This window comes from Xenopus laevis, chromosome 8L (genome assembly GCF_017654675.1).
Source record: "Xenopus laevis strain J_2021 chromosome 8L, Xenopus_laevis_v10.1, whole genome shotgun sequence".
Classification (NCBI taxonomy): Eukaryota; Metazoa; Chordata; class Amphibia; order Anura; family Pipidae; genus Xenopus; species Xenopus laevis.
The window spans coordinates 101,986,197-102,114,028 of record NC_054385.1 but is presented as its reverse complement, the minus strand read 5'-3'; the positions used below and the strand labels follow the sequence as shown (position 1 = coordinate 102,114,028).

Below are 127,832 nucleotides of genomic sequence, written 5' to 3'. Positions count from 1 at the left end.
GGCTACAAATGTATTGTTATTGTTACGTTTTCTTATTCATCTTTCTATGCAGGCCATTTCTTATTCATATTCCAGTCTCTCATTCAAATTAATTCATGCTTGCTAGGGTAACCTGGAACCCTAGCAACTAGATGAAGCTGAAGTGCAATCTGCAGAGTTGCTGAATAAAAAGATAAACAACTCAAAAATCACGAATAATTTAAAATTAATACCAATTGTAAATTGTCTCAGAATATCACTCTCTACATCATGTTAAAAGTTAATTAAAAGGTGAACAACCCCTAAGTATAATTGGTAATTTGGGAATAAATTCCAATAAGCCTAGGGGTATTTTGGAAATAAACTAAGAGATATATTTTATCATCAAATTGAATCTGTTCCATTATTTAAGGATTATCACAACAATAAATAAAACCAGGGTGATATGATTTGGAGTCACCAGGATGGTGGGTCCCGGTACTTATGCTCAAACCATCAGTATGGGGAGTATTCAAACGCAGCTTCCTAAAACAGCCACATGCACTGAAACTGAACCATAATGTACAATTCAGTGATCCCCAACCAGTAGCTCATGAGCAACATGTTGCTCTCCAACCCCTTGGTTGTTGCTTTCAGGGTCCTCAAAGCAGGTGCTTATTTTTGAATTCCAAGCTTGAAAGCAAGTTTTAATTGTATAAAAACTAAGTATAGTGCCAAGTATAACCTCTTGTAGGCTGCCAATCCACATTGGGGTTACTTAATAGCCAATCACAGGCCTTATTTGTTACCCCAAGGGACCTTTTCATGCTTGTGTTGCTCCCCAACTCTTTTTACATTTGAATGTGGCTCACAGGTAAAAAAAAAAGGTTGGGGACTTGATGTAGATAATGGCAACAAAAAGAGGGGGGCACTTACTATATCCTATGATTTAGTCATGTTCTATCCGACTTCTACATTGTTCTTCAGTTTCAGTACCTGCTGCTATTTTTGGAAGTTGCGTTTGAATATTATTGACTTATCTAAGGAGATATTTAATTTAAAAAAAGAATTATATTCATTAATGTTTCATGTGGCGTAAATGGAGTAATTCAAATGGCTTGCTAAACCCCATTGTTGCATTAGATACAGGAAGAAGTACAGCCAGTACCTCAATAATCCTGCCAAGGGGACAGCAGGAAAAAACGAATGCATATTTACTCTCTGCAGACAATAATAACACATTTCCAGTTTGACAGTGTGCCAGCATGTTAGATTGAGTCTCCTGTCCCAGGGGCGGGACTACTTACAAACACAAAATTGAGGTTAATATGAGGTCTGCTGATCATGGGAAAGCTCACTTTGTAACATATACGGCACCAATATCTCTGGGCTGCTGTAGAAGTTCTAGACATTATAGACATTTGTTGAACCATCACAAGTAAGGAAGTAATATATAAGACATGTATGTATTAGGAACACCAGTTTTAAAGTATTATGTTATTGCTGTAGTTTTGATTATTTTCAGTTACTGCGCAAGAGTCTTCAGCCACCAAATGGCGATATAAATGCATCTCCATTTCAGGCAGGTTACACAGGCCAATGTGAGATCTTACGGACATTTTTGAAGATATGCAGGGTCAGACTGGAGCATTGGGGGCCCACTGGGGCTGCAAAATGATGGGCCCTCCAGGCAGTCCCCGGGGGCCCCCTGCTGACCTCTAAACACGTGCCATGAAAGACGAGGCACAACAACTGATCAGCCGCTCAGGGGAGACCACGTTGGTCGTGGGGGGACCTGGATCACAGGCTCTGTTTCCTCTATAGCGTTCAGATCCTCTCCCCACTGCTTTCTTCTTTTAAAGCAGCGCTGTTCAAGTTCTGTGGTACCGAGTGCTGGATTTTTTCTGGCCTACATGGTGGAGGGCCGATAATGGAAGCCAGTGATGACCACTCTCTGTTTTTAACCACAGCCACTTTAAACCACAACCATGTTACCACATGACTATGTTCACGTTAATGGTGGTAGCACATCAAAAGACCAAATGTTTGGTGCTCACTGCAGGGATATCATTTATCACTCATATGTGAAAAAAGTTGTCATATTAAAGGGGTGGTTCACCTTTAAGGTAACTTTTTGTGTGTTATAGAATGACCAATTCTAAGCAACATTGGTCTTCATTATTTATTTTTTATAGTTTTATAGTTATTTGCCTTTTTCCTCTGACACTTTGCAGCTTTCAAAAAAAAAAAAATGCTCTGTAAGGCTACAAATGTATTGTTATTGCTACTTTTTGTTACTCATCTGTCTATTCAGACCCTCTCCTATTCATATTCCAGTCTCTTATTCAAATCAGTGCATGGTTGCTAGGGTAATTGGGACAATAGCTACCAGATTGCTTAAATGCAAATGGAAGAGCCGCTGAATATAAAGCCAAATAACTCAAAAACCTTACATAATAAAAAATGAAAACCAATTGCAAATTGTCTCCAAATATCACTCTCTACATCATACTAAAAGTTATCTGAAAGGTGAACCATCGTTTTAAAGGCATTGTTCAGTGTAAAAATAAAAACTGGACAAAGAGATACTGTACAAAATAAAACATGTTTCTGAAAATGTATAAAGGCTGGAGTGACTGGATGTCTAACATAATAGCCAGAACACTACTTCCTGGTTTGCAGCTGTCTTGGTTTCCACTGATGTTAGACATAGAGTCACTCCAGCCTTTATACATTACATTTTGGCTAACTAACTATAATAGAAACATTTTTTATTTTGCACAGCCTATTTCCCTGTTTTTATGTTTACATTGAACTGTTCCTTTAAGACCTACCCTTACATCCATATGCCTCCTCCCCTGTGGATAACATAGCACCCCCATCACATGATTAAACACCTTAGGGCCCCCTAACAATAATTTTCAAACGCTAACAAACCCACAGGAAGCATAGAACAGGCAGAGTATGGCACACACAAGGAACACAGGGCAGGCAGAGTATGGCAGACAAAGGGAGCATAGGGCAGGCAGAGTATGGCACACACAGGGAGCACAGGGAAGGCAGAACAGAGCAGTTTCCACTGATCAGGAACACACTAAGATTTGCTACATACAGTGACACAGTGCTGGTGCTTCAGCGGTTTTTATGATTGTGAACAATGTGGGCAGTTGCAGTCTGGGTCTCAGGTGTGAACAGTACAGGGCTTCAGGGTGTGAACAATAGAGGTGTCACAAGTGTGAATAATGCAGGGGATTACAGTCTGAATTTGATTAAACAATGCAGGAGCCAGTTAATCTCTGTAGTGATACCTTTTAAATCTTACACATGGTAAGTAAGCAGACTTTGATGTGGGGGGCCACACAAGGGGGGCCGCCAGTTGGACAGCCCTGTTTTAAAGGATAAGTAAACCTTAAAAATAAGTAAATTTAAAATTGATGAGGGTGCTATTCTAAGCACAATGTACATTCATTATTTATTTTGTTTTTATTCCAAGATATTAAGGGATACATGTACTGTTAATATGAATGAATTTTGTTACAACAGCGCCACCTGCTGGTCATTTGCCCAGCAGTCTGACCACCAAGCAAAGGAAGTTGTCAGGAAAAAGAAAGAGGCTGCTCTGATGTTCTTCTGCTTAGTATTAAAATTAAAAACCTTTCTCACATCTTTCCTCAGCAGAAGAACAGCAACCTCTTACATTCTCTTGACAACTTCCTTGACTACTTGGTGGTCAGACTGGTGTGACAATAACCAGCAGGTGGCGCTGTTGTAACAAAATTCAATCATATTAACTGTACATGTATCCCTTAATATCTTGGAATATATAGCAAAATAAATAATGAATGTACATTGTAAAAGTGCTTAGAATAGCCCCTTCATCAATTTTATAATTACTTGTTTTTAAGGTTTACTAATCCTTTAAAGGAGACATATAGGATAAATAAAAAAAACTCAAATTTTTTAGGCAATTATAAGTAAAATATGGTGTTGCTTTTACATGGTGCTAAAAATTTATATTATCTTTAAAAATAGCCCCTTTATTAGAGCTCCCTATAGATGTTCACTGGTCCCTGTCTGTGTTTCAAATGAGGGGGGGCGTGTCCTAACGGTCCCTGCCAGAAGCACAGTAGGAGGGGGAAAGCCAATCACAGCCCTGCAGTCACACAAGCACAGACAGGCTTCAGTTCCCTATCAGGTCCTGCTAGCTGCTGATTGGTTCCTGTCCTACAGTGCAGTGAGCTAAGAGCTGCCAGCTCCCCTGCACAGCCTGGGAATTCAGGGAGCAAGAAGTGGAAGAGAAGGGAGGGATTATTAATGTTTTTGCAGAAATATTCAATAAATCAGCCTAAAACACTACTTTTTTAAGCTTCTATATCTAAATGAGTATAATGCACTGGTGAGTTCTTATTTCTTACACAAAATGTCTCCTTTAATTGATGCGAGCACGCGGCGGGATAGGGAGGAGGAGCGCCTATTCGCACCAGGCCCTCCTAAAATGTTTCTGGCAGGGGAGCCCAGCACGCTCTTGTTACACTCCTGGGTCATATGGTATACTTAGAAGCAGAGATCATTTGATTTGGCAGTAATGCCCTGTGTACCCACATTACAGTGCTCTTATGGCATAACAAGGCATTTGGCACACTGGGTATTCATACAGAATGGACACAATTGCAATGTAGTGACTGTGCCTGTTTTATGCAGCTATTTCTTCACCAATATAAGCACAAATAACTATTCGCACCTAAATATATATATTTATATATACATAATTACAGTGTGGGCTTTGCTGCATAGAAATGGAAAATGTCCCTGCATTTTGCTATAGAGTTGTCAGTTAGCTGAATGAGTTACTGCCCAGGAGCAGTAACTCATAGCAACCGATCAGTAAGAAGTATTTACTGGTCATCTGGTTAAAAGAATTGCCAGAGCCACAAGGATGAGGGGCATCTCAAGTTAACAACCTGTTACAACTTCTAGTATTTAACTACTATATTTGCTATATACTATACTTTTCCTTTATGTAACCCAGAATGCTAAATGCTCTCAGTCTATATCTCGTGTATGGATGGTGGATATGGTTCCATAATAAGGAATATTCTTGGTAATTCTATATCACCAACTAGAAAATAATAAATGGTTTGTTATTGTGTAAATACATTCTAGACACTAGAGAGCACCAAGGAGTATTGTCCATACTTCTTATGTTGTGTCCGTCTGGGGACCTGTAGATCTCTGGTGATTGAATTGGTCTGTTAAATGTAGTTTATGATGTGAGCTTGTTGTGTGTAGGTTGTGTCCTTTTCCTATACATGCCACTGTATTCTCCCTCCATCTCTCTGTTGGACTGTGACTCCCAGCATCCAACTAACAGACACAATTTTACTATTTGAGCCCTCGTGAACATGCCTAGTGACTTGCTAGTGACTCAAATCAGCCAAATCAATTGCATACTTTTAATAGTCCTAAACCATTAAAAGCTAAAGTCTGATTGGATGTTATGCTTTCTAGCTTTGAGCAGCTAGGTTCCATTAAGCTTGATTTATAATCCATTGCGGCCAAGTGCTTCGTTGGGTTCATGCCATTTCATCCAATATGTCGAAACAAGAGCAACCGCACAAGTTCTCACTGCAGCTACAATACTTAACCCACAAGACAACTGGACTGAACATTCCACTTAGGTTTGCCATGTGTTGTGGGTATGTCAACATTACTAAAGATGGAGCAGGACGCAAACTCTAATGTTTGTGATCCAGGAAGGTATTTTAGTGCATGACCTCCCTTTACCCATACAGCAGATGCGCCCAGAATTTTGGGAGAGGGGGAAGCCGTAAATAATGCAAGGAAAGGTATTTCCCCCACAATGGTAATTGTGCCAAAATCTTTTATATGGGCTGTTATTAACCATTTCCCTATTCAGAAAGCAGATTTAATGTGAATGCCAGAGGAGTAATATATAAAATATTTAAATTGGAATATATCATCATCATCATTTATTTATATAGCACTGTCAAGATACGCAGTGCTTTATATATTATATGAATATAATTGTCTACAAAGGTGTGTTGCAAACTTACTTCAAGCTGTGATTTCTGATGACCAAATCCATTCATTAATGGACTGTCCACCTTAGGGGTCAGCTTGGTTGGCAGATGAGGCTCCTTTTATTCCTTCCCACTACTAATACTGCTTGATCTCTCCGCTGCATTTGACACTGTGGACCATCCTCTTTTCCTCCAGTCCCTCCATTCACTTGGCCTTTGTGAAATGGCCCTGTCCTGGTTCTCTTCTTACCTCACTAATCATTCCTTCAGTGTCTACTACAATGGAGTAGCATCTTCTCCCCTTTCTTTTTATGTTAGTGTTCCTCAAGGCTCTGTCCTGGAGCCCTTATTATTCTCCCTCTATACTTCCTACCTCTGCAAACTAATCAACTTGCATGGTTTCCACTGCCACCTCTATGCTGTCGATACTCAGATCTATCTCTCCTCTCCTGATCTGAACCCAGAACTCCTAACTCGGGTCTCCTCCTGCCTATCCGCTATCTCTACTTGCGCTGTAAGCTTAGGGATAGACACCAAAAAACACAAAAATAAAATATAGTGTAGTATTTTCAAATAGGGTTTGCACCTCTTTGTGCAGCTGCTATATGGTGTGGTTTGATATCTTCCACCAAGAAATTCAAGTGCCCTTTATCCGTGCCTTTTTACTAATATACGTGGCCACCTCCTGTGTGAGGTAATGGGTACTTACAAACGTTTAGTTTTGCCACTAGCATATAATGTGATTCTTTGTCCCAATCCTGGTTATCTTTAGAGCTCTAAAAAGATATGCTAAAATCGTGTAAAATCTTCTTTAATATAATAAAAAGATAAAAATACAGGTTGCACTCACATATGTGCGCTTAAAATAAGCATAACACAGTTCATCTTGGGGTTCTCCGGTCCTGCGTTCCACTCTGGATGTTTAATTGCCTGGCGTTGTTAGTAGGACACGCGCCCCTGGTCTCCCCCTGATGACGTCACTGCTCAGCCGACGCGTTTCGTCTATACGACTTCCCCAAGTCTATACTTCCTACCTCTGCAAACTAATCAACTTGCATGGTTTCCACTACCACCTCTATGCTGTCAATACTCAGATCTATCTCTCCTCTCCTGATCTGAACCCAGAACTCCTAACTCGGGTCTCCTCCTGCCTATCCGCTATCTCTACTTGGTTGTCGCAATGCTACCCTAAATTAAACCTCTCTAAAACAGAAATGGTTCTCGTCCCTCCAACTAACACCATTAACATCCCAGAAGTATCCATCATAGCTAACAATTCCACTATCACCCCATCTCCCCAGGCCCGGTGCCTTAGGGTTATCCTAGATTCTGCCCTTTCCTTCACTCCTTATATCCAGTCACTTATTAAATCATGTCACTTCCACCTAAGGAACATATCCAAAATACGATCATTTATCACCCAAGATGCTGCCGAAATTCTTATTCACTCTCTCATCATATCACGTCTAGACTACTGCAACTCTCTTTTAATTGGCCTCCCCCTCCAGAGACTGTCACCTCTCCAGTCCATAATGAACACTGCTGCGAGGCTCATAAACCTCAGCAACCGCTCCTCCTCTGCCTCGCCATTCTGTCAATCCCTGCACTGGCTTCCGTTACCTTTCAGAATCAAATTCAAATTAATGATCCTGACATTCAAAGCACTTTAAAATTCTGGCCCACCCTACATCTCTGAACTCATCTCTATATCCTCACCCAAACGCTTACTACACTCCTCTACTGACCTGCTACTCAACTCTTCTCTTATTACCTCCTCACATGCTGGCATTCAAGTCTTTGCAAGGGCTGCTCCCCTCCTCTGGAACTCTCTCCCACAGTCTGTCCAACTTACTCCCAACCTTTCTGCTTTCAAAAGAGCTCCTAAAACGCATCTCTTTATAGAAGCCTACCTGCACTCTGCTTAACTACCAAATGCAGTATCACATACAGTACTACATCGCTCACTCACTTAATTCTGATATTGCTCACTCCCACACCTTGCGTCTTATTCCCTTCCCTATAGATTGTAAGCTCTTTTGCACAGGGCCTTTCTCACCTCTTGTACCGGTATTGGTTGTGATGTATGTAACTCCATATGTTTTATGTATGTAATTAATGTGATTTCGTTTTATAAACACATTTAGTTTACAGCGCTGTGAAATTTGCTGGTGCTATACAAATAAATGTTAATAATAATAACAATAATAATAAATACATACTCTTCTCAATGACACTCTATGCAATGTCCTTGCACTTAAAGATTAGCTGACAATGCATTAGGCATTTCAGGAGAAATCCAGGTTTGCAAATGTAGCAAAAATGTATTGGAGATATATAGATGATGCAAATACAAAAGTAATAATGCGGAAACTTATCTTCAGATACATAGGGACTTGATCTATATGAAACAAGAATCTTTTCTAAACCCTAAGAGAGGAGACCCTGAAGACCTAATCTTTGAGGTCCTTTGAACACAAATACCTTGAGCAGAAATTCTAACTGAAATAAAAGCCCTTGTGTTGATGGTAAATAATCTGAATGATTGCCTTTTTTAGCATGTAAAGGCCATCTAGTTACTACTGTACACCATGGTGGCTCTGCAATGATAAATAGATGATTTAGGATTTTCAGTAATGTGAGCTTTAGCTTTTAATGATTGCAGTATTTGCTCACTATTTCATTGGCAGGTTACTATGGACCGGATTGAATTTGATTAGAAAAATGTATCTTATGGTATATCATGTAAAATCGAAAACTGGAATTATATTAGAACATAAGTTGTTCTCATTTAATCCAAACTGCCCCTATATTAGAAATAACTTGCATATATCTATTGTATCTAATCAGTAATGTGTATGTTACTATTTCAGCACCATTATTTTCCTTTGCCATAAATAGGGTGCATGCGCCTTTAAGCAGCCTGATCACCCCCCCCCAGGTCGCAGAAAATAACATGTGTCTTATATAGAAGTGACTTAAAGGGGTTGTTCGGCTTTGAGTTAACTTTTAGAATGATGTAGAGAGTGATATTCTGAGACAATTTGCAATTGGTTTTAATTTTTTTTATTTGTGGTTTTAAGTTATTTAGCTCTCCAGTTTGCAATTTCAGCAATCTGGTTGCTAGAGTTCAAATTACCATAGCAACAGTGCACGGATTTGAATAATAGACATATAGATAGAATATGAATAGGAGAGGGCCTGAATAGAAAAGAGGAGTAATAAAAAGTAGCAATAACAATATATGTGTAGCTTTACAGATCATTTACTTTTTAGATGGGGTCAGTGACCCCCAGCTGGAAAGAGTCAGAAGAAGAAGGCAAATAAAAAAACTATAAAAAAATAAATAATGAAGACCAACTGAAAAGTTGCTGCGAATTGGTCAGTCTATAACATACTAAAAGTTAACTTAAAGGTGAACCACCGTCTAAATGCTCATTTATCAAAGAGCAACTATGTAATAAATCCTCTTTTGAATGGTTTATACACATAGAATTAAACTTTGCTCCTAAAGGCCTAATATAATGAAAAGTGAAAGAATCCTTGCTTGCCCCTACCAAGGTACGACAGCAGCGCATAAGTGATGTCCCTTTAATGAAGAGGGTTGCGCAGGCACACTGGATGTAAAATAATTGTGTTATGGTGTATAGCTTTCTATGTATATTTTAGCATCCCTTGGAAAGTGTATGAGCACTGCCAGTCTGAGAATCATTAGCCACCGTGACTGACATTGTTTTCCCTTCTGCTGTGATTAAGTAGGAGGCACATACATGATGGATTATCTTCCCTGCGCAAGTGAACTGTATATCACGCCTTCATTCCCCAGACGCCATCCTCCATTATACTGCCAGCCTTCCCCATATGTATTGTATGTCCCCTCCAATAAGCACACTGCTTTGTTCTGTATGTACAATCACTTTGCACTGTATGATTTATAAGGAATTGTGTGAAATACTATTTTTCTATAAATAAACGGAGAAATGTGTCTCTAAATCCGAATGCTGAAGTTCTATTTTAGAGGGATGTGAACGACAGAGCTGCCAAGGGGGTCACAGAACAAAAAACTTCACTCCCTGACAAAATTTGTCGTATTCTAGCCCCTCCTCTCCAAACTAACCTACCTAAATCCCATTCCCATAATCAACCAAAATTAACTATAAGATACTGGGGCACTTTTACCAATCCCATGGGCGAAGGTGCTGGAGAACCTATCAAAGAAATCATTTGCAGTTATGATTATTTAATACAATCTTTGGGATTGACCCATTACCAGACTGCATATTTTGGCTTAATAAAGAATCTAGTCCCTGATGTAATGTATATTTACGCTTTATGTAAATAACAGTCAGGCCTAGCCCCATATTTTAGCTCTAGGTCTAAGGAACTGCTAATCCCAGCCCTGGGACAGTCAGGTTTCAGCCCTAGATATATTGTCAGCCACAGACAGGGTTGGACTGGCCTGGCGGGACACCGGGAAAAAACCTAGTGGGCCCTCGCTTGGCCAGACGACCTCTCCCGATCTCCTGGCCCTACAAAAAAAAACAATTTTGCTCATGTGCGGCGTCGCAGTAGGGGGTCCGGAGGGGGGCCCTGGACAGAAGTCCTGGTGGGCCCCCCAGTCCTACCCTGGCCCCAGATACAATGTAGAATCAGCCCTGGATATTGGGAACAATTAGTCCCAATACAAGACAGTGTCAGCACCAGTCCCAGCTGTAAGGTCAGTTCAGAGCTCTGTTATATGGACAACATCAGTCATAATGAACACAGAATGAACTCTTGGTGTGAAAGGGACACAACCTGATTTAAGAGGTACAAACAGAAGTTTAATCAGTGGAGCTTATGTACATTTTATTCGATTCATGCATATCTACAGGGAAATATTATTAACATGTATTTATAAAGCGCCAACATATTAAGCAATGCATTTCATGACGGATTCCCATGTCAGAAGGTTTGCATAGTATCTTAATAATCCAGGGTGAGAATAGTGAAGAAGTGGAGCCGTGCAATGGTGGAGACTTATAGCTAATTTTACGTTATAGCCAATTTTTCTGGAGAAGTCTGCCTGTGAAAGTAGCAGGATACCAGCCTGTGCCCATCAGCCAATGAGAATGCTTACTGATGGGGAAAACCAGAGATACAATCTGATCTATACACAGAGGGCCCATTTACTTAGCTCGAGTGAAGGAATACAGTAGAAGAAAAAATACTTTGAATTTCGAATGGTTGAATATGGCTACTTCGACCATCGAATTGGCTACTTTGACCTTCGACTACTACTACGACTTCGAATCGAACGATTCGTACTAAAAATCGTTCGACTATTCGACCATTCGATAGTCGAAGTACTGTCTCTTTAAAAAATTCTATGAGCCCCTAGTTCGCCACCTAAAACCTACCGAGGTCAATGTTAGCCTATGGGGAAGGTCCCCATAGGCTTCCTAACAATTTTCTGATCGAAGGAATATCCTTCGATCGATGGATTAAAATCCTTCGAATCGTTCGATTCAAAGGATTTAATCGTTCGATGGAACGATTATTATTTTGATCATTCGATCGTAGGAATAACGCAGTCGAATATCGAGAGTTAATTAACCCTCGATATTCAACCCTAGGTAAATGTGCCCCTAAAACTCTGATTTAGTTTGGGGATCACATTGGGTACCTTTGTTGATTTTCTCAGTATTTGGAGTATTGTGCTTCCGGCTGTGCATAAATCCAGATAGGTTACATTAGTTACATTACAAATAATAACTCTGAGTTTCCCCAGGTATCACCTTAATGATATCAGCAGCCTATTGGCCTATGAATGGGGCCAAAGCAATTGGCTCAGTCGGTAACTGCTTGGGGGGACCTGAGCAATCATGTGGATTTTTCACTGGACGTCAGCTTTAGGGTAATGATATCTGATGCCTTCCCTTGGCTTTTATTACCTCATGTATTACTCCTATTACTGCAGACTATTACTGCTTGAGGTGACGACCAAATGAGGATCTTACTGTGAGTTGCCAGATTTAAAGAAGAGTCTCTGGTAATGAGGGAAGCAGAGGCCCCAATGTGGGGAGTTTGGAAAGCACAAAAACTGCCTAAATCTGGCAGGTCCACCATGCTGCTGTTTTTTTATTTGGAAGCATCCAGTCTACAGCTAAAGGATCAACAGCAGCTGGAGGGCTTCAGCATAGACATTCCCAATGTATTTACTAAACAAATCTAACATGTTACAAAATATTTCATTGGTACACTTTCTGCCTCTTATTACCTCTTATTTTGAACTTTCTAGTTACCCTTTTCGCCAAAGTCTATTTCTCGCCAGGTTGATAAGATGAAGCTACATCCTCAACATTATTATATCAGTGACATCATATCCTGTTTGCCAAAAAAAGTCATTAAAAATGACAAAACGCTGGCATTTTTTCATATTTTAATGTGGGATTATGTTTACACATTGTAGCTGTTAAATATATGTTATTTACAGCTCATTAATCATTTGAAGCTCATGCTCATTTGTTTTAGGGTAGGCTCATGTCTAGGACAATAAAGGATCTGTTTTGTCTTTATTTTGCTTCCTTGGACATTTTTAATAACAAGCGGCCACTTCCAGCAATTTCACCAGCAATCGCTAATAAAGACATACATATAACCTGTATGTACCCGCCATATTTAAAGTGACGTAAGCGTAAGTATGTTAACGAAGTTTTGCTAGGAAGAAAGTAACGCTAGAGAGAATTTGCTAAGAAACTTTGGCACTGACGAATTTTCGCCAGCGGTTATTTGCCAATACGAAGTTTCGCATTTTGATAAATACGCTTATTTGCTACGAAATAACGCCTGACGTAGTTGCAAGAATTATGGTGGAGCCTTCCGAAGTGAAAATTTGCACGTAAGTAAGCCCCTATGTGTTTCTGTAATGTTACCAGAACTAGTAGCTTGCTCCATGCCATGGTGGAAGCTTCCTGGTGTGATGGTAACATTAGCTTAAGAAAAAGAAGCAGAACAAGGAAGCGCTATCATCAAATTCTCTGCATGGCACAATCCACCTTCAACCAGGTGATGGAATCAGTCACTTCTCCTGCTCCTGGGAAGACTCCTGCTTGGTGAAGATCTGAAAGAGGGTTTTCCTGAAATGTTGGTCTCTGCTCAGATTTCTGGCAGTCTCCCTCAGGTTCTGCAGTTCGCTTGACTCAGCCGGAGATATTAAGAAAGAGTGAGACTGCCTTACTGCAAGAGAGAGTGATATTGTGTCAGTGCAAGCTACATCGACTGTGCATGTGATAGAGGGGTGTTGCTGTGCCATTTGTTAAGGGCATGTTATATATGTGCCCCCAGAGCTTGTATAGATATGGATGGTAATTATACAGTGCAGCTTCCAGTATTCTACTTACAAGCTCTCAGCATATTGCTGATAACCTCTTGCAGCAGAGCAGGGCCAGGCCAAGAAGTTTTGCTGCCCAAGGCAAGGGTGTCTTTCTGCCCCAGTTACATACACTTCATTCTGATTAGTAGTGGGTGATTGGGATGTACCATTTCAAACAGTGAAACACCCTGCTCATCATTAGCTTTTGGTTGATTCTGTGGTGTACTCTCCGGGGTGATGTGTGTATATGTTTATAGCAAAATATACTGATAATCTGCAATCAACAGCTGACTGGGAAAGATCCAGGTGTGAGATGCTTGGGCCATTATTAGTTTCTAGGAATCATATAACAAATGATGTGTGTGCCGTGTGTTTAAATGGCACAGTCTCGATTTTTCTGTGTATTCTTCTCTAGTTGTGACTCAGTGATACAAATCCCAAAGGCTTCTGCACTGTACTGTACTGACATCTGGAAGGCATGACTAATATTTATTGTATTTGGTGATATTTCCCAGCTTTCAGCAGATGTATTTTTTTTTTATGTGTGAGCCAGTACTTTCCACCTAAATTTAGGGCAGTGGTAGATGGCAAGATCTGTCGCCCACTATTGAAACGCGACAAATCTCCCTAAAATCTCCATTGGAAATGACTGAAATCGATGGTGGTAAAACCAACATTTCGCGAAATTGCCCGAAGTTTCCTCCAGAGGCAAGTTCGGGCGACTTCAGAAGAACAAAGAGATGCGTTTTACTGTAGCCAATTTCAGCTCTTTCCAATGGAGACACATTTATGGGAGATTTGTCGCCTGCAGTCGTCCATTTTTATCCTGGGTGACAAATCTCCCTATTGGCCACTGCCCTTATTCTGTTCGCTCAGTGCTGACAGGGTAAACCCTTTCCTTCCCAGATCCAGTTGTGTACCCACCTGTCAGGATCACTTCCTTTTGCTGCTAAGTGAAAGAAAGAAGTCACATAACCTCGCCATTTCTATTGAAATGTGATCCCAAGCTAATGGAACATGGGCCTCTAGTGAAATGCATGCCATGCCCAGACTGTTGGGAATCAGAGTGGCAGAAAACTGCTCTATCAAAGACAATGATCTTATACACGGGTTAATAATGGCAGAGGGGTTTAGCCAACACATTCTTTGTGGCCCATGTTCTATGCCCTTCTGGTAAGTAGCTATGCGAATGCATGCTAATATGGCTACTGTCCACTGGCACACTTCTGGGATCACTGCCTGACCCAACTCATATTAACCTGCAAATGCATTTGTGTATAGAGTCACACAGATGCATCTCTCTCATCCTAAAAGCCATGAATTCATGCCACTGTGAAAGGGAATGTCCGCAAAAAGCAACTTTCCAATATATATTCATTAAAGATTTTCAGTTGCTTTAAAGTTGTTTGCAAATAGAATTGCTACTGAATGTGTGTCCGTCTGTCCTATTTCTGTTCTCTGCACTAAATTCTATTCTGACTCTTGAGACAACACAGCAGAAGTCAGTTCTCCTCTGGCTTGTGGGACATTCTTGTGGCAGTTGGAACCAGCCGTGCAGAAAACAGGACAGACAGATACTGATTCCAGCAGAAATTTCATTTGAAAATAACTTCTTAACCATTTAAAAGGTGCTTAGAATTACAATTTTTTTCATTACGAGAAATGAAAATTGGAATGGATGGCACCTTTAAATTACCAGAACCTGCAAAACAGGACACATATATAAATGCATATTCAGGTAAAGGATCCCTTATCCGGAAACCCGATATCCAGAAAGCTCCCATAGACTCCATTTTATCCAAATAATCCAAATTTGTAAAAATGATTTCCTATTTCTCTGTAATAATAAAACAGTACCTCGTACTTGATCCCAACTAAGATATAATTAATCCTTATTGGAAGCAAAACCAGCCTATTGGGTTTATTTAATGTTTAAATGAATTTCTAGTAGACTTAAGGCATGAAGACCCAAATTACAGAAAGATCTGTTATCCGGAAAACCCCCAGGTCCCGAGAATTCTGGATAACAGGTTCCATACCTGTATGTGCTTTTGCTAATGTGCTTCGAATTGATTTGGCTCAGCTTTACAAATACACATTATGTTCTGTTGAATTCCAGTTAGATGGATATAGTACCCCTCTTGTACCTAATGTTTTCAAGTACCTGTAATGGCTGACTTTGGAGTCAACTGCAGATATATAAACACATAAAAGCAGGCGAGGTGCAACATATGTACTTAACATGCTACTCCAGAGACAGAATGCAAATCATATGGCAAAGCACAGAGCACAAAGCAGTGGTTTTAGGTATAACACCAAAAACCAGCAGGTATATTACTTGAAGCACTAAATGTGTATTCATCCTACATCTGTAACGTGTTTCAGACTCATGAACATGTCAGTTTAGAGCACGTGTACTGGTGCACTGCCCTCTCTCTATACACTGAATGACAAATACAGGTACAGGAAGGATTATCGAAAATGCTAAGGGATCTTTCTGTAAATTGGATCTAATTCTGCTAAATGAATTTAGACTTTAAATAAACCAAAAAGGATTGTTTTGCCACCAATATGGATTCATGCAGTTTAGTTGCCATCAAGCACAAGCCACTGTTTTATTATTACGGAGAAAATGGAAATCATTTTTAAAAATGAAAATGATTTGCTTCATTGGACTATGGGAGATGGTAACAACTGATATGGTCTCCCTCCAAAGGGACAGTACTATAATAAGCACACAACTGTTTGACATACATATACTCTACATACAGACTCTCAGCAAATACTCTGTGATCTGTTTATCTTGACTGGGGCCATAGACACAGCAACTATTTTTATTGGGCTGGTGGGGGTTTGTTTGGACCTCTGTGCACCTGAAATGCCAGGGCCTATTTTCAACCCCAGTCCAGGCCTGCATAACAGACATCAACTTGGTTTTTGGTTACCAGACTGCAAGACTGTGATTTTTAATATCCTTATATTTTACATTTCGAGTCTTATTGTTCTATATTTGTCTACTGTTCAGCATAAACTCACATATATGTTCAATATGCACTCACTCACTGTATCTGTAGTAGCATATAAAGTTTCTGTTGGGGCATACTCAGATGTGAAAATCTTAGACACCCTTACAGATTACAGACAGGCACATCCCTAGTTATATGGACACCTAAAAGGTCCTTATGGGGACTTTGTGCTTATGTAACCCCTGTAGTTCACACAGTGTACACCAGATGGCACTGTGCCAGAGTATAAAAGATTTAGGAACCATGAGGTCTGGGTCCATTGCTTTAGCCCAACCAAGCAGGCTGGAAGGGAATGGGTAGTGTTGACCCTAGGCGCCTTGGCCCTAGTAATTAAACAGCTATACTCAATTATAGATCACTCTAGGAGTGATAGTGAGGTTATTTAGTTGAGCAGCTCAAGGCTCCGCCGAGGAGATTAGAGGGATTAAGATCCCAGGGTATTACTGACCCGGAGTAAAGCTGGCCATAGACGCAAAGATCCGATCGTACGAATCGTGGATTCGTATGATTTTCGGACCGTGTGTGGAGAGTCCCGACATTTTTCGTCCGGCGGAGATCGGTCGTTTGGTCGATCGGACAGGTTAGAAAATTTCTGTCGCCTGCCGATAATATCTCTGCGTGTATTGCCGATCGTACTATTTTCAGAGGGAGACTGTCACTAGTGTTGTCAGACATAAGTATCGTACGATTGCTGTCAGGGGCAGAACATTGGGTGATCTGTTCTTATTTGATCGGAATGGTAAAGACTTTGATCTGAATGGTTAGTGGAAGCTCGGGAGATCGGAAAGTCCGATCGTACGTTGATTCGTACGATCGGATCTTTGCGTCTATGGCCAGCTTAAGGACTAAAGTGTTGAGATATGGATGATAGGAATTCCCCTAGTCTTCCACTGGAAGATATCCTGAAAACTGGGCAATACCCATCACATGCTGTCAACTTACTCTCTGCTGTATATTCCCTAGCCTGTGGGGATTCAGCCTATACGTGCTGTGAGTATATGCTTCCTTTATGCTGCTGTGTATGTTCTATACTCCATTGTGGATCAATGTGCTGAATGATCTATGTGCTATTGTTCAATAAATACAGTTCTATGTTCAACCGTTAAAGAACTACTGGCGCCCATCATTGTGCTATTGCACCTAGTTACAGTTACACAACACCCTGCCTCCACCGCGTTGCGAGGGCTTGCCCCTGAGAAAGAGAGCTCATCGGTGGTCTCAGCCCACCAAGGAAAGTAGCTAAAACTGCTAAATACAAAGCAGTTTACTATAGCGCTACACATATAAACAAATAGAACCACTCAGAAGGCTGAACAAATAAAACAGCAAAGCAGCATACAAGTGAACCCAGCAACAGAAATAGGGTTCACATCAATGATCATGCAATTGCCACATTGTATGACGTGGCAACATACATGTAGCTAGCGTGCAGTAGAGCCTGGGAACAACAGAGCTTTAACAATGGCACAAAGCAGTCACATTGGCACAGAAGCTTGGCAGTGGCACTTTACCTGCACATTCCACATGATATGAATATTTGCACACAATGCAAATTTAATGTGTAATGAACCTGTATATTACCAAAGTGCCATTTCTATTAGCCAAATATCTGCACAACATGCCAAGCAAACAAACTTGCATCTGAGGCCCGGATGCTTACTTAATCCAAAGTTTGTTCTCTGGCGATGGAATCGGCAGCTCTTGATCCGTCTGTTGGCAGCTCTGGGCAAGTAGACTGAGTTTTTCATTATAGCGGGTTTCATTGCTTCTAACTCTGCATTCCTGATGCATTCTTCAAAGAACTCTGCATGGAACACACACCAGATAGTATAAGCCATTGTACTTGCTGCTGATTGTGTCTCAGTTACCCTATTTGTTGTGATTCACTTCCATTTTTCAATAGCTATCCAAAGTTGGATTGCCACCTCACCATTTTATAACATCCACTTGCGCCACGCCTCATTGGGCTTTTCGTTTATGCAGCTTCACTTCAATGGTTTCTGTGCAGCCATGCATTATGTACCTAAATTCACTGCTAATTAGCAATGCATCATGTACACATTACTGCTCCTAAATTAACCACATTCCAAATGGTGTATTTATAAGAGAAGAAGAAACCACATTTTAAATCGCTAAAGATTTTTGCAGACAGGAGGATTCTAAGCAGCTTTACCACTGGTTTATGTGGAAATGCAGTAAATACATATTGCCATTAATCTTTTTGGGCTAAATGTATGTTGTAATGGCTACAACAAACTCTTTCATGGGCAGGAGTTTCATTTATTGCCCCTTTGACCTCTTATTTAACAGTAAACACCATGGTGCTAATTTAAAAGCATCAATACACATCTCTTCTAGTACAGCATCATTTTTGAACCAAATTTAAAATTTGATTCCATTCTCTGACATCTGGTTGATTAAACAAAACAAACTGCAGACTGGTTGCTATGGGTTACTGCACTGGAGCAAATCTGCACCTGCGCTGTGCCTATAACAATTCACCTTGGATGCAATGAAAAAGTGAGTCAGTGCACAGAGCATGGCACATATACTGTATTAGAAGTAATGGAACTGCAGTTTGGTACATACTCTTAAGGTGACTAACATCTGCCCTCATCTTCTCTTCCTTGTCCCCATTCATCACAGCAGAATTCAGTTCAAGTTCCAGCCTCTTCAGTGCCTCCTCTGCCTCCCGCAGCCTCTTTTCTAGGTCCATTTGGACCTTCAGCTGCAACTAAGGAAAAGAGACATGGCATGAAACCTGTATGTAAATGTTCAGATGTCCAATTAGGAAATCTTAAAAATAAACTAGTCAAGACAATAATGTTACAAGGGGTATATTTTTCCGCTGATCCAGATACATCATGTGATGCCTTCAAACAGAATAAGGTGGAATTGGGTGGAGCCTGTCATTTTTGAGAGCATACAGCCAGACAATTAAAATTCATGTTTATCATCAGGAAGGGGAGTCAAAGTGGCAAACTGGGCACCAAATCTTTCATCACAGACAGAAAAATTAACTTTTAGCAAAATAAAAAAAATGTTAAACTGTAGCTTATTGTGAATTAGAATTGCAAGCAAAAAGAGACCATACAAAGGCACTGTAGATGCTACATTTCAGGTGGACTCTTTCACCCATGTCATGGTTTTCTTTACTTCTATTACTGTGTGTATTTATTTTTGTAACAACGACTAGGGATTGAGGGGAGGCAACTGCACCAGGATGCAAATAATTCATTCTATTCCATTAGAATTTAAGAAAACTTCCCTGTGAAGTGGCTAATTTATATTGCACATAGGAGGAGGTTTAATTTTATTTATTGCAGTAATTCTACACTTGCTTGTGTTATTGTTTTGTAAAAATGTACAGAACTTCAAAGTATTATATTCTTTGAAATAAAAAAAACACACGTGCATAGATACAATAAGCTTGGTTGTATATGTGATGTTAAAGTATTGATAAAAGGACATGCCTGCAGTTTAAGATTTACCTGGGCTTGTGCCCTTCAGTTTAACTAGTCCTGTGACTTTGCTACCTTTAGCTCTCGCTCTTTTTGTTCCTTCTCAACAGTCAGCTCAGTCAGGGATTGCTGTAGTGCCTGGGACTGCGATACATAAAATGCTCGTTCCTCTTCAAGTGCTCTGAATTTCTCCTCATTCTCCTTCATCCTGAAGACACAAACAAGGACGTAATGTGGATGATTGGCCCGTATATGTGTCACTTCTAGAGTAATGGCACACTGGGCAATATCTAATGGTTGTCGTCCCAGCATATTCTTGCTCAGTGGGTGGAGGACACAACTTTAGAGACTTCCCCTCCATTTCAAAGTGAATGGGAAGTGCTGCCAATAATGACAGATGCCTGTAACTCGAAAATGTTTGGTCCAGTATTTTTGAGAGCTAACAACCTGTCACTCGACAGCACATAGAAGTAATTCCGATTCCGTTTGAACGGAGGTGTGATTTATAGTGTTTTCTCCAAACCCACAAAAGCTACTAAATACCAAGTCTGTCATTGCCCCAAGAATAAGTACTGTGAAGATGCAGTGACTGCCCTATGGTTGCCTGTACAGTGAAACATTTAGGATACACCTGAGTTCATGGAACGTATCCATAAACTCCATCCATACTCGTGACATTTGGATGCAAGTACATAAAACCCATATTCTAGGCCATGGATCCTCAGACTGAACAGATAACATCCTGCAGGTTAAAGATTTAGACCATTACATTGACTATTGATGGAGCACACAGGTATGTTTCTTTGCAGTAATGGTAAGCTGCAGAAAGCTGAACTCCAGGTAAGTGACTAAGATGCTGGCATTAGGCTGGCAACCGTCTCAGATGTAGGTTTATGGGGGGGGGGATTGCAGGCCCTGAGCTGCTCACAGTAATGACAAGAGATCATCTCTGGCTTCTTGTAGCAGCAACTAAATTTGTAATTATGTAATGAATAAAACATGAGCACAATTAAGATGTTACATTGTGTGATCCACAAAGCCATGTCCAAAAAACCTTGATTTCTGGCTACTGGTGAAACAGAGCTACAACCATTTTCCATCAGCCACTGCCAGGACAGGCCATATGGTTTAGCAACAGCTGTCAGGTCACAGGTCCTCTGCATGTGAATGATCATTCTATCCATCTGTTCCTTTCAGAGCAATGATCTCACCTCTTTTCTGCCTGCAGCTTCTCTTCCAGCAGCTTCTGCAATTTGCTTTCAATTTGCTGCAGGTTACTTTGGAGTCCCTGAGGAGGCAGCTCACTGTGATTGGTTGGCGCTGTCACGCCACTCTTGGTGGCTTCCAGTATGGCTAGAGTCTTCTGTTTCTCTACAGACAGCTCCTAAAAAGCAGCGGCAGCAAATAATAGTATTAATATAAAACCCCTGAAATGTGAACAGCTGTATTATAAAGAAACAGAATATACTATACAAAGTATATAATGACTGTAACTGACAGGACTGTTAGAAGAGTATCAAGGTTATGGAATTCCCAGTTGACTTCTAATAGCCCTTTACCTTTTAGTACAGGAGTTTATTATCCTTTATAATATAACCATCTATTGTCCTTTTATAATAGTATTCATTTAGGACAAAATATATTAAAGTAGTAAAAATCTAAAGGGTTAAGTGCTAGGAGCAAAAATAAGTGCAAATCCCTAGGATTAATATGCATTTCTATTGAATCTGGTTACCTTCCCATTCTTCTGTTGTTAGGCTGCTGGGGTGGGGGGGGGGTGATATCACTCCAACTTGCAGTACAGCAGTAAAGAGTGACTGAAGTTTATCGGAGCACAAGTCACATGACTGGGGGCAGCTGGGAAACTGACAATATGTTTAGCCCCATGTCAGATTTCAAGATTAAATATAACAAAATCTGTTTGCTCTTTTGAAAAATGGATTTCAGTGCAGAATTCAGCTGCAGCAGCACTATTAACGGAGGTGTTTTGAAAAAAAACATGTTTTCTCATGACAGTATCCCTTTAAGCTGTTGTTTCTCATACTCAATCTAACTAAAGGAGTCGCAGTGGGACTTGAATTTTTACTATTGAGTGCTATTCTTACATCTACCAGGGAACTGTTATCTTGTTGCCTTCCCATTGATCTGTTGATAAGCTGCAGGAAGGGGGTGACATCACTCCAACTTGCAGTACAGCAGTGAAGAGTGACTGAAGTTTATTAGAGCACAAGTCACATGACTGGGGGCAGCTGGGCAGGTCTGGACTGAGAATCAAAATAGGCCCTGGCATTTCAGGTACCCAGAGCACAGCCCCCACCAGCCCACTAAATAGTGAGTGTCTATGGTATCATACAGCAGCCCCTCTGGCATTTGCCAGAACCCACAGATTGCCAGTCTGGGCCTGCAGCTGGGTAACTAACAACATGTCTAACACCATGCCAGATTTCAAATATAAAAAAATCTGTTTGCTCTTTTGAAAAACGGATCTCAATGCAGGATCTTTCTTGAGGAGCGCTATTAACTGATGCATTTTGTGGAAAAAAACATGTTTTTCAGAGACAGAATTCCTTTAAAAGTGTCAGATATAAATATAAAGCCATAAAGAGAAAATGGGGAATATAAGGTAGGGGGATGCAGAGGAGCTGTGTATATATGGTATCATCATCAAACAGGCAATGTGGATGCCTTTCAGCTGTATTGTTAATGGCCTGCTCCTAATTGCTGGCTGGAGTAGAGCCAACTACTGCAGCATTGTTTCACAGGTTAATGTAGTTAGAACCAGCAGTGCAGATCATAGCAAAGGACAAAAATACGCTGCTTTCTAGAGCAATAACATTTGCAAACAAAAGCTTACATTTCTTATAATATGCAATGAATATTATTGAATATATTGGAATGCTGCTTATATTTAAGTTTGATTTTATTATGCAAAGATTGGGTTTACAACCCTGTTACATCACTGAATTCTGACTCTAAGTTAGGGAGACCTGAGTTCAGTTCCTATAATGACTCCATTCCTTTTATAATCACTTATTTCCTGAGAAACAACTTAAACTGTATGCTCCACGGGCTAAGGAATTTAATTTCCCTGAAAAACTCTGTGTACATAGCTGTGCATAATTACTATATGTGAACAAATTAAAATAAAGAAGATATAGAATCGGTATAGGTGGGATGGTAAAAGGATAAGTGAACTGGAAAGGGTCAGAAAGGGGAAATATATATAATTTTAGGTAGATAAGACAACATATAATATATAATAGACAGGCCGTGTCAGGAACATGCATTATGCCATATGATGGAAAGAAGATCTGACCCTGGGGCAGCACATCATCTAATTACCTCCATTGTCTTCTGTAGATGCTGCGTCAGGCAGTGAAGTTCCTGCTTCTCTTCCCCTACCCCTTTTAGACAGTGAACTGTAATATCCAGGTCCCTGAGGGGCACAGTAAATCAGACAATGTAGCATGTCATCAGTAATAGCTTCCAGCCTTTACCCCAGGGAAGTTTAAAACATCCATCAAGATGGTGTCATTGCTAGTCTGGAAGGATAACAGATGCCTGGAAACCAGTCAATTCAACCCTCCATTCTTCTTACCATAAACTCTTTTGTTTCTTTAATACACTTTAGTCAGTAGGTCAAAGGCTGTAGACAGCATGCTGTAAGTCAGGTCATGGCCCACATTTTTAAATTAAAGTTTCAGAATTTCTATCACCTCAAAAAATAAGAACTATATGCCTCTTGATCATTTATTTTACACCAATGCTGCTTAATACATTTAATCAGTGAACTGAGGTCCAATTTCTTTTTAATGCCACTTTAGGAGCTTTCTTTATGAGGGACAGGTCCTTGCACTTATCCCTTTCACAATATCACTATTATTATTTAAGGGCACATTTACTTAGCTCGAGTGAAGGATTAGAATAAAAAATACTTAGAATTTCGAAGTATTTTTTTGGCTACTTCGACCATCGAATTGGCTACTTCGACCTTCGACTACGACTTTGAATCGAACGATTCGAACTAAAAATCGTTTGACTAATCGACCATTCGATAGTCGAAGTACTGTCTTTTTAAAAAAACTTTGACCACCTACTTCGCCACCTAAAACCTACCGAGCACCAATGTTAGCCTATGGGGAAGGTCCCCATAGGCTTTCTAGACAATTTGGGATCGAAGGAAAATCGTTTGATCGATGGATTAAAATCCTTCGAATCGTTCGATTCGACGGATTTATTCGTTCGATTGAAGGAATTGCGCTAAATCCTTCGACTTCGATATTCGAAGTCGAAGGATTTAACTTTGAGGGTCGAATATCGAGGGTTAATTAACCCTCGATATTCGACCAATAGTAAATGTGCCCCATAATGTATATTATTTAACAAATATGCAAAAGTACCAAGGTTAGACTCACTTCTTTATCTTCTCTTGCTCTACTCTCAGCTCCTGTACCAGTTCTTCAAAGTGACACTTTTCAGACTCCAGAACCTGGTTCACTCTCTCCAGTTCCTATGTACAAACAAGGCAGACCCCAATCATATCTGTGACACTTACATGGGAGTGATGGTATGTACAAAAGGGTGTCCGTGCCATGTTCAAGGTAGGGTTGCCACCTTTTCTGGAAAAAAATACCGGCCTTCCTGTATTTTAATTTGTTTCCCTATAAATAACATTGGCATCAAGGAACATTTTTACCGGCCAGGCTGGTAAAATACCGGCCAGGTGGCAACCCTAATTTAAGGTGTCCTGAACTCTACATGTGGTACATGCAACTTGAAAATGACATGACAGATGCAGGTCATGTGCTTTCCATAGAGCTACAAGCCAGTCATCATCATTCTCTATTCTGTGAACAGGAACCCAGTGCATCTCATTTACAAGATATGCCCACTGGCACAAGCAGTTGTGTTTGTACACCCTGCACAATCATACAGTATGAAAGTGGCAGTATATACTACAATACTATCCGGCATAGACATATAGATGCACAACTAGCAACAATCACCTCTTTCTGCTCTCGCTGTGAACACAGCTCCTCTGTCTCCTCCATGAGTTTATCTGCAAAGAGATAAAACACAGTGTATTTGTGCAGTCTTGTTAGATATTTTCAGTGTAAACCTCAGGGATATCCAACCTGCAGTGCTCCAGCTGTTGTTGAACTGCAGCAATTCAAAGTATCCAAGCAGTTGTAGGACTGTAAGTTAAATATAAATGTATAGTTTCCAAAACAGCTCTCACTATAATCTTGGCGACAGCCTGTTCATATAAAGAGCTCTTTATATTAGATTATAATTTATTTGGAGAACACTGGGAATCGTTCACTACATGCAAGGGAGGGAGTAAAGTGTAAAAACAGATGCAATCCACCAGGCCCAGACTGGCAATCTGTACACTCTGTAAGACACCACAGACAGTAACTAGTTATTGGGCCTTTGTGTACTTGAATGTCTTGAAATGCGTGGACCTATTTTGAATCCCAGTCCGGACCTGTAGCCAACCATGTATTTTCACTTTGCACTTTACATGCACTTGCACTCAGGCTTCGACTGGCAATCTGTCGGTTCTGGCAAATGCCAGAGGGGCTGCTATAAGGTCCCATAGAAAGTCAGTATTTAGTGGGCTGGTGGAGGCTGTTTGGGCCTCTACGTGGGCTGATTGGGCCTCTGTGTACCTGAAATGCCAGGGCCTATTTTAATTCTCAGTCCGGACCTGCTTGCACTCTTTAGTGCTCTTGAAGTTTTACTCCAGGGTCTTCATAAATGACCCCTATTACCATTTCATAAATAGCCACTGAGCAAAACTTCTTAAAGTGAGCTTGATACAAATAAGCTTACAGGAATATAAGAAGTGATATTAGAAGTGTTGTATTTTATATATAGAATTCAGCATCGCAATGTGTACAATAGCATCGGGCATGAACTTACCAAAATACTCCTGTCTCTCCTTAGCCAACTGCAGGCCCTGTGCTTCCAGACTCTCAATCATGGCCTCACCTAGCTGGGCATTCTGCCATGTCCTGTAATTTAAAAGCACATCATTCACATACACCATTATTTGGCCTAAACAATCCAATCTCTAATTCAATCCACTGCCTGGTCGCTAGTGTAAATTGGGCCCTAACGACCTGCAAACTGGAGAGCTGCTGAACCAAAAAAAAATTTAAAAAAAAGGAAAAAGCGAAATCATTAAAACAAAATTAAAAAAAAACAACACCAATTGCAGTTTGTCTCAATATATATCATTGCCAACATCATACTAAAAAGTGATTTAATGTTGAACTTCCTCTTTACTATGACAAAAGGCTAACTTTCAGGACTGTGATTTAGCAGCTAGGAAATAAAGTCACAACTCCCTATTTCAGATGGCTTATTAGTAAAGGCAAAACACATTTAATATCACAGGTTAACAATATTCCACAGTCCTAAACTTGTACGGGGCAAATTCACTAAGATTCGTAGTTGCGCCAGGCGTAACTTCGCCGGGCGTAGTTTCGCCAGCGCTTAGCAAATTCACTACAATCGAAGCTGCACTCAGGGGTATCATAAGGTTGCGAAGTTGCGCAAGTGTTGATTCGCTAAGCGAAGCGAAGTTACGATAGCGATGGTTAATTTACATACGGCGCCAAATTCAGATTTCAATGGAGGAATATGTAGCAGCACTACAAATGCCTGGGAAACCTTCAAAACATCAAATAAAATTTTTATTTTGCCCTACACATGTGCCCACTGTATAGTTAAGTTGCCATGAGTCAGGAAACGTAGGGGGAAAATTTTTTTCGATCTTTTTCAGCCTATCACCCATAATATAGAAAAAACGCCAGCGTTTTTTGGGAGTTAGAAAAAATGTTAACTTTTTTTGAAGAAATCCCTATCTACTCTATTGCGCTTCGCCTGGTCTGAGGTGGCGAAGGAAGTCTAGCGTAAAAGGTAGTGTTCAGAACAATGCGCGCGTTAGTGAATTTGCGTAGTTACGTCCGTTGCGCAAATTCGCCAGGCGTAAGGGTGCGAAGTTACGCTAGCGAAGTTACGCCAGCGTCGGTTAGTGAATTTGCGAAGTAGCGAAAATGCCCAACGCTAGCGAATTGACGCTAGCGTTAGGCGCTTCGGCGCATAGTGAATTTGCCCCATAGACTGATTTAGACAATTAAATATTACGAGACATTTCTTGCCTTACCAAAAATGTAACTTTGTTAGTAGATAATGTAAATGATCATTAACGGTTAATGTAAATGATCAGGGAGCTATGTCCAAAAAATTTATTGATATGAACATCCTCAGGGTGCTCTTCTTACAATTGACATTTATTTGTTACTGACATATTAGCAGTTTTAGACTGCTACTACCAGCCTATACTTAAAGCGACAGCAATGGTAGGAAGCTCATAGCCAGTTAGGGTCGTTAATAAAATACAGGGATGAAATATTTATTTCTGGATTGGAGTACACAATTATTGGATAAATACCCAATCCTTCACCAGAGATTCAAAACAGCCACAAGATGGAGAGGAGAAGTTAAATGCATGTAATATATGAGCAGAACTAGTTGAAGTTCCGCTGTGCTGCTGTAGCAAAAGGACGAGGGTTTTCTCTTTCGACCCTAATGTAAATTAAATCTGTTAAACAGAATACTCTGGGGTTTTTCTGATAATGGATCTTTCCATTACTGTTTTATTATTACAGAGAAAAAGGAAATCATTTTTAAAAATGTGAATTATGTACTGAAAATGGAGTCTATGGGGATGGCCTTTCCATAATTCAGAACTAGATAATGGGTTTCTGAATAATGGATCCCATATTGTAACTTGACGTTTTTCTTCCAACGTGCATTACGCTTCCCTATCCAAATGTCCCAGCAATGCAGAACCCTGTGTTCTGGAAGTGACACCTTCTGGTAGATTTACAATAAAGCACTTTCGGGGGAATGTAATAAAAGTCGGTAACATAGAAACTGACAAATTTTGCTTTGCGGGAATTTAATATAGCTTTTGCGAACCCGGAAACTGTTTAGCGACAGTGGAAGACTGTTTGCGAATTTTATGGTTTGCACCAATGTGCAGTAAATGTAATAAAACTTCTTACTGAAAAAGTCGTTATGTTTGCTTCAAAAGATTACGACACCTTCAAGCACTTCAAGCAATTACAATTCGCAATGCAATAACTGTTTAAGACACAATATTACATTGCCAGATGTGGATTTTTATTCTTATTGGTGCAAATTATTTTGCTCTTTGCGACTTTTATTAAATTCCCCCGTTTATGTTCTGTTATAAATCTTTAGAAAAAGCAGAGATCTCTGTACTGTGCATGCAAGATATACAAAGGCTGCACACCTTGATAAATGCCTATTTTACCAACTGACAAGTCCTGACACATTTAGGGGCCCATTTACTTAGCTCGAGTGAAGAAATAGAGGAAAAATAGTTCGAATTTCAAATGTTTTTTTTTGGCTACTTCGACCATCGAATGGGCTACTTCGACCTTCGACTATGACCTTCGACATCGAATCGAAGGATTTGAACTAAAAATCATTCGACTATTTGACTATTCGATAGTCAAAGTACTGTCTCTTTAAAAAAATTCTTCGGCCCCTAGTTCGCCACCTAAAACCTACCGAGGCCAATGTTAGTTGGAAGGTCCCCATAGGCTTCCTAACAACTTTCTGATCGAAGGAATATCCTTCGATCGATGGATTAAAATCCTTCGAAACGTTCGATTCGAAGGATTTAATCGAATGATTATTCCTTCGATCGTAGGAATAACGGTAAATCCTTCGACTTCAACGGTCGAATATCGAGGGTTAATTAACCCTCGATATTCGACCCTAGGTAAATGTGCCCCTTAGTGTGGCTTTAAAGGTTGCCCTTATTGCTATCCAACACATCATATGGCATAAAAGTGCTCTGTATGTTTGTAAAGACTATGGACGAGCAAACGTTTTCACCTAGTATAGTTTTGTAACAAAATTCCTGATTTTCCCAAACCTGCACGCATGCTGTCTGTCTCGACGGGGAAAAAGTGGTCTGCTGAGCCAGAATTAAAAATTATTATCCATTTACTTACCAAATCAACCAATGGTATCTGAGCCCGGGCCTCCCTCAGTCTATCTAAGTCTGGGTGCCATATTTGGAAGATATTGGAAGCATTTACAGAATAGTGAAAATGTGCTTCTCTAACAACATAGGGCAATGCATGTTTCACAGTTAAAACCACCCACTGACACCAATGTACTTTCACAAACTTTTGAGTAAAGCTTGAAAACTTGTATTTACCTTTCCTGATCTCTGCATCTACGCAAAGGGTTAGCATGTAGGTTCTCTTTATACAGGCCACTCAACAATGTCCCTCACTCTTCTTGTGTATTTTACAACCAACGTTGCCTGCAAAACTTCTTGCCAGAAATGAATTTAGCTTTAGTGTATAAGGTTAGGCAAGAGAACTGATGAAACTTTTAAAAGACAGCCAGGCACTTGTACAGAGAGTACCAATTGCAGCTTTTGCCTATTAGGTCCATTTGCTGTTCTGTATGCTTTAGAGATTCCCATCAATATCCTCCACTTGATAGGATGAGACAGCCTGACCCTTTCAGCATTAGGGCACCGATCAATATTTGTATAAAAACATTTAATGACATGCAGTTCGCAGAATCCCTGGCTACACCATTGCTCTGACACAAAGCTCATTTCTCAATACAGTTATGAAGAAAAAAAAACCCTTCAAATGTATAGAAGTAGTATTTTTCCCATCAACCCCACAGTGAAAATATTACAGGGAAGCAATTATATAAATAAACTTTCATTGATTTGCAATAGAACTGCTCTGAAATCTACGGGGTCCCACGTGTAATATTTCTTTGCCCACTAATGTGTGCTAAATAGGAAGCTTTTGCTTATGTAACTGCTGCCTTGTTTTTTTCAATGGCATATGTTTGGTGTGGGACCTGGGAGGGTCTCCATTGTTTGTGCTGGCTGCAGCATTGCTTTCCACCAATTTCCATATCACAGTTCTATCAAGCTTTCTTCCAGTGGTGGTCTAAATATCCAAAATAACCCAAGCCACAGGGAAAGATTGTGTTTAAATTAGATTTTCATACAAAAAAAGCCATAAGATTCCTTGAAAGGCAGCATCTGGCCTAGGGATTTTAGTTGGACAATCGGACTGATGCTCAGTTTCAAACTTTATATTTGAAACAAACCATCTTCCCCAAAGGTGTGGGACGTGGAGACCCCCAAAAGATTTTGTTGTGGGGCCCAGCAATTTATAGTTAGTTCACTGGGAGAATCTGACAGATGTTTAAGCCTTAACAAAATAGGATTCCTCAATGCTGAAACAATATGCAAGCTTAAATGCTTAGGATGTTTAAAGTATTACTTTGGAAGACTGTGCTGCGTTCAGGACAAAAATCACTTGTCCATTTGTATTCTGAGGTTATATATATATTGAGCCTATGATTAAGTGCCCAAGTGCAAGAAATGCATAAGACTATGTATTAATTTACTTTGTGGCCTGAAATAAAGTTCTCAGTTCTTTTACAAGCCTCTTTATGGAGTGCCTGCTGTTTTCTGTTTGGTATGATATTTTACTCCCATAAAGAAAAGACATGCAAGTATTTTTTTAAATTATATGAACTTTGTGTATATTATTCTCCGGGCAAAAATTGCACAAAAATAACATTTTTATAAGGGTACTCAATATTCTAATATTTTGTAAATATTGTTTGATGATTTGATTTATTTGTAGAAGTTCTTTGTTCCCAGAATTAAGTTGTACTGTTATTACTAGTCTTTGTCAAGTCATGCAGCATGGCAACTTTCCTTTAGGAAAACAGCACAATTCTGGAAACAACTGCATTGAAGCCTCTTAAAGAAAAAAACAGATGATTTCATATCAACCTGCAGCTCTCCAGCTCTTACTGAACTGCAACTCCCATCACGACTGTCAGGAATGATGGGAACTGTAAATCAACAACAGCTGGTGATCTGCAGGCAGAACATACTATAGATAATGAAAATATAAAACCTAGGAAGAGATTTTACTGGCCTTTCTGCCCTTGTATAAAACCAGTTCTGCTCCTACTGTTATGTACAAATATACCTATACAGGTAATAAGGGAAATGTAATAAGAGGTGATTCAGCTAAAGAAGAATAATAATGGTAAAATAAAGTTCATATTTGTGTGGTTAAAAAAAACTATACCCCTCAAACAATGTAGGTCTCGATAAAAAGATATTTCATAAAACAGCTCATGTCTAAAACCCTGCTTCATGTAAATAAACTATTTTCATAATAATATACTTTTTTTAATAGTATGTGCCATTGGGTAATAGGGTTGCCACCTTTTTAAAAACCTTTTACCGGCTGCTGGGGGGCGGGGACACAAAGGGGCGGACCGTGACGTCAAAAGGGGTGGGCCGTGATGTCAAAAGGGGCGGGGCCATGACACGGACACCATGGACAAGTAAGAGAAAAGGTAAGTTTCAGGGGATGTTCCAGGGGATTGGGGGCAGGCCGAGGGCTACATTGCCGGTAAATTTGTAATACCGGCCCCGGCCTTGGCTAGGGTTGCCACCTTTCCTGGAAAAAAACACCGGCCTTAGCCCCGTCCACAGCTCCACCCCCAATCCCGCCCCATGCCACACCCCCAATCCCGCCCCATGCCACACTACCTGTGCCTAGCAGTCCAACTGAGCCAGCAGCCGCACACACAGCACAGCACAGTCGGCTCCCCCTGCAGTCTGCACTCGCGTCTAAGCCACGCCGCCCACACAAAAAAAAGTCATCACACGAGACGAGCTGGGTAAGAGGGAAGAGGAGCTTTTCTCCCTGCAAAAAAATTACCGGCCATGTAATTGCCGGTATTATGTTAATACCGGCACCGGCCTCAACACCAGTTTTACCGGCTAGGCCGGTAAAATACCGGCCAGGTGGCAACCCTATTGGGTAATCATGAATAAAAAACTGCCATTTTAAAAAAATAAGGGCCGTCCCCTGGGATCATATGATTCACTGTGCACACAAACATACCAAACAAATTATACTTGTTAAGTCACATGAGCCAATTAACAGACAGAGTTCTGTCTTTTGCTTCAACACTTCTTCCTGTTACAGTTGTAGTATTTCTGGTCAGGTGATCTCTGAGGCAGCACAGGGACCATCACAAAATGGGGGTTTAAGGCAAGAGATGTAAAAGGGCAAGATTTACTTAAATATATATACCACTTTGATAAGATTCTTTCAAGATGCCACTTAGTTTATATGATATTATCTGTTGGTTAAGTATTCATTTGGGGATAGGGTTGCCACCCGGCCGGTATTTTACCGGCCTGGCCGGTAAAAATGATGCTTGATGCCAATGTTATTAATAGGAAAAAATGGCAAGCATATAGGAAGGCCGGTATTTTTTTACAGAAAAGGTGGCAACCCTATTTGGGGGTATAGTTTTCCTTTAAGGTAAGAGATGTTAAAGGACAATATTTACTTAAAGTGAACTTGTCACCCAGACATACCAGTTTGATAAGATTCTTTAATTTGCCACTTAATTTGATATAAACTATATGTTGCTCAAGTATTCATTTTGGGGGTAAAGTTGTCCTTTAAGCATCATATTCCCCCTTTGGTCCCACTCAGTGTTCAACTGACAATCTGCTTTAATGAGCAATGTTTGCTACGGGTTCTCAGGGGCAGTGTATATCTACTGACAGGACAAGCAGCAGGCACATTAGAGTGCCAAGGAAATTTCACTTACACCTTCCCAGATTCATGCAGCATTTCCAGCCACTGACTGTGTTCCAGCTCAGATTCTGCAGCCAAGACAATGCTTCCCTGCAAGGAAAAATGGAGGAACAGTGACATGACTAGATCTAACACTATATATATAGTGCATATAGAAGGTATCAGAACTGCTCATGTATGGAGAGGAATCTTGTAAAGAACAAAATGAAAACTTACATGGAAATCTTCATGAGAAACCACTATGACATAGGGCATGTTTGGCTCTTCTTTGGCATTCACTATGCAGCCGCCAAGTGGTATCACTCCCTGGGAAAGAGGCAAGAAATGGCGATATCATAACGGGGACAGTGGATTGTTAAAAAATTAATTAATTACAACTTTAATGGCAGAGCCAGAAACCAATATATCATGCTACAGTTATTCATAGCAGGCTAAAGTATCTACTCTGGATTTTCCGGGGCACAGTCTACAACAGTGATCCCCAATCAGTAGCTTGTGAGCAATCCCTTGGATGTTGCTCCCAGTGACCTCAAAGCAGGTGATTAGTTTTGAATACGTTTTGGTTTACAAGTTTTGGTTGTATTACAACCAGGTGCACTGCCAAACAGAGTCTCAATGTAGGCTGACAATCCACATAGGGGCTACCAAATGGCCAATCACAGCCCTTATTTGGAAACCCAAGAACATTTTTCATGCTTGTGTTGCTCCCCAACTCCTTTTACTTCTGAATGTTGCTCATGGGTTCAAAAGGTTGGGGATCCCTGGTCTACAATATATAATTCATAGCATACAATAAAGGGATTTTTAGCCTGCATGAATTGCATTGCACTTAAATTTAAATTCACTTTTGGTATTTGGAAACACTCTATGGTACCTAATTATCATATGATATATATATCAATAGTTTCCAGACCAGCACACCCTTTAGTAAAAAAAAAGATAATTTTTATTGTTAAAAATCAATATCAATATCCAACTTTTCAGTCCCCATTGGGACCTTTTTCAAGGATGATATATATATGCTGTATATGCCACTATCATGTTTTGATGCCATTTGATGCCATTTCATTCCAGACTTCAGGGGCTCAGCCCATTACCCCAACTAAAGTATTGTGGCAGTAGCAGTTCTGCCAATGCAAACATTCACAGATACAATATTGAGAAACCTCTGTGTTATAGCCTCATACCCCTGATTTTAATTCTGTACTCAATTCCCACAAATTTTTCTTAGATGATGAGCTCCACTCCCACTCTTACATCAATGGAGGAACACACTGGCATGGGCTAAGAATGAAAACATTTAGCTACAGTGATGGGTGAATTTGTCCCATTTCAATTCACCGACAAATTTCCCATCAAATTCGTGAAACGGCAAAAAATTTGTTAAAACGCCGGCGAATTTTCGCTAATTTATTAAACACTTGAATTCGCGCCTGACGAATAAATTCGCTCATCACTAGCTACAGAATTAAATGAATGCACAACCCTGTTTTTGAGCTTTAATACTGTATAACAGGCTGGGTCTGTATGGCAGATTTACAGGCGCTAGCACATATTGGTGAAGGTACAGAGAGAACTCTTTGTACAGATCAATAGCAGTCAGTGGGTTAACGGATCTCAGTTGTTTTGTGAGGGATTATATACATCCATCTGCTCAGATAAATATGTCCTTGCACTAGGCACACACCATATCCAGAATGCAGTGCAGGATTTATGGAAATATTCAGGTTTAGAGGAATCTTTAGCAAGCAGTATGAATATCTCCCAACCTGACATTATTGACCTGGGCAACTAAAACAAGAAGCTGCTCTTTTGTATTTGAGAAAAAATGTTAGTTTAATACACAGTTAACAGCCAAAACCTATGTCTGCATATATGTGCGCATGCCAAGAACAACAGCGGGATAAAACTGTACAAGCAGGGTCCAGCAGAACTATTGCTCTGCTTCCTTCAGTCAGCAGCCCCCACAAAAAGACCATCATTATGTACAGAAATATATACATACAGTGTACGCCACAGTTATCAAGCATGGGGACAGGTTCAGTAGAACAGCAGTTTGGAGTAATATCAAAATCAGCTTGCATGTACTTAAATATAATGTACTGTTATTCTGGTAAATATAGTACTGGGGCTCATTTGTTACACTGGGCAAATTCGCACCTGGGCAGTAACCCATAGCAACAAATCAGTGATTAGCTCTTTTTTACAGTTAGCTGCAGGTACATCATTGCAGGTAAACATTTGATTGGTTGCCATGGGTTACTGCCCCGGTGCAAATGTACCCAATGTTTATAAATGAGCCCACTACAAAAGGTTATATAAATAAAATGCTGTGTATCCATAGAGGCAACCATTGAAGCAGAAACTAGACAGTAGGGCACATGTTTACATAGCAAATGAGCTGCGCAGAAAACAAAATGCTTTCAGCTCACAGGAAGATAAAAAGGGGTCAAATCTCATTGATGGCTGCCTTCAGAACTATGGCATGTAAACCTCTCATATTTTAAAAAGGATGTCTATTTTTTATTGTTTATACCAGGTCCAAACTTCAAATGTTGAAAAAAAAAAAAGTGTCTGCGTATATATATATATATATATATATATATATATATATATATATATATATATATATATATATATATATACACAGACACTTTGTGGCCTTACTGGTCCTACCTATAACAGAGATCAGACAGGCCATACAGTGACAATTTTGTTTTTGCCAGTGGGTGACACTCACCTTAGGGTGTATATTAAAATATCGGTTACTTTCAAAATTCTTGCGTTCATTTTCTGCGTAGTAAAGCAAAAAACTGTCCTTAATTATAAAAAACCTGCAAGGACAAGACAACCGAGTTACCAGATTATATATTACAGATTACATAAAATTATTATGGAAAGACATTCATTTAGCATGAAGTTCCTGCAGCAGGTACAGGACTACAGATAAAGAGGCAGTGGCCTGTGCTGCTCAGAGGGGCTCCCTGTGTCAGTTAAGGAAAAACTCTGGGTCTTACAGAGACTTTCACATCTTACCTTTTGGACCATTTGGATGAATGCCTTCCAAAGGGCTTTTTCCAGAGCACCCCCTGCAGCTGCACCTTGGTCTTGATATCAAAATTCTCTGGGTCTGTTGGGTCCATGGAAGGAGAGGGAGAGACAGAGCTTGATTTGGAAGTGAACATCTTGATTCAGGCGTGGTCCTGACTGAAGGCAGCCAGAGAGCACAATGAGATGGAATGGGCTGCCAGCGAGACGTAAGAGGATAAAAAGAGAGGGAGTGCATGAAAGGACTGAGAGAAGGGAAATAGATGGTAAGGGTAGACTCAGATAAGGGAAGAAAGTGTGAGAAGGGACAGAAAAGAGACACAGCTAGAGGGGAGTTACAACATGAGCAATATTATAGAGAAGAGTAGAATGAAAAGGAGGAATTACAGGGTGTAATGCAAAGGTTCCACTTTCAATCAATAGCTGCTCTGCTGAGTCAATAGCTGCCTCTTGCTCTATAATCAGGAGATGGGAGTTCATGGCCATTCTCTTATCCAGTAGCCAGTGACGGAGAGAGGCAGCAGCGAGAAATCAAAACCAGGGCAGTAATAGGAGATCCAGATCCATCTAAATTAGTTGCGGACAGTTATTCTCACAAAAAAGGGAGGGGGGGGGGGGGTGGAGGCAAAACATTTGAATCAGGCAGCACTTTCTGCTGCAGTAATGAAATCACCATTTATTTTATAGAGATAATGCCTACTAGCTCATGTTACTAATGGGAAATAAGATTTTACAGAGGATAGCAGGCATTTGTATAAAGTTTATTGAGGCACTAGAAAGTCAAATCGTGAGGGCCCTAGGCATTTATATTCTCCCACTGCCAACCGAAATGCTGATTATTGAAGGTCACTCTACATGAACTGCCCTTTTGCTGTTCAGTTCTCTTCTATATATACAGTATGTAGCCTTTGCCCTTATTTACCTTGATGCACAATGCATTGGTTATCTTTGCCATCCAGCAAGAGGGCACCCTAACAAACCATGTCTAAGAACTCAGTAGAGATGGGCGATTCAGTGGATATAATGCAGAGTTAAACTGGAAAACCACTTCATAAAACATGAGTCTTTATATATGATCACCCCTAGGGAATCACACTAACGCCCATTTTTCAAGGGTTTATAAAGTGCCAGAACCTCTATAATACACGTGTGGGATCGGTTATCCAGAATGCTTGGGACCTGGGGTTTTCAGAACAACAGATCTTTCCGTAATTTGGATCTTCATACCTTAAGTCTATTTAGAAAATCATCTAAACCTTAAAGGGATTCTGTCGTGATTATTATGATGTAGTTTTTATTTCTAAATTACACTGTTTACACTGCAAATAATTCAATCTACAATATAAAATTTCATTCCTGAACCAGCAAGTGTATTTTTTTAGATGTAATATTGGTGTGTAGGCGCCATTTAGGTCATTTTGCCTGGTCATGTGCTTTCAGAAAGAGCCAGAACTTTAGGATGGAACTGCTTTCTGGCAGGCTGTTGTTTCTCCTACTCAATGTAACTGAACATGTCACTGTGGGACCTGGATTTTACAACTGAGTGCTGTGCTTAGATCTACAAGGGAGGTGTTATCTTGTGTCAGGGAACTACTATCTGGTTACCTTCCCATTGTTCTGTTAGGCTGCTGGGGAGGGGGATGATATCACTCCAACTTGCAGTACAGCAGTAAAGAGTGACTGAAGTTTATCAGAGCACAAGTCACATGACTGGGGGCAGCTGGGAAACTGACAATATGTCTAACCACATTTCAGATTTCAAAATTAAATATAAAAAAATATAGAAGTCTGCTGGAGCAGCACTGTTAACTGATGCGTTTTTTTTCCCCATGACAGTCTCCCTTTAAAGGAGAAGGAAAGGCTAAAATTAAGTAAGCTTTATTAGAAAGGTCTATATAAATACACCAGTAAACCCTCAGTAATGCTGATCTGAGTCCTCTGTCAAAAGACACATGGGCTTCTGTATCAGACTTCCTGTTTTCAGCTTAAGCCTCCAGGGCTAGGGCTTGAGCATGCTCAGTTTGCTCCTCTCCCCCTCCCTTCTGTAATCTGAGCCCAGAGCTATGAGAGATCAGGGAGAGACTCAGGCAATCCCTCTAGTCAAGGTCTTCCCAACTGGAGATGCCACTGACACGTATAAGCCTTGAAGGGATTTTCCATTACTCCCAAAATGCATCTATTTTGCACTACTACTACTACTACTTCGTCAATACTAGCAATGCAACCGCTCGTTCTATGCGTGCCCGTATTTCATGAGCCAATGGGGCCTGAAGAAACTACCACTATGGGGCTAGAGATTGTGGGAGCTCTTGAGCACAACCCGTTCCTTCTTTATTTCAATGTTATTGACCTAGAAACAGCCTATTGCTATTGCTCTGGACAAGTCATGCAACAAGATCCCATTCATGTATTCAGTTCTTGACCGTCTTGTGGTATTTTCACTTTACCTGCACCAACTTTATTATAATATCAGCACCAGTAACTACATTTCCAAAAGCAATAGCTTGAAAGAGAAAGCAGCAGCTTTCGTTTTAGCTTGCATCAAGAACATCATTAAAGATTAAACCAATAAAGCCATACTCATGCCTTATTAATACTAACATACTGTGCTTACCATGCTCTTTCTCCATTCCATTATGGGAGTAATAGGCAACGTGTTGCATTGCATGTAATTGAAAGTTGTAGTCCAATAAAATCTGCAATGCTCAAGGTTCACCATGTCAAGTACTAATGCTACAATGTGACTGTACTTTCCCAGCTATTGCCTTACATTTAGGGTCAGGCGTTATCATCCTGTACTGAGCGGAGCACACACTAGCACTGCAGAAATACAGATTTTACACCCTAAAGGCACATTAAAAACTGTGTACTGCCGTGCCCTAAAATCCTGGATTTAGTCATGGATTCAGCTGTATGCAATTCAGAAAGATTCCAATTTAGTCCAAAACCATAAAAGGGTAGTTCACCGTTTAGTATGATGTAGATGATATTTTGAGACAAGTTGCAAATGGTCTTCTGTTTTTAGGTTTTTTTTTAATTATTTATCTTTCTATTCAGTTTGTAATGTCAGAAGCTATCTGGTTGCCATGGTCCAATATACCCTAGCAACCAGGCAGTGGCTTGGATTAGAGATTGGAATATGAAATGTAGTGTGACTGAATAGATAGATAAGCAATAAAAATTAGCAATAACAATAAAATTGTAGTGTCACAGAGCAATCGTTTTTTGCTGCTGGGGTCAAAGAATAGGCCACGTTATATCATACTAAAGGTTACCTTGAAGATGAACAACCCCTTTAAAATCCTGTGACATTAGATCATGTGGTTACAGAAATGTGGTTACAATCTACAGAACTGGCTCTAAAGAACAATAATGCCGCAATGATGTTTATGTAGCAACACACAGTGCAGCGGATCACTGAAAAGGTCAAACATAAATTTTGAGCAAAACACTGAATGCAAATTCAACATTTAATTCTGTGCTGTCTTTTTAAGCAAATGGAAGAGTGTGGAAAATGGAAAACTGATGAAGGGTGATTTTTCCTATGCAAAGTGAATTTAGTGACAATATTGTTGTCCCATACTATGGATCTTGATGTTAAAGTGTGAGATATTGAGTAGAAAACGTAAACAGGGTTCTCTCTCTCTCTCTGTTAATTATAGTCAACAAGATGGGTTTAAAGGAATTGCTCAGTGTTCAGTGTAAAAATAAAAACTGGGTAAATAGATAGGCTGTGCAAAATAAGAAATGTTTCTAATATAGTTAGTTCGGCAAATATGTAATGTATAAAGGCTGGAGTGACTGGATGTCTAACATAATAGCCAGAACATTACATCCTGCTTTGCAGCTCCCTTGATTTTCACTGATTGGTTACAAGGCAGTAACCAATCAGTAGCTTGAGGGGGAGCCACATGGGTCATAACTGTTGCTTTTTGTAATAAAAATACCTTCTCCTGGTGGTCTAGTGGGGGGACGGCAGGGACGCCTGCCGCCCCCTCGACGGGGACGCCAGTCGCGCCGCTCCGTTCTTCCTGTGCCGGCTCCTGTGCGCGCGCGCATGCGCACTTCTGATTTAAAGGCGCATGCGCGCTGACGTAATGACGTCAGCGCGAGAGGCACCAAATTCAAAAGTATTAAAGGGGCATTCCCATAGTTAGCATTGCCCGTGATAGGATTTGTTCTTGGTGCTTTAGCTGTTGCTATTCTGTGTGAATCTGTTCCTGATTATCTGTTTTGACCCTTTGCCTGCCTGTTTGACTATTCTGATCTCTGGAACCTGACCCTTGCCTGAAACCGACCTTGACTCTGCTTAATCCTCCTGTTTGACCTCTGCCTGTTATTTGACTCCGATTCTGCCTCAACCCATCTGATTGATCACCTGGTTTTGACCCTTTGCCTTTGACGATTCTGTTATCCGCCTGCCTCGATCCAGCCTGTCTGACCATCCGCTTGCCTTGTCCTTTTGTACCGTGACCTTCGGCCTAAAGACTCTGCTAAACAGCCGTGCCCCTTTGCCAGCCAGAACATCTCGCCTTGCACCCCTCGTTAAGTCCAGGTGGCACCCAAGTAAGCTGAGGGCTCCTCCCGAAGCCCAACGGTGGTCACACTACTGGTGAAGCCGAGCCGAGACCAGGGTGCTTGGCATTTGTTCTGGTATCGGGTGCCGGCCGTGACATTATCACGGGCCATGGAGGACGAAAGTCTAGACGGTGCTTCTGCTGCTGCTTCCGTTTCACCTCCTCCAACTACCACTGAAGTGCTCCTTACTGCCCTGCTACAGCGCATGGAGGACCATGAGCAGAAGCAAAACTATTTGTTTCAGGGGTTTCACAATCTGACCCGCAAGCTTGAAACTTCGCAGCAGCCAATCAGACCAGTTGTCTCTTCCCCTGAGGGTTCTTCTGCTGTTTGGGGTGATTCTGCTAGACCCCAGGAACCCAAAATTGCATTCCCTGATAAGTTCAGTGGGGATAGAGCAAAATTTTTTGTCTTTAAAGAGGCATGTAAATTATACCTTGGTTTCTTCCCTCACTCCTTTCCAACAGGTGAGGAGAAAGTAAGGTTCGTCATGACTCTATTACAGGGTGATCCCCAAATTTGGGCTCTTAGACTGCCCGCCTCTGATCCAGCCCGTTTCTCCTTAGATACTTTCTTTGAGACCATGGCCATACTTTACGATGACCCGGATCGCGCCTCTTCGGCCGATACCGCGATTCGTAAGTTGCGCCAGGGGAAACGGGATGCGGAGGTGTACTGCACTGAGTTCCGCCGGTGGGCAGTAGAGACCGGGTGGAACGATATGGCTCTACGTAGTCAGTTCCGTATAGGGCTGTCAGATCCTGTCAAAGACAGTCTGGTAAATTTCCCCCTATCTTCCAATCTGGATGACCTCATGTCTTTCGCCATCCAGATAGATAGGAGACAGAGAGAGAGAAGGGGTGAAAGGGGGACTTCTTCTTCTTATTCTGGTGTCACTAATGTTAAGGTATCTAACCCTTCTGTGTCTTTACCTCAGGATGAGCCTATGCAGTTAGGCCTATCCCACTTATCTCCTGAGGAAAAGGCACGCAGGCGTTCCCTAGGTTTATGTATTTAGTGTGGGGAAAAGGGTCATTTCCTTAATCAGTGTACTAAGAGGCCGGGAAACGCCCAAGCCTAAATGGAGAAGGGGAGCTCCATTTGGGTGCAGGCGTTTCCTCTCCCCAATCTGCCTCTAAGGTTTTATTACCAGTTAAATTGTCTTGGCCTACGGGTTCTGTTAATTTGTCCGCTTTTGTGGACTCTGGGGCGGAGGGTAATTTTTTGGATACTGCTTTCGCAGCCAAACATGGTATTCCTCTGGTCCCTCTGTGTACCCCCATGAGAATTTTAGCGGTGGATAAAAGACCCCTAGGGTCAGGTGTAATTAACAAAAAAACTGCCTTCTTATCATTGTGTATTAACGATTTTCACAGTGAGGAGATAGCCCTTTTTCTTATTGAAGGTGCCTCTTCTCCTCTTATCTTGGGGTTACCCTGGCTCCAGGTTCATAATCCTCATATTGATTGGGTTACGGGGGAGATTTCTCAGTGGGGTTCAGATTGTGGGGGCGTATGTATTCCTCCAACAATAGCAACTACCTCAATTGAGGGTTTACCTGCAGCCTATTCGGCATATGCCGATGTTTTTTCCAAAAGGGCTGCTGAAACCTTACCCCCACATAGACAGTATGATTGTCCCATTGACCTAGTTCCAGGTTCCACTCCTCCTCGTGGTCGTACGTATCCTCTTTCTTTACCTGAAGCCCAAGCAATGAGGGACTATATTGAAGAAAACCTTGAGAGAGGTTTCATCCGACCCTCTAATTCTCCTGCCGGTGCTGGGTTTTTCTTTGTGGGTAAGAAAGACGGTGGTCTTCGCCCTTGTATAGATTACAGGGGTTTAAATAAAATCACCATTAAGAACCGCTACCCCCTTCCTCTAATTTCTGAGCTATTTGACCAGGTTAAAGGTGCCCAAGTCTATACCAAGCTTGATCTTAGAGGTGCTTACAATCTCATTCGTATTAGAGAGGGGGATGAGTGGAAAACAGCATTTAACACCAGGGATGGCCACTACGAATACTTAGTAATGCCCTTTGGGCTCTGTAACGCCCCCGCAGTTTTTCAAGAATTTGTCAATGACATCTTTCGAGATCTGCTGGGGGTATTCGTAGTGGTCTACCTTGACAATATTCTAATTTTTTCTTCCAATCTAAACGAACATCGTAATCATGTTTGCAAAGTCTTACGTAGGCTAAGGGAGAATAATCTTTATGCAAAACTAGAGAAATGTACCTTTGAGGTTTCTTCCGTTCGGTTTTTGGGGTTTATTATTTCCAACAAGGGTCTAGAAATGGATCCAGGCAAGATGAGAGCTGTCCTGGATTGGGCCCAACCCCTTTCGTTATGTGCTGTTCAAAGATTTCTTGGTTTTGCCAATTACTATCGTCAATTTATTAAGAATTTTTCTCTTATTGTAGCCCCCATCACAAGTTTAACCAAGAAGGGCGCTGATCCCAGTATTTGGCCTCCTGAAGCCTTACACGCCTTTGAAACCCTCAAAAGAGAGTTCTGCCCCTATTCTTCAACACCCTGATCCCGCTCTTCCTTTCATTGTAGAGGTTGATGCTTCTGAGGTGGGAGCGGGGGCAGTCCTTTCCCAAAGGCATCCGATTTCCAACAAATTGCATCCTGTGCCTTTTTCTCTAAGAAGTTTTTACCTGCAGAGGTAAATTACGACATAGGGAACAGGGAATTGTTGGCTGTCAAATTGGCCTTTGAGGAATGGCGGCATCTCCTAGAGGGTGCAAAACATGTGGTGACGGTCTATACTGATCATAAGAATTTACTTTATATTGAATCCGCTAATCGCCTAAATTCTAGGCAAGCCAGGTGGGCCTTATTCTTCTCAAGGTTTAATTTTGTTTTAACTTTCAGGCCTGGTTCCAAAAATACCAAGGCGGATGCACTCTCTAGGAGTTTTGAATCTTTCCCCTCCGACTCTAGTGAGTGTACTCCCATCATCCCCAAAGAATTAATTTTAGCCACTTTAGAATCCGATCTTTCCTCCCTATTACTTCCCTTACAAACATCTGCTCCTACCGATACTCCCCCTGGGAGATGGTTTGTTCCTGAGGAGCTTAGGGAGCAAGTTTTGAAGGAGGTTCATGATTCTAAAATGGCGGGGCACTCAGGAGTTACTAAGACTGTTTCTCTACTGTCCCGTCATGTTTGGTGGCCTTCTTTCAAACGGGACACAAAAATTTTTGTCAACTCCTGTCCAGTCTGTCAAAGATCTAAATCTTCTCGTCAGTTATCTCAAGGTCTGTTAAATCCATTGCCAATTCCTGAGAAACCTTGGTCCCATCTTTCGATGGACTTCATTGTAGATTTGCCCCCTTCCCAAGGGAAGACTGTGATTTGGGTGGTGGTGGATAGGTTCAGTAAGATGGGCCATTTTATTCCCCTTCCACACCTCCCTTCTGCTAAAACCTTGGCTGATCTATTCATTACTCACATTTTTAAGTTACATGGTTTTCCTGAGAATATTGTTTCTGACAGGGGGGTCCAGTTCGTCTCGAAGTTTTGGCGTGCTTTCTGTTCTTTAGTAGGGATTGAGTTATCCTTTTCCACTGCATATCACCCCCAAACGAATGGTCAAACTGAAAGGGTAAACCAGTCCCTTGAACAATACCTTAGATGCTATGTGTCTGATAATCAGTCTACATGGTCCGAACTGTTACCCTGGGCAGAATTTGCATACAATAATGCTACCCATTCCTCCTCTGGAGAGTCTCCCTTCTTTATTGTCTACGGGTTACATCCCAAAGCATTTTCTTTTTCTGGCTCTAATTCCCCTGTACCTTCTGCCAATTCCTCTGTCGTTAAATTTTCTGAAATTTGGTCTCGGGTACACAACTCTTTGTCCGCAGCTTCCCTAGCTCAGAAAAAAGCTGCTGATAAATTCCGTAGGGAAGCACCCAAGTACAAGGTGGGGGACTTGGTATGGTTGTCTACAAAGAACATCAAGCTGAAGGTCCCCTCTCCCAAATTGGGTCCCAGGTTCATTGGTCCATACCCCATCATTGCTATAATCAATCCATCCTCTGTACGTCTTCAATTACCCGCTAATTTTAAAATTTCTAACTCCTTCCATGTTTCTCTCTTAAAGCCTGCCACTAATGTTCGTCACTTGTCTCTTCCTCCCCCAGTGTTGGTTGAAGGTCAGCCTGAATATGAGATCCAGGAGTTCCTCGACTCCCGCCTTGTGCGAGGTAAGCTACAATACCTTACTAGGTGGAAGGGCTTTGGTCCTGAGGAGAACTCTTGGGTCTCAGTTGAAGACATCAAGGCTGACCGCTTCAGGAAGCAATTTCACTCCAAATTTCCTGGTAAACCTGGGGGTCCAGTGGCCCCCCCTAGAGAGGGGGGTAATGTAATAAAAATACCTTCTCCTGGTGGTCTAGTGGGGGGGCGGCGGGGACGCCCGTCGCGCTTCTCCGTTCTTCCTGTGCCGGCTCCTGTGCGCGCGCGCATGCGCACTTCTGATTTAAAGGCGCATGCGCTCTGACGTAATGACGTCAGCGTGAGAGGCGCCAAATTCAAAAGTATTAAAGGGGCATTCCCATAGTTAGCATTGCCCGTGATAGGATTTGTTCCTGGTGCTTTAGCTGTTGCTATTCTGTGTGAATCTGTTCCTGATTATCTGTTTTGACCCTTTGCCTGCCTGTTTGACTATTCTGATCTCTGGAACCTGACCCTTGCCTGAAACCGACCTTGACTCTGCTTAATCCTCCTGTTTGACGTTCCGGTTTGACCTCTGCCTGTTATTTGACTCCGATTCTGCCTCAACCCATCTGATTGATCACCTGGTTTTGACCCTTTGCCTTCCTGACGATTCTGTTATCCGCCTGCCTCGATCCAGCCTGTCTGACCATCCGCTTGCCTTGACCTTTTGTACCGTGACCTTCGGCCTAAAGACTCTGCTAAACAGCCGTGCCCCTTTGCCAGCCAGAACATCTCGACTTGCACCCCTCGTTAAGTCCAGGTGGCACCCAAGTAAGCTGAGGGCTCCTCCCGAAGCCCAACGGTGGTCACACTACTGGTGAAGCTGAGCCGAGACCAGGGTGCTTGGCATTTGTTCTGGTATCGGGTGCCGGCCGTGACACTTTTGAATCTGAGTTGAATGCGGAGGATCAATTGCAAACTCACTGAACAGTTATGTCCTATGTGACCCCCCTTCAAGTCGCTGACTAAGGGCCGGACACCACAAGCGTTTTTGGTCGGATCGACGCTCGCCGGCAAAACGCACGCGCCAAGTCGGATGGAGTCTCACGCGTAACGATAGAAAAGTCAGAGGTAACAACTACATTAAATCCGACGCAACAAGACTGTTGGATGTGGACGCAGAAAGGACCGTGTAGTTGATAACTCCAACTTTTGATTCAGTCCAATTATATCTTCACGATTGCAACTCCATTTTGTCAGCAGGCTGTCGATCCGACCAAAAAAAGTTTGTGAGAGAGCTGAAAAGCAGGAAGTAGTGTTCTGGCTATTATGTTAGACATCCAGTTACTCCAGCCTTTATACATTACATTTTTGCCTAACTAACTATATTAGAAACATTTTTTATTTTGCACAGCCTATTTATTTACACAGTTTTTTTATTTTTACACTGAACTGTTCCTTTAAGAGGAGATTTTTAATATGAAAGGAAGGACCTTGAAAGTTAAAAATGACTTCCCCCTGCTGATCTCTAACAGTAAGCTGTACTTTTCCCATTTACTGAAGTTTCTCCATTAATATGAATAATTAACTTATCCTTGGCCGCATGCACTGTTATGGGGCATAAGACAGTTAGTAGGACAAAGTTTTCATAGCACTCTCCTCGTGAGTATTTGGGTGGGGGAATCAATGCACACAATAATCAGCAACCAGTAGCAAACCCCTGAAACTTCTGCTCAGATACAACTGTCCGAGACATTGCAATGCTGGTGTATACATAATTATGTAGAGGGGGTCCTTCTTGCATTTGAGACTCAGGTTTGAGCGTGACCTCACTGATTCTACTTATCCTTGAGTCAACCTTGCATCTGTTATTACAGGGTGTTTATGAACAACAGCAGTACATTTTCTATGCAAGACCTGCACATTAGAGCCAGGGGTGTAACTATAGAGGAAGTAGACCCTGCGGCTGCAGGGGGGCGCAGGAGGTATAGGGGCCCCATGAGGTCCTAATTCATATACAATTTGAATAAATATTGGTAAAACTGAGGGCCTGAAAAACAATTTGCTGTGGGGCTCAGTAATATCTAGTTACGGCACTGATTAGAGCATATATAATTATGAAGGGGTGACCAGGCAATTTGCCACAGTTCCCTAAGTGAGATATCCTGTACAACCGAATGGAGCTGGACCCTCCTTTACAAGCTGTCTGCTCACCCTTTGACAAATATGCCCCCAAGTCTCTGCACGGCCATCCATGATTGGCTATAACATGTTTAGTTTTAGGGTATGCATAGAGAGAAACTTTCCTGGGGCCCCCAGCTTCAAATGTATATAAAATTTTAAAGGGCACAGCAAAGTGTGTAACAGTTGACAGATATCTTTAGTATACACAGGAGGAATGTCCACCTCTAGAAGAACAAGCTACATCTAAAGGTGGCCATACATGGATAGATCCGCTCGTTTGGCGATGTTGCAATATCGGGCAGATCCGATCGTGGGTCCTAGGGCCCAACGATCGGATCCTAGCATTCGGTAAACGGGTGGTCGGATCGCGGGACCGCATCAACGAACAGATGCGGCCGCGATCCGACGGGATTTTCTGTCCCATCCGATCGAGATCTGGCCGACTTTCGGCCAGATCTCGATCGGGGAAGCCCGTCGGGGCCCCCCATACACGGGCCAATAAGCTGCCGACACAGTCTGTCGGCAGCTTTTATCGGCCCGTGTATGGCCACCTTTACAGGACCATCGTTACCAGTGTGGCCTTTCCTAAAGCTTGTGTATCTAAATAGAATCAATATTGCCCTATGAAAATCTAATTATAAATAATACAATATAGATTTATAAGCTGGAAAATAGCCAAGGGCCAGGTGGCAATGAGCCCTGACATTTTCCTACTGCCTCCTATAGTTTTGGCAAAACACATCCTTTAATCTCCATTGGGGATTGGACTTGTATGAATAATGAACTCTATAAAGTGCTGCATGCATGTGTTGGTACTATATAAATTAAACATAATATAAAAAGATGATTTCCTTTCTTAAATAGAAAAATGCAAAGCCATAGCTTGCTTAGAACACAGATCATTCTGATATTTCCATTTATACAACGAGCAGGAGTTGCCAATGACGACCTCAGAGGACATTAGCCCTTTACATTCGATATAGTCAATAAAGCAACGTCAACCCCTAGTGGCCATAACCTTATCAACACTGCCTAAGTCAAGGCAATAGAGATATTCAGAAATGCAAAAAGGGAATGTTGTCCACACTCAGCAGACTGAGGGGAATGGTAGGTGAAGCCCAGCATCAGACTAATATTTTATAATTCTATTGGCTCCACCCCCTTCTCAACTGGTGAGAGTCATTTCAAGCTTGTTGCGATTTACATTGTTGGCAAAGAGGTTTTGTTTCACAGCTGTGCAAAAAAAAAATGTCCCATATCGGTAACTTTACCATTTTTAACTACTAAAATAATATATTCCAGAAAAAAAGTTGTCTCTGTCAAAATATTTATGGACTTCAAATATATTCCAGTCCTCTCTACTCTATCCATTAATACAACATATTTAGAGAGTGTCTCGTAACTTTATAATGTCTCGGCGCTGTGTAACATACTGTATCACCCAGGTTCAAAGGCTGGATTATATTAAATTGATGATGCCATGCAGAGAGGTTTATGGGACCCCTGAGCGGCCTGTGTCCCATAGACTCTATTTTATCCAAATTTTTAATACTTTCCTTTTTCTCTGTAATAATAAAACAATACATTGTACTTGATCCAACCTAAGCTATAATTAATCCTTATTGGAAACAAAACCAGCCTTTTTGGGTTTATTTAATATTTACATGATTTTCTGCTAGATTTAAGGTATAAAGATCCAAATTACTGAAAAATCCGTTATCCAGAAAACCCCAGGTATTCTGGGTAACAGGTCCTATACCTGTAATAAATAAGGGTACTTCAAAAGAACATTTAGGGATGTTAATCCTGATCTAGGTGCTATAATTGAAGTGAGAAAGAAGCGACCTTTGGCTTTTCTCGTTACACTGCTCAAAAGGGCATTATAGCATTACAACTTCCAGCAAAAAAGTGCATTGTGCAGCTGAATATCATTATTAGCTACAATTACTTAGAGGGGTTGTTCACCTTTAAATTAACTTTTAGTTTGATGTAGAGAGTGATATTTTGTATTATTTTTGTTATGTGGGTTTTCATTCAGCAGCTCTCCAGTTTGCAATTTCAGCAATCTTGTTGCTAGGGTTCAAATTACCCTAGCAGCCATGCACTGATTTGTATAAGGGACTGGAATAGGAATTGGAGAGGGCCTGAACAGAAAAGTAATAAAAAGTAGCAATCACAATAAATTTGTAGCATTACAGAGCATGCATTTGTTTAGATGGGGTCAGCAATCCTTAGGTTTGGTCAGAGCCTATCCAAAGAATCTGTAGACTAAAGGGGGCCATAGACGCAAAGATCCTATAGTACGAATCGAGGATTCGTACGATTTTTGGACCGCGTGTGGAAAGTCCTGAGATTTTTCGTCCGGCGGAGATCGGTCGTTTGGTTGATCGGACAGGTTTGATTTTGTCCTGACTGATCCCGACGGAGCCCATTGCGATCTCATCGTAATCTGATCTTTCGGCCATAGGGCTGAACATTCAGATTACCCCCCGATATAGCCATGCTCGTTAGTGGCATATCAGGGAAAGATCAGCTTGCTTGGCGTCCAAACGATCGTATCTTTTCGTCTATGCCCACCTTAAGGTGCAGATTTATCAAGGGTCGAAATAAAAATTCTAATTTTTTTTTATGGTCAAAACTCTCAAATTTGAATCTTGAATAATCCAAACTCGATTCGAATTTTAACACAAATTTCAAGATTTATCAAACCATGGCCCTTTAAAAATTTGAATTCGACTATTCACCACCTCAACCTGCGGAGTTCATGTAGAAGTCAATGGGAGAGATCCAGTGATCCACTTTGAAGCAGTTACTAGCTTTCCTGACATTCGACTTGATTAGAGTTTAGTCGAATTCAATTCTAGTTTTCGGGTCGGAAATATTCATTCGAGTTTTAGATATTCGATTTTTTATTAAATAATCCCCAAATCTAATTTCAAGTATATTCGAATTTATTAGAGTTAAAAAAAAAAAACTCACATGAATTCGAAATTCGACTTTTGATATATGTGCCTCGAAAACTTTTGTCAGGAAGGCCCTGCTGTGATCCAATGGAATCATTGGATGGTCTGTACAGACTAGGGATGCACCGAATCCAGGTTAGGGATTTGGCATTTTTCAGCAGGATTTGGATTCGGTCAAATCCTTCTGCTAGGCTGAACCAAATCCTAATTTGCGTATGTAAATTAGGGGCGGGAAATCACGTGAATTTTTGTCACAAAACAAGGAAGTATATAATATTTTCCCCTTCCCACCCCTAATTTGCATATCCAAATTAGGATTCAGTATTCAGTCGAATCTTTCGTGAAGGATTCGGGGGTTTGGGTGAATCCAAAATAGTGGATTCGGTACATCCCTGGTACAGACGGAGTGCCCGTGGGGCCATAATTAAACTGAAGCAATCGGATTGCTTGGCCCAATCATCCTGCAAGATTCTCACCAACGAATCAACAAAAGCCTATTTACAAAATTAGAGTGAACAGGCACCAAACTATTTAAATATTCACAAATACAATTTTTCCTATTTAACAAAAAGGTATGCATTTAATTAGATGATGACTTACCATTTCATTAGCCAAAAGATGTCACACTCAAAATTTATTCATTAAAAAACTGATTTTTTTTTCTCGCTTTTACTATTCACAATTAAAGAAGAGAGAGATAAGGCAATTAATGTCGGAATGATTTCACATACATAAAGGGTTTTCTGAAAGAAATGTTGACAGATATACAACTGGAGAGAAATAGGCAAATATGACTGGGACTGCATCTGTATGGTATTTGTCCTTCAAGTAAAGGCCGATGCCTAGGGATCACTATGTTCCTCGGGGTGTGAGTGACAAGCAGAGGAAACAGTCAATATTGCACATCACTGAAATGACTGCGTGTAGATATCGGTCACACAGATGTCACATCCAACAAATAATATACAGGCCCAATTCTTTATAAGTGAAACAATCCAGTTTGAATCAATGAGACTGATAATCAGATTGGATAAATGTAGACAGCACAAGTCAGGAGGTTTTTGTGTTGATATAAAGTCTTAAAAAGACTTAAACAAGTCTGCCCTGACAATTCCAGGGATTTAACCTTTTGAGCAGTAGAAGTCATTAAAAAGGAAAGTGCTAATATAGAGATAAGAAAAGTTTTACTCCCCAAATTCCCCAACAGGGCCAGGAGCTTGTCGCACACAGTACAACCAAAGTTAACACATAGCAAAGGAACTTTTAAGACTGAAAACCACTGGTATGCCTTAAAGGTGGCCATAGACGTACATTACGATCTTTCTTCGTTAGTTTCAATACACACATGTAGAGCCGAGTCATCAGATATATACAGTAGGTAGAAACAATAGAATTATACCTGTATCTGATGATTCAGCACTAACAATGGACGATGTTTGGGTGCCTTCAAAGGCACCCAATCAAAATTTTCCGTCCAGCCCGATCGCAGAGCCGACCGATATCCAAGTCTTCTGCTGATATCGGTCGGCTCTTTTCCCACCATACACACACCGAATATCGTACAAAATTTTGTCTCTCGCACACTTTTCATTAACAAAGACAAATCAACGTAGGGGCAGAGTTTTTAGAATAACAGGGTGGAATGAAAAGTTGGCATACGGTATCTCCAATATGATTACAAGCCACCGCATTGCAGTAAAAAGCAAATCTTGACTAAAAACCACCAAAACTCATCAGCAGCTTTTGCAACTTATATAATGGAATGAAGTTAACAGTCACCATGTATAACATTGTGAATCGGATCATAAGGGCAGCTCAATTATAGAAACACCAGGAGAGGAGACACTAAAGTAGAAAATCCTCTTCCGAACACTGCTCTGTCCTAAAGCTTTCACAGAAATACTTCAATTTAAACACTGGAAAATTGCAGGAGTTTGTCTTGGGCTTCCTTTACGAGTCTCGCCATGACGAGAAGTGAACAGTGATCCATCAGATTATAAAGGCTTGACAGGATTTATCAGGGATCGGTTCTGTATTGTTCGTGCAGCCCAGGCATGCTGTGAATGTTCTGTACAAATGCAGCCTATGCAAACAAATTTATTATGGAAAGATTTGACATGAAGGAAACACTGTATTGCCTTTCGTGCCAGGTTACTGGAAAAGATCTCAAACCAAGACACTTAGCCGATGAGAAGATGCGCTCTTCACTTTCTCAAACAGTGGTTATTCCAGGTTCTTCAGACTTCCATCAGACAGAGTTGTCAGGGCCAGCTTTAAAACGCTGCTTTCATATCTCATTGAAAGCATATCCATGGGTGTCCAGGGAAATCTCACTACCGTTTATTGACCCGTTTTGCAAAAGTTCCCCTACAGACCCAAAGTGACACTTTTTTTTTGAGAAAGTTCCAGTGATACTGCAGCTCACAAATCTGGGGCCAGCCACTCGGCTCAAGGTTTTAGTTTGTCCACAACTCGACAGCGCTTACTGCACTTAACCTAAGGAAAAAATATAAAATCTACAACCATCATACTCCAAAGGAATGAAACCACTGTTAAATACAAGAATATTCACGTTAATATATGGCCCATTTGTTATTACAACCATTATCTCAGACTGATGAAGGCATGACAGCTATAAAGCAGAAAAATAGAGAAATTAAAAAAAAAAAAACCAGGATGTATATACAGATTCATACTGGCTGCCACTAAATCGCGAGACAAATTAAAACCCACCAGGAATTTTTGATTCCACTAAAGTCATTTCTGATTACACAACAGACAATATCAATATCCTGGAATCTGCCCTGTCAAATTAAGAGCTTTTCAACACACTGGCACTGTCTTTTATTTTCCATGTCTCAGTGTTGATGTCCTATAGATAAAACCAAAGGTATGAGGCATCCTAACACCAAGGCGCACACTTCCAGCCGACTCAGTCCTTTTGCAGCACCCAGATCTGGTTTGTGGCTATGTCCCATTCCTCCTACTTCTGGAAGTACATGGACAGTGGCTACATACAGGAATGTCCCAGCTGAGAAAAGCATTGCGACTCCAGTAGCATTAACCTCAGAGAGGGCCTCTTTACTGCTCTGTGGGAAGGGAAGGCAAAAGTTTAGGAGCAGAATACAAATTATAAATCCTTTCTGTTAAGGCTCCAACTCTAAAACATATTGTAACAACAAAACAGCTTCCTGATATAAAGGGCAATAAAATCTGAGGACATAGGTTCATAAATACTTGGAACACTTCTGCTGCATATCTGGATGTCTGTGTGACCATAATAACACTGCTATGCTCTGTTGATGCCTATGTGATAGGTTTCTGTTGTGGCAAGTTATAGTGCAACTCCTACACAGATGTGTAAATACTAATTTGAAAAAATGTGTAGACACAATAAAGGTGGCCCTATATGGGTCAACATAAGAATATAGAAGAATTTTAATCAGAATTAATTAATAAAAGAAGTATGCCACATCCTTTTTAATGTACTCTTTGCTTACAAATACGCAGTTACTCACACAGTCCCACTGCTTGCTAGTGTAAGGGTTTTTTGCTAGACAGAACACCTCTCCCCATAAGGATAATCTCAAAACACTGACCACAATTACTATAGTATCTTGGAAAAAAACAAATGTCCAAGTTTCCAGGTGACAGAAGAACATGTGTACAGAGTTTAGGCTTCACTGCTCTCAGCCTGTGTATTTTTTTTCAGGCTGAGATAAGTGGATCTGCTCCATGCCCCACCTCCCTTGATTTGAATAACTCCCACTTGTATGCAGTCACACACAGAGGAGCAGAGGTTAACCCAAATAAGCGAAAGCAGGCATTTTCAGATCACTCTGTTGCATGTGATTGCATGGAGGTTGTTCAAATAAATGGGCATGGAGTGGCCAAGGGGTGGCGGCAGACGGGGAAATTAGTCGTTCATTGACAAATCTTCTCTACTGCGGGCGACTAATCTCCTCAAAATACCTTACTGCTGGCAAGAATATGAATCGCCAGCGGGATGGCATAAAAAACGTTTCGGATTTCCGAAGTCGTCAGAAGTTGCCTCATGAGGACTTGGGGCGTTTCTTTCTCGCCTAGGTAAGATATTTGTTTTCATGGCAGGTAATTTACTAATTTCTCTTGTTACTGGTACTTTTGAGTTAAAAGAAGCTGCATCTCACCTTGCTCAGTCCCAAATATGTCAGCATCGATAAGAGAGGAGCAGCCAAGGCAAAAACTAGCAAGTGTTTCCGAATCCGATTTCTCTCTAGCCCGGCATGCATGAGGAAAGACACAAGGCCGAATGCTGCTGGAGCCTGCATATTGTAAGAAGAAATTATTTAACACATTCCAGAAAGAATGCTATCATCAACATCATTTATAAACTAGGAGCTAAACAGACAATAAACTGTACAGTTACATTTACTTATCCAAAGAATACAAAAGTCTGCCCTTGCCCAGTCTAGGAGTCTCCCGAACAGCACTCACAAAACAGCAGGTATCACTTTCTCTAGTTAAAAATTGCAGTGGGGTTGGCAAATTCCATCTGCTTTGAGTCGTCTTCACTGTGATTGGAGACATGTACCATGCAGAAGCAAATCAAGGTCCACGCCAACTCAGTTGTGTTACCAAGAAAACTGATCGCTGCTGTGTTGCATTGGTGTGGGTTGGGGAGACCCCTGGAGGAGAACTAGAATTGCTTTCAGGTTTTCTTCTTAAAATCAACTTTTGCTGCAAAGTTCAAGTATGGGATTTGTTATCCAGAAATCTTTTTACCATTTTATCCAAATAATCCAAATTTAAAAATGATTTTCTCTGTAATAATAAAACAGTAGTGTGTACTTGATACAAACCGAGATACAATTAATCCTTATTGAAAACAAAACCATCCTAATGTGTTTATTTAATGTTTACATGATTTTTAGCAGACTTAAGGTATGAAGATCCAAATTATGAAAATATCTGTTATCCTGAGCATTCTGGATAATAGGTCCCATATCTGTACTAAAAATAAATAAAAACAATAAAGGTGGCCATATCAGAAAGACCTACTCTTTAGCCCAGATTGCCAAACAGGTGGATCTGGTAAAGTCAAGTGGTGGGCAATAGCCACAGACTGCATTTGTGGCCAATGATGTTTTCTGCTGACATGATTTATAACCCTGTCTGCCTTATATCTGAATGACCCCATTAAGATGTTCAGATATCTATTAGGAAAAGGATTTGTCTGGGCCCATATACAGGTTTCAGTAAAGAGGAGGCAATATGTGCCTTTACAACACCAAACCACCTACTACAATCTGAATGACAGTTTTAAAGAAAAATCACTTTTACAGTAACAATTCAAATCCAATATTATTTGTAATTATGTATTATGGTTATGTAATTTTAATATTGTTTGTAATGAAATAAAACAAGACACTTACCTTGTGTAACATAATGGCAACAAATACAATTAGCTGTACGCTAGTCTGTGAGGTAGAAGCTGCAGCACCCAGGGCAACGCCATCCGCTACAAGGAGAAATTAAATATGCTAAATAAAGCAGAATATTTCATAGTCTCTCTATGGGGAAATAAGGCTGTCTCCGAATATCCAAAATACATATTAAAAGCCTTGTGAATAAGTGTAGCTATATTTGTTGTTTTTTACAAAGCCCAAATAGCAATTACTATGAAAAGTATACCAATGTACAAAACAGTGCACACAGTAGCACTACATACATTTATGCATCCACGAATGCTGCCATTTAGGGATAAAGGTGACATTTAGTATTAAGCTTGGTGCTTTTCAAATAAGCTTTTGGAAGTGCAACAGATTATCACCTCTAAACTCATTTTGAAAATAAAAATTTTAGTAGACACTCACCTGCCGCATGAACAACAAGGCCAAGGGTTGTTGTAATCTTGGAGCTGGCTGCTCTTGCTGCCTCTGGGTCTGGAGAATAAAATCACAGCAGTGTAACACCTACAAATTTAATTCAATTGCCCAAGATAAGATCTTTACGAATATTGGTTTCTTTAATCCATAGCAAGCAGACAACTGGATCCACAGTCTGCACTGCTGTAGACTTATTGAAGTTAATGGTTGATTGGTTGCTTTGGATATTGCATTGGTGCATTTTAGAACCTATATTCACTGATCCCATTAATATTACTTACCATCTGCAGAATGCATATGAGAGGAACCAATCTGATCTACAAGTAGCATGAAGACAAATCCAAGCACAAGTGAGACCCCGATGTAAGCGTGCAGGTTAGAGTGATCGTGTTCATGAGCCACAGAGGCCTCTGCTCCTGTCTCTGCATCCTTCACTTTATGAATTTCCCCCATCTCATGGTGTTTTGCTAGTAAATATAGGAAAAACGGATTCAAAAAAATATTACGTCTTACACACAGAAACTGGGAAACGCATATCTTTATATTCTTTTTTAATGAAAAGTGCCAACAGGCAGAAGTTGGCAAGCCAAATACTCTTCCATTAGTGACCTATGTGCTTTTTTATTTTTTTGCCGATCACCTTTTTGATACATATACGAAGTTCTAGTCCATTTGTGGAGGGGCTGGGGCACTAGGACCACCTTCAACATTCGACGAGTCATTATCTTAAACTTTGATCAACTGTGATATTCATATAATTGTATATGGATATCCCTAACATACACCAACCTTCTAGTGCTTCTTCATACAGAGCATGGACTCCTTCGGGGACAATGACAGCTAATGCAGTCCCACACAGAAGACCAGCGCCGAGGACAGTCACCAGCTTTAATTTTTCCTATAAACACAAAGCATGGGGTAAAACAAAGAGCTTTACAAACAATCAAATACATATGTGAAATGTAATATTATTTAACATGATTGTGCTCCTTTAAAATGACACAGTCTCTCTTAAATCCTTTAAAACCTTACTGTGTTGATTCAGCAAGTTATCTTCTCTCCGGGACATTGCTGAATCTTGAACTTTGAAATGTAGGCTTGCCCTTGTTCTGTGATTAAGGACGCATGAGGCAATGCTTTCCTATACCTTACTAAATGATGGAGTGCAGAGTGCTGAAGGCTATTATCCTGGGAGACTGGCTCACAGATTTACAGTATTTCGTACTTACAAGATACAAGGCAGATAGATGTCCTTGGGCAGCAATCACAAAAGTGCTTGTGGATAATTGCCCAGAGCTTCCAGCACAAGCTTTGGATGGCCAGGAAACAAATCAGTATCTAGTCTGTGAGTTCAGGAGGAACACTTGGCAAGATGCAGAAGAAAAATGTATTTACACTGCAAGCAAATCTGATCTCTCTGCAGTTATAAATTTTAATCCCACTTGCTTTCTTTATATTTCAAAATATACTTTATTCAGAACTGGATCTCCTTCCCACACCCTTACAGTTAAACCTTGCACTGTTATAAGTAGACGTGACTGCAACTTATGTACTCAGAAATGCTGAAGCAAATTCATTATGAGTGATGGTCACCTTTAAACTCATCATCTGCCTGAAGCAGCCCAGGCCTATATAGTTCTATAGGAAGCCGTGTCTGCTGGATATAGGTATTCCCCCTATGCACAGTGACCATTAAAATGTATCCATGTGCCGTACTCGAATGCACTTTTGTGTCACAAATCAAGGTTAAAAGATGACAAAAACATAAGTAAGCTGCTAAACTGTTTAAAAAACATTATAAATAATCTACATTCCTAGTTGAAAATATGTTCTCTTCACAAGACACTCTTATGCAAATAATCAGGGTTAAAGCAAGTGTTGCCTAAAAGATAACAAAACCTCTTCTTGTTTAGAATTCTATGTAAGCCGCCAGCATTAGACAAACATGTGTAAAACTTTACTTTATGCCACAGCAGGACACAAGAGCAAAGTTTCAAGTTTCAACACTCTCTGCCAAGCTTGTAAACTGTGGAAAAACTTGAAATGTTGCTTTTGTAATCGGAATAAATGTAATTTCATGAATATAATTGATAAAGTCTCAATTTAAAGGTGGTAAAAACCCCCACTATATATCTTTTATGTTGAAAAAGTTGGTGGCCTAATTATAAAAATAATCTGTAGTATTTATCCTATCATACACACACACATATATATATATATATATATATATATATATATATATATATATATATATATATATATATATATATAATGAAAAAAGTTAAAATTGTTAATGGTTGCATGTGGAAAATATTTCCTGGTACACCTGTGACTATTTCTCACCTGGCAAACAGAAGGAAAAGGATCAGTTCATAAACACTTACTACCCAGCTGCTTGGAGATACCGTCTTTCTCTTTTGTTGTTAAATTAGCCAAAGTAAACAAAGTGCTATATTTTGACTCTACTGTGCATGACCGTATCTCTTTAAATTTACAGTAAACTGAAAGAGCATAATATATTGTTTGTACAAAAGAATCCTCTATCAATTTGGAATGGGAAATTTAACACTGACCTAACAAGTCTAACTTCATATACAGGATAACAAACCTCAGCCAGAGCATTCAACATTGCAGATCCCATTTCTGTATAAATATAGAAAAAGTGTTTCCAGCAAAAACAAAGCATTGCCTGAATAAATCTTAATGCTATACTGGGGTCAGTCTTGCGGCAATTAATGCTATATTGGGGTCTGTCTTGCAGCAGTTAAGAGACCATCATACAAGTAATTTTTCTGGTTGGGCTTTTGGTGGCAGTAGAATAGCCAAGGCTGATGGCACAAGTGTAACATTGAGCCTGGGCTTTTAATCTACTCCCTACAAGAGCTACAGTAGGCAATTTGATGCCATTTTCAGTCAGGGGAAAGTGATGTGTGTGTGTGTACCATTAGCCTAAGGTTTAAGACACCCAAAGTGTATTCATTGGAAATATTTTTCAGCCAGCAGAGAAGAGCCCAAACCTGTCTATGACACCGATCTCCACCTGCCATCAGGTTCCATTGTTTATCCAGGGATGAAAAATGCTGGTGTTAAATATACTGTGTGATCAGCCCTAGAACCAAAACAGCCTGAGTAGGGCTTTGTGTAGACACTAAATATATTATGGCTAAACACAGCTGAGACGATAGGGAAAACCCTGAAAAAAACAGGGCATCTGTTTAAGAGTAAAGTTGACCATAGACGCAAAGATAAAGTAGTACAGACTTTTGTTTTGTACAATTTTTGGACCGTGGGTGGATCGTGCCCAGGCGTTCGGTTGTTTAGTCGATCAGACAGGTTAGAATATGTCTTTCGGCTAATGATAATATCTCTGCATGTATTGCCAGACAATATCAGTGGGTCAGTACTATTTGTCGGACATAACTCTTGTATGATTGCCGTCTTTGAATTAATGGCCAGAACATCGTCTGATTTGTTCTTTGTACTACTTTATTTAATTGGAATGGTCAGATTGCCATTTTTGGAGTCAGGAAGGATTTTTTCCCCTGTCTGAGGCAAATTGGAAAGGCTTAACTAGCAGTTAGGCAGGTTATATATAGACTTAAAAGGTTGAACTTGATGGACGTGTTTTTTCAACCTAACTTACTATGTTACTATGTAGTGGTAGGTCGGAGATTGCAACAAACGTTCATGTGTCGGACATAAGGATATATCTGCACATCTATGGACATCTTAATGACTAGCAGGGTGATTAGAATGTTTTGCAGCTCTTTCGCCAAGTGCTTCAAATCACCCTCTGTGCCATTAGCTTAAAAGAAAGGGTATTACATGCACCTGATAGTAACAGTATTACGCAAACCAAACCAATAAAATTGAATCATTTTCCGTTTCAATTTCTTTAATATATATTATTTAGGCATGCAGAAGGCATGAGTTTTACCTCTGAAAAATTGACTGCAAGCGGGATGATTCCTGATACGTAACATCCTACCAGCATGGCCAGTGAGAGTAAGCTGATTGAGGTGAAATCATCCATGTCTGTCCTTGTTGTGTTTTCCCTGTAGGGTAAGAATAGAAGCTACAATGGTTACAATGCTTTAGACAAATGTTTAAACATTCACTTAAACTACACAAAAGCATGATAATCTACTTTTGTAACCAAGGCAACAGAAACGTGCTGGCATCTTGTTGAAGTGTAAATATTAAAAAGCCTTTAATACAAAAACAGATTATCCATGTCTTCTTCTGTAACAACGGCCCTTGAATACCAGTGCTGGCCCAACAGAAGCCCTCAAGACGGTGTACAGCAGTTCAATAACATCTGGAAGAGTTCTGGTTGCTGCTTGTTGCTCTTTCCTAGAGTATACACATATAGAAGAGACTGTCTTTCAGCAAAAGATAGCAAGCGAGTGACAGGCTGCACTAATTATATAGCTATATAGTCCATCTTGTTCAACCTATGATATATTCTAGCAGTGCTGAGCCAGAGGAACTGGAAAAGACAGCGAATTCCCTTACTACCTGCATTTAACAGCCCTAATTTCTCTTGCTGTAAGGCACATTGCTATAATTATGTAGCCTATTTTACAGCATTGACATATGGAGATCTCACCACGTGGTGTACTTTCAGGGAGAACTGCAACAATGAGAAATCCCTTCACACCTATCACTCTCCCTCCTACAGAAAGGCATGGCAAATGTTCTCTCTATGATAGGCACTGGTCATGAAAAGGAAGCACTGCTTTGAAACACTAGCTGCAGTGATGTACCCACCTGTAACCCCCAGTGCTAGAGCGTGATATTTTCCCGCGCTTTTCTCTTGGAAGCAGTCACATTTTGATTGGAGTGGTTAACCCAGACAACCACATTGCATTATTAATGCTTTGTGTCCCTCAAGCCATACTCTCAGATACATCTTAAAGGGGCTGTTCACCTTTAAATGAACGTTTAGTATGATGCGGAGAGTGATTTTAGGGACATATAGCAATCGGTCTTCATTTTGTATTATTTGTGGGTTTTTACTTATTTTTTTGTTTTGTTCAGCAGCACTCTAGTTTGGAATTTCAGCAGCTATCAGGTGGCTAGGATCCAAATTAGCCTAGCAACTAGGCAGTGATTTAAGGGCTCTTACAGACGAGCGTTTTTAGCTGCGCTCCCGTGCGTTCCGGTTTCATGCGTTTAGCCGCAGATAATCACAAATAATTTAAATACTCTAAAAAGTAAAAAATGAAGACCAACTAAAAAATTAAGAATTGGTGATTCTAGAATGAGGTAAAAGTTATCTTAAAGGTGAACTACACCTTTATCTGTTTTTTTTTTTTTAACAAAGGTTTCTTACCCCGAGTGCAGGCCATTACAATAATAGAATAGTGCTGCAATATGCCGTTATTTAGCTTTTCATGTGATACATTTTAAGGTTCTGCCCCTAATGTATCCCCAATCAAACCAACAGCCGTAAGAACTAACCCTTTTCAAGTTTCGGCCTCTAATCACAGCTTTTTCCATTTACCCAAGGCTGGAACTTCCATTACATCAAGATCACAGTATCTCAGCTTTACTGAACCACCACATGTTACAAGAGTTTGTAAGCACTCATTCCACTCACTCACCTATAATGTTTGTGGGAGGTTTCTCTGCTTTTGGTAAGACTGTGAGCTCTTCGGGTCACACTTCAACCTTCTATATCCATTAATGCTATAAGTGACTAATGCTATTGGTGGTAAGATAAGATATAACCTTCGTTTATTATGATCCTTACCCTTTGCTATGTTCTGTGATCATGCAGTGAATACAGTACTATGCAAACTAGAGCCATTATACAGATATATAGACATAAAGGGGTTATGTAATAAAAGGCAGTAAGTTTGCCCAGGAGCAGTAATCCATAGCAAACCAATCAGAAGGCAGAAATTGCTGGTCACCTGTTCAAAAGCAAATATCCTATTGGTTGCTAAGGGTTAATGCTCCTGGGCAAAATCAGTGCCTTTTATTGCATATGAGGGACAGAGTATTTATCAATTTAGCCTGCGGCTGTCTAACTACACGCTGGCAAACGCCAACACGTCAACTCACGGCAGGTGTAGTTCAGCAAGAACTGGAGAGTCCCAGGTTGCCAATCAGTGCACTACAGCGAGCAATAGTTCAGGTACTCACACACTGTCAGGCAGAAACAGCTCAAACCACTGGGCTACTTCTTCTCGCTGTGCCCCCCCCCAAATCTGCTCCGGTTTGTTCTAACGCCTCTGACAGCCGCAGGGCCCTTAGTGAATCTCACACACACGCTCCGCCATCTTGCTGTGCCTCAGAGCAGCTGCTGCCATGGTGTCATTACACGAGACTACTTCCGGGTTACTCGCTCAGTGACGTCACGCGTATGGCTGCGGTGCGCGGAATATATATAAACAGACACGCCCCCATGAGGTGCATAGTATTTTTAATAGGCATAAACATCGCCAAAGGGTGACACAACCCCATTTATAACTATTCGCTATTGCGTTTAAAGCTTCATTTAAGCTTTCGGCTGCAAGTACAATACTTGATATCACACTCGGAGCCCCTATCAATCATGGCCGTCAGGACCTCCCACGTCCGTTCCTTTGTAAGTTACTTCCGCCGGAAACGCTTCTTACCATTTCCTGCTTGCTGCTTCGGGTGCTTAGTTGCGGTGTGTGTAGAAAGCGTAGAAATGGTGAGTAGGAATGGCTGCTGGGTAGTGGGAATCGTTACCGGGTAAAGACGCAGAAGAGCAGGTGTACTGTGCGCCGGGTTCATTCAGTTGAAGGGGGGGTTGTAGACCAGAAGGAACACGCGGCCTCATAGTTCCTAGCGGTGGAGGATGCGCTGTCCTAGTCCCCGGGCTCTGCAGCTGTTCCTCTGTTACAGTTTTGTACATGCGATTTTGCCTCACACATCCGAACTTGTCTGTTGTTGCAGTCTCACACAATCCTGCTCGTGCAGCCCACCAAGAGACCCGAGGGCAGAACCTATGCAGACTACGAGTCGGTGAATGAATGTATGGAAGGTAAGAGATCATATTGCCAGCCAATCCTGGGAGGGGACGTGTATCTACAGGTAACTTTATAGATCCTCGGTCACGTCTCTTTGAGGCCCAGCATAGTTCATCTTTTGGTTAACTTTTAATATGTTCTAGAGTGGACTATTCGTAGCAACTTTTCAATTGGTCTTCATTATTTTTTATATTTTTTTTTTAAATTATTTGTCTTTTTCTCCAGACTCTTTCAAATGGGGGTCACTGACACCTTCTAAAAACAAATACACCATAAGGATGGGGCAACTAATCTTCACGAACTTCCTCCTGTCGGCTAGAAGTAAATCGCCGGGCGGGATGGCACTCTTAAGAGCTTCGTTTTCCAAAGGTGCCTCACAAGGAAACTTCGGGCGATTTAGGAAAACGAATCGTTCTGAGTGCTGTCCCACCGGCTAGAATGTAAATCTCCGGCGGGAGGCAGTTCGGGAGATTAGCCTGTGCCCTGACCCTAAAGCTGCTCATAGATGCAAAGATCTGATCGTACGAATCAACGTACGATTAGACTTCCCCATCTCCCGACCTGCCACTAACCATTCCGATCAAATAAAGTACAAAAGAACAGATCAGCCGATGTTCTGCCCCTGACAACAATCGTACGAAAGTTATGTCCGACCAAAGCTGGTGACAGTCTCCCTCTGAAAATCTTACGATCGACAATACACGCAGAGATATTACCCACAGCCGACAGAAATCTTTTAACCTGTCCGATTGACCGATCTCCGCGGACAAAAAATGTCTGGACTCTCCACACACGGTCCGACAATCGTACGAATCCTTGATTCGTAAGATCAGATCTTTGCGTCTATGGCCAGCTAAAGGCCACACATTTATTGTTCTTGCTACTGCTTATTACTCCCCTTTATACTCAGATCTTGGCTTATTCATATTCCAGTCCGTTGCATGGTTGCATTGCCAAAATTGCAAATAACTCAAATACCACAGATTATAAAAAATGAAAATTGCAAATTGTCTCAGAATATCACTCTCTACCTCATACTAAGTTACCCCAAAGGACATCAATCCATTTGACATGGTTAGCGTGATCATTGCCTATGTGAGCCATTTCATCCTATGTCCAGCTAATAAGAGTTTTTCCCTGAATATCGGTTTAACTGACTGTCTGGGTCACATTTAGGGAGAATACCCCCTGAAAGCCCAAAGTCTATGCTCCCTCTAGGTGGGCCAGCCCCATTATGTAAACCATAGTCCCATGTATTAAGAGAATAATATACCCCCCTCAGCAACTACAGTTGTTTTAGAATAACTTATATTCGATATACCATGACCTGGATGTATGAAAATCTTCATAGTTATGTTGCCATTCATCTTGGAGTGAATACTCTAAAACTGGTTCAGGAATATGATACAGAGGACTTCAGTTGAACTGAAGAAGCTGCACGGATGAATAGTGAAACGTCTTCAAGGATTTCTCCGCAAGTCCAGTTGTTTTAGAATTACTTATATTATATATACCTACCTGTTGTAAATTATATAATGGATAATGTGCCCCAACTCTGATTTATATAGTGAATAAAGTACCTCCTCTTGTAAAATATAAGGATATTATAAGTTACCGAGGAGTTTCATGACCATATAAAAACATGAGGCCGAAGGCCGAGTGTTTTTATACAGGTCATGGAACTCCGAGGTTACTTCTAATATCCTCATATTTTGCAACTGGGGGTACTTTATTTATTATAATACACAAATTTCAGTGAGTCGTGACAGAAATGACATCAGAACTCACCGTTTATAACTGATGACATCAGAACTCACCGTTTATAAGGATATAATTTACAAGATATTCATGGCTTTTGTGTATTATATAGTGAATAAAATGTAAATTCTAAGGATATTATAAGTTACTGAGGAGTTTCATCACCATATAAAAACACCAGGCAGAAGGCCATGGAACTCCGAGGTTACAAGATATTCATTCATTTGTGTATTATATAGGGAATAATGTACCCCCTGTTTTAAAATAGAAGTATCAGAAGTCACCATGTATTTCCATTACTATATACATGTGACTTCTAATATCCTTATTTAATAACACGGTACAATATTTTTTTTTATAGTATACAAGCTTCAGTGAGGTGCATGGCACAAATTACATCTCTGGGCACTAACTTATGACCACTAAGTTACTAATGAATTATCAGTCTTCCGGGGGTTTTTTTTCTGCTACCCAAGCCCAAATAGCGCAAGTGGAAGCATGGCTTTAATAAAAGGATCTGCCTCGATCTCATGGATGCGGATATAAAGATTTACCATGTTGCTGATTTAGGAAAGATAAATAGAAGTTTTGTAGCTTGACCTTTTTGTCCACTGAGCATAAAACCCTGATTCGTGTCATCTACCTGTTAGAATTAATCTTGTTATAATACATCTATTGTTGAAGTTAAGTAAGGAAATAACTAAGCATCCTTTAATGCAATAATGGAAGTCTTGCTGGATGATTTGTCTGAAAAAAATATTTGGCAAGTTGTACTTGCTTCTTGGGCGCTTTTGTTCCTCTACCATACATCTCATGCTACAGATTTGGGGCTCTAACACCTAACCATTTACTGTGGGGCTCATTTACTAACAGTGGAAAATTTACACCTGTTCACCTATCTGCTTTTCTGCAGGTAATACATTGGCATGTCAGTTTTTTCCCCCCCTCTTTTTTACATTTAACCAGAAACCACATTTTTATATTCCTCTCTTTTGGAGGCTTTTTGCTTTATCTATATTTTACAATTAATTTGTACAATATTTGCAGCAATAGTGATGTACAATTTCAGGTAAAAATGCTGTAATTCATCAGCGGTCTATCTACCATTGAAGAAACTGGCACACAAGCTTCAGCCAATCTGTTACAGGAATTTTGGGGTTTTTTTCTGTGCCCCCTTGTGCTTTTTTTCATTATGTGCAATTGACCCCAAATGAAACAAGTGGCTTAGCTGTAAAGGTATAGTGTGTCAGCCATATATTAGAGTGGTATATTACAGCCATACTCAACTACAGAAGAGAGGAGTAGATCATTCCCACTGTTCCAGGCAACAAGATTTAAGTATTTTTGGACAGAACAAGGCTGAAGGCACACGGGATGTTTACTTTACTGGTGTATTTCGACTCGTGCCTAAATCTCTGCAGCAATGTTTTCAAGCTTAGAACAGCCAGTACTTTTATGTGGTTACGTTTCCAGGCAGGGTAGGCTTTGAAGCATTTCTCTTCTGGGTGAAATACACTGGCAGATTAAATGCAGCTACAATTTTGTTATGATTAACTTGGAGAGTCTGTTAAAAGAAGAGGTTATTCTTACACAGATACGTTAAAAGGGCACATCTTCAAATGCTAGAAACCTTTTTGGTTGCTCCTGTATTCCAGGACATGGGTTGAATCCCGGTGCCATGTACAAGGAGTATCTGCAGTGCTTCATGCCACAGGACTGCCCATGCTCATTGTATTGCCACCTCCTTAAATGCAATATGTCATACTTGCTAAAAATATTACTTCCCCTTTACACTGTCCCCTCCTGAACAGCACCCTAAATGGGTTGAAGCAGCCCTATACCTTATGAATGGATTGTGTGCAGTTCTCCATGCTGCAGGATTATGCATGAAATCAGACATGGCTCAATATTGCTTGCCCCCAGATCCTCCTCTTCGTCTCCGTCTGATGAGTATCTGCACTCAATGCGAAATTTGTATGTATGATTGGGGTGCACAGTTATAATTAATACATATCCACGAATTTGAAAACTGGCACACCCATGTAAAAATCTTCACCTGTTTATTTTAACACATCGTATTCGAGTCCAACTTTTTGGTCCTCATTAGACCATACAGTGTGTCTTTACCCATAGAAAACAAAGCAGTTTTTGTCAACATGTGTTGCCGCTGGACTGGTAAATGTGTTGGCGTGTGAATTTCTGACTTGCAGCATATCTCACGAGCCCTTGGCTCCAGGCTGAGCACTTACCATATGTTTATAGCTCACTGTTGTTTTTCTTTTATTCCAGGGGTTTGTAAGATGTATGAAGAGCATCTGAAGAGAATGAACCCCAACAGCCCATCTATCACCTATGACATCAGCCAGCTATTTGACTTCATCGATGACTTGGCAGATCTTAGCTGTCTGGTGTAAGTATTTTACAATGAAGTAATAGTTTGGCTGTGGTAATCTGCTGGCTCCAGGATGATTTAACTGCGAGTGGGATTTAAGGGAAACACTCAGGAGTCTTGAAATGCTGTTATTGGATGTTGCAAAATGAATTTTGCTGAAATAACTAGGGATGCACCAAATCCACTATTTTGGATTCCACCGATTGGCTGAATACCGAACCGAATCCTAATTTGCATATGCAAATTAGTGGTGGGAAGGGGAAAACATTTTTTCTTGTTTTGTGACAATGTCACGCGATTTGCCTCCTCACCCCTAATTTGCAAATGCAAATTAGGATTCGGCAGAATCCTGCGAAAAAAGGCAGAATCCAGAACCGAATCCTGGTGCCTTCCTAGAAATAACATTAGTATTACTCTCGTAAAAGATTCCCTGGAGGTTTAGTAAATCTTTGAACTGTTATTGCTGTTTCATAATGACCAACAAAATGCATTTTCCTTATTCTAACACTGCTCACTAATTGCTTTGTGTGACTGGATCTAGACCTCTGCTATTGTCATTTGAATACGCTCTATTTTTCCTATTGATTTGTATATTGCATGTGTTCTTCTGCCCATCAATTAGAGGCCAATGTCAAATATTGCGTTTGTTATTTATACTCTAACCCGCTGTGGGTTTTTTTTTTTCCATTCTCTATAGGTACCGTGCAGACACTCAGACATATCAGCCCTACAACAAAGACTGGATTAAAGAGAAGATCTATGTGCTCCTACGCCGACAGGCCCAGCAAGCAGGAAAATAATCTTGATATTTTAGTGAAGAAAAAAAGTGGGAGTTTTGTTTTTGTATTATAGTGGTTTGTCTTTTGTTTAAACTATAGGGGCCTTGAGTGATTTAGACCAATGTTGGATGTTGCGTGTCATTTTTTTTTTTTCTATAAAAGAAATATTCAAACGAGTCGGCACAGACCAAGAAGCCGAGTCTACTTGGTGAAAACGTTAACCACTCAGACTCCAACGACTGTATTGTGTAGAGTCCAGCTACACGACAACGTGACCAGCCTGCTCTGCACACTTCATTTCACAGCCGCTGTTTTGGCAGGATAAAACAAGGCCTAATATTTTACTGGAAAGAAATAAAAGCTTGAATAGATTCTTTGTATTTTGTGGGTTTTCTTTCTAGATTTAGCTGCTTTCATTGTGACCTTTACTTATCATATTTACAAACCGATATACATAATTATTGCTTGTTAATAACGCACCAGTTTCCAGATCATTGCACAATAGAGGGAAATGAAGCGTTGACATTTGTATACAAAATGCTGTAAATGGAATACAAGAATCTGCACAAAAGACGCCTTGTGTAATCTGTCGACACTTTTACACATTTTCCATGTGCTTGCCCCTCTTTCACTATCAGACCTCCGCCTTGTTCCACCCCCATATGCTATTACATATCCTCCCTGTGCCATCCCCCATTTGTTGTTTGATCTCCTTGTTATGCATATTCATTAAATACTCTGGTCGTGACATCCTTTATTGCTGTTTACAAAACAATGGGGTCACTGTGTCATAATACTGGAGCCAGAAAGTCTTTGCTGCAAGTAATTGGGGTTTTAGCCAAAAAAAGTTTGAAACCTCTAGTGAAGAGAAACTTCAAAAGCGAGAACACTAAAAAGAGTCTGAGCTAATCTTTTATTCCATTATAAACATGGGAATGGAATAGATCATAACATTCACAGACTTGTGGATTAAATACAGGTACCTGCACAAGGAGGCTATATTTCAGGAATGGTGGTTCACCTTACAGTTAAATTTTAGTATGTTCTAAAATGTCCATGTCTAAGCAACTTTTCAATTGGTCTACATTATTTTTTATAGTTTTTTTTTTTTTTTTTTTTTAGATTTGCGTTTTTCTTCTGATTCTTTCCAGCTTTCAAATGGTGGTCACTGAACCCATCTAATAAACAAATGCTCTGTAAAGGCTACAAATTTATTGTTATTGCTACTTTATAGTATTATATACTTTTCTATTCAGGCCCTCTCCTATTCATATTCCAGTCTCCTATTCAAATCTGTGCATGCTTGCTAGGGTAATTTTGACCCTAGCAATCAGATTGCTCGAATTGCAACTGAATAAAAAGCTAAATAACTCAAAAACCACAAATAAAAAAAAAAATTAAAACCAATTGCAAAAACCAATTGCAAATTATCTCAGAACATACACTCTCTGCATCATACTAAAAGTTAATTTAAAGGTAAACAAGGATTAATAGAAAGGGACAGGTCTTAGTCCAAGCAGCAGAGCTTTCTTTAGTGGAACCCCAAGTTCCGTTCGAGAATTTACTATATAAAACAGTTAACATTGTTGCTTTGCAGCATATGGGGGTCTAAGTTCAGTTTAACCAAGGTACTAACAAGGAGTGAATGTTATGTAGAAAGTGGATCTATTCAGGCAGGGGACTCTCCTTCCCTCCCTCAATCTGAAAACACACAGGCAGGTTCACTGGCTCCAGATTACATTGCCAGGGAATGTAGGACCTTAGATTGTAAACTCTACTGGGGCTGGGCCTAATATGAAATTTGAAAACATTGTACCATACTTTAAATGCAATATATAAGTAGATTGTATCTAGTGCAGCCCCACTATACAATTTCCTATTTGACATATTATAAAAAGCAAGTCGATTTGTTCAGCATAATCTGTCCTTTATAAAACCCATACTGGCTGCTACTTAAAATGCTTTTTCACAGGACATAATCCTGAATGTAATAAACCTTCAAATAACTTGCAGCTACAGAAGAAAAATGTACAAGCCCATAATTACGAGGCTGAGAATGTAATCCCTTTTTAAATATTGGAATTACACTGATTTTCCTCTAAGGGTAAGGCTACACTGGGCGTTTCAGGGAGATTTAGTCGTGAGGCAACTTTGGGCTACTTTGGAAAATGAATCGGCACATGTGATTAGTGCCGGCGATTTTTCATTTTAGCCAGCGCAGTGTGAGGGAAGGCGTTCGGGGAGATTGGTCGCCGCAAAGACGAGCCAGGCTAAATCTCCCCAAAACTCCCAGTGTGGCCTTACCCTAATCAGATATTGTTGCCAGGCTAAATCTGAACAAACTTCTCTTATTACTCAATGGTGTATACTTTAGGCTCAGGGGACCTGTCACCTAGACATAAAAATCCATATAATTAAAGTCCTTTTTAAACTAAACATGAATCCCAAAATCTTTTTCTTTTTTTTTTTTAATTAATACAGCCATACCCATTATAAACGTGTTTAAATGTCTCAGCTGTCAATCATATATTGCCTGCCCCTCCTCTATGCCTTAGGCACTGGCAATTCCTTTTACTTTCCATTCTGCACTTCCTAGATCACACTGCACTCCTTAGGGCAGGGGCACACGGGCAGATTCGGGGAGTTTTAGTCGCCCGGCGACTAATCACCTCTTCTGCGGGCGACAATCTCCCCGAACTGCCTTCCGCCTGCTTCAATGAGAAAACGGCAGCGCAATGGCACTTGCGGCGCTTCGATTTCCAAAGTTGCCTCACAAGGAAACTTTGGAAATCGAAGAGCCGCGAGTGCATTGGCACAGGCGATTTTTTATTTTAGTAGGGGGAAGGCAGTTTGGGGAGATTGTTGCCCGGAAGAGGAGGCGATTAGTTGCCAGTCAACTAAATCTCCCTGAATCTGCCCGTGTGCCCCTGCCCTAACATTCCCCCTCACCATCTAATTCTGTAGCCAGTACATGGGCATCAGGTGCCCCATAAGATTTTGGCATGATGCCAAGCTTGCCTTAACCCTTTGCCTGTACATGCTGGCAGGCAGGGGTTCTATCTGCCAAGAACGTACTAAGCACTTTCTTATGCTGATGAGCAGTTCTCTCCTCCACAGAGGCAACAAGGCTGGAGGGCTGTCATGTCGGTCCTGCAACACAATTGTCGCAGGTGTGACCACAAAGCAGCAGACACAATCGGATGACGTGTCTGCTGCACTGCCAACTTCCTAGTTCCTCCAGCGCCGCCCATACACTTCCTGCTTTGCAGGCACTGACCTCCAGGACCCCCCCAGAGATGCCATCATTCCTCCTGCTCCATTTACACACTCGCACACACTTATATACATTTATACAATCTTGCACACACATTTTAGTAAAGATTCCTTTTTCTTTTGATTTTTTTATTTTGCACACATACTGTATACACAAACACTTATATAAACACTGTCACACAACTTTTAGAAGTGTACACACGTATGCACAAAAACTCACAGAGGCTTTTTTTTTTTCATTTTACCAGTTTGTGTTTTGTTTTACCCCTAGAAACTGTTTATTTTGGCAGCGTGACCATTGGTTCATCTATTTTGGCCATTAATTATGCTGCTTGATTACTTTGTTATTTCATTGATTTGCATAATTTTTGTGGTCTTATTGCAATTTTATCCCGGCATTATTGTTCCTTATGCATTTTTAGCATAGCTTTGCTGTTTGGTTCTTTGATAAAGAAAGCTGTCTTTTTCCCTTGTTGGATTTGTCAGAATGTGTACTTTCCAAAAATGTATGGATCTCTGGGAGTCTTTGTATGTTAGGGGAGGGGGTCTTACTGCACATAATACACAGTCAGGGCTCTGTTTTCAGCAGCTGAGCTGGCTGGCGTGAAAACTCGTATCCACATTTTTCATTTGGGGTCCGTACATACCACAAACGTTGGTAAATATATTCATATTGGGCATTAAACTGTTCAGTAGACCTCTGAGGTTCATATTTAGGGTGACTTTCCTATAACATTGTGTGAGATAAATGTTGCAAATTGCAAAAATTTTTAGGCGAGTTTAGGAAAGCATTGCAGTTTGGTAGTTTGGTGTATAAAGATGTATTTACCCATGTTGGATTTGTCATAATGTGTTAAACCTATGCACATTGGGCATCCAACTGTTCACTTGACCCCTGGCCTTCATATTTAGGGTGATTTCTCTTGGTACCTAATGATATGTGGGAGATAAGATTCTTCAAAGTGGAAGCTTCCAGGTGATTTTCAGAAAGTTTGTCAAAATCGACAAACATAGCAAAGCTTCGTGGCTATTGATACAAAGAGGAAAATAAATTCAGATGACTCTGTATCAATGGAGACAACCCACATCTTTTCACTATTAATAGACTTCCAGTGTATGTTTGTTTTGATATCATACTTTATATAATAATAGGCTATTACCCAGGTATTGTAGGAACATGCATGTTTCTTATATGCTCCGAAGTGGCATCACTAGATCCAACAGAACATATTTCTGTTTGTGGCTTCAACACTTTATAACACCATTGCTTTACCTGTAGATCTTCAGTTGTTGAAGTAAAATGCCCATCACACACAAAAAACTGAGGGCTCCACCACCTTAAAGTCATCCTCCTAAAATAACTATTGTTTTGGTGAAAACCGAAACAGAATTATAGCCTCCTACCCCCAGCTGGATCACATATAAATTTGAATATCAGCATTACTAAATGCAAAGAAACAGAAAGATAGAATCATGTTTAACTAGCTGGCTCTAAATATTTGCTCCGAAGGGAAGCAGTTAATAAAGGAAGCAGGTGGCAAGAAGGAGACTTTTATATTTAATACTGAGCGTGTTCTTTGGTTTCCATGGATTTGTTGCCTACAGCAACTGTCAAGAAAAGAAGTGATACAAATGACTTTTATGTGACAGCTGGGGTTATTTTGAAGAGCCTTTTGAAATTAGCTCCTAATTCACATTAGCAGTCTGAACATTCATCCTGGGAGACAGAAAATATTGACTGGTCAGCAGAGCATGAATTCATCTTGTTGTAGCGGGAAACTGATTGTCCGAAGAGCCATTGTGTCCCATTTCCATTATATCATTGCAAATATATATGCAAATCATGTCTTTGTTCAACAGATTTGTTTTTTTTAGTACATTAGTAACATGTGCCTCTTTGGTGATCCTGCATATCCCCCTTATACCTTCAAATGAATGAGTATGAACCAAGCAGGATCTGAAACTCCACCTTTCCCAAACACAAAACGAAACGGTTTCTTTAGATTGGAGAAAAGATATTTTTAACTGGTCTGCCTGAGATTGTTGCAATGGCAGATTTCTATTAAGGGGCCGTAAATCCTCTTGTTCAACATGAGATTAGATATATGAGTAGGGTTTGAGCTGAACATGTTCTTATTTCTTGAGCTAAACATGACAGCCCAGAGAAACTGAAGTTCCTCCATAGTTGGTCCTTGCGAGGCAGATTGACATTATACAACCCCCCAAGTTAACCAATATTAACAGTAACCCATACATTTCTTACAAATCATTGTTCAGGCAAGAACTTAGATTCTTTTAAAGGAGAAGGAAAGCTCCAAGACAGTGTATTGCCAACAGATTAGCCACAATAGTGAAAGCTAGAACGCTATATTTATTCTGCAGAATGCTTTACCATACCTAGTAAACAGCTCTAGACACTGTCTCTGTTTGTTCAGGATAGAAGCTGCCATATAAGCTTGGTGTGACATCACTTCCTGCCTGAGTCTCTCCCTGCTCACTTACAGCTCTGAGCTCAGATTACAGCAGGGATGGGAGGAGGGAAGGGGAGAGGAGCAAACTGAGCATGCTCAAGCCCTGCCCTGGAGGTTTAAGCTGAAAACAGGAAGTCTGATACAGAAGCCCATGTGTACACAATAGAAGGAAAGAAATGCTGTGTTTCTTTTGACAGAGGACTCAGAGCAGCATTACTTTGAGGGTTTACTGGTGTATTTATATAGACTTTTCTGATAAAGCTTACTTAATTTTAGCCTTTCCTTTTCCTTTAAGATCTGAGTACTTGAAAATAGTTTTCCAGAAATGTAATAAGTTCATTATACTATTTCCATGCCCTCTGCCATCTTAGTGTGGGGGAGTCAGACTGTGTTTCCCTACTCTATTAATTATTTAAAGCAGCTTTTATCACAAACCCAATTTTGATATATTGTGTTAACAGTAGTGTAAGTCAAAATATTGGCACCAGCTGCAATGTCTTATACCCAGACTGCAACGTTTCCCCTAAATACTCCACCTAACTGCAGGTTTAGCGTGTTTCCAGCCTGCACAAAGAAGGCCTTGCATCTACCAGAGCAGGTTCTTTAGTAGGTGCAATGTACATCCATTTTTACCTTTTAAGAATAATAAATCAATGTGTATTTATGGGGCTGGAATCTTACATCTGCATGATAAAGCCATTCCTAATCATTTTTTATACAGTATATACAATAGAGGAGCCAGTTATGGGTCCCGCTAAGCAGTAGTACAGGTTTAGCTCAAACCTTGGATACGATATTGAAATATCTAAGCAAAGTTAATGTGAACAAGAGCCCAGGGCCTGAGCTAAGTTTCACCCAGGGCACTTTATCTTATTTTCTCAGACTCCCCTTCATCTGCTACGGTACAAACGGATTGGATACAAGATATAATTCTAGAATATTAAAAAGGCATTACATTATCAACCTGGCAATTACAGTCCTGTAGATTTGACATCTATAGTGGGGTTGAAAGATTATGCTTTGAAGAACGGCATAACTTGAAGAACAAATACATGGATTTGCTTTGTATAACACTCTATGCAGGAAGGTGGAGTTGCAACAGATGTGTTCTACTTAGACTTTGCAAAAGCTTTCATACCGTACTGCACAATATTTTGCTTTCTAATTGATGGGGCATTATTGGAATAGAGAAAGTTCAGAGATGGCTTCAAAAATTTGTTTTTTTGCCTTCACATGAAGAAAGGGTTGAACTTGAAGAATAGAACATGAAGAATGTTGGGAACTTGAAGAACCTTGGGGAACTCATACAGAAAAATCATACTAGATTTACATTGCCAAAACACTGAGCCCCCTGCTTATTGTACAAGTAAAGGACCTGTTATCCAGAATGCTCTGGACCTGGGGTTTTCCAGATAAGGGATCTTTCTGTAATTTGGATCTTCATACCTTAAAGGTGGCCATAGACTCAAAGATCCGCTCGTTTGGCGACATCACGAGTGGATCTTTCCCCGATATGCCACTAATGGCATGGCTATATCGGGGGTAATTCGACGATGCACCAAGGGGCTCTGACGGGTCGGTCGGTTAAAAATCAAACCTTCCTGATCTATATCGTGGCCAGATATCGATCGGGAAGACCCGTCGGAAGCCCCCATACACGGGCAGATAAGCTGTCAAATCGGTCCAAACGACTGATATCGTCAGCTTTATCTGCCCGTGTATGGCCACCTTAAGTCTACTAAAAAATTATTTAAACATTAATTAACCCCAATAGGATTGATTTGCTTCCAATAAGGATTAATTATATCTTAGTTGACGTTCACTACAAGGTATTGTTTTATTATTACAGAGAAAAAGGAAATTAATTTTAAGAAATGTAATTAGTTGATTAAAATCGATATGGCCTTCCCACGATTTGGAACTTTCTGGATAACAGGTCTGACTTCCTGGGTTTCTTTGATTTCGCTGTGCTTACCGGAAGATATACAGCATGGCAAGGAACAAAGAGTAACCTGGAAATGTAAAATCGATGTCATCGGCAGTCAGGACCCCGTCAGCCAGCGCTGTATAATTTACAAGTCATATTACCAAAGATTGATCACTATTCCTACATTTCCTCTAAATATAGGCTGTGTGCACAAAGAGCTCATCTGCAGTTTCCAAAACTAGAATGTGCATAGAATTTTTTTGTGGCTTTTGTGGCATAGAAAGTTTTCTGTGAAGTCCAGAATTTGCTGTGTGCTGGGACCGTATATTTGCGTGTGCACAAGGGTCCATGATCCATCCTGTGAAACATACCACACAGACATAGCTGACTTTTGATAAATAGAAACCTTCCCTGCATATCATTGATGGCATTGAAAAGAAATGGTTTGTCTGCTGCATATTACAGCAGTGGTTCTCAAATTGCATGCCAAGCCTGGAAACAAGGTAGGGTTAAATTTGGAGACAATTTCCATATATTCTACTAAACACTGCTGAAGCCCTTCCATGAAGGGTAAGATTAGGGGAAACCATTTATGTGATAGAACTATGGACAAACTGCAATATTTCCATATATATCTTAATAGCTGGGGTCTGAATAAAAGCTACTGGAAATCGAAAGGGAGGTGGAATAGAAGAATTTTAAAAATCACTGTACTAGAGCATAAAAGATAAACTCTTATAACAAAACAGCACACTCAATGCGCCATTCTCATGGACCATCCATTTACTGCACTGTAACGTAAAACACACACACAGAATTTATACCTCATCTGGGTTTTTCACACTCATACACACAGACACACAAAAAGCAGAGTCAGAAGGAGGACTGTAAAATACCAATAAATTATTTCATAATGATGTGGCAAGCCATATACATTGTGCAGCGAAACAAAAAGTTGTACAGTCTTGTTCTTTGTCCAGTACAATGTAGGTTCTTGAAAAGAAACATAGGATCACAAAGAAAGAAGAGATGTGGCTTTAGAGCAGCAGATTGGGGGGGGCAGACTTGCAACATTCACAGAGCAACGTCAGAAGAGCTAGTCGCATGCAAGTGTCAGAGGCGCCTCATACATGCTGTGTTGTACCATGGGACATTGTTCATTAGGCCTTTTTGTCTGAGAAGCTTGTAATGCTGGTGAACTGGATAGCAGAAAGATACTGCTGAGGGCCTACATGTCTCAGAACACTATATAATACAAGGTTCCACATTAGAACACTCTGCAAACTGCAGAAGTGAGATGTAACATGCACAGTACATGTCAAAAGGGCAATATCTGCAAAGAACTTTCTAACAGTACAGTTATGCCAGAGAAGCCTACAAGGAGCAGCACTTGCAAGAAGATACTGATGGAGTTGGCAGAGGACACTGATGGAGTATACTGAAAAAACTCTCTTGTGTGCCTGTGACAATTATAAATAACTTGGTGCATGAAAGACGCTAAGCATCACTTCCCTTGGCCTTGATTTTACACTGTCTTATTTTAAAGGCCTAGGTCTGCAAAAGCCATGTAACAGGGAGCAGAAAGGTTTACGAGACCTCAAACAGGCACTACTCTCAAGCACAAGCATATCAAATAAATCACTATGTTGCAGGGCTATTAGAAAGATGCTTGACTTGTGAAAAGGCCTCAGTTAAACTGGTAGAATGTTGCAGAAAAGCTCAATATGTCAGGTCTTAAAGCAGCTCATATAGCACTAAAGGCTGTAAAGCATAACTGTACTGGTCAGAAAGTCTATAACACGATCAAATTGCTCTGTGGGTTTTGGATCTAAATTTAAACATATACAACTGATTGTGTTCTTAGCACGCCTTATTGGTCAGGACTTTAAAAAAAGCTGCATTTCGCAGTAGGAGATTTGTAAATGTCTGCACATAGAAAGAGGGTTTTAATACCATAAAATAAGTCAATGGATCGGATAGGTTCTGGGGACTTCATGAGGGCCACCCGAAAGCATCCAGACGACACATGATGACAATGTCACTCTTGGTAAACTGGAGGTGCCGGCTGGTCAGGTCGGAATGTTCTGAACCTTTTGGTCTATAAAATCAACCAGCAGATCTCTGCTCTATGACGAAAATAAAGCAGGATATCAGTGGATTCTACAGTTCCTCATGTAGCCTGAAGTATCTCCCACTGCTGGCTCAGCAAATCTGATTGGCACGGGTTAATAAGAGCTCTGGTCGAATGGGTGTCCAAGCAGAGGGCACTGCCGATGTGCTGCAGGAAGTGTCCTTTTAACTTCCATTTCTGGAGGAGTACAAGAAAAGAACAGTGAGAAAAAATGATCATCTATGAATCCATCCTGCTTTGTCCACAATGGAAGGTGTGCATAGCAAACCAATATACACAGCAGAGTTAGGAAACATTATCCAATACAGTTAGCATAATAGTGCACAGGGGACTAAAAGAATAATCCCTAAATGTAATTGTATACATTTTCTCAGTAATTAAAGTTGTGTTTTAGTACAGATATGGGACCTGTTATCCAGAATTCTCAGGACCTAGGATTTTCCAGATAAGGGATATTTTTATAATTTTGATCTCTATATCTTGTCTGCTAAAAAAAAAATCATGTTAACATTACATAAACCTAAAAGGACTGTTTTGCTTCCAATAAGCATTAATTTTATATTAGTTGGGATCAAGTACAAGCTACTGATTTATTATTACAGCAAATTACATTTTATTTAATATATTTAAAAGAGTCTATGGGAGATGGCCTTCCCGTAATTCTGAGTTTTCTGTATAAAGGGTTTCTGGATAACGGATCCCATACCTGTCATCTGCTTGCTCTTTTCATTATTTAAATATTGTGAAAGAAATGCTGGTGTAGGTTATCGGGTTTTGGGTGGTTTTATAGCAACATAGCAACGCTTGGATTAATATCACAAAGGAACCAATCAGTTGTAAGAGTTGTAAGCATAATAAAAGGACAAGGAAAGGCTTATCAAGAGTTAATTTTCATTCACAGGCATACCTACAGTTGTGTCATCGATACATTTAAGTCCTGTCTAGCTCAAGCCCTTTTCCGGATCATGGTGCAAATTACCATGGTGCATGCACAGTAATTTGGGGACAAGGAGCTCTGGTCAGGAGGCAGTTTAATTTTGGTGCATGAGTACATTGTTACAAGCACCTGGAGGATTTCTGTTAACACTTTCACAAAAGTAACTTAGCGATCAGGTACACCAAGGAGGGTGCTAGAACATAATAAAGATTTGGGATAAAGTCTTTCCTTGTCCTTTAAAAAAAAAGAATTGAAACAAGTGGAGTCTCTTCGCTTTTGTTCTATTTCATTCTTTTACCTGGTTGCTAAATTAACTAGATTGCAAAATAGCAAACACCACCAAATTTAAAGAAGCGCTAAACCAAAAAAACATATCTGGCTAGAAATGGAATATTTTATATACGAATCTTAAAGCACCAGCCTAGAGTTTCTACACCAATATAACAGCTATGATCAAGGCCTTTAATTGTCATAATTACTCACCATCTCAGATTCAGTTTAGAGTTTCAGCGACATTGCACATGCTCAGTGGGCTCTAAGCAGCTGTTGAGAATCTAAGCTTAGGGGTGGTTGCAAGTTATCAAGCAGAAAATGAGGTTCAACTGTCACAGAAGCTGATGTTCCAGTGATGATTATTAATTTCTAAGGCAGTATGCATTGGATTCTATACTGCCATGTAATGAGAATCTGCATTAAATTCTAATAAGCCTTGTATATATTTTATATAAACAGTATATTGTGAGTGGGTCCCTAAGCTTAGTAAGTGACAGCACACAGAGCATGTGCAGTGAATCAGCAGAAAAGAAGATGGGGAGCTACTGGGGCATCTTCAGAGGCACAGATCCTTAATGCTAAAGGGCTGTGGTTGCCTGGGCCTGGTATAGAAGCCCAAAACATAAAGTGCAGCATTTCTAGCATTACTATTTCTACTTTAAAGTAAACTACCTTTTAAATGAGTTAGAACATGGGCCATATTTTCAGGATTTTCTTTTTTTTTTTTTTTTGGGTCACTACCAGGATAAATGAAAATACTTTGGAAGCAGCCCAGCACTGGAGAAAGTTATTGGACAAACCATCGCTGTACGAATGTCTCCATTACAGCTAAATCGTTTTAGAGTCATCTGTTTTTATTGTATAGTTTTCCTTTAATCAGATTACGAGCCCTGTGTTCCGGACACTGTGTATCAAGAAAAACCATTGTCTGGCTAAGTATCTGAGTTTCTCCATCTGGCTGGAGCAGCTGCTGCCTCCAAATGTGGGGGAGTTAATAAAGCTGCAGTATGTGGAGAGCTTGAGAGCTTTTTGTGTCGCGTGAAAAGAACTGTAGATCTTGAGATAAAACATAGAGAGAACTAAAAAAGGAAAAAGTATTTCATACACACTGCATGATCCAACCAACCACTTTTATCATTTAATAACTACAAAGTAAAACACACTGGAATGAGCTATTTTGACTAGGATGCCTTATCTGCATATTTAATCACTTGACGGGCAGCAGCCATACTGGGTAAAAGCACACACAGCTATTTCGGGAGATTAATCGCCCATCGACAAAATTGCTTCTTCTTCGGACGACTTATCTCCCCGAACTGCCTTCCCGCCGGCTAGAATCTAAATCGTGGGCGGGGTGTCATTCGGGGCACTTCATTTTCCGAAGTTGCCTCACGAGGATACTTCGGGCGACTGGGGAAAGCCAAAACGTTCCGACTGCCATCCCGCCGGTGATTTACATTCTAGCCGGTGGGAAGGCAGTTTGAGAAGATTAGTTGCCCAAAGTAGAAGTGATTTGTCGATGGGCGACTAATCTCCCGATATAGCAGAGTATACCCTGGCCCTTACTGTAAAGGTGGCCAAACACTTAACAAATATGATCTTTCCTGCGACAAAGATCTTTCGTTGTCTCTACTAAAATTAAGAGTTAAATTGTCAAACATGCAGGTAGATACAAAAGAATTCTACCTCAATATGACGATTCAGTATTAAGTTTTGCCGATGTTTGGGTGGTTTCAAAGGCCACCATTAAAAAATTTCCATCCTGTCTGATATCCAATGCTTTTGCCAATATAGGTGGCCTCGTCTCCCACCATACACACAACAAATATCAAACAAAACCAAAAAAATTTCTCTGAACAGTGTTCAGACATTCTGGAGAAGATTAAGCGTGAGCATCAAAAGTACGCTATTTCCCTTAGGTGGCAAGTCATTGGAAGAGAATGTCCCAAAGGAAAAATAAATGTTAAAGTTATTCCGCAGAAGCAATTGCCATTTTTTAGGATTATCTACTGCAACGCCAAGTTACCTGTCTGCTGTCTTTTTGGTTGCAAGGTTCCATCATAACAAGGGCCCCAGTAGAAAAAGAAGAGATGGTCAGACATTTGTCCTGTTGCCTTATTACATTGTCACTCAGTGCCCATTCCTGTGGGAGACAGACACAGTACAGGGTTAAATCCCATAAGCCATAACACAGGTAGTGAGACCTTCTTTGAAAAAAAATGCCTTTAAAAAGCATAATGCAGAATGTTTGGTAATTCAATATAATGTTGTGTACCAAGGGTCCATCAGGAATTTGGAGATGCTGGGAGCTGGACAACAACTGTTGTGCTGTAAGGTTTGATCAGCACAATAGGCTAAAAAAGAGGAACACAACAAAGAAAGGAATAAAAGCGGTTTAAATAATGACCACCTACAAGTGATTGTGTACAAAATTGAAAGGGTAAACTTGTGCTTTAACCACAAATATACAGACCCATATAAAGGTTGATTGCAGTTATTCCCCAGACTCCAGGTATAAGAGAATTATTTAAGATTGTATTACTTCATGTATTATTGTTTTATTCCTTTTTAGTCTATGGTGCTGACCAATTAATAATAAGATTAATAATTAATAATATGACAGAAAGATACATGGGGCAGTCAATACTACTTTAATCCACAAAAAAAGCTTTGATTCTGATACATCACGGACATACAATGTCTGTATTGTGCCCAGGACAATAAGAGTAACACCTCTTACATCCCCTGATTTAAAAATTTCCCTCATTTGACATTGTTTTTTTTTTTTGTAATCCCACCTAAATAGTATGCATAATACATTTTCCTGACTTTTTTTTTTCCTGAAATTTTCACAGATTTGACACCATTTTTAAAGGTCCCCTGAAAAACATAAAATGGGTTTCTACTGTATGCTATGGTAATTTGGAGATATATACTATATATATCTATCCATCTATATATATATATATATATATATATATATATATATATATATATATATATATATATATATATATATATATATATATATATATATATCATATAAGCAAAGAAACAAATTATTGGTTGAGGCTACTGACTGACTAATCAGACCTCTTTGACTAATTTCATAGCATGACTTTATAGCAACCAGTAAACAGCTGAAAATAAATAGCAGGGCAGCAGTAGGTTAGGCACAAATGATTCATATGAATGACTTAATATTTTGTGTAGTAATGTTATGCAGTCTAGAAGCACTAGATTGTACAATAAACTATTCAGAATACTGGGTGTATTTTATACTGCTATACGAAAACACATTATAATCTTGTTTCTTTGATGCCAGATCCAGAAGATCCAGGGATGTTGCACTACTCTCTATAGGTCATATTACCATAAAAACACGATTAACAAACACAGTGAACACCAACACCTTTAGTGGAAGTTATGAAGATTTTCCCCAACGGGATAATTAATTTTGCAGATTTTTTTTCTGTTCATCAGGCTCTTTTTGGAGTGACTGGGTTATTATTAGTATACACTGATTTTACTGAGGCAATGCCAGACACTTACAGTATGGTACAACTGTACAGATGAATAAAGCTCAACATATATTTCTGTTCCAGCATATGTGACAATTGTTTTTCACCTCTCTGAATATCTGGGAGTAGGAAGCCACTCACCTGTGCAGCTGGCGCACTGTTTGCAGACCTCTTACACTGTGTCAGCATAATAGGATTATTCCCAGTTGTGTCCCGTGTCTGTGACTCCAGGCAGTTTCCTCCCTGCTTGATAAGACCAGAAATCACCTCCTTTTCGGGAACCCTGGAGTGTGCAAAGTGACAAAGTTATGAGATGTATGCTAACTACCAGAGCCATTATCTGAAATCATTGGGCCCCATAATCAGGGCAGCCATCGGGGGGGGACAGGGGGGAGAGTTGTAGGGGGCCTGAGGGTAAGGGGGGCCCGGCCACGCCACACTTACTTGATTAGCCGGGCCCCCCATCTTTCTGAGAGCTGCTGACTTCGGGAAGGCATGGACGTTTAAGGGGTACTGGCCACCAATTTTCTTATAATGTGGGGGGGGGGCCTGGCCACCAATTTTTTTTTCTCATATGAGGTCCTAGCCACCAATATTTTTTAATGGGGGGGCCCTGGCCACAAATGTTTTTGTCATGGGGGGCCCTGACCACCAATATCTTTTTATTTTTTATTAACATGTGGTGGGGGGCAGAGCTGTGGGGTGGGGAGGGCGGACCTGTAGGTGGGGCTTGCAGTAGGCGCAGCCCAGGGGGCCCAGGAAATTTTGTCGTATGGCGGTCCTGCCCATAATACTTGGTTACAGGTCCCTCCCCATATGGGGCCCAGGATACACTGCCTGTCTGTGTTCCTGCCAACCAGAATAGTGCCCAATTAAAAAAAAAAAAATCACCCCCCAAAAGACCCATTATGCCAAAAACTTGCCAAGAATCCAACTAACCCCTCCTTTTGTGCCCTGCAAATGCGACCTATTTGGCATCCCAACTGCCACAGAGCTAACGATTGGACCAATGGCAGCCCTGTTAACTACATTCCCCCACCTTCATTCAGAGAAGACTCACTTTAATTCAGGGTAGACATTCTGCAGGTACCACTGGAAAGACTTGCAACTAAGTTTCTTACGCAGTTCAGCTCGGTCTGCCACACTGCAAGGTAATAGGAAAAGTCAAATGGGAAAGAGCAAATAGGAATCTAAAGCAAGAACAAAGATTAATAATGTGCAGGACAGATAGTGAGTGTGGGAAAAGACAGACAGAAACAAAAGTAAAACTTAGATAGAGATAATAATTGTGCAGCATAATGGAGTGAATGGAGTGAATGGAAGGATGTCAGACACAGAGTGAGAGGGAAGAATTAGACAGAACGAAATATTAGCCAGAATCAGTAGTCAGAAAGCTAAAAATAAGAATAAGATGGAAGGATTAGAGGGACAAAAATAAGAGTAAGAGTTTGACAGAAGATTGGAAGAAAGTATTAAAGGGACAACTAGAAATTGCCAGGAATTAAACATGGCTGATCCATGGCCATTTCAAATTGTCCCTGTAATTCTTTCCTTCTCATCCAATCAAAATTCATCCTTCTTTCCCATAGTCTAATCATCTAGTTTAATCTAATCCTGCATAGTAGTAGGCCCTCTTACATTTCTGACATCATGCCTGATGTCACCTACAGTTTTACATACTCAGAACTTCAGATTAGCAAGAATATTACTACTAGTTAAGCAAATAGTAGCAGAATCTGTCCTCTGTTTGTAAAGATTCTGCATGCTTACCTCCCATAGGATTTTCCAATGGCAGAAGGACGTGCCTGGTAATAGTACTGCTTGTATTCATCCATCCACACCTCCACTGTGCGCTTGGTGTTCCTGCAGCAGAGAAGGGGCAGATCAAAAGTTACAGGAGCTCTTCCAGGCAGTATGTATGAGGTAATATGACCCACTGCAAAGGGATATTGGACCTCATATACTTATATAGATGCAAACGCTAGGATGCAAAAATATGCATTTTTTCCATATCTTAGTAATTAAAGCCCATTGCCTACCCTTTGTTATTATTTCATGGCAAAAAGAATGTGAAGAGCCAAAGAAGACAACCATATGAATCTCACATTTGGACTCCATAATTAGGAGGAGTACATTTCTAAAAATGATACCTATTTTTTTAATTACAATAGTGGAATCCACCAGCTCAGCAAAAGTAAAGTCACTTATGTTAGGCACTAGAAAGTTGCCATAAATAAACACGTTAATATACAGTCAAGCAACAACAGTGTGAATTGGAGTTTAAACAGGAGAATATTTCTTATTACGAATCCCCTAGAACACTGCTGTCCAACTTCTGTGCTATAGATGGCTGGAATTTTTCTGGCCTACATTGGGGAGGGCTGATAATGGAAGCCAGTGTTGAGCACTCCCTGTTTTTAAACCGTACCCACTTTAAACCACACCCATGTTACCACAAGAACTTTTAAGACAATATTCACATTAGAACACCAAAAAAACAAATGGTTGATGCTACAGTAATATCACTCATCACTCATATGTGAAAATTTTAAGTCATATTAAAATATAAATCCATATGCCTCATCCTCCTCTGTGGATAATACAGCCCCCAGCACAATGTGAAACACCTTGGGGCCCCCTTAAAACAATTTCCAAATGCAAATCCCCAGAACAAACCTTACCAGCCTCACGTCCCACAGGTAGTGTATGGCAGGCAGAGTATGGCACAAACAAGCAGAATATGGCACAGACAGGGAGCATAGGGCAGGCAGAGTATGGCACACACAGGGAGCATAGGGCAGGCAGAGCTTGGCACACATAGGGAGCATAGGGCAGGCAGAGTATGGTACACAAAGGGAGCATTGGGCAGGCAGAGTATGGCACACACATGGAGCACAGGGCATGCAGAGTATGTCACACACAGGGAGCAAAGGGCAGGCCACCAGTTGGACAGCACTGCCCTAGAATATAGGTACCAGTGTTTAATTTGAGGAAGTCTAAAAATATTAAATGGAAAGAATGCAAATATGCAGAGCAATGTGTTCATGACGCCTGACATGGCTACAAGTAATTAATGAATCTGTCTATACATACTTAATGTAGGTCAGTGCATTTCCATCAGGGAACTCATATGGGTGCCGTTTCCTGAAAACGTGACCGACTCGGCTGCAGGGCACAATTTCCAAGCTGCCACCGCACATCCACACACGGAAGGATAGTTCTGCAACACAGGTGATAGAAGTTTTATATTTACAGGCTCAGATACAAGGGAAGTCCTGGGCATTTTTAAGTACATGTGGCTTTTCTAGTATGTACACTTTTGACAGATATTTCCTTTCGGTCTGATGGATGACCAAGGAATATCAATGGCCAAGTTGGCAAACACACATGGTGAGCCAAGCTGGTGATTTCAGGCCCAGATCCAGTGTCTCTGCAGCTGCCTGAAGGACTGGATCAGGTGGAACAGACATTCAATCCTTTTGACTGATGATAATGCCTTCATCTCCACAATGGATTTATGAACCAGAATGTACTTGATTTCATGTAAATTCAGCCTAGCATTCAGCTGAGTTTAAACACTCAACAAACAAAAAGACATATGCAGATAAATATGCTTCCCTGTGCAGAAACTATGGCAATATGTTTGGAAAATATAGTGAATATGATCCTTACTTATATACATACATGCCCCATTTAAAATTAGGTTAGAGAATCCGCAAACCTGTGTGCATATGACATTTTGCCCAGGAAGCATTATTTATCTGCATTAAGACGTACTCTTGTTTTCAAACTAGGTCAACATTCTACTAAGGATGCACCAATTTCAGGATTTGGATTTGGACATATCAATTATTATGTTTTTTACTTTTTTATTTATATCAAATTTTAATATGCTAATTAATGTTACAATTTGTTATATAGCGTGATGTGGCACCCAAACTGTGGGGCTGGCCCACAGTGAAATGGAATGGTGTCCCATGTCTCACAGGGCAGCTGAGGGTGGAATGAAGCAAAATAGGCCATAAAGCAAAACAGGGTCTGTAGGCAACTTTCTCTTCATTGGTTTTCTCTCTTAAAGAAGTTGTTTGCAGAGATAACTTTTAGTGTGACGTAGAGAGTAGGGATGCACCGAATCCACTATTTTGGATTCGGCCGAATGCCCGAATCCATCTTGGAAGATTCGGCCGAATACCGAACCGAATCCGAACCCTACTTTGCATATGCAAATTAGGGGCGGGAAAGGAAAAAGTGGAAAAAAATTGGTTTGCTTTCTTGTTTTGTAACACAAAGTCGCATGAAATCCCGCCCACCCCACAATTTGCATATGCAAATTAGGATTCGGATTCGGTTCGGCCAGGCGGAATCCGAATCCTGCTGAAAAAGGGCCGAATCTTGGCCGAATCCCGAACCGAATCCTAGATTCGGTGCATCCCTAGTAGAGAGATATTCTGAGACAATTTGCATTTGATTTTTTACTATTTGTGTGCGAGTTATGTAGCTTTTTATTCAGTAGCTCTCCAGTTTGCAAGTTCAGCAATCTGGTTGCTAGGGCACAAATTACCTTAGCAACCATGCACGAGAGACTGGAATATGAAAAGGAAAGGGCCCAAATAGAAATGAATAATACAAATGAGTAATAGCAATAAATGTGAAGCCGTTTTATATGGGGTCAGTGACCCCCATTTGAAAGAGTCAGACGAAAAAGGCAAATCATTCAAATATTATAATAAAGAAAAAATGAAGTCCATTTGAAAAGCTGCTTAGAATAAGCCATTCTATAACATACTTAAAGTGAACTTTAAGATGAACCACCCCTTTAACCGAAAATAGTTACAGCAGAGCCTTTATTTCTGTGCTATGGAATTGTATCCCTTGTGTCTTCCTTTCAGTGTTGGGGAAGATCAGTCGTGGGAAAGATCAGTATAGGGAACATACCAATAGCATTTTATAGTATACATTAATGTATAGAAAGAGAAGGCTCTGTCATTTGGGAACGAACATTAATTACTCAACTCACAGCAGTGGAGGGAATCAATTGCTAATAATCCATTTCCTTTTGGATACTGCACCATTCTCCATAATGAACTGCATAAACCAGCTGACTTAACCTTTCCATGGAATCTCACGGGATGTTCTAACATTATTAAAATACATATCTTTCAGAGCTAATGGGCTTCATTTGTATTTATAATGGCAGACTTGGCCTATTTTCTGCAGTTTTCTGGGCTGAAATCAAATCATTTGTCAGAACAAATAAAGCCTGAGAATTTCACAGAAGACACAGGAGCTTTCAGTTTCTCTGGCGCGTGTAATTAAGTCCAACATTTACAAATATACAGTTTACAAAGAATTTTGACAGTGCATAATTCCCAATTAATGATGCAAAAGAGAGAGAGAGAGACAGAAATAACACATTTAAATGTGTTCTTTTTATTGAACACAACCTGAAGTTGTTTGAAAGAAGTGATGCAGCTAGCGCATTCACAACTTTATATCCGCATTTAGATTCATAGCTAAATTGCTAATGGTACATGATTTTAAAATTAACCAGCCCAGGGTACTTTTCTGCAGAGTGCAGTGTTGCAAACCATTTCTTTGCTCTCTGCACTTATACAAGGGGTTACCTTGGAGCAGTCAAAATAGTGGCAGTGTTCAGCTCTGCAAATTGAATTTACTCCATAGTTAATCCTAGCAAGGTTGATAAATAGCTTACCAGTGTACAGATAATCGCACTGCATAATGACTTCTGCTAACAAAACAGTTAAAAGGGAGAAGAGAGGAGCTTGTAGGGGGCTTCGTAAACTAATTATCTACCTCTCAAGGACCAAACATGGAGTAGCACCATTTGCCCTTTATTAGCTCAAGAAATAACAAAAAACCTGTTTTTTTTGTGATAAAGACAACAGCCAAAAAGTATGTTCAGGACAAGCCCTATTGATTGTTCTCATGTTGAACTAGAGGGTATGCTGCCTATTTTAAGGGTGAGAATTCCATAGAGCTCAATTTAAAAAAAACGTCATCACGCCATAATATGGAATATATTTCTTCTAATTTGAAGGGATGCCATTATGTCCTCTGGAAGGACCTGCTAGTGAATACAGATTCAGAGACTTTATTCAATAGCTCATTATACATTTAAACATAGTGGTCATATGTCCTTTGAAGTACCTCGTCTCCAATGTAAACAATCCCTATTTTTACATTCAGAAATATCACATCAACCAAAATTACAGCAATTTTTCTAGACGATCAGTCCCAAGCGCTATTAGGTAAGATATATTCTGCTATATAGGGACTTACAGTTTCAAGCAGGCGATAGCTGATAAATTCCCCAAGATGGAAATGATTTCGAAGCATTGTTTTTTTAAGTAGGCTTTTTTTAAGTAGATGTATCCAGGTTCAGCTGCACCTCGAGAAGTATATGTCACATTTTCTAAAGACCTCAGAAAGGAAATTACTGTGCAGTAAAAGACACGCCAAAAAATGCATCACACACAATAACCGACATGGGGTGCCCCGTAGACTGCCAGTAGACTATAAGCTTGTGATTATTAGGTCACAGCAGCAGAGCACTGAATAATAGGTTGAGAACTGGGTGGTAGACCCTTAAGCTGGCCATAGATGTAAAGATTTTTAAAAGATCCGTCATCGTGAGACCACGATTATCTCGAAACGATCGTACGAATAGTAGAATCAACTAAAAAGACCATTGCCATGAAAACAAAGGGTAGCTGCCTGCTTGGCCCTGCAAACATAGATTGCACTGGGGCCGGTAAAGATTTTTTAACCTGGCCGATCAATTTTCTGACAGATGTCGGCCGAAAAATCGTAAGATGTACGATCGTTGAAATCCCACTAACCGCACGATAATTTCGAAGGATTGGTCAGACGTCGCTAAAATTGGTCGTTCACCAAGAAAAATCTTTGCATCTATGGGGACCTTAACAAGATAACATTACCAAAAGTAGACCCCTACATCGTAAAGTCTGAGCACCCTTGCCATTCACTAATCACTGCAACTACATGCATATCTGCTGGAGACTGAAAGAAACATTTTGACATACAGTTTAATAAGAAACTTTAACAAAGGCATTAATGCAAGCATAATCCAGCTTTCACTGTCCAAAAGTTAAAAAAAAAAGTTATTACAACATCCTGGAAAGAATTCCTCAACTTTTGCAACATTCCTCTGGCAAGTAATATCCCAAAGGAACCTTTCAGAGCTTTAGAACTGTCCACATTAGCACAGACTTAGAGGAGGTTTCTAAACTCTTTCTGCTAAATTCTCTAAAATTCTTGATAACCATTTCCACCAACAACCGACAGAAGCAGATGAATTATTGTTTGAAGGTTGGATTTGGCCCGGAGATGTAAAAACTTGTGATAATATTCTATACCTCAATTGCTTTTTCTTCCCACAATTGCTTGTTTTAAATCCATGATCAGCGAAAGATGAAAGATGTCGGCACACGCCACACACGATCCGAAAAACGTACGAATCCTCGATTCGAACGATAGGATCCATGTGTCTATGGCCACCTTTAGAGACCATGAAACCCTTGTTCTAGAAGTGATCACGTCAGCTGCTAGGCACTGAGTGAAATGTAAGAACATAACTGAACCAAAAAATCTGCATAAAAAAGTCTCCTTAAATTTTTGGGGCATTATTCCTGGCGTTTTTTTTTGTTCTGTTTCAAAGGATATTTTAAAATATATATTTCAAGTACATCCTTAAAGGGGAACAAAGCCATCCGCCCAAACCCAGATTCCCTTCATTGGCCCTCTGCTCACCCGTGTACCTACAGTTACAGAAGTACCCCATGTGTACACCTAAATGAAAAATAAAAATGTTGAGCAATGGGGTTGACAGACACCTTCTTGATCCACTTTTTATTTATTTCTATTGGAGCTGCCAACAGCAGCATGTATATTTGAAGCTAGGCCTGGGATCAGCTTTAACTGCACATGTTCCTGCAGGTTCTGTGTTAGATGAAGAAGACAATCCAAAGTGACAAAACATGGTACACGTCAAGCCTACAGAGCAATGCTACATTTTTATTTCTCTATTTTTTTTTTTAAAATCAGGTACACATAACCAAACCAATAGGACTGCACTTGCTTCTGTCTCCATACTTCTAACATTCCCCACTTTCTTCTCTGATTTTCCAGTCCCCTTTCTCCTATAAAACAAACTTTAGTGTCCACGCATGGGAAAGGATAGAAGGATGTAAGTGCAATCAGACCACTTACATGGGAAGTTTGTATTGAACCTTTATGATGTATAAGCTAATAGGCTGGAATGCAGAACCACTTAGTGGTAGTGTGGCCCTATGCCCAGCATGGTGTTAAAAGTCAAATGTGACAAAGCTCCCTAGTAGAAACTTGGGATTATGATGCACTTAAAAAACTGAGAAAAGGCACACTGGCACACTGGCACACAAGTTGTGAATGCAGGTGAAAACCTTGCTAAATGTTATTACCGTAAGTGCAACGTTTCGGGGCAAGCCCCTTTGTCAAGCATACATTGATGCACTTGCCTCAGACCTACAACGTGATATTATTCATACCAAAAGGGTAAGCAAGTACCCAGAGATCTCACAGCCAGGGGGAAGTAAAGTAGAAGTATATTTGTTTTCAAAAACATAAGGAACTAATGTAGCCTTGTATATGATTTATGGATGCACCGAATCCACTTTTTTGGATTCAGCCGAACCCCCAAATCTCTCACAAAAGATTCGGCCGAATACCAAACCGAATCCGAACCCTAATTTGCGTATGCAAATTAGGGGTGGGAAGGGGAAACACATTTTTTACTTCCTTGTTTTCTGACAAAAAGTAATGCAATTTCCCTCCCGTCCCTAATTTGCATATGCAAATTAGGATTCGGATTCGGTTCGGCCGAATCCTGCTGAAAAAGGCCTAATCCTGGCCGAATCCCGAACCGAATCCTGGATTCGGTGCATCCCTAATATGATTAGGTACTTCTGTGCACGAAACGCGTACATCTAGATTTGTCATTTATTCCTGTGTAGTTCTCGGCATGCTCACAACCCCAAACTGGGAATGTTTAGCAGATACCAGCCAAACCTTATTGAATAAATGTTGTGGGTTAAATTAAGTTTATTTGCAGAAACATCTTTTCTAAATACATGCAAACCCCTAATAAATACCAAATAGTTTTTTTAAAACCCACACATGCCCTTAATAGTTTTCTTTTGGTTAATATGCAATGCAATACAATTTGCTGCCTTTCCAACTAAATATGTGCAGAATCTATGACCCCATGTTTGTCTGATTAAGGATAGTAAGGAAAAAAACAAAGTTGTAAAGTAAAAGTATATTTTGTTTCAAAAACATAAGGAACTACAGTAGCCATGTATATGATTAGGTACTTCTGTGCGTGAAACGCATACATCTAGATTTGTAACTTATTCCTGTGTATTTCTCGGCATGCTCACAACCCCAAACTGGGAATGTTCAGCAAATACCAGCCAAACCTTATTCAATAAATGGTGTGGATTAAATTAAGTTTATTTACAGAAACATCTTTTCAAAACACATGTAAAACCCTAATAAATACCAAATTGTTTTTGTATAGCCCACACATGCCCTAAATATTAATATGCAATGCAATACAACTTGCCGTCTTTCAAACGAAATATGTGCAGAATCTATGACCCCATGTTTGTCTGATTAAGAATCGTAAGGAAAAAAACAAAGTTGTGTTATTCAGCTACAAGGCTAAGTTAGGGAAAAAATATGATCACTCCCACACTACTGTCTCATGGTTTCACAAAAGATGCCATGGCAGCCCAGTTTCTAAGCAACTTCACACCTACTTTAGCTATCCCTTATGTCTTTATTTTTCTCCCTGTCACAGACTAAAGCTTTAATCATAAGGAGGGCAGATGGAAACTGCTTTCATGATAATGCAGAGAGTTAGTAATCCTTAAATCCTACACAATCCACAACACTCTGTGCTACTGATGAGGATGGTTACATTAACTACTTGAAGCTCACTCACCAAAGTTCTCTCCTCCCCAGATGTCCATTTGAGTGTCATACTTCCCCAGCTGGTTGAACCACGATTTGTCAATGACAAAAATACCTCCGGCGATAACAGGGGTCCTTAAAAAACAAGATATATTCAATTACTTCTATATGAAATGTGGAATCATTTGGAGTAAATTTGCTTTCTATTCAATGGACGCAGTATCGCTGAAGATTTTCCGTAGACCAGTGATCCCCAACCAGTGGCTCGCGAGCAACATGTTGCTCTCTAACCCCTTGGATGTTGCTCCATGTGGCCTCAAGGCAGGTGCTTATTTTTCAATTTCTGGTTTGAAGGAAAGCTGTAGTTGCATACAAACCATGTCTACTACCAAACAGAGCCTCCTGCAGACTGCCAGTCCACATAGGGGCTATCAATAGCCAATTACAGTCTATATTGTTGCACCCCTGGGACCTTTTTGCATGCTTATGTTGCTCTCCAACTTTTTTTACATTTGAATGTGGCTCTGGGGTAAAAAAAGGTTGGAGAACCATGCCATAGACCATACCTGTTCTGCACTGCATGGACAAATACTAAATAATTTTATCCAGCTGAGACCAAAACTTGTGTCTGGTCAATCTAAATGCACTTTTTAAATAACAATAAATCAAGGCTGTACCTTATAGAGGAGGTTGGATCTGTGCGAGACATCTTCTGCTCTATAGGTATTTGTTCCCACTTAAAATGAAGACTCCAGTCAAATCCTAAAACAATAAAATAATCATGATGTAAATCAGTGCTGTCCAATTTTTGCATGGGGTTGATAATCTGATCTACTGAGTGCTGAATTATACTTAATGGATGTCACGCAAAAAAACCTCATGAAGCCATGAAAGGAAGTTGATGGCCACAACATTTTCTTGAAGAACACATCTAAAGCATAATGCTCCAGATGGACAGCCCTAGGGAGAACTAAAGGTAGATTTACCTAGAGAAGAGGTGCCTAGAGCAGTGGTATAAATGCTCTAATTCCATAATCAGGTAATCAGTCAGTGTCCTCTGGGCCTTTTATACCTGCTAGTCCACCGGCAGTTGCAGGGTCAGTTTTGCTCCTGCTATAGTGGACATGAATATTGACATACACAAATGTAAACAAGGCCAGGTTCTGTGTAATGTGCTTTTATTTCCACAGGATGGTACAGGTGACACAGCTGCATATGATGGGACTTGTGGTCTCACCATCATCAATAAGAGCAACTCCTATTAGTGGCTCACCATCAGCATAAAAGGGATTCGTTAAGAGCATCTTCTATTAGTGTAGGTGATAAGTGAATAATTTGTGGGATTGAAAAGTGACATGGACAACTTTCTGGCAAAAGGGTTCTAGTTCTAAATTGGTCTGTTTTTCATGCTGTATGCTACCCTATTTCTTATCGGATATATCTGTCAGTGATTTTTTAATGGATTAAAGAGTAGGGAAAAAAGTGTCCCCTGTGCAGAAAAGACATATTTATTATAAAGTAGAATGTTCTGACTGTTGTTATATTCTAGCAGACTGACTGGAACACAATGCAGATGTCACAGTATGTACCAAATGATGCCAGTTAAACTGTATGTTCCTTGTGTTATGCTACGGTTTGGCCCTCTAATCAGGCATCAAACAGAGCTGCAGTGCTCTAACCCACAGTCAGCATCTAAGAGCTGCTAATCAGCTGAATTAATCAGAGCATATATTAGCACTACAGTGGCATTCTGTGATTAATGTGACCCATAACTGCGTTGCAGCAGCATGTGGCTCTTACACTCCGGAAACCTACGGTTTTTAATATGGTAATGCAAGTATTCCATTCATCATGTCAATAGACATCTGTTAATAACATATCAACAAGAAAATGAGTTGACAATTTAAAGAAATATTCCCATACATAGATAACACAGTCTATACAATTAAGTTAATGCTGCCCCTTTACCCAGGGTCATGTTTCTTTTCTAAGATAAAAATTATCATTTAAGATAAAACAATAATACAGCATGAGATATAATGCAATTAATAGAATGAAAAAGGCAGCCACTTTTGCCAGTACTCACCACCCCGGAGATCAGCAGAGGCTGCCAGGTAAGCAAAGTTATCAAGGCTGATGACATCAATTATTGGGCTCACCACACGTGTGTGATCCTAAAAAGAGCAAGGGGAAACTATTTATGTGATATAACACATAAATCACAACATGGACAATGTGCTATTTTACTTACATCCTTGACCCTCTGAAGAAGAGGCTGAAGCCATTCATTATTGACCTCACAATGGCTGTCCAAGAAGGTGAGGACTGGCGCTGCAGCCAATTCTGCTCCACGAACCCGTGATCGTATGAGACCTTAGGTTATCAAAACAGTGCAAGCTGAGGTTACTCTCGGGTGTACCAACATGTTGACACTTTATTCTTCTATGGTGTACTAATATGGCTCCTAATTGGAGTCAAGGTGGTAATTTCTAACCAAAACCAAATAGAACATAGGCACACTCCACATACTGCTTCTGCAAAAATTTGAAAAAAGCTTCTTTTATTTTTGTGAGATCCCAGCAAACGTTTCGGGGACATGCCCCTTCATCCAGAGCACTGGATCCCAGCAAACGTTTCAGGGACATGCCCCTTCATCCAGGGCTCTGGATGAAGGGGCATGTCCCCGAAACGTTTGCTGGGATCTCACAAAAATAAAAGAAGCTTTTTTCAAATTTTTGCAGAAGCAGTATGTGGAGTGTGCCTATGTTCTATTTGGTTTTGAGTACAAGAAGGTTTTTTGTTTGCAGCATGGCCTACATGGAGCACCTCCAGTGAGTTATCAAGTTTAAAATATTTTATTTATGCGGAACAAGTTTTGCGGGGAATGAGTTTAAAAGTTTGGATGACATAATTTCTAACCAAAACGATCTAAACTGAATAGTGATTGGTGCACCTGGGTAAAGTTTCTTTGATTGTTTTTTTTTGTTCTAATTGGTGCAATGTTTTAATTGGTGTATTTCTGTTTAAATATTTGAAGCATGGCTCTGTAAAGATAGCCAATGATTAAGTGTTTCTTACGAAACGCGGAAGGCTGTGGACACAATAAACTCACTTTGAATTTATCTGCCTGGTTGAAATTTGCCTTCATTGAGTGCCTGCTCCAAAAGTTTTTTTTGGTTTGTCCGCTCCCCATGCTGGGGGCTCAGGGCGGTGCACCTGGGCCTCTTCCCTTGTGTGGTGAGTTATCAGTTTCTACTTGCAGACCCTAAACTACAGATTTATTATCAAGCTGAGGTTACACAGTTACAGATGACCACAAATGGGTAGATCTGAATGGTCAATTCATTCAGCATCCAGACAGCAGCTTAAGATAAAATTTCAACTCCAATTTCAACACCATACAGTGACTATTTCCCACTGTTCGCTCTCCGAATTATTCTAGCCATGCATATAAAGCAAACAGGGAAAGTCGTTTTTATGAGGCACCATCTGTCAAAGGCATCTGTATGGGTACAAAATGAAGAAGGTTTTTCTGCACTACACACACAATTCATGGGATCTAAAAACTGCACAAATCAAATATGTTATGATAACTACTGGGCATCCAGTTGAAGACTTCTGAATTTTATACAGTGGGTGAATTGGCACAGAACACATCAATGGAGGGCATTTGCTATATGCTTAGGACAAAGTACAAACTACGTACTGAAAATAGATTTAGCACTGTAAGGCCCCTTAAAAAGTGCACTGCAGAAAGAAATTAAAGCCAGTTCATCTACCATAGAATCCATTTTAAGCAAATTTTTCTAATTTTGAAAATTGATTTCCTTTTTGTCTGTAATGATAAAACAGCACCTTGTACTTGAGGTAAATCAATCCTATTGATTTAAATGATTTTTAGCATACTTCGGGTATAAAAAGATCCAAATTACAGAAAGACCTATTTGAGTGGATCTTTACCCTTTACCTACTATGTGGTATGTCATATCAAGCTGATATTATCCGATGGTCAAACAGTTGTTAAAGAAGGTGTGAATCGAAAGGGTATTTATTTGACTAAATCTGGGAATGGTTTGATGGTACCAATGTAGGGGAGCAAAACGCTGTTATAGTTTTCAATAACTCTCAGGTACTTTATGGGTTTTTGGGGAGAATCAGTGTTATTTTGTACTGCTACTTTGGCAGATACAATTTTAAATTAATATTTTTACCTGAATGAGTGCCATGATTATACTGTGTCTTTTCTTTAGTGGTAAATACTAGTCTTACACTGGCCAACAAGCTGCAGCTCTGTACAATGTATTCATCAATCATATAAATGACATACAAAAAAGTAAAGAGGGCCTAGCACATTAAAGCTTACAATCTAAAAGAAGAAAGTAATATGGGACACAAGGTGAGGAGATGAATATGTAATGTCTATTGCTTTGTTCACAATTGTCCAGGTGGGACTAGGTATTTTTGGTACTACCGGTCATCCAAAAGCAATTGGGGATGCTGGGTGTTATAGTTAAGTTAATTGTGTGGTGTTGAAGGTTGCATTATAAGCACTGAGCCCCGGCAAAGGGTCATTTGCTCCAGCCGACCACCACCAAACTCAGCCCTGTGTAGAGAGACACACATGGAAAAGGGCCTTAATTCTCTGCAACCAGCATGCTCCCGCAGTCCTACTCTCACCTTCTCTGCGGTTGTTTCGGAGACACTTGACCTTTGGGATTTTGGTGAGGAGCTGGCAGTCATCAGCTAGAGAACAAGAAAAAAATAATTGCCACAGTTCAATTATGATTCACCTCTCTAAATGATCTCCCAAGAGAAATTCTGAGGAAAGGCTCTGTTTCAACTTATTATTATATTAATCAGCCTGACAGAGCCAATCTTCTTAGCCAAAATGCATTTAAGCATCTGCTCACACTGGGAACTCTCCAGAAATCAAGAGCCTATGCCTTTCCAGCCCCCCACTGACACTCAATCTGCATCCAATTCCACATTACATCTCATGCACAGCTTCTCCCTGATACAGATCCTCTCCTTTATGTTTGTACAACAGTCTTGATCTTGTCAATTGGTTCCATCTGTTGTACAAAGTAAAAACACAGACAACAGTCCTCTCTCTCTCAAACCAATACCACGTTCCCAGGGCCGATTAGGTGAGCAAAGATAAAAATAATAAATAAAACTCACGGTCTGTGCTGAAGTCATCCACCAAAATAATCTCTTGTATCAGATTTCCTGGGCTTCGGATGAGAACGCTGCATCACACAGAGGAAAGAGCAGTTAGTCCAATTAATAGCACTTTGTGACGGCATTAGGTATGCCATGTACAGAAAGCAGCATGTAGTATTGTTTTATTTTGAGAATTCACAATATTTAACAGATGGTTAAAGGTATACTGTTATTAAAAGTTTTTAACAATACCTATAAATAATATGTAATATGTTGCCTTTTCATGCTTTAGCAGTGTGGGTTTGGCTACTAATAAATTAGGTGCACAAAGTGCTCCTAAGTGTTCCATAGCCTTTAAAGGAAACAAAACCTCTGTTATGTGTTTTTTTCAAGTGCCTCCATCTAACCAAAGCTGCTCCTTAGCCTTATTTCTAACCTGAGAACACAGAGTGGTACCGCAGGGTTGGAGTCCAACATGTGTGGTGGTGTAAGGTCTGATGTGCAGACTCCCAGCAGTAAACACACGCATTATAAACAAAGGCCCGATCATCTTCCAATGAGCATGCTCCTTCTGGCGATCAACTCTTGGGAGCCTGCACACCAGACATGGCAGTCTCCAACCTTGTTAAGATATTCTGCATTGTTAGGTACAGGGCAAGGAAGAAACTTCAGGGGGAGAATTAGATGCGGTTCAGAAGGGGGAAGAAACCCTTTCAGAACCAATTTAGAACCAAAAGCCTAATAAATGTGTGCTAGAATACATCTTGTACAAATGAAAGAAGTGCTTACCTTTTGATGGTTCGGAGAAGGGTAGAGCGAGCCTCGTTGTGGAAGGTGATGATGACACTGGTTGAGGGCAAGTCATTATCATAGTGAACTGAAGTGCACCTGGAAAACAGAGATAAACAACTTAACGTGGCTCTGCATGTACATGGAAAGTGTTTGTCTCAGCAGACAAGGCTAATGTACAGTGCAACTATGGTTACTTATACACTCACATACCTGTAGTGTCTGGTATCCCGGATGGGCCTCTCACTGCTCAGCTTGTCACTTTCAAGTTGGTTGAAAGCATGTTGCCGATATGGATCCTCTCCAGCCTTGATGAACTTTGAGGACAGATAAGACTTTTCATCAAAGCCGTTCAGCTTTCCCTTTTCTGTCTGGAAGGCCAAGGTCACCTGGAACAGAACACACTTCTCATGAACTAGTTGCCGTAGCACTTCCTACGACTCCAACATCTCAAACAAAAAAAATAACTAAAAGATAGGTAGCACTGGGTACAAGGGTAGAGTTCATACTCATTTGAGTATTGTAATAAATACTTTATGTTGGGTTAACCTACTTATTCATTGCTTTAGGATTATTTTATCCCAGAGAAGTCAACCCTGCTGTCATCTATATCTATCTATTCTAAATTAATACTATTTTGGTGTGTACAACACCTGGAAAGCAACTGGATTGTGGGGAGTTATGCATCATTATACTTGACAATGGCTGGCTTATATAAGGCATTTTGTAATGTTTGGCTCTTTGGCGAATGTTCTTTGGTTATAAGCGCAAATTGCCAATATTTATGCACACACTCTGCATTTGAGATATGCCAGAACTTTGGTGGCCGAAAAAATATTCATAAAAACGTATTTAAATTACTGTCATCGCTATTTTCGCACACAACGACCTCGCACAGGAGCAAACTCCCATCTCATTTGCGAGCCATTTGCAAATATTTTTGCGCAATGCAAATTTGCAAAAAATGGAAAGCCGGGCACAGCAGTGCAATATGTGATCTGTCCAATGGCCAGGGCCAGAACTGGAAAATAGGGTTCCTAACAATGCAGAAAGCTTGGGACCCCCAGGCTGTGGTTGTGAGAGGAAAAAAGCAAATTTCAGGGAAATTTAACCTATAGCCCTCCAGCTGTTGAATGACAGCTCTCAGCAAGCCTCCAGGCAGCTTTCAGCTATCAGTGGGCTGTAGCTAGAGGCAGGTAATCAGCTTGGACATGTCTAAAATTTATACTGAAACATTAGTAACTGTTACTGTTACTTTTATCCACTTTTTAATTTCTAAGGGGCATAAACAAATGCTATCTATGCCATACCCAACAACTGGCCATGGTAGTGCCCTGTGTATACTTCCAAAAGAGTTTCTTGTAGTAGTCCGTTATACAATATATCATAATATGGGACGGTATTACATGCTAGAAACGTTTTAAAACAGGACCCCTAATTACTTTTTTCTTGCTCCTCTATTTGTATTGGAAAGTGCCCCCCCTCCCAGACTTCTATTTAGAGCACCATTAGGCTAGACTTCATAGAATTGCATGAGAAGGGTTAGCCTGCCAGTTTACAGACTGTAATTGTGGCCACCACCCTGGATATCCCAGCTGACAATTTCATGATGATCTAAGTCGTGATTATGCCAGAATTTACAAGTCGGTACATCGTGCAGATAGTGAGGGTCATGCAGAAAAGTCACCATAAAACATAATGTTCCGTGTTGTCATAGGAACCTTAATCACAGCAAAGAACACTGTGCAATTTCATCTGCCATTTTATTTTGTAGAACTGCACTTGATAGTTCATGCACGTCAAGTTATGAAACTGTTTTTATTAGTACAGCAATAAGTAACAAGCAGGCATCTACTTCTCATCACTGCACCAGTGGGAAAGAAATCGGCAATAGGGAAAGAAATACATGAATAGTCATGCTAAGTGTAAACTGGCAGTGAAGTTTTAGTGCAGGGGGTTGCTTTCAATGAACAACAACTACAAGCACCCACAACGGACCCTGCATCTCCAGTTATTGGCCAAAAAGGTGCACTAAACTTTTAGTTTGCTGCAGGTTACTTGCCAGGGCTGGCGACGGGGGATTAACAAAAGTAACCCCGTATCTCCGATATTGCCCACAACAGTTCAATATGTTTTTGATTACTGTAGCCATGGCTGAACTTTAATTAAGACTGCCTGCTAGATAGGGATTAATCTTCACTGTGTAATCAGCCAACCCATTGGCCTCTGCTCCCTCCTGTGTCGGCACAGAGAGGCACGGTGTTGGCTTGGGTGCAGACACATGATGGAGTGGCTTTTAGCGCAAAATAAATCTGCACATAGGCAGATTCCATCCTACAAGTCGGATGTAGTTGCACAGCTCAGAAATAATGCAACTGATACAGAGTTTCACTGGGATTGAAAACCTTAGACCATGGGCTCCCTCTACAAACAATTTACTCATTACCTCTTTATTCTCCTAGATTTAGAATAAGAATAATCATCTGCTTTGAGGCCACTGGGAGCAACATCCAAGGAGTTTGTGAGCAACATGCAAGCCAATGGTTGGGGATCACTGCTATATTGCTATCCATCCATTTAATCTGTTTGTTACTATATAGAAATATTTAATGTCCATAATATAGTCCAAATGATTAGAAGCAGAAGGGCCCATTTATACCTGGGCCCACTGGTAGTTTTCCTGGTATCCCAGTCACACACTGAACTAATATACTAATCTGTATATCTGTGCATCCCGATTTTACATTGCAGCAGTGGTGGATCAGATTTTGTAGCATCCCCCTAAATCTCATGCTGTTGCATGATTGTATTTTGCTGGTTAAATAAAATCTAACCCACAAATCTAATGACAATTCCCATGTAGCTCATCTCTTAGAAGGGTAAATTATTCCTTTTCTAACTACTTCCAGGTCTTTTTAGCATTTTAGCAAAAAACTCTAAAAAGCAGCCCTGAATTTCAGTTTGGACAATAAATAGAAGTTTTGGAATTTGCTGAACTCAGCTGCACCTTTTCCTTTCCATCTTGCACTGTCTGCTCCACTGGTGACGCAACGCAGCTTAAATAAACCCACCTAAGTACATATAATGTTCTGTTCAGACATTAACCGAGTAATTAAAAGGCTTCTCTCATTTTACTTCTTGCCAAATAGTTGGCCATCAGCCTAAGCAGATGTTGTGAGAGAGGCAACAAGGGGCCGGCAGCTGACAGGGGCCACTCTAATAGAATGCTAACTATGGAATGTCTGTGCAGACTGGAAGAAACAAAACCAGCTGAGTCATCAAACTGACAGCTTCTTGCACTGAATTTCTACACAACAAGGCATTTTAAATCTTGTCCCACACAGAAAAAATCTGGTGGTCTCACAAACGGAGACCAGGCCTGGACTCAGGGGGGGCTCCGCCAAAAGGGCGAGTTGAGAAACTGGCCTCAGACGGCAGCACCTCCTGGTTGCCAGGGGCGGCATAAATGCCGATCCTGGTAACTAAGAGCCAAATTTCGTTATTTCAACCTAGAAATGTGGTTCTTCTAGTGTAGAGAGTGCAATTGCGCTCTCTGCATTAGCAAAGTGGACGCCCTTGACTCCCTCGGTGCTGAAGTGAGTGCCGTGAGGAGCAGCAGAATGAAGACCGCTTCGGGCGACAAAATGGCCAGGATCGCCCCTGCCTGGACTGGCTGCTGTAAAATGCCACAGACCAGTGCTGTCCTACTTTTGTGGTACCGAGGGCCTACGTTTGTGGCTATTTTTCTGGCCTACATCGAGGGCTGATAATGGGAGCCAGTGTTAACCATGCCCCCTTTTTAACCACACCTACTTTAAAGCACACCCATATTATCACAAAAAAACCATCTGCATTAATGGTGGTAACACACCAAAACCAAATAGTTGGCGCTCACTGCAGAGATAGCCTATATCACTCATATGTGACAAATTTAAATTGAATCACTCATATCAAAACATACCCTTAAATCCATCCTCATCCCCCCCAGCCGGTATTTTACCGGCTTAGCCCTAATGTCTGCCAAGGCCGGGGCCAGTATTACAAATTTACTGGCAATGTAGCTGCTGGTAAACTTGTAATACTCCTAACAAAAGCCCTCGGCCCGCCCTCAACCCGCTCAAAATTTACCTTTTTTTGCTGCCTTCTGGCCAGTTGCGCATTCTGGCTCCACATCATCACGGTCTGCCCCTTTCTATGCCACGGTTCGCCCCTTTTTACATCACGGACTGCCCATTTGCTCCCGCCCCACCACCAGCCGGTGAGCATTTTATTAAAAGGTGGCAACCCTACCTGTGGATAACACAGCACCCCCAAGCACATTATTAAACACCTTAGAGGCCCCTAACAACAATGTCCAAATGATCCAAACCTCCAGAAACACTACCAGACTTATGTCCCACAGGTAGCATATGGCAAGCAGAGCATGGCACACACAAGGAGCATAGTGCAGGCAGAATATGGCAGACACAGGGAGCATAGGGCAGACAGAGTATGGCAGACACAGGGAGCATAGGGCAGGCAGAGTATGGCACACACAACGAGCATAGGGCAGACAGAGGATGGCAGACACAGGGAGCATAGGGCAGGCAGAGCATGGTACACACAGGGAGCATAGCGCAGGCAGATTATGGCAGATACAGGGAGCATAGGGCAGGCAGAGCATGGCACACACAAGGAGCATAGGGCAGACAGAGGATGGCAGACACAGGGAGCATAGGGCAGGCAGAGCATGGTACACACAGGGAGCATAGGGCAGGCAGAGTATGGCAGATACAGGTAGCATATGGCAAGCAGAGCATGGCACACACAAGGAGCATAGGGCAGGCAGAATATGGCAGACACAGGGAGCATAGGGCAGACAGAGTATGGCAGACACAGGGAGCATAGGGCAGGCAGAGTATGGCACACACAGGGAGCATAGGGCAGGCAGAGCATGGTACACACAGGGAGCATAGGGCAGGCAGAGTATGGCAGATACAGGGAGCATAGGGCAGGCAGAGTATGACACACACAGGGAGCATAGGGCAGGCAGAGTATGGCACACAAGGAGCATATGGCAGGCAGAGTATGTCACACAAGGAGCATAGGGCAGGCAGAGTATGGCACACACTTGTACAACTTGTGTTGGACAGTTTTTGGGCTGTGTGGGTATGTTGCAAAGGTAACGTGCAACGTGCCAGGCATAATCAGAGGTATAAAGTCATGCAGCCCATGCCCCCCACATTGAAGAAGCAGCTTTGAGGCAAAATAATGAGATGCCACCACACTAGCTCAGCCGCTGATTAGATAAGGCTCTCTACAGTGCACATCACTTTGGAAAAGACAGCCTGGTGCCTACTTATCTTTAGAACTTCCCTGAAGCCATTTAAAAGCTGAACAGTTTATCAATAACTGTACCAAATTAATCAGAGAATCCTGGCACCCTGCTGCTTAAGAAGAATGTACTTCCAGTCTCATGTAACAGTCAGTGACATGTAAAATGGATTCTGCTTTTCCTGTTCTTGAATATTTGCTTTGGGCGGGGACACAGAGCTCATTGTATCTAGTTCTAGGCTGATTCCACTGGGGTGGGCAATGATTTGTTTGTTTATTTACTATATAGCCGAAGAAAGGTGATTAACAGACCTGCAAAAAACATGCAAGGCCTTGGAGAAATTATAGAGCTGCCTTTGGCTATGTGGTTTCACTAGTCAGGGCCAGCAGTGAGTCCAGAGAATACAAAGGGACAGGCAACTGTACTGCTTTCCATAGCAAAAGCATTTCCAATGAACTTTAAAGTTACTAAAATAGTTTAGAAAATGTATATTGAAAATGTGCTTCGAATTAGATTTTCTTTCTTTGGGCAAATTGCTTCCTTTAATCTGTTACTTTTATATTTTTTTTATTCAGTTAAACGCACATAGAAATGTAAATAAAGATTTAAAAAGTACCTATATCTTCCCTGTCGATCTTTTGTCTCACATGGAAGAAGTATGTACACCACACCCAATGGAATAACAAGAATTAGAATGCACCCAATCCAGGATTCAGATAGGGCAGTGATCCCCAACCAGTGTCTCGCAAGCAACATTGCTAAGCAACCCCTTGGCTGTTGCTCCCAGTGGTCTTAAAGCAGGTGCTTATTTTTGAATTCCTGACTTGGAGGCAAGTTTTGGTCGTATAAAAACCAGGTTTACTGCCAAACAGAGCCTCCTGTAGGCTGCCATAGGCTGCCAGTCTGAATAGGGGCTACCACATAGCCAATCACAGCCCTTATTTGGCATCCCCTTGGACTTTCATGCTTGTGTTGCTCCCTAACTATATTATTTGAATGAGGCTCACACATTAAAAAAAGGTAAAGGATCCTTGAGTTAGAGATTTGGCCAAAACCTAGCAGTTTCTGCAGTTTGGTTTAGCTGAACAGTTAGCATTCTGTCAAATCTAAATATGTACCCTTATGTGAGCTCTGAACAACTATATGTGCTGTTTTTTTGTGCAATTTTTTCAGCAGCCCTGTGAGTTGGGAGTGGCATTCAGACATTACCCATGCGGACCCCAACCAGTCCTTTAACTTGCATACCCTATTGCACCTACCAGCTCTGCACCTCTTCTCCGAACATAAGAGCTTTTAATGAGCACTAAGGGCTCATGGAGAGAGTTTACCAACTCACTCACTTTAACCCCATCCTAAATCTTGGAAATGGATAAGCACTACAGTGATTAACATAGGATATTTATCTACATTTTATCACTTATATAAACTTATGTGCTTTAATGGATTCAATGTGTTCTGGGAAGCTTTCATGCATGTGGGACCAATAGAAACGAGTAAGCTTTCTCTTATGCACTTCGGAAAGAGTAGTATCCACTGAAGAATTACTGTGAAACCAACTACATTTTCACCACTGAAAGGCAGAATGAATTATGTAGTATTTCAAACGTTTAGCATAATATCCTTCATAAACCACGTTCTCTTATCAAAAAGAGGATTTTGATTTATAGACACAACAGTGGAGATCCTTTGGGGTAAGTAGGCTGGCTGTGTGGTGCACTTCTATGAATTCATTACACAGCAGCACGTATGTTAATTGATCTGATATTTCCCAATGTGTCGGTATCCACGGGAATGGAGATCAACAGCCAATGCAATTAAAAAATTGGTCTTGTTCGGTTAAACTCATATACCGCAAGGCAAAGGCACCCATATGGGTTCTGACCACTGTGTATTCAAAGCCCAAATTCTTACATTCTCTTTTACATTGTGCCAACCCAGACTAAGGGGTCTGAGACAGACATCACCAGTGATGTTGCCCATAGCAAAATCTCCCATCCCACATTCGACCGAGGATCCCCACTGCTGGCCATTGTTAGGTCACTGAGCGCATACTAAGGACCATCTGACTGCCTTAAGGGGGAGGGGGTGGTACAGAGGGTTCTGCAGTAAGGGACCCCATGGTGAAAGGCAATTTGAAGGTCACAGGATGGGGCTTGTGGGACAATAGACAGGGTTTAGTTGAACTGAGCGTAGACATATTTTTCATTGGGGTGGATCAGTGGTGAGGGTTAGTGTCTGTTATCATTTTTCTTAAGGAGGGGCCTCCACCCAGGTTCCCAAGTAACCAATAGGATAATATTTGGAGCATTCAAGGGGGGGGTCCTGATAACTTAGAATCATGAATCCCCATGATTCCTGAAAGTGGCTTTGAGTAGGAGCAGGAGAATTACCCCAATGTTTCAGGCATGTTTCCTTTATCAAGGTGAATTTTGAATTTAGTGGGTCCAGTAATCAAGAAGACACAGAATAGACTCCTGGTTGAAGAACTCGAGGCTGTTGTAACAAAACAAATTGAATAATACCTTGGATAAATAAATATTTAGCCTGGGGTATAAACAAGTCCATGCTCCTTATATTAACAGGGAAATTGGTTAGATAGATTAATGTTGCTTTTGCTGGCTGTTGCATTCTGTTTTTACATATGACAAAGTCATGTGACAATATGCCATGAAATGCATAGGAACCCTTTTCTATGGCTTATGTTTGGCACCCTGCTGACATCTGAGCCAACAGATTAACAAAGTAGGGAAACGTCTATAAATAAAATGCTAAACAGGAAAAGTAGGCAGGAATGAGATTTGTACAATATGAGAATCCCATGGCATGCATGTTATCAAGCAGCCCTTTGCTGCCACATGGTAGGTGCAGATAAGAACAGAGTATGAGACCATTAAAATAATACAACATGAGATCACAAAAAACATTTATGGACTGAAACAGAATCTGCAGCTTAGAGCTTCAGTCAAAATATCACCCTGAATTAAGCTGGCCATAGACGCAAAGATCTGATCATACGAATCAAGGATTCATATGATTTTCGGACCGTGTGTGGAAAGTACCGACATTTTTTGTGCGGCGGAGATCGGTCGTTTAGTCGATCGGACAGGTTAAAAGATTTCTGTCGGCTGCCGATAATATCTCTGCGTGTATTGCCGATCGTACGATTTTCAGAGGGAGACTGTCACCAGCTTTGGTCGGACATAACTTTCGTATGATTGCTGTCAGGGGCAGAACATCGGCTGATCTGTTCTTTTGTACTTTATTTGATCTTTATGGTTAGTGGCAGGTCGGGAGATGGGAAAGTCCGATCGCACGATGACTAGTACGATCGGATCTTTGCGTCTATGGCCAGCTTTAGCCAGATGAATTAGTAACATGCTGTCCTTGCACACTGGCATCACATAGTGGCCATATTGGGTCAAACCGTACGATACTCTGCCCATGGGCAGAAAGGACAGATGTCCTACAAGTGGACATACACGTGTATCATCACTTTGCTATTGTTCCATTCTCCCCATGGTGCAATACATAAATGAATAACTGTTGGTGGGTGCTTTGGCAGCTCTGTTTTCTCTGTAAGGGCCACGTGAAAATATAGGTGTTTGTGTCTAATTCATATATGCCTGACCAAAACCTTCTTGAAATGGGATAATAACACAATAGGAAGACTAGGGGACAATATTGCACATTGCCTCAAGTGAGACTTTACCAGGGGGTTTGTTTCAGGTAGAATTTAGCTCTTCATAGAGAAGGGAGGGTGACATTGGGTTGGCTGCTTCAAGCAGCACAGGTTCAAAACGACCCTGCACAGAAACTGTCAATAAAGACTATTGGCAGGCTCATCTCCACTGCAGCTTAGACATAACTGATACTTCATACTGTATCATTGAGGGCTTGGGGATATGCAGGACAAAAGAAATGTAATTGTACATTCAGCTCTCAATATTTCCATTAAACAAATACAAGGAGAAGATTTTTTTAAAAAACTAAGATTTATTTTAATGCAAAATGTTTTCCCATCTCTTCTGGTAATGCATTTACAATCTGCTGTTTCCAGTAAAAATAAGACAGGGTTATTAAGCTACAAAAGCGTTTTCCCATATGCTTAAAAAAAAAAAAGAAAATTGCATCAGTTACTACAATGTATAACTTGCACCGTCATTTAACTGCAATTTATCAGCAGTGGTTCTGTGGCTTCAATGGATTTTTTTTTACCATTTTAAGATGTCTTCAGAAAATTCCACCCCCTCCTTCCTTTAAAATGAGAGTTTTTTTTGAGAGATATATAATATAAAATGATTTTATACTGATAGCAGTATGCTTCAAAAGGGAATACTGTTCTGAATAAAACCATATTATGATTTATTATTCACTATGAAAAAGATGTCATGCTTGCCAGAGAGAAAAGGTTAGGGATGCGACAAATCCAGGATTTGGTTTGGGATTCGGCCTCTTTCAGCAGGATTTCTATTTGGCCTAATCCAAGTGCTGAACCTAATCTGAGTCCAAAAATCACGTGACTTTTCATCATACAAGCAAGGAAGTTCACTCTCTTTCCCCCTCATTTTCCTACTTTACATATGCAAATTAGGGATTGGATTCAGTTTTGGTTCTTTTATAGAGCAGCATATTTCATGGTTCTCATATGACCATCTCTGTTTAACTACACAAATAAAACAAACATAAAAGCATTTTTTAGATTAAAAATGAAAATGATGTTATGATTGCTTTCCCTTTAATGCCACTAATGTGATTTTGCAAAACATCACCTATTTATGCTAGCATACTTTTATAGCTCCATGGAGTTTCTTACCTTACCTCTCCTAAAACGAAAAGTATTATTAGTAAATAAAAATGTGCTTTAATTTCTTTTAGTCTGTGCTCCCACAACTTTCTAAAAATCCCGATACCGGTATTAGTAGTTCTGGTAGTACTTTTCCTGGCAGTTCATAAATACTTACTATCTATGAGAATATACACGTGCCAAAAAAATCCATGGTTGATCCATAGTTTTGGCTTTAGTTACTATTTAATTAATTATTTGTGGGTTCCTCAAGCTTACAACACTCATGCTGATGACGGATTTCACCTACCCAAATTGGTCCATTCCAGCTACTGACAAGCATCAGGGTTGTATGCAGTAGAAAAAATATTTAACCATTTATAGGAAAAAACCAATGAAACCTATTTATGAAACATAATTATTAAAAGGGGATATCAACCAAACTAAAATTGTAAAGATAATGCAATTCCAAAGTGAGGTATTTATACAAATGGCCTGTAGATCTCACTGTGCTCAAGACTGTGCATACTTTCTATACAGCTTGTGGTGTTAGAGTTGCTTACTGTTGTGTAACGGCTGCATGAGTCTGCTAATAAAGCACTGTTATACTCTACTCATCCTTGGCTACCAAAACATAACAAAGGTGTCAACCTAGATCAGGGGTCCCCAACCTTATATACTCGTGAGCCACATTTGAATGTAAAAAAGAGTTGGAGAGCAACACAAGCATGAAAAATTCCATGGGGATGTCAATTAAGGGTTGTTGTTGGCTGTTTGGTAGTCCCTTCATGGACTGGTAGCCTACAGGAGGCTCTATTTGGCAGAACACCTGGTTTCTATGCAACCAAAACTTGCCTTGAAGCTGGGAATTCAAAAATAAGCACCTGCTTTGAGGCCACTGGGAGCAACATCCAAGGGGTCGGTGAGCAACATGTTGCTCGCGAGCTACTGGTTGGGGACCACTGACCTAGATCCTTCTTCAGTTGCATTATGACTCTGACACCACAGTTCCTGTTTGACCCAAGTCCTGAGGATAAAATAAGGAGACTTTTGTGCCTCTTCAAGGCAAAAAATAGGACACTTAAGTTTCTTATTTTAGAAGGTGCCTCAGTGGCTTTGCTCATGACTATATAGAGTAAGCAGACAATACAAGCTACATTTAGAGCTGCCTGAGGACTATGCCTTCAGGAGAATGCTGTGCAAATAATGTGCTTGGAACATTTAGTCACAGCAAGTGTCCTTGTTCTCCAGGTTGCTGTACATTTGCTGCGGAAGTGCCCACATACAGCAACATCGCCACAGCACAATGGCAGAGCAATGAAGTCATCCTGCTCTGTTGCCAAGGAGACTGGATTGTCCAAGAGCTATTGGAACAGTGAATATTCCTACTGTCACTGTACCCCTAGCATGAGCTCTATTGCCTTTTACTCATTTGATTTCAAAATTGTAGGCAACTGCTCAGACTGCAATTTAAACCGGAGATTTCCTGGGTATGTATCAAATAAATTGTGTGTGTGCATTCACTTACAGCAAACAAGCTATACAAGATTTGTGCTCCTTCACTTCAAAGAAAGCCTACTCGTATTGACATATAAATGTGCTGTGGTTTCTAAGTCAGACATGTTGTAGTACTTATAGATATGTGTGTTAAACAAGAGTAAACATCTGAGGGACTGTCCAGTTTACAACTCTTACTACAACTTTAAAAACATATGCCATATACCCTGCATATATCTGGTCTTAAGCTGGCCATACACCAAACTGGCCAAACTAGGCTATTCTAGTGGGGGGGTTAAGGTTTTGCCAACCTGAATTACAGTTGGGGGGGGATGTTTCCCCCATTCCTGTGTTAAAGAATTTCTGTGGTAGTTTAGTAACTGGCTGGGTTCTGTCTCTTTTGGACCCCACTTGGTAGAAGAGGTGGGGTGCTGAGGGTTCGAGGCAGAGGTAGGCCTCAGTAGGTTAAGTTTTAGAAAGATCTGCAATAGTTCACTCTAGAAGTGACTAGTTCTCCAATCTGGTAGTACTACCTCTATGGTGTTGTGAATGCTATAGCTGAAATAAAATACAAGTGGATGGAAGTGTACAAGCTTTTATAAAGGGACAGATGTTTGTATTTGTGTTGATCTAATCAGCACCAATCAAAAGATTGTGAACAAGTCAACAACAATAATAAAGTCAACAAAGAGCAATCATTTTGTTTTGAGAATCACTTGCGCCCAAGTTATTTTAGAGATCAAGTTCTTTTTGTGAATTCAGTGTGATCCACCAGTGCAGGGAGGGCCCACCTGAGAGGAAAGGGTTGCATGTAAGATGTGCTTTACTGGGAGCTGCAATTGGCTGAAGTGAGTCTGGGTAAGACCAACTAAGGTGCAAGGTAGCAGAAAGCAGGCCATTTTCAAAAAGGTGTCACACTAGCTTTCTGGCCCTTGGGCTAATGCTCTAACCATGTGAAGCAAAGCCGAAAAATAGTTCTGTCTGCACTTGCAATGCAGCCTCCCCTTGACCTGCTCCGACACTAAAGTTGTAAGTGTGAAGAGGATAAGTGGGGCTCTGTATCAGCTGCATCCATAACCCTATGCATTCCCTGCTTGACGGGATTTTCCACCATAATAATATCCGTCCAAGGGGGGTGGGCTTAGATTTGGGCTTCAATCTATTGCACGTTCCATTATGAGCTGAAATCTCAGCAGAGTAATAGATTCCTTTTCAGGAAGCTGTTCTGAATATAAAAAAAGGAAACTGTCCCCTCAATCCAAATTCTGATGAAAAAGCACAAATAAAAATTAGAGGAAACACTGATTGGGATTAAGTTTAAATCTGAAACTCTCAAAACATGCTGAAATTCTGCCAAATTGTGGATTTGGTGCCTCTGTAATAACTATAGTGTTAAGTGGGCAATAATACTAAAATTGAGGTTACCCTAATGGGTTCCACTGCACCATCTCAGGCAGAAAGGTCAATATGTTATTGCATCATTAGAGATAGATCGATTTGCAAAGTGCTGCTATACAAACAAAAGCAGAGATCTGCCACAAGCAATATATTGTCACACATAGTCTTAAAATAGCTACACAGTCGCACACACAGAGATTTATACTTATTCACAGCATGCCCAGCATTAAGGGAACATTCTTTGTCAGAAGCATTCATAGCCATTATAAGAATGTTAGCAGGTACGTTGGAAATAAAAGTGAGAAATATGAATACATGAATGCTGATGCATGTATATGTAGGTGAATGCCATAAAGTATAAATATAAGCCTAAATAACAAACCCCAAAGGGAGATATATATCTTGTTAGACCTAAAGTCCTGAATTAGACAAGATGTGCCTCTAGCCAGATACACAAAACAGCAATAGCTGGATGGCTGCAATTTTGAGATACTTGATATATACAGTATATGCCGAGTGCCCTGGGCGGATAACTGTCCCCATCGAAAATTCCACAAAAGTTCCACAATTATCAGCAAGCATGCCATGTGGACATGTATGGCTAACACCGAGATCCCACTAAACTGTAGACTGAATTTCATCTGCCAATGTCTGCTTCTCGGTGCATGGATAAGGCATCAGCAGATGGAGAATTCAGAGAAGTTATTGTTCTTTTTTAAGAAGTTACTCTTACCCGCTGCTTTCTCGTTATCCACCTATAGTGCCAAAGAAATAGTGATTTATTGCACTGAAGCAATAATACTACCAAGGAAACTAAAGAAGAGTCTGGTTGGAATAAGGTTTGGATGCTATAAGCCATAAATCTTGACATAACGAAAAATATAAGATCCCAAAGAATCTAGACCGAACAATACCATGTGCAGAACAATAGTTTGGAGTGGTCGGTCCAAAATCTGAATCTGAGTCAAAGTGTCAGAGGTTTCGTTTTCTTTTTGCAGAAGTCAAAATTTGTCATGGCAGTTTCCTAACACAGCTGGATTTGGGAGGATAAAATATTTAACTCAACTAACCTTATTATTGGCTGGGATGCCATTTATTCTAGCACTTTCTAAGACCCTAAGAATGTTCTCCCTGTTTTCCAAGCCCCCAAGGTTAGATGTGTTGGCAGTACAGTAAAAGAACACTTTTTATTGGAAAACTTATCTAAACTTCCCACTAAATATCAATAGCACTGCTGTCCAACTTTTCTAATGTAGTTGTCCAGTTAGCTGAAATACTACATGTTCCTGACCTAGATTAGATCACAATGATGATTATCAAAATCAGCAGTCTATGCAGCTCATAGGCAGATGGGGGCCATAAAAAGGACTCAGAGGGTCACATCAAGCCAACAGGCCTCCGGTTGGACAGCCATATATATAACTTCATTCTTGGATTCTAGGAATGTTAAGATGTTATCTAACCTACCATCAAGTATATGGTTCTGCCTAATGGCAGAGATAAACAAAGATTTTCTAAAATAGTACACTAAGGGAAATGGCAATCTGGCTCTCATACCCATTGACGCCATCCGTTTGTGCCAATTTCCCCCCCTGTGAAAACATAAGCTGAACTCTGCTTAGAAACTTACATGGCGGTCATATAAACACAACCTGGAACTATTCCTGGCCAAATATTTATCAACAATCAAGGCACTGTTGATTTCAAGCAAATGTTTTCTGGGGGGGAAAAAAACGATCCCATTGCCCTAGAATTGTTCCATTTTCTTTAGATAAATGCAATCCACATGTTCTCCTAACAGATCAAAGAAACGTGAACCCTGAGCATTGAATTGGTGCTTCCATTCAAAAACATCATAGAGCTGCGTGTGTCTACTGGAAACCAAGAACTCAGGAGTAGCTTTTGGTTACTGGACCCATGGTCCCCTTTGCCACATGAGTAACTTATCCTTTGATAATAAGAGCGATGAGGAAGAACAAAGTAGGTAAATCTGAGCTGTGCAACTGCTGGGAACCTTTGGTACTGTAGCTGTTCACCCGTCTTGTTATTGTGCTTCTAGTGGGACTGGAGCACGGAATTCGATCTTAAAACTGCTGCTGACCAATTGAGAATGGGACTAAGGGTACCCAAAATGCAGGCATGATTTTTGTCTGCACTACAATTTTGTATAATTGTGAACAAACTGGTAAGGAAAAAGGTGGAAATGTTATTATTTTTTTTACATGGATTTAAACAAACTGCAACCTAACCCCGCCATTGACTTGCCTTAGAACAGTGATCCCCAACCAGTAGCTCGTGAGCAACATGTTGCTCTCCAACCCCTTGAATGTTGCTCTCTATGTCCTCAAACCAGGTGCTTATTTTTGAATTCAAGGCTTGGAAGCAAGTTTTAATTGCCTAAAAACTAAGTATAGTGCCAAGCAGAGCCTCCTGTAAGTTGCCAGTCCACATAGGAGCTACCAAATAACCAATTATAGTCCTTATTTGGCACCCAAAGGGATATTTTTTCATGCTTGTGTTGCTCCCCTAATCTTTTTACATTTGAATGTGACTCACGGGTAAAAAAGGTTGGGGACCCCTGCCTTAGAACATTTACACAAAGAACATTTCCTGAGCATAGTTAACAAAGAAAATAATTAAAAAAGCTCTCAACATGAAAAAGACCTAAGAGCTTCTGAAATACCATCCAATAAATGCACTAAATATTATTTGTTTCATACTATGGCAAAATCATTTGTGAACAAATTCCAAATGTTATATAATGGCAGTTTATTTTATGTTATAACTTCATCCTATATAATAAAGTTGAAGTTTCTCTGTTTCCAGTCCCTGTGTCTGTGGGATTGCGCTACTGCGCATGTGCCCCACGGAATAATAAAGTTGAAGTGTCTCTGCGTCCAGTCCCTGTGTCCGTGGGATTGCGCTACTGCGCATGTGCCCCACGGACCGTCTCTGGCGAATTTTTTTTAGACTAGAACACTTCTGTTTTTATAAATGTTTGACTACATATGTTCTAGCGCCCGTTAATTTAACGGGCTTAATGTCTAGTAATAAATAAAACACAATAACTTCCAGTAGCGTAATTACCAAGAAAGCAGACCCCATTGACATAAGGCGGCTTGGTGGTAAAGGGTGCTCTGTAAGGACAAGCAGAGTGGGTGGGCTGTGTGTGAAACATGCAAGCTGCATTAGGTGAAATTTGCAGATACCATCCCCAAGCAGTGTCGGATTGGGACACCAGAGGCCCACCAAAAAACCTTAGACCAGGGGCCCACTCTCAGTATTATTATTCTTCCTCTGCTCACTCAACCTCTATTCTCCTAGTCTCTTTTCTTTACCTGCTATAATCTATTATTCCATATACTGTATTTAACCGCTTTGTTCTCATATAAATAGGGAATGGCCATAAAATAGGCCAAATATTTAGCAGCATGAGGGCCCACTGACAGCTGGGCCCACCAGGAGTTTTCCTGGTATCCCGGTGGGCAAATCCGACACTGTCCCCACGCTTGCATAGGGTTGCTTTTGCCAGCAACAAAACCAGTTATATCTTGGAAACCTCATTGCATATAGGTCAGAATCTGACACGAGGGAATCTATGGCAGGAAGATATAATGAGACTTAACTGATATGTTTATAGCTACGATAGCCAGGCTACCTACCCCTCGTCAGTATACAGGTATGGGTCCTGTTATCCAGAATGCTTGGGACCTGGGGCTTTCTGGATAATGGATTTTTCTGTAATTTGGATCTCCCTACCTTAAGTCTACTAGAAAATCATGTAAACATTAAATAAACCCAATAGGCTGGTTTTGCTTCCAATAAAGATTAATTATATCTTAGTTTGGATCAAGTACAAGATACTGTTTTATTATTACAGAAAAAAAGGAAATCATTTTTAATAATTCAGATTATTTGGATAAAATGAAGTCTATGGGAGACAGTCTTTCCGTAATTCAGAGCTTTCTGGATAACGGATCCCATACCTGTATATGATATGTGGCGCTATTGTTACTAACTTGGGCAAAATATTAAAGATAGGAAAGCAGCATAGTGGTGACCTTGTACTCACCCCATAACAAAAAAAAAAAAGGCTGTCATATAGCCAAGGACGTAAAGTAAAGGTAAGTGAATGTACAGCTGGTGTTACATTATTACATTATTACATTATAAGTAGCTTACACAAGTAAATGCAACATGCACTATTTCTATGCATTTGGCACCAAAATGCTGGTTTACAGCAGCACAGTTATAATGTATTTAACGCTCCTGTGTGTGCAGAGCGGCCAAAAAATATGATAGGACCCTTTGGGACAATGCAACCGAAAAGGATTTTTTAACAGTATTTTTTTTTAACTTTGATACTTTTATTATTTAATGCAACAATCATTTATGCTTAATGTGAGATTTTAACATTCAGCACTTAAACGGATGGCTCCTTTAAAAATCAGTATTACGGTAAAGAATTACCTATTGCCCAACAATTTCCTAGATGCTCACTACTCTTCTATTATGGATTCCTCCCTGAACCATTGCCGTATCTGTGAACTTGCTGCACATTACTGTCAGGAGCAATGATTTACTTGGGAAAACGACCGATTCTGGGGACAATGGGGCAGGACAGATGGATAAAAACCTGCCACAGACAAGCATTTCTAAATCATCCTCAGCAGCGTGCAGGGAAATAAAACCATGACTGCTGGTTGCTTAGAGAACAGATTATAGAGAGCTTCTTCCTAAGGTTATAAAACCACCAGCAATAGGAATCTACTTTGTTCCCAAAAGACTTCTCACATTTTCCATTAAACTTCCCTCATTAATATGGATTTAAACCCCTTTCCTCTCCAGAGAATGGAATGGCTAATTATCAAAGCTTTAATTCTGCAACAAAACCTTAATATATTTACTGACAATGCTGTTAAAACTACACTAGGCTGTTAAACCTTGACCCTCTTGCTAAGACAAACTGCAACTCCCAGCAAGCCCTCTCAGTCACCAGGTCACCAAAAATCAACCACTGAAGAGTATACATTTAAAGGGGTTGTTTACCTTTGAGTTACCTTTTAGTAAGATGTAGAAAGTGATCTGAGACAATTTGTAATTAGTTTTCATTTATTATTGTTTGTGGTATTTGAGTTATTTAGCTTTTTTACTGTTTGCATTTTCTGCAATCTGGTTGCTAGGGTCTAAATTTGCCTAGCAACCATGCATTGATCTGAATAAGAGACTGTAATATGAATAGGAGAGGGCCTGAATAGAAAAAAGAGTAATAAAAAGTAGCAAGAACAATACATTTACTTGGTACAGGGAAATACCTATGTTATAACGAGATTTAAGGGACCATTCAAAAAGTGTGGGGCAAGGTGCAAAGTACAAATGCACTGACCATTCCTGGCTCCTCTCCTGTAAATAGAGTGCTGCCTGCATTCAGCAGTGCAATAATTCCAGAAAGCTCCGAATTACCAGAAGGCCATCTCCCATAGACTCGATTTTAATCAAATAATTCAAATTTTTGGAAATGATTTCCTTTTTCTTAGTAATACTAAAACAGTACATTGTATTTGATCCCAACTAAGATATAATTATTCCTTATTGTGTGCAAAACAATCCTACTGGGTTTAATTAATATTTAAATTATTTTTTTAAGCAAACTTAAGGTATGGAGACCCAAATTATCCCTTATCTAGAATACCCCAAGTCCCAAACATTCTGGATAACATTCTGTTTGCCTATTTGTGATCATTAAGTGCTAATTCCAAAATGTTAGCCACAGCTTCAAAACTACCAATATGAGTCAGCAACACAAGGCACAGACTGAGCCATATTCCCCTTACCAGACTCAACAGTCTAGTCTTGCTTTATGGCAATACTCCAAAAGATCATTAGCACTGTTATGACTATATAATAGATCTTAAACAGTTATGTTAAATTTGAATAATTTATGGCATAGTCTAGCTGGATGGTAGAGAGCAGTAAAACAAAATGAATTAACAAAAGTGGTGCTGTTGAAAAGATTCTGCAACTGGTACCACTGACACTTAAAGCAAGGTAAATTTTATCCATTACTTTTTCCTATAATATACAGAATTCTGACTGCCACCTGTTTGAGCAGTAACAGAAAGAGTTAACGACAATATCCTGCAAACTGTTTAAAAAAAAAGCATTGAAGCGGAAATCAAGGTAATGCATTTAGACATGCAGGGTTAAAACGGTCAGGCAAAAATATCCTGAATAATTATAAAAATGTGCTTTTTTCAGTCACTCCTGACTCACCAATGTGTGATAATTTCCAGTCATGGTGATATTAATGATTTAGCACTGCTTTATTAGTAGCCAGAGCATGTTATGTGAAAACAGCTGGTGGCCGTGGGAGAGGCCGAGACAGAAGGAGCCCTGATGATGTGATATTAGCGCTTGCTGAACTGCACCCCTACTAATCCTTCTTTAGAATCACAAATTTTTTTTCCCCCATAAAGAATGATAAGAATTCTGTGTGAGGAAGTGCCATGGGAAACATGGGGTTTCTTTACGGACATCTGAGTGAGGAATTTTACAGTCCTGTTTTGTATGGGCAGTATGGAATGAAACTTTACACCAGTGTGCCATAGGAAAAAGAGCAAACAACACGGCCAAGCTTCCCAAAGCACATTTGTTCTATGCTCTGATATATTTTATGCAGGATTTATTTTTACTTTAAATTTTTTTTGCATTTCTTTTTACATTTTTTTACATTTCTCTTAAATGTTCAGTAAAATATACTGGCATATGTTTAGAGAGATATTTATAAACATCTCTGTATTTAGAATGTGTGCCAAAACGGGATCACACTTCATCTAACGAGGCCCTAAGTCAGGGATCCCCAACCTTTAGAACTCGTGAGCAACATTCAGCAGTAAAAGGAGTTGAGGAGCAACACTGGCATGAAAAGATGTTCCTGGGGTGCCAACCAAGGACTGTGATTAGCCATTTAGTAGCCCCTATGATTGTCAACCTACATTGAGACTCTGTTTGGCAGTACACCTGGTTTTTATGCAACCAAAACTTGCCTCCAAGCCTGGAATTCAAAAATAAGCACCTGCTTTGAGGCCACTGAGAGCAACATCCAAGAGGTTGGAGAGCAACATGTTGCTCACGGGCTACTGGTTGGGGATCACTGCCTAAGTAATGCCTTTAGTAACCAAATAAGCAGGACAAACGCTAGACTGCATGTTTGGTTTCACTAAGCGGTACCTTTTTCATTACAGGGGTGGTAAGTCGTCTTTTAGAATGTTATAGAATGGCTAATTCTGAGCAACTTTTCAATTGGTCATGTTTTTGTTTTTTATAGTTGTTTTTAATTATTTCCCTTATTTTTCTGATTCTTTCCAGTTTTCAAATGGGGGTCACTGACCCCCATCTAAAAAAACAAATGCTCTGTAAGGCTACAAATCTATTTTCTAGCTACTTGTTATTACTCATCTTTTTATTCGGGCCCTCTCCTATTCATATTCTAGTCTCTTATTCAAATTGGTGCATGGTTGCTAGGGTAATTTGGACCCTAGCAGCGAGATTCCGGAAACTGCAAACTGGAGAGCTGCTGAATAAAAAGCTAAATAACTTGAAAAGCACACATACTAAGAAAAGAAAAACAATTGCAAATTGTCTCAGAATATCACTCTTTACATCATAGATGAACAACATTCTTAATTAGCTAATAAGATTCCTTTAAAAGCTCCCAGCGAGCTGAATCTGTAAATTTTGTGTGTCGGAAGCCATAATTGTTGGACAAGAAGTCTTTTTTTCAGATGACCCTCCCAAATTGTTAGATGCCCTTCAGACTGGCCAGTAACCCTAAAGGTGGCCATACACATAGATGGCTGGATGATGAATGCAATACGAGTGGTCAGATTGTGGGAACCAACAGATGCGGTCCGCAGGGGTAAAAATCTGGGATTTTTATGATTTTTATGGGCTGATATTGATTGGGGAAGCCCGTCAGAGAGCCCCACACACGGCCATTAACTGCCATCTTGCAGGATAGGAACTAGGGGTAGGCAGAGCAGGCATGTGCCTAGGGTGCAAAGATGGGGGGCACCAGGCAATTACCTTCTGTGCCTCCTAGTCTGGTACCCTCTCTGCACCATCGTGCGAATGCGTGTGCCCAGTCGGCGCTGTGATTGGCCAGGTTGCCTAGGGCGCCTGAGCAGCCAGGCCCGTCTCTGCCGACTCGGTCTGTCGAAAGCTTTTAACAGCCTGTGTATGGCCAACTTTTTTTAGAATGACTTCTCCACTTTTAAGGGCAGCACAGAGGTGCAGTAAGACATACTGTACTTTGCAGCGCAGGAGTCCTAGGCTTGATTCCTGCCAGGACCTTAGATTGTAAGCTCCACCATGGCAACCACTGATTTGAGAGCTGTATTATCAGGGCAAAGTGCGGCAGACTATGTTGGGGCTTTATAAATAATTTATAGTAATAATATCCAGACTTTGCCATATGTTGTAGATTACAAGAGTATTTCCAGAAGTAAGATGATCAATTTGGAGAGCTAATCTCTGTGGCAGCACAGGCTGAACACCACAAACACCGGGCCTGGCTGCAACAAATAAACCCGAGTACAACAATCCCCCCCACGGAGGGAGACATGATGCAGCAGAGAATTTCTGCCCTTACGTCATTGTGTCTCGGATTCTTGGAAGCAGTTGCATGTATTCTTTACAGACCGTTTCTGTTCAGAACAACATTATCAGCCGGGTGAAACCAACGGCACGTGTGGCAAGCAAACAGTTAACATGTGGGAAGGGATAGGGACTGAGCAAGCTGGAATCTTGCCTATGGACATTTAGATTTCTAATCCAGCATTTAGATTGGCTACAGAAGTCTATACACAGCTCCTTCCAATTCTAAAAACATGCAGCATTGCCATCAAACAAGGAACACTTCTCTAGCGCTCTGGCTCTCCCTCGTTCCCATGGATACACAGAGATATATGCATGTACATAAACTGCCAGGCAGTTCCCCTTTAACATGACCCCTTCTGGCCCTTCCTTCAGAATTCAATGGTCGAGCTATGGCCAAAATAATAATTTTCCATGCAGGGCTTGGCTGATTTCAGAACATTAAATCATGCTTTTAAGAAAGTCATGTTACATAATAACAGAAAAATACAACTACCATCACCCTTTCATCTTTTGCTTTTTTTTTTTGAGGGAAAAACAAAAAGATCCAGCGTTTTACATTTTTGCATTTTTGCATTAGGCCCTTACAGTTAAATGACATTACGGGGGTTATTTATCAAAGGTCAAATTTTAGAGCTTTGTGAGGTTTTTTTATACCTTGAATGAACTCACAACTCGAATATTTTCCAATTTAAGAAAAAACTAGAATGGAAAAAACTCGAATCAGAGAATTCAGGGTGAACAACCCAGAAAACTGTAGTTAATCGAGTTTTCCGAGGGAAAAAACTCAAAACTCTCGAATTCTAGCAAACCCACCAAAAAAAAAAATAGAACACCATGAAGGCTATTAACATCTTCAAATGGTTGAAGGGACCTCTGCCATTGACTTCTACATGACCTTGACAGGTTTTGGAGTATTTTCAGATTTGAGCTATTTCCAGATTTGGGATATAATAAATCTTGAAAAATGTGAGTTTTATCTATTGATCTCAGAGCAGATTTTAACTGACTCCATACACCATGTGATAAACACTGCGGTTGTCAGCCAGTTAGCATTTTAAGTTGCTTATTGGTAGCAAAAAATCTTATTGCGTTTATTTCATAGATTTATGGTATGGTGATCCAAATTTTACAAAGATTCCTTATTTGGAAAACCCCAGATCCCAAGCATTCCAGATAATAAATCCTATACCTGTATCAAACAATTCCTTTACATTTTTTCATTACAGGTTCCATATTTTACATACTGAAATATGTAACCTGTAATGAACAGGTATTTTAGATGAAAAAATGCACATGTACTTTTTTTACTTTGAAGTACAAATCTTAAAAGCCTGTAGAAAATGATCAAAAAATAAAATACTTGGGGGTACATTCTCAACCTATTTATAAATATGGCTTATCAATCATCCATGTATATCTGCTTAATGGGATGGTATACAATGAGGCCATCCCTTTATATTTGTCGATAACATTCAGTTGGGACCAGCTGTATAAATGGCAGCACAATCGTTTATGTATCTAACTTGTACCAAAAATGTTTTTGCATTTAAGAGGCAAACAAATCAATAGATCAATACCCGACATCCACCCCATGTCTCTTTAATGGGAAGCCCAGTCCCCATTGCTTCACCTGCAAGCCCAAGAGGAGTTCTGCTTTTTACTTCACTGGATTTTGTCCGTATTTAAATAAAATACAGGCACAATGACAAAGGAACATAACCCATTAGTGTAAAAAGGATCAGAGCCTAGGTAACCTCCACAAAACAAAGACATTTTGGGGCAAAGATAATAGGGGAATATACAGATATGGAAACTGTAACTGTGAAAATGTCACACTATGCCCCTGGGTATTTAGCACCATCCACAAACAGATGGGCTTATATATTAACTTGACCTGCTGCACACAGTAGGACGTAAATAAAGAAGTAGAGTCTATATCATGGTATGTGGATAAGGGTACAGTGTCATATGATTTTTGGTGTCATGATGATGTCTTGGTTGGTAATAAAAAGAATAAAGGTGAATTAATTGCACCGATTTTAAAGTGGTACACAGGGCAATTAGTAGCTGCTGGCTTAGGGATAACAGACATTCTGCCCAATTGAAAATGGTGAATCCTATTCCAAGGAAGTTTCTGTGACATAGCCCTAAGGCTGGGTGCACAACTGCAGATCTGTCTTTGGTCAATACCACTGTACAGGGATAGAGACTAATTGGACAGTATAGGACTAGATGTGGTTATTCAGGAACAGCAAGAAAGAACAGTCCAGCCAAAAGAGGTATTTATATATATATATATATATATATATATATATATATATATATATATATATATATATATATAGTAAATAAAGTTCAGAAACTTCTCAAATAAACATCAGAAAGTTGAGTCTGAATCATTTGGATCCAAAAAACAGGCAGATGGTTCATTTGGTTAAAATTCGTCTAAATTGTCTTTGTTCATGCGCCTATTTGTACCCAGGTTTATAGTAGCTGTGATTTTTTTTTTTCTTTAATTCTGCATAATGAAAGAAAATAGAATTCTTTCCGATAAGGATATATTACATAATTTCAGTGGTTTTGAAGCTATTTGCAAACATAACCAAAAGCAGCAGTTGTCTGTCCCTTCCTAGACTGCTGGTTCTGATTCTTGAAAACAAATGAGCAAATAATCAGCCATTCTCTAGCCAAGACTTAATTTCTCACCTTCCATGTTCCTTCAAAGGTCGGTAAACCAGCTGTTTCTATAGCACCAGCAGTGCAGAGGACAGCAAGGGACAGACAGATTCTGCTTTCTATAGCAATTACATTTACAAGCAACTTTACAATCACTGAAAATGTGTAATGGTTACATAAGGGAACATGGCTTAGAATTACATTTCTTTCATCTGGCAAAATTCTTTTTGAGTTTAAACCCCTTTAAGAAAAAGTGGCCAAGAACCCTATAGAATTCATTTAAGTGGAGATTAAAAAAAATTAATTTACTTTCTGCAAATCTATAAGTAGAACACATGTCTCATATAAAATGGGCCTGTTTTGGTAGATGTAGCAAAGAGAAATACACTGGGGAAAAAACATGTCCAGAATTTTTTTTTTTTATATAAAAGTGGATGTTTTACTTCTAACACATATATAAAGGAGTGGTTGACCTTTTAGTATGTTATAGAATGACTCATTCTAAGAAACGTTTCAATTGGTTTTAATTTTTTAATTTTTATGCTTTTTAAATTATTTTCCTTCTTCTTCTGCCTCTTCTCAGCTTTCGAATGGGGTCACTGACCCTGTCTAATAAAACAAAATGCTCTGTAAGGCTATAAATGTGTTGTTATTGTTGCTTTTTGCTACTCATCTTTCTAGGCCCTCTCCTATTCATATTCCAGTCCCTTATTCAAATCAATGCACAGTTGCTAGGGTAATTTGGACCCTAGCAACCAGATTGCTTAAATTTCAAACTGGAGAGAAGTTGAATAAAAAGCTAAATAACTCAAAAACCACAGATAATAAAAAATGAAAACCAATTGCAAATTGTCTTAGAATATCACATCATACTAAAAAGGTACTAAAGGTGAACAACCCCTTTGATAAACCAAGTGACTTTTCCGTATACAAGAGCCATGAATATGTTGCAACATATTTCCTTAGAAACATAATTAGTGATGTTAGCATTTATAATTGGTGCTTAGTAATTTCATTAGAATCTCTGTAACGTGTTTATTATAAGCAATAACATACCTTTTGTTGCAAATATGAGCATATTAGCAGCCACTTTGTAGTTCCATGACCTGTATAAAAGTACTTGGCTTACAGGCCCACGCCTTTATATGGTCATGAAACTCCTAGGTGACTTCTAATATTATATTTTACAACAAGAGGAATATTATAATACATAATATAATTATCGGTCATTTGTTAAAATCAGTGATTACTGATATCAGTGCTGTGATCACTGACTGTGATTTATATTTTAATATATAAGGACATGAGATTTCGTCTCTGTGTTCCATGCAGGGGCGTAACTATAGAGGAAGCAGACCCTGCGGCTGCAGGGGGGCCCAGGAGGTATAGGGGCCCCATGAGGCCCTAATTCATATACAATTTCAATAAATATTGGAGAAACAAGTCAACCTCTAAACATTTTGGGGGCCTGAAAAATAATTTGCTGTGGGGCCCAGTAATATCTAGTTACGCCACTGGTTCCATGATTTGTATAAAAGGTAAAAAAAAAACATTGGCCTATGGCTTTATGTGCCTCCTGTCTTTATATGACAGATCCTCAATGACTTTGGGTATCCATCACATTTTACAAAGGAGGTAAATTATCCCATCTGTTAGCATTTATCACATTTTACAGAGTTAGAAGGACATAAAGAATTTTATGACAATTACAGTATATTATTTAAGTTGGAGAAGTAACAGAGGGAGGACCTGCCTCCCAATACAAGATAAGTATTGCATTTAAAGGTGCCCATACACTGAGAGATCCGCTCGTTTGGCGATGTCGTCAAACGAGCGGATCTCTCCCTAATATGTCCACCTTGAGTTGGGCAATATCGGGCTGATCCGATCGTGGGCCCTAGGGCCCAATGATCGGATCCTAATGAATAGCAATGGGCGGTCGGATCGCGGGACCGCATCAACGAATAAGTGCGGCCACGATCCGACGGGATTTTTTGTCCCATCCGATCGAGATCTGGCCGACTTTCGGCCAGATCTCGATCGGTGAAGCCCGTCGGGGGGCACCATACACGGGCCAATAAACTACCGACACGGTCTGTCGGCAGCTTTTATCGGCCCGTGTATGGCCACCTTAAATTAGTCTCAGCTACAAACCAGTAGTGAATTCACGTTTTTAGGGTAAGGCAACACGAGGAGATTCGGGGAGATTTTGTCGCCTGGCGACTAATCGCTACAATGCAAAGTCACCTGCGCTAATGCACACGCGGCGATGCGTTTTCTATAGTCGCCCGAAGTTGCCAGGCGACAAAATCTCCCCGAATCTCCTTGTGTGGACTAGCCCTTACATATGCTGAATGAGAAACTACGGATTTGCCTTTTTTTGTAGTAAGATGAGGAATGCAAACATGCACTGGAATTGTGGGTCAGCGCATTACTGTTTAGTAAATACTGCCCCGAGGATTAGTAAATAAATCACTCTGTTCCTTTCATATAAGTGCTTGCAAAAGTGTTCTGTAACCAGGGAGGCAAATTGCCTTCCTTCCCCCATCTGTTTGCTCTGTATGATGATTTTGCGTAAAGAGGTCTGAGCAATCCAGATGACTGATACATAAGTAATTGCATTGCTTTGCTGAGTGTACACAAAATTACCAGAACATTGCTTAATACGACATGACATCCAGATAATGTACAAACAGCATATACTGAAATATATTACTGTACATAGACCAATCATAAACACAACTACACTTTTGCAAATAAGCAGTACAGGCATTCATTGAAATGGACTTTGGGTGCATGAAATGATAATGTTTGCTAGAAAAAAAAAAAAAAAAAATATATATATATATATATATATATATATATATATATATATATATATATATAAATTTAAATGGAAGGGAATCTCTCCATATATTTATAAGAGATCCACTTCTCTGAATTGACACAAGAGGCAATGATTAAAACAGCAATGAAAGTGGGAGAGGAAAGTGTGTGTGCAAGGGAACAGGTTACAGGGGTGCTGTTACAGGGGGGTAAGACAATGGGAGATATCCTGAATATTATTAGGGTTATTTGGAAGAGTGACTGTATAAAGAGGGGAGGGTTAGATGTGTGCAGTGGAGCACATTAACATAACAAGGGGGCTTGCTGCTATAATGGGCATGCTGTTAATTAGCAGTTTGTGGTTGAAAGGGCTTAATGATGCTAATTAATATTATTAGCTCTGCGGGTGATTCCCCAGCAGCAGCAGCAGCAGCAGTCCCCTTTCCCCTCCCTCCCCATAAGATAAGGTGCAGAGTCCCGCTGTACTCACAGCCTCAGGGCTGGTCCTGTCCTCTCTGTGCACCTCCTGCTGTCTCCCAGCTGCTCGGCTCCTGCTCGGAGACTTGCTGGATGCTGCAGCGTGGGGCTTGCTGTCTTGCCATAGGTAATAGAACGTGCCCAGGATCCATGCTACTGTCAGGATGGCGATGGCATTGGCTCTGATCCTTCTCATGCTGCCGGTAGGATACAGGGATTTTCTGTGGGAAAGGGGGGAAAAGCCTTCAGCTCTTTCCCATTCTCTGTATCTCCTTCACTCTCTCCTCCTCCTCCTCCTCGCTCTCCTGCCTTCTCCCCCTCTCTCCTCTATCTCTCCCACCCTCCCTCCATCCTCTCACTCAGCTGTTTGTTTAAGCCCAGTCCTGCAAAGCCTCCGCAGGATCCTAATGTCCGCCCAGCCCAAGCACACACGCCCCTCACTTACACCACAAATTGCTTTGCCCCTTTAAATATGGACTTGTCATTACAAATGACTTCAGCTTAACAAATATGCCTGCAATCCTGCCCAGAACATTAGCACACACTAAGGTTTCTGTCTTAGCACAGTAATATGCGAGCCACATGTGTAGAAGTGCTGGACATGCTGTGGGAAGGCTGTGGGCACTTCTCATGACCTGGTCTGACTCTGTACCATGTTGTGGGTGGGCACTTCTCATGACCTGGTCTGTACCATGTTGTGGGCACTTCTTATGACCTGGTCTGTACCATGTTGTGTGCACTTCTCATGACCTGGTCTGTACCGTGTTGTGGGCACTTCTTATGACCTGGTCTGTACCATGCTGTGGGCACTTCTCATGACCTGGTCTGTACCATGCTGTGGGCACTTCTTATGACCTGGTCTGTACCATGTTGTGGGCACTTCTCATGACCTGGTCTGACTCTGTACCATGTTGTGGGCACCTCTCATGACCTGGTCTGTACCATGTTGTGGGCACTTCTTATAACCTGGTCTGTACCATGTTGTGGGCACTTCTTATGACCTGGTCTGCCTCTGTACCATGTTGTGGGCACTTCTCATGACCTGGTCTGTACCATGTTGTGGGCACTTCTTATGACCTGGTCTGTACCATGTTGTGGGCACTTCTTATGACCTGGTCTGCCTCTGTACCATGTTGTGGGCACTTCTCATGACCTGGTCTGACTCTGTACCATGTTGTGGGCACTTCTCATGACCTGGTCTGTACCATGTTGTGGGCACTTCTCATGACCTTGTCTGTACCATGTTGTGGGCACTTCTTATGACCTGGTGTGTACCATGCTGTGGGCACTTCTCATGACCTGGTCTGTACCATGCTGTGGGCACTTCTTATGACCTGGTCTGTACCATGTTGTGGGCACTTTTCATGATCTGGTCTGTACCATGTTGTGGGCACTTCTCATGACCTGGTCTGACTCTGTACCATGTTGTGGGCACTTCTCATGACCTGGTCTGTACCATGTTGTGGGCACTTCTCATGACCTGGTCTGTACCATGTTGTGGGCACTTCTGATGAACTGGTCTGTACCATGTTGTGGGCACTTCTTATGACCTGGTCTGTACCATGCTGTGGGCACTTCTCATAACCTGGTCTGTACCATGCTGTGGGCACTTTTCATGACCTGGTCTGTACCATGTTGTGGCCACTTCTTATGACCTGGTCTGTACCATGCTGTGGGCACTTCTTATGACCTGGTCTGTACCATGTTGTGGGCACTTTTCATGACCTGGTCTGTACCATGTTGTGGCCACTTCTTATGACCTGGTCTGTACCATTCTGTGGGCACTTCTTATGACCTGGTCTGTACCATGCTGTGGGCACTTCTTATGACCTGGTCTGTACCAAGCTATTATGTGCCAAGCTATAATGTACCAAGCTGTGGGCACTTTTTGTGACCTGGTTTGTACCATGCTGTAATGTTCCAAGCTGTGGGCACTGCTCATGACCTGGTCTGTTACAAGTAGTTGCATAACTACATGTTACTGGGCCCCACAGCAAATTCATTTTAGGGCCCCCCTAATATATCCACCTTTTTACCAATATATGATAAAATTGCTCACTAATTAGGGCCTCGTGGGCCCCCTATACCTTGTGGGCCCCCTGCAAGGGGCCACCTGCTTCCTTTGTAGTTACGCCCAAGCTGTAATGTACCAAGCTGTGGGCACTTCTCATGACCTGGTCTGTACCAAGCTGTCATGTACCAATCTGTAGGCACTTCTCATGACCTGGTTTGTACCAAGCTTTTAACTTTTTACTATATATGCACTTGCTGATGCGTTCAACAACTCCATTACGTCTGTTAGACTGTGACTGAATATCAATATTTATTATTGAAGAGATATTGTATATGCACTTACATTTGGGGAAAATGGCTTTTCTGACTAGAGCTTCACTGGTATCCCTGAGAAACAGCTTATCA

General features: G+C 40.5%; 4 protein-coding genes across 7 annotated transcripts; 1 reads left to right on the top strand and 3 right to left on the bottom strand.

The window, feature by feature from the left end:
- Positions 1–12,646: 12,646 nt before the first annotated feature.
- On the bottom strand, positions 12,647–36,205 carry plekhd1.L (pleckstrin homology and coiled-coil domain containing D1 L homeolog). 3 transcript variants are annotated; one of them, XM_041573324.1, is made up of 14 exons: positions 35,602–36,205; positions 35,306–35,399; positions 32,782–32,871; positions 32,579–32,655; positions 25,763–25,854; positions 24,844–24,896; positions 24,253–24,347; positions 23,180–23,273; positions 21,049–21,221; positions 19,913–20,045; positions 18,966–19,110; positions 18,037–18,180; positions 14,275–14,299; positions 13,053–13,214 (listed from the first exon to the last, which is right to left on the bottom strand). In XM_041573324.1, the coding sequence occupies exons 1-14, from the start codon at positions 35,748–35,750 to the stop codon at positions 13,178–13,180; spliced, it is 1,401 nt and encodes a 466-aa protein (XP_041429258.1). In that variant the 5' UTR covers positions 35,751–36,205; the 3' UTR covers positions 13,053–13,177. The 3 variants fall into 3 exon arrangements, with proteins under 3 accessions (XP_018086647.1, XP_041429258.1, XP_041429259.1); XM_041573325.1 differs by having other exon boundaries at positions 14,275–14,296; positions 35,602–36,204; XM_018231158.2 differs by lacking the exon at positions 14,275–14,299 and having other exon boundaries at positions 12,647–13,214; positions 35,602–36,198.
- A 13,923-nt stretch (positions 36,206–50,128) lies between these two features.
- slc39a9.L (solute carrier family 39 member 9 L homeolog) lies at positions 50,129–61,733 on the bottom strand. The gene is given in 8 exon segments (NM_001091386.1): positions 50,129–52,596; positions 53,677–53,811; positions 54,922–55,007; positions 55,363–55,431; positions 55,656–55,841; positions 56,164–56,272; positions 59,312–59,429; positions 61,525–61,733. Coding segments are annotated over 7 exon segments (912 nt in total). The 5' UTR covers positions 59,408–59,429; positions 61,525–61,733; the 3' UTR covers positions 50,129–52,365.
- Positions 61,734–61,921: 188 nt separating this feature from the next.
- erh.L (ERH, mRNA splicing and mitosis factor L homeolog) lies at positions 61,922–67,678 on the top strand. 2 transcript variants are annotated; one of them, XM_018229179.2, is made up of 4 exons: positions 61,922–61,969; positions 62,305–62,392; positions 66,426–66,546; positions 67,226–67,678. In XM_018229179.2, the coding sequence occupies exons 1-4, from the start codon at positions 61,937–61,939 to the stop codon at positions 67,326–67,328; spliced, it is 345 nt and encodes a 114-aa protein (XP_018084668.1). In that variant the 5' UTR covers positions 61,922–61,936; the 3' UTR covers positions 67,329–67,678.
- Positions 67,679–75,871: 8,193 nt separating this feature from the next.
- Positions 75,872–125,636, bottom strand: galnt16.L (polypeptide N-acetylgalactosaminyltransferase 16 L homeolog). Its single transcript, NM_001099893.1, is given in 15 exon segments — positions 75,872–77,286; positions 80,346–80,462; positions 81,982–82,123; positions 82,901–82,984; positions 83,611–83,703; positions 84,934–85,060; positions 91,865–91,968; positions 92,511–92,595; positions 93,920–94,007; positions 94,085–94,206; positions 96,511–96,576; positions 97,015–97,082; positions 97,786–97,884; positions 97,999–98,174; positions 125,428–125,636. Coding segments are annotated over 15 exon segments (1,692 nt in total). The 5' UTR covers positions 125,611–125,636; the 3' UTR covers positions 75,872–77,148.
- Between the last annotated feature and the right edge of the window lie 2,196 nt (positions 125,637–127,832).

Bases quoted from the DNA above. Each gene is read 5' to 3' on its own strand.
- plekhd1.L (XM_018231158.2), bottom strand. From the start codon at position 35,750: ATGTTCACTTCCAAATCAAGCTCTGTCTCTCCCTCTCCTTCCATGGAC. The intron at 25,855-32,578 runs GTAAGTGAAATT...TTTAAATTACAG, and splicing joins CTGCATGAATCTGGGAAGGT to GACATGGCAGAATGCCCAGC. The intron at 13,215-18,036 runs GTAAGCATCCGG...TCTCTCTTGCAG, and splicing joins GAGAACAAACTTTGGATTAA to TAAGGCAGTCTCACTCTTTC.
- erh.L (XM_018229179.2), top strand. From the start codon at position 61,937: ATGGCCGTCAGGACCTCCCACGTCCGTTCCTTT. The intron at 61,970-62,304 runs GTAAGTTACTTC...CTGTTGTTGCAG, and splicing joins CCTCCCACGTCCGTTCCTTT to TCTCACACAATCCTGCTCGT. The intron at 66,547-67,225 runs GTAAGTATTTTA...CATTCTCTATAG, and splicing joins GCAGATCTTAGCTGTCTGGT to GTACCGTGCAGACACTCAGA.